A 144179-nucleotide genomic window follows, 5' to 3' on the forward strand; every position below is an offset into this window, starting at 1 on the left:
AAAATTTCATTACAAATCGGAGGTCGTTCAGTATGTACATTTCAGAACATATCCTTCTGTTATTGTGCCTTTTAGCAAAAACATCCACAAATTCATCCAGATTTATGGCCTTTGACCTCCTGGATTCAATGCTGAGCAACCCCAAATTACTCAGCCTTTCATCTGACATTGAATTTCGCAGCACTGTCTTAATTAGTTTTAAAACAGAAAAACTGCGCTCACAGGCTGGGTTCTGCTCCTCATGAATATCACTTTTCTCTCCAGTAGTAGTTCCACTCTTGCCGAAAAAATGTGCAATATCTCGTTTTCGTTTCATCCTCTGGACTAGATTGACAGCAATTCAGCAAAGTGGTTAGTTAGCTATGCTAACTTTTCCGCTTAGCATGCTAACTTCAGAGAGCACGCAAACGACTCACACATTCAGTATGCACATGTATAAAGTATATCCACGTATTTCCACTAAAAATTGTACTGCCTAAACATTGCAAACACTGTATACCATACATACCTACACAAGTCGTCTTCAGAATTCGTTGAATCGTTGTATTCGTTGTAGTTTTCCTGCTTCCATGCCATCAGTTTCCAAAATGACTTTCCACAGCTCCAAACATCGACGGGAGGGGGGAGGTGAACGGAGCAACGCTGCTGCATCTACTTTTAGATGGGGCGAAGGGACCCCATTGTGCTCTGTTTCTTATTCTTACTATTGTATATTATTATTGTTTTGGCTTTTGTGTTAAAAAACCTTTTCACATCATTAACTTAGTGTTGTGATTTAAAATATATTTCCTAGCTCTACAGAAATCCAATGCGCCTCCTTGTGGTGGCTAAAAGGGTGGCTCAGAGTAATCTGGGGGTGGCTGCAGCCACCCCTAGCCACCACATGGGGGCGCCCCTGGAGTCAGGACAACTGCTTTCATTCCGATGCTGCAGGTGTTATTGTGTGAAAACGTAGCAACTTCCTGGCTAGAAGAGCAACGCATTCCCAGCACATTCTCCCGGCAGGTATCGCCCTCTAGGGGTTATTTGAATGAACTCCAAGGGGCATATAAACCAAGCCACTGCATACAGTATGAATAAATGGCAAATTAACCAAGACACTACATACTCCCCCTCTAAAATAGATGTCGTCCCGACATCTTAGTTTGAAACTAATAAAAGCTCTTTCTTGAACTATGAGTGTGTGTGTTCTTTAATATCAGAAACTCATCTCATCTCATTATCTCTAGCCGCTTTATCCTTCTACAGGGTCGCAGGCAAGCTGGAGCCTATCCCAGCTGACTACGGGCGAAAGGCGGGGTACACCCTGGACAAGTCGCCAGGTCATCACAGGGCTGACACATAGACACAGACAACCATTCACACCTACGGTCAATTTAGAGTCACCAGTTAACCTAACCTGCATGTCTTTGGACTGTGGGGGAAAACGGAGCACCCGGAGGAAACCCACGCGGACACGGGGAGAACATGCAAACTCCACACAGAAAGGCCCTCGCCGGCCCCGGGGCTCGAACCTAGGACCTTCTTGCTGTGAGGCGACAGCGCTAACCACTACACCACCGTGCCGCCCTCAGAAACTCATTTAGCATGTATAAACAAAATATGACTGAAGGGGCTGTATAAATCTAGGCCATGTGGTGTGTAACCTACTGTGAGAACTTATTTCTTTTTGCCTAGAGTTATGGGCACAGCTAATCATGTGACAAGTGGGGATTCCAAGTTGATCATAGGTAAACAGCTTAGGGGGTCGCTGTTGGGTCAAAATTTATTATATGTAGATTATGATCAGAATATGAATCAGAATCAGTAGGTTAAATCAGGATATATGTAGGTATATGTAAGTTTAGTGAAGTAGTAATTCTTAGCTTATTCTGTGTCAAAATTTAGTTTGAAATGACCTTAGGTCCGGCTGGACATTGTTTGGGAACATTTTGTTTATGAATGTGTATTTTGAACAGAGAAGTGTCTGAAGGTCTGTTTTAGTGTCAGATCGACTCATACCCACTTTGAAATAGTAGAATTAAAGTTCATGATCATGCTTATTCATTCAGTTGAATCTTAGGTCATGGATTCATAAAGGCTATGAAATATACTGAAATATATTGAAATATACTATGGTAATGATTAATGTTAGTTTTATAGATCCCGTAATTAATGAATGCATTCCGTGATTAATGTTAGTTTCATAGTTCTAGATTAGTTTCATAATTATAATTAAGATCTTATGATTCTAAGGATTTTTAGTTTAAGAGCATTAACCTAATTTAGTTATAAGTTTAATCCTGTTAGTGGTTTAATTGTTCTCTCTCTTTCAGACATATTCTCATTGTTCTTGTGGTTAAGTTGTTCTTATTTTTTATGTTTATTCTCTTATAACATTCATTATTAAGAGCATACTGTTATTTGTTATTTTACTTATGTTGATGGAATCAAGATAATCAAGATGTAATTTACTGACTGACCACACATTCATGTGTTAAGAATTATTCAGATCCTTTCTGTACAAACTTTGTGTGCCTTTGACCTTCTACAGTATCTATGTTTAACATTCCACACTATTCCAAGAATCAGACATAATATTAATTATAAGCCAAAACTCTGATATCTATCTGTACCTTACTGTCAGCAAAAATATGTTATTATATTATGATTGATTCAAGATCATTACACACTTCTACATAGACACACACCCATTACACACACACACACACACACGAAGACAAAACAAACATAGCAACACTATAAGACATTCCCACAAATGTTTTCATTCTGACGAAGCGAGCGAATAAACTGGCATGTGAACAACCCACACGTGTTCTCTTGTCCGTTTCTGAGCGATTGACTCGTCCTCGGGCCCGAAGGGAAGGCATCAGCATGAAGGAATCGGGGTCTCTTTCTGGGTGAACCCAACAATTTGGTGTCAGAAGTGCGATACTGCCAACCAGGTGAGTAAATTTAATTTTAATTTATAATTTGATTGGTTATTGATTGGTTGACCGCCTGGTTGGTAGTAATTTCAAAAAAATAGAGACCCATAATTCAGGTTGGTAATCCTCGTGTGGAGGCACGGGATGTAAGGAACCTCGTAGACTTTTTAGAGATTAGATTAGACCTTTTAGACTCTTGTTTACGGGACAAGACGGGGCTAGTAGAGCCACGGGATTGGGCTGGTAAACCTCGTAATTTGTTTACGGGACGGTAAGCCTCGTGAAGACGCTCCAAGGGGGAGAACTGTCACGAGAAGAGCGCGCTTTTAATCTCTGATTCCTTCGTGCGGCCATGGGGGGTAGTTGTGGTAGTAAAGAGGTACTCAGACCCGATTCTGAAGACACTCCACGGGATTGGATGAATCGATGTGATTTGGGATTCTATACTGCTCCTTGGCTGGACCTTTTAGCCGATTGGTCCACGAAACAATTTCAGTCTCGGTTAATTTATCCTCGTGCAGGGACTTTTAGACCAGAGTATCTCGTTTCGGCACACAAACAGATATATGAAGGATTTGGCAACCCAGAATGGGATTATGATTACATGACCAAAGGTTATTTAGAGTGGATTAGAATGAAGCCAGTTTGGGATCATTTTCATAGAATTAAAGAGACGAAAGAACAAAAGAATTCAATACCACATCCTAAGCGTAATGCAGAAGTGAAACCTGCTTTATTTAGATCCCTAGCCTCTGCTCCTCCGCTGGTACTCGAGGAAACAAGAAACATTCCTGTAGATACACCGGCTTCATGTCCCACTGATAACGTTCCTAGCGTATCTCATAACAGGCGCTAGAAGAAAAACTGTAATGAGCAGAAGAAACGAGACAAACGAATCTAATACGGATTCTGACGATGAAATAAACACAGCTTGTGTGTGGGCGCGAAGAGGAAGAGGATTTAAGATCAATCCGCCTTCGGCATCAGAATTGAAAGATATGATCAAGTTATTGCCTTCGATAAACAACCCAATCAATTTCGTAGACGTGATCGTAAGAATGTGCAGGCACAAACAAATGGTTGGTGCAGATTATCATTTTCTCATGCATGCTGTTCTCAGTGATAACTATGATGAAGATGCATTACTAGCCGCGGTACCTTGTTTAAAGCCAGAAAATGACGAATATGCCGTGACGGAGGTGAAAGAGGAAGAAAACGGTCAGACCACGACCAAACAAGTAATGAAGTTTTACTGGAAAGATACTGATAGAGCTATGAGAGAATTAAGGGAACAATTGACGCGTTATCTGCTCTCACGAAGACAGGCTAGCCGTGATCTTTCACAGGTTACTAATTGTAAACAGGAGAAGGCTGAACTCACTTCCAAGTTTTTGACACGCTTTAGCGAGACGTGGACTTGTTTGGGAAATATGCCACTGAACCAGCAGCAAAGCAGTTTAAATATCTCCTGGTGATTGTGGACAAATTTTCTAAATGGGTAGAAGCCTTTCCGTGTTCTAGAGAGAATGCAAAGGTAGTGACTCGTACGCTGGCAAAAGAAATAATACCTCGTTATGGGGTTCCAGATGCCATAGACTCAGACAAAGGTACCCCTTTCGTCTCAAAGGTCACACAAGATCTGTGTAAGTATCTTTCACTAAACTGGCGCTTTCACATTCCATACCATCCTCAATCTTCTGGTATCGTAGAGCGTACTAATCGAACATTGAAAGACAAACTAACTAAGGCTATGCAGACCACGGGTTCCAGAAATTGGGTAGACCTATTGCCAGCCACACTGGCTGAAATTCGCATGACATTGAAGCCTAGTCTCGGCAGCTATTCCCCCTACGAGATCATTTTTGGGCGACCGTTCCCTGTCCCCTGGAGAAAAGGGACTCCGGCTCTGGGTACCTCTGATTTGAAAACACATATGGATGAGTATTCTGCAGCCCTTATCGATAAATTGCATGAAATTTGTACTAAGGTCAATAGTACAATATCACTTCCACCATCAGCAAACACACACCCCTTCCAAGTGGAAGACAAGGTACTGGTGCAATTTTTTAAACAATTTGGACAATTGGGAGAACCTAGATATAGTGAGCCTGCAGAAATAGTCGCCATTACTCGTACTGCTGTCTTAACTGACCTTTTTCCACAGTGGATCCATGCCACCCGACTGAAGAAGGCTCCATAATAAAGTTGTGTTACAATAATCAGTTGCTATTAACGCTTTTTGTGTCCCTATCCAGTCTCTCTCTCTCTCTCTCTCTCTCTCTCTCTCTCTCTTTCTCCCTTTCTCTGTGCTATAGAATTGACCTGTGTGCAAACGCTGACTGAGTTGTGCAGCCCGGCTGACTGAGAATCCGTTACTGCCTGTGAGACGTTGTGAATGAAAAGGGGGAAGAGATCTTGCGCCCAGTCTGGAATCTGAACCGTTTGGAACCGTGGAACCGAACCACCTCACTACAACCATGATGGTCCACATCGCGGGTCTCGTGACATCACTGCTTGGGGCAGGGCTACCCGCCCGAGCCTTCGTGGCTGCTTCATCTCTGCTCGGGGCAGGGTTACCCGCCCGAGCCTTCGTGGCTGCTTCATCTCTGCTCGGGGCAGGGTTACCCGCCCGAGCCTTCGTGACTATTCTCCTATTGCTCGGAGCAGGGTTACCCGCTGGAGCTGGACCTCGAGACAACATCTTCTGGCAATTTGCTAACTGGACTGCACGGGCTCACACAAATGAAAGTTGTTATGTATGTCATTTGATGCCATCCTCCACTATTATTACACGCCCACCTTTGCCGTTATGCTCTGAAGCTTTATATTATGCTTGGGGGCCAAAAGGCCAACCTTCTAAATTTTGGGGCCCTTTCTGTAATTACTCTCCTCACCCTTCTGTGGTAGCAAAGTTAAACCAGACTTCTTCAGTACATGGCACAAATACCCCCGACATTATATTACAAGATTCTATTCTCACTACTCTAAAAGTAGATATGCCTTCTAATTTCACTTTCCCTCATTGTTTTAGAATGAATTACTCTCAAAAAAGTAACATTTATTTAGGACACATTCCTAAGTCTCAATGTAAGCAGATATATGATCAGAACTCCGTCACCTCTCCATGTCCTCGCTGGATCCCAAATTCATGTCGATGTAACCCTCCGCTAACTAATTGTACACTCAACAGTATCGGATATATCAAGAATACATGTAGGGCTCATCCTAATTGCGTTCCACCACACCCTAATAATTATCCTGGTGTTAAATTGGCATTAAACTGGTACTGGTACTACGGTAATAGTAATCTCCTTGTTTCGTTTCCCACCAAGTGGTCAGGCATTTGCGCTCCCATACAACTCAAAAACGCTATCACTGCTATCCATCCTCTCTCTGCTCATCGCCCAAAACGAGATGTTATTCATAATTTTCCACCCCTGGAACATCATCTTACTACCAGATGGCACAGGTTTTGGACATCAATGTTTCCTCATTTTGGTGTAGCTGATCTATGGAAGAATGTAGAATTAACACATTATCGCTTGGCCAGCTTTGTTAATGAAACCATTAAAGCTGTCGATGGTATTAGAACAGAATTAACCCCCCTGCGTCTAATGACTACTCAAAATCGTATGGCCCTTGATATTTTGTTAGCAGAAAAGGGGGGTGTTTGTGCTATGATTGGAGACAGCTGTTGCACTTTTATTCCCACTAATGATAACCCGGATGGTGAAATAGGTGCAGTCGTACATCAAATGAGACAGATTGCTCAACAACTAGAACATGATAAACATGGGGATACGGCAGGGTGGGTGTGGTTTTCTGGACTGTTTGGTAATTGGTCTAATTGGTCTGCTATTTTTTCTATGTGTATTCCTGTAGTGGTGATTGTTCTTTTGTTTATTTTCCTGGGACCTTGCATTTTGAGATGCTTGATGGACAGAATGCATAAGATGATTAATAGTCTTACCCGCAAACCTCTGCATAGAGAGAATAATGTATATTATCCTGCTAGGGTGTAACACTAATCTAATTAAAATCTAAAGTTAATACTGTGATTAGTATTAAAGGGGGGGATTGTTGGGTCAAAATTTATTATATGTAGATTATGATCAGAATATGAATCAGAATCAGTAGGTTAAATCAGGATATATGTAGGTATATGTAAGTTTAGTGAAATAGTAATTCTTAGCTTATTCTGTGTCAAAATTTAGTTTGAAATGACCTTAGGTCCGGCTGGACATTGTTTGGGAACATTTTGTTTATGAATGTGTATTTTGAACAGAGAAGTGTCTGAAGGTCTGTTTTAGTGTCAGATCGACTCATACCCACTTTGAAATAGTAGAATTAAAGTTCATGATCATGCTTATTCATTCAGTTGAATCTTAGGTCATGGCTTCATAAAGGCTATGAAATATACTGAAATATATTGAAATATACTATGGTAATGATTAATGTTAGTTTTATAGATCCCGTAATTAATGAATGCATTCCGTGATTAATGTTAGTTTCATAGTTCTAGATTAGTTTCATAATTATAATTAAGATCTTATGATTCTAAGGATTTTTAGTTTAAGAGCATTAACCTAATTTAGTTATAAGTTTAATCCTGTTAGTGGTTTAATTGTTCTCTCTCTTTCAGACATATTCTCATTGTTCTTGTGGTTAAGTTGTTCTTATTTTTTATGTTTATTCTCTTATAACATTCATTATTAAGAGCATACTGTTATTTGTTATTTTACTTATGTTGATGGAATCAAGATAATCAAGATGTAATTTACTGACTGACCACACATTCATGTGTTAAGAATTATTCATGTTAATTATTAAGAATTATTCAGATCCTTTCTGTGCAAACTTTGTGTGCCTTTGACCTTCTACAGTATCTATGTTTAACATTCCACACTATTCCAAGAATCAGACATATTAATTATAAACCAAAACTCTGATATCTATCTGTACCTTACTGTCAGCAAAAATATGTTATTATATTATGATTGATTCAAGATCATTACACACTTCTACATAGACACACACCCATTACACACACACACACACGCTGACAAAACAAACATAGCAACACTATAAGACATTCCCACAAATGTTTTCATTCTGACGAAGCGAGCGAATAAACTGGCATGTGAACAACCCACACGTGTTCTCCTGTCCGTTTCTGAGTGATTGACTCGTCCTCGGGCCCGAAGGGAAGGCATCAGCACGAAGGAATCGGGGTCTTTTTCTGGGTGAACCCAACAGTCGCCTTTCTCTCTGTGGCCTCTGATGCACCCCTTCATCCTCGTCACTATTGTCCGATACCGAAGACTCCTCATCAGGTAATTCATCGTTTGAGCACTGTCCTTCTGTCATCACTTCATCTGACTGCTCAGTTTCATTCTCATCCTCAGAGACAGGTACAGTAACTTCTTTTTCCAGCTCATCTTCTGTAATGTCAGCATCCGAAGTGTGCATGTCTACCTGAGGCTGTCTGACAGGTGAATAATGAACACAGAAGTCATCCTCATCATCTGATTCATCCAAATGCACTGTTTCAATGTTTTGATCTCCTTGCCTCTGTCTCCTTTTCATTGGTTTGTCTTTGATATCCACCGGAACATCCATAGGCAAATGGTCACATGGCAGCAACAAGTTACGATGTACGACCCTTGACCTCCCCTTTCCTTGCTCTGGCTGCATCTCATAGATGGGAAGGTCCTCCTTTACTCGTCTAACCATGATGTGGATGGCATCCTCCCAGTGATTCTGTAGCTTGCCTGTCCCTCCTCTCGGTGTCAGGTTCCTGACTAGCACGCGGTCACCAGGAGTCAATATTGTGCTTCTCAGCTTTTTGTCATAGTTCTTCTTGCTTCGTTCACCTGATTTCTTTACACCCTCCCTTGCAATCTCATATGCCTCTTTCATCTGTTCTTTCCATTTTTGCATGTATTCCTGATGACTAGCGGTGCCCTCGTTCTCAGTTGGTTCAAAAAGGGTATCAACAGGCAGCCGTGGACTAAGCCCATAGAGGAGGTAAAAAGGGGAAAAGCCTGTGACCTCGCACCTAGTGCAATTATAAGCAAATGTTAGCTTATTCAATGAATCCTTCCAATTTCTCTTTTCTCTCTCTGTCAGTGTCTTTAACATCTGTAACAGCGTTTTGTTAAATCTTTCAACCTGACCATTCCCTTGTGGGTGGTAGGGACTCGTGCGGGAACTCATGACACCACAGTTTTTCTTCAACTGAGATATTAGCCGGTTATCAAATTCACCTCCCTGATCATGGTGTATTCGCTCAGGAAACCCGAACTTAAGGGCATAGTCATTGAACAAGCAATCTGCCACTGTTTTGGCAGACTTTGACTTAGTGGCATATACTTGAACAAAGCGGGTGAAGTGGTCAATAATCACTAATATGTATTCATATCCCCCTCTACATTTATCCAAATGCAAGAAGTCAATAGAGACAAGCTCAAAGGGGTGGGTGGTAATAATGTTTGTTAGAGGAGCCCTTGTCTCTCTGCTCGGCTTCTTTTGTTTCAAGCAGGCACAAGTTCTAGTGACATAGTGCTCAATCTCATCCCGCATTTGTGGCCAAAAGAAACGGTCTCTGATCAGTGATAAAGTGCGGTCCACACCTTGATGGCCCATTTTGTTATGCAACTCCTCAATCACACAAGCCTTATACTTGTCAGGTAAGACCAGTTGAGTCCTAGTCGCTGTTTTTCTCCTAAGAATGCCATTTTCATCAACATGCAGCTTCTCCCATTCACGGAGGAGACATTTACTTTGGGCACTATAGGACATGATTGGGTTCATTGATGGTTTTACACTGGTTATTATTTTAAATCTCATCACTGGCCCAATGTGTGGATCATCTAGCTGACTCTGTCTGATTTCTGCAAGGGGGACGGGATCATAGTGGGCAGCGCTCGAAACTAACGGTGTCCCGACGTCCCGGGGACCATAAAAAATGTCATCGGGACACAAAATTATCATATCTGGGACAATCCCGGGACAATGGAAAAAAATAGATCTAGAAAAAAAGTTCTACATTAATATTATTTACAAAGCCGTAACACATACGTAGACATTCACCTAATTTGTCAATTTTAATTTTAAAACGTTAACAGCGAAAAATACATAGTAGCTACACTTTCGATGCACCTGCATCCGTAGGCTACAGAGCAGCGCATTCTGTTCTAGAATCTTCGGCCGGTGTCCACATTATATGGACTTGGAATGGAATTGCTACCGCACACGCTGCGCCGACTCTTGCCAGAACAAAAATGCTTAAGTGGTTGAAGCGGACCGACCGCGGGGAAGAAACTGAAAGCCCAGACATAACGTCTCCAGGACCTTCAGGATCCAAAGTGTCATCGCCTGGTCTGCAGGCAACGCTAGCAACTGAATGAACTTAATGAACACTGTTAGACACGTTATAAAATACAACAGGAATGATGTGGATGATATTGACGGAAGATACCGTTCAACAGAATAAGTGAGTTTTCTTGGTGTCTTTCTAGTTCAGAAAGTTTAGTCAGTCAGCAGCACAACTAGGCTAGGACCTGGCACTATGTTGATGTTGCTAACATTTGCACCCATGTTTCGGCAGCGAAAGTTCATAAAATGGATAACGGAAAGTTCATAAAAATGGATAACGGTAATGGATAACGGAAACTTCATAAAAATGGATAACGGTAATGGTGAAAATTATAAGTTGGCCTTATAAGTGCCAACAGATATTCAAGGTATATGTAGATGAAATGAACATAAAAGGGGTCTTATTTTCAACTAAAGTGTACTGCAGATGTAGGGAGTTGAAACATTTTCTGAATGAGCTAGTTGGCCCCTTTAAATAAACGGGTATCTATTCATACAGTGAGATCGCCCAAGTTTAATAAACTGAAAATGCAATAACTGTAATTTTGAAGTAGATGATGTATAGCACGTGTCGCTTGTGTCTTGTAACTTATTGTAAAAATGATATAAAGGGTTCAAAATCGCATAGTTACAAATATAATAGTAACTTCATATGATAATATTAACCACTGGTTATTTCAGAGAGGAAAAAAATGGGGACACTATTGCTTCCATTCGGGACAATACAACACAGAATTCGGGACCACTGGGGGACACAAAGAAAAAAAGTTAATTTCGAGCCCTGATAGTGGGCACTGTCGGTTAGCTGCTGTAAAGCGGTAACTACTGTACATGGTGGGGTATGTTCTTGTACTTCCACAGCCTGTATTAGAGCAGCCACGCAGTCAAATGACAGTTCTTCTGTACATTGTTTCATTATTTCCTCCATGTCAGTTGGCATCCTAGAAAGACTGTCTGCATCAATATTCTCTTTACCTGGTCTGTATCTGATTGTAAAATTATAGTCAGCCAGTTCAGCTACCCATCTGCAACCGGTTGCATTGAGTTTGGCACTAGACATTACATATGTAAGGGGATTATTATCACTGTATACAACAAATGAAGGGGCATAGTACAGGTAATCATGAAATTTCTCAGTGACTGACCACTTTAGAGCGAGAAACTCCAATTTTCCAGAATGAAGATGGTAATTTCTTTCAGCAGCAGTCAGTGTGCGAGACCCATAAGCTATTACGCGGAGTTTGCCCCCTTGCTCCTGGTACAATACGGCGCCTAGCCCTTGCCCCGACGCATCAGTGTGTAGAATAAAGGGTTGTGAGAAATCTGGGAACCCAAGTATGGAGGGCTTAGCCAGACAATCAATCAGCTTCTCCAGGACCTCCTGGTGCTTGTCTTCCCACACAATGGGCTGGCTTGAAGGGGCTCCTGAATGCTTTTTGTTCTTTCGTGTCGAGTGTTTCTGGTCTTTCCAGTCCTGTGGCCCTGCAGCCTTCAACAAGTTGTAAAGTGGCCCTGCTATCCTGGAGAAGTTCTTTATGTATTGCCGATAATAACTGAGAAGTCCCAGAATGGCACGCAACTGCCCAACAGTAGCCGGTCTCTTATCTTTCAGAGCTCTCACAGCGGCGGTGTCAGCTGGGTCTATTTTGCTCCCTTCAGCTGATACAATTCTCCCCAGGTAGCAGACCTCTGGCTTAAAGACATCACATTTGCTTGGCTTGAGCTTGATGCCATAAGATCTTAACTGCTGCAGCACCTTTCAGACATGTTCCACGTGATCTTCGAAGGATTTACTATATACCAATGTGTCATCTAGGTAAGGGACACAGATTTTATCACGTAGGCCCTCTAGACACTCCTCCATACACCTCTGGAATGCTGCAGGGGCATTCATTAAGCCAAATGGAATTCTTATCCATTCATATAAGCCCCATGGTGTCACAAATGCAGTTAAGGGTCTACTCTCTTTTGACATAAAGCCTTGGTGGTAGGCCTTACCCTGGTCAAGCAATGAGAACTATGAGTTCCCACCTAAACTGTCAAGGATGTCTTGGACCCTAGGAATGGGCTGTCGGTCTGGATGGGTCTTTTTGTTTAGCTCTCTATAGTCTACACAAAGATGTAGACTGCCATCTTTTTTTCGTATGCATACAACAGGTGACGAATAAGATGATGTTGATTTCTCGATCCACCTCTGAGCAATGAGATCGTGCAGGTAGTCTTTTAGTTCCTTATACAGTGGTTTAGGCACCGACAGGTAAGACCGCGCAACAGGGGCTGTATCCTTCAGGGATATTGTCATTCTTAGACTGTCAACACACCCTATGTCGTCATCTGAACGGGAAAATGAGGCACATTCTTCTCGCAACATCTTACGAACAATCTCCCTCTCAATTTCCCCTAGGTGGCTTAAATCTACAGCGGGGTCCCATTTGCCATCTATATCCTCTTCACCCCTGGACTGAACATGACTCACTGACGCATGGTTTTGGCGGCATTGTTGATCTAAAGGGGAAACAGAATACACAGACTGCACCTCATGCGCAGTGCCAATGATGGTTTTGCCTGGCAAGACTATGTCATGAGTTGAGGAGTTCTGTACGTTCACCATGATGTAGGGAGGGGCACCTGCTTTTAACTGCACCACTGTTTCGTTCAATTCTAGCCCTTCTGGCCACTGGGGGTCAACATCTGGTTCAAATACTAAAGTAGTGTCTTCCTCCAGGGGGCTTGTTGACAACCTGCACACGACATGAGTGGATGTCAGCCTAGGGATGACAGTTCTTTCTCTTGTGATCTTCACGGCATACTCTCGAGGCTTTTCAACTCTTACCAGGTCAATCAAAGCCTGAATTTGTGGTGTCTCAAGTCCAGGGAGAGCAGATCTAACTACCTCTCTCAGCAGTTCACTGCTAGCATCAGCACAAAGTTCATTTTCACTGTTCTTCACAATGTGTTCAATTGCATTATAGCCAATAATAGGGTGGGTGAGGCTACCCCCCTTCATGACCAGGACAGGGAGAGTAAGAGTGCATGGCCCATTGGTTTTTTCTGACAAGCCAAACAAGATTTCAACCCAACCAAGAAAAGGTATACGATCCCCATTCGCAGCTACTATTGTAAGGGTGTCAGGGGAATCAATGAGGTCAGTGACAGGTCTCAGCTTTACGTTTGGGAGGATTTCATTTTTCCAGCTCTCATTTATGAGACAAACTTGGGAGTCGGTATCCCACAATGCTTGAGTTCTGATGCCATTGAAATAGCAGTCAACAAGACACTGTTTCCCCACTAAGGCAGCGACACTTAGACACTTCTTCTCCTTCTTCACTCCTTGCACATGGTTATGTTTCGAACGTGCACATTTTTTCCTATGGACATCCCAGTGACTTATCTGACAGGTTTTAGAGCAATAGAAAGCATTCTGGCAGGGAGCGCATCTTTTTAATTCGTCCCCCTCTCCACTTACCCCACACTGCATACAGGTCTGATGGGACACTAGTGTGCTACAGGTTACTCCCGGTCCCGTGGGGGCAACCCTCTCTCGTTTAATGGAGGGCCTCTTGGATTCATTTCCCTTGCCCTACATCCTGCAAAGTAGTGCTCATTACTTCCACATGCATAACAATGCGTGCAAATGTCATCAGTGCCACTGCGTTGGCAACCCAAGCACCTCCTTGTGCGCCCCCTAGTTGAGGGGAGCGGGTACCGTTGGGGTGCGTAGCCTTGCTGGAATTGTGCGGTTCCACCTCGTCCTCGGCCACCATCTCGCCAGAAGCCTGTGGGCATATATTCAAACTGACGGGTATCAATGCCGGGCGTGGACAAGTTTTGTGTTAAGGCCATTTGTGGATGCTGGATGGAGTCTCGAATCTGACACACTTCAGTGCTTAAGTTCTTCAGAACAGCAATATCTGCTTTAATTTCCTTCAGCTCATCCAGGAGATTAGGCTTGGTTTTGTTTTCTGGCGTCTCCTTTTTCTTCTCAGATACAGCTTGAGCCTCAGTGCACTGAGCTGAGTGAACACCTACGGACCGCTGTGGTGGTATCTCTCTTCTTTTGTTCTGTCTCTCTGTTTCAGTCATACAGGCAATGTTTAACTTTTCCAGCAGGACTTCATCATTCACATCTGCTTGCTGCAGGTAAGGCTTCATATAATTTCTTATGTTGTCATTTTGCAGCCCTGTCAGAACTGAATGCAGAAACATGTTCTGCACAAGGATGGGGTCATACCTCAGACCAGACTCGGCCTCTTGAGAGGCGAAAAGAATCTTCTGTCTTAGATCAAGCACACGGAACAGAAAGTTCTGCGGCGTCTCTTTGCCATTTTGGGCATCTGCTGTAAGTTGTTTGTAGAGTTCTGTTGCACCCTGTTCTTGGTAGTGAGATCGGAGTATTCTCCTCAGCACTGGGAGAGTTCAATCTGCTTTGCCCTCCAGGTAGCTCCACAATTGCATGCCTGGTGCTATGGCCTTTAATAACAGCATGGACAATTTCATATTCAGGGACTTTTTTGTTTAATCCGGTTTCAATCTGGTGAGCGAGACTGGAGAATGTAAGCCTGTCCTTTTGTCCTGGCTCTCCAATTTGTCCTGCGATCCTGAATTCCCTATACCAGGGGCTGAGAACAGATGACTGTGCATAGTCTTGAATAGGGGCATAAGGCTGGGGCATGTTCTGATTACTGGCTAGTGTTTGGTTCCTACCACCCTGTTGCTGAGATTGTAATGACATCTGTAACGCTAACTGTAGGGCCTCAACCTGTTTTTGGAGTTTTTCCTGTTTTGATAATGGTTCTATCTGTTGTGACTGTGATGGGGTAGGGGGCAGTGTGTCTGAAGCTGGTGTGGCTTGATCACTAGGGGGCAGCTGGACTGAGGTGATTTTGTCTTTAAGGCTAAGAAAGAGCGACATACCCTTATCTTCTAGATCCCCTACCTCATCTTTATCCATGTGTTGTATAATTTGTGTAATCAAAAAGGAACGACCTTTATCAGAAAAATCATCTTGGGCTATTCCCAAAAATTCACATACATGTACCAGTTGTTCACTAGTGAGAGTATAAAGCAACCCAATTACTTCAAGTCGTAAGTCCTCCAACACATTCATGTTTGTTAAGAACGGATGACCAGTGATGCAGTGAAGCAGAACGTGTACGTGGCAAGGTGGAACCTGTGGCTCTCCTGGTCAGCGCGATATAACCTCAGATGACTCACTGTCCTTCTTGCCCGACCACCGTGCTGCTGTGCTCCGCTAATCTTCCAGGTGTAGTGGTGAGTCTGAACGCAGGATGGGGTACTGCCTCTTGAAGTAGGACCTCTCACGCATTCATCTTGCTGGGGCCTCCAAAATGTTGCACTCTGATGAGTGGAGAAATCAAGAAAGAAAGAAGGAGTCAGGACAACTGCTTTCATTCTGATGCTGCAGGTGTTATTGTGTGAAAACATAGCAACTTAACTTCAACTTCATATTTACAATACATTCTCTTTTTCCCTGTTACCAGTTCAGTAGCTTAACAATCTTTTTTTTCTCTTTTAACAGTCCAGTAGCTTATTGTAGGCAACACTCTTCGATTGCGAGCAACAAAATAAATAGAAAACATGACAAGAAATGAACATAATACAAATCATGGACGAAATCAAATTTCCATTTAAAGTCCTTTTTTTCTCCGTTGTAAACCCAGTTACAGTAAGTCCGTTTTCTGCTTCGCCATGGCTGATTACTGTAAAACACCTTAACAGATCGGTGCAGGCAGCACTGATTCCCATACAGACAATGGCAATTACTTACAGTGAAGACAAAGCAGGCAGACAATAATACAGAGACGTGGCCCAACGTTTAACTACTGTGTTATATATCGTCTTTCCAAAGATCAGGATATACACAATATATCAAGTTTTCACTCTTTTAAGAACTAGTGCTTGCAAAGATTAGAGAGGAACCACGCTTTTGCATGCTAGCTTCCACTCGTTTCCCTGACTAGCCAACTTTTCCCCATTAAAAATTAACACATTAGCAACTGATAAAAATAACAGACAACATCATTTCACAGCGTTTGAAACCTTAAACAAAGTTGGTCAGAGTTTTAAACGAGTTGGATACCTGATGAGTGGAGAAATCAAGAAAGAAAGGAGTCAGGACAACTGCTTTCATTCCGATGCTGCAGGTGTTATTGTGTGAAAACGTAGCAACTTCCTGGCTAGAAGAGCAACGCATTCCCAGCACATTCTCCCGGCAGGTAGCGCACTCTAGGGGTTATTTGAATGAACTCCAAGGGGCATATAAACCAAGCCACTGCATACAGTATGAATAAATGGCAAATTAACCAAGTCACTACAATAACATTTTAACATAGCCTATGGAAATCCAAAGTTTACACATTATCATCACGCACAGAAATTGCAAAACTGCAAAACTAGTTTTAAAACCGCTAAGTTCCAACTGTTAAACATAGCGAGAGGCTGGGCTATGTGTGTGTGTGTAAAGTGTAAACCAGTGCATACTGACTTTCTAACTATGCCTGTGTGTTGCGTGAGCGGCAGTCAGTCAACAACTCTTCGCAAAGTTTCCTTATGAAACAATATGCTCGCTGAAATTATGGCAGGGAACGCCAGATTAAACATTAAAACTGCCTTCTGAGCACTGTATCTACAGGCTGCCACCGAAAGAAGGAGGCTACCAGAAAGGCATCACTCCGTACGATTTTACTTTCATTACGACATTACTTTAAACAGACTATCAAAAAATTGCAAGGTGATATGATAAAGTAAGGCACAGTTTACTTACAGTCATTTTTTTTTTTTAAACGATGCAATCGTTTTCTGCCTTTTGGCACTCTTCATCATGCCGTGTTGGGGTCCTGAACTAGGAGGCGCTGTCCCCGATATGCCTGTCAAACTTGTTGTGGGTAACCATAGCAACCAAGCTCGAGCTCGCAACCTGTGCAGTCTGCGCAGTTGCAACTACGTCTGTACTGCTGTGCACCTCAATAAACCGAATGATAATTAGTCTTTTGATTTTTCCGTGAGGTTTGCCTTATGCAAAGAAAGACAGCATAGACGTTTTTTCCTCCCTATAAGTGGGGGGGACCGAACGAGGTGAATTTAAATCTGGGTGGGACGAATCCCCCCGTCCCCCCCCATCTGCGCCCGTGTGTCCAGACGAAATCCGGACGAGTAGTCACCTGGCTCAGCTGCCCCACTGCCTTTGCTAGTACCTGCTGCATATCCGAATCTTTTTTAAAATATTTATGCAGTGAGCCCCTGAGTCTCTTGGTTTCTTCCTCTCTTTTTCTCTTTTCTTTTCTGTGCTCCTGACTTGTGCATGTTGGCAAATGGCACGCACGCTGATTGTCGAAGCGCTATGATCAAACGATGTCGTTTTTTTCCCCTTAATCAAAGAGTCAGACCAAACCATTTTTGCATTAGGGGTGGTAGGGGGTTCTTGACGCCTTTTTCAAAGACAATAAAGGCAAAAGATCTAGAAATCATTTATTGAATGCAAATATAGCACATTTCTCCCCCAAATCAACACATTTTGAAATGAAATAAAATAATTGCAACTTCATGAGAGCCCAGTTCTGGGCCCCCCCCATTCCTGGGCCCGGGACAACATACCCGTTTGTCCCCCCCTGTCGGCGGGCCTGATCACAGGAACTTCAAAGGAGACTCATGGATGTGTGTGTGTGTATATGTACACTCACCAGCCACCTTAATAGGAACTTGATTCTAAGGTTCCTGTTTTGGGCTGGCAGGAGTGGAACCCAGTGGTTGTAAAGAGTTGCTATGAGTTGCTATGGTGGTGTAGTGGTTAGCACGGTCGCCTCACAGCAAGAAGGTTCCGGGTTCGAACCCAGTGGCTGGCGAGGGCCTTTCTGTGTGGAGTTTGCATGTTCTCCCTGTGTCTGTGTGGGTTTCCTCCGGGTGCTCCGGTTTCCCCCACAATCCAAAGACATGCAGGTTAGGCTAATTGGTGGCTCTAAATTGACCGTAGGTGTGAATGTGAATGGTTGTTTGTGTCTATGTCAGCCCTGCGATGACCTGGTGACTTGTCCAGGGTGTACCCTGCCTCTTGCCCATAGTCAGCTGGGATAGGCTCCAGCTTGCCTGTGACCCTGTACAGGATAAATGACTATAGATAATGGATGGATGCTGGAGATGGAGTTGCCAGGTAGAAGGAAAAGAGGAAGACCAAAGATGAGATTTATGGACGTTGTGAAGGACATGAGGACGCTTGGAGTGACAGAAAAAGATACGGAGAACAGGAGGGACATTATCCACTGTGGCAACCTCTAACGGGAACAGCCGAAAGAAGAAGATTAGAGCTTCTCTGTAATTTTAATCCCGTTCTACTTTATGTGAAGCAGGTTTTTTTTACATTTTCATGTCTAGGAACATTAATGTGGGGCGGCCTTGGGCTGAGGTGCCCTTGAGCAAGGTACCAAACCCCTGACTGCTCCCCGGGCGCTCTGGTGTGGCTGCCCACTGCTCTGAGTGTGTGTGTTCACTGCTTTAGATGGGTTAAATGCAAAGGATGAATTTCACTGTGCTTGAGTGTGCATGTGACAAATAAAGGTTTCTTCTTCTTTTCTTCTATATCCTTTCTGGCAAAAAAGCTCAACCCAATCTGGCCATTTTCCTCTGGCATGGTGGTGTAGTGGTTAACGCTGCCGCCTCACAGCAAGAAGGTCCGGGTTCGAGCCCCGTGGCCGGCGAGGGCCTTTCTGTGTGGAGTTTGCATGTTGTCCGCGTGGGTTTCCTCCGGGTGCTCCGGTTTCCCCCACAGTCCAAAGACATGCAGGTTAGGTTAACTGGTGACTCTAAATTGACCGTAGGTGTGAATGTGAGTGCAAATGGTTGTCTGTGTCTATGTGTCAGCCCTGTGATGACCTGGCGACTTGTCCAGGGTGTACCCCGCCTTTCGCCCGTAGTCAGCTGGGATAGGCTCCAGCTTGCCTGCGACCCTGTAGAACAGGATAAAGCGGCTAGAGATAATGAGATGAGATCCACAGGAGCAGCTGGAAGAAGACGACCAATTTCTTTCCAAAGTATTGAATCATGTTTAAATTAAATTCTGACAAGCAACTACTATACAGCCTATTACTTGCTTGTATAAAAAAACCACTGAGTTAGCAGAGTAACTATTTCATACAGTACATGCTTAAAAATAAAGTCTCTCAAGTATATTTTGTTACACTCTAGTGGAAAACTTTATTATATAAATATTATAAAACCGCACAGGTATTACTAATGAAACACCCAGTAAGGAATCACATTTGAACTAAACTTTTGTTTGGAATCAGTTATATTAGCTGTAGAATTTTGAGTCAGATAATTCAGTGAACAAATGATAAATTTGGGTTAAATATTTACATCATGAAATGAATACATGCATTGCACCGAGGTTAGCAGACTTTTTTTTTTAACCACTAAGGCTACATGGGGCTATAGAATATGCTATATGCCGGAGCATGCGCAAAAGACAAACACTTGACTATATTAATGTGTGATACACATGTCAAAGCATACGCTTTGACACAGATGAGACTCCTGAATCAATGTTTCTGTATGTGTAATGGGAACGGGACTATGTGACATGGGAAAGACAACTCAGCTCCGGAACGAAAAACTTCCTATGCAGTCACCGGCCTTTTTCCCTCAGGAAAGGATAAGGCAGTCATACATGTGGACTGATGGGCTGCCACATGCTGTCTGCAGTACAGTCGAACACTGAGCTATACAATAATGTAGTTAAAAATTAAAGGAAGGATTTTTTTCCCCATACATACAGTACATGCCCAAATTTTCATAGCCTAGCTTCAAATTTAGATAATATTCTTAAATTATTCATTTCTAAACTGCAGTTAATTGGTTCATTACTTACAAGTGGAACTAAAGTAAGGAATAAAACATGACCAGGTACGCTGTTATTGGGGGGGGGGGGGGGGGGGATCAACTGGGTGATGTGATGTAACCAGACACAAAGCTGTAGATGATTGTTAATTATTTTATTAACAACAAGTCCCAAAATGTTTTATTCCTCTCGTACCAGAGTAATTTGCCAGTGATTATATTTTTTTCTGAATTAACCCTTCTCACAGTACACTGGATTCCCATTCTGCTAGTGATTTCTAAACCCTCATGTCGACTTGTTGGACACTTTCAATCAGAATTATTTTACTGCCACAAGTCTCTTATAAGAGTACTCCGGAGACTGTAGGGTTTCTGTGTGTAGAGTACCGTGACTCTGTGTTTCGCTGCTGATGAGCAGGATGAAGTGGTTTCATAAAATGGATGTTTCTTTTCCTTTGTGTAATTAATTGATTACTGGATATGGTATATGAAGTTAATTGTTAATGAGATGTTGATACGACATGCTGGTTTTTCTCTCTCCCTTAGTATGGTTTGAATCGAAGTAATTATAACCAGATGTGATTCGGGGTACCTTTCACACACACTCCTTTGTCTAGGAGCAGGCTCCTGAGATGCTTTGGGTTCCTGTAGAACCTCTGCATCCATACACACTTATTTATGTGAATGCTTGGTTACATGGGCAGCAAATGTAGGAGTACTTTTCCCCCCCAAAAAAAGGTAAAAAGTTGGATCTAAAGGATTGGATTGTTCATGGCTGTAAGATGAACTTGACAATCAATCAATAAAGGTCTTACAAAAGAACCATCCAGCGAACATCTCCAAGAAGATCTTCCTAAGTGTATCTGTCTTGTTTTGTGAGCCAAGAGTACTCCATTTTGTATTTTGAATAAATGGTTTGTCATTTATGTGATTGAAAGAATTTCAGTCAACTATTATCAAAGAAAGAAATTGCTCGGAGATTTTTTTCGTATCTTTTATGAAACAGCACTTCACAATAGAACCCATCCTAAGAAAGATTTTTCCAAAGATTTACCAAACAAGGGTTATGGGAAAGGGGAGGGGTTTGAGTCCTCTCCACAATAACATTGGTACAGGAGATAAAAACAGACAGCACAACTAAATCTTTTTGATAGTAAAAAAAACAAACAAGAAAATTACAATATTTAAAGGTAGACTGCCTTTCATATTTTTCAGGTTTAGGTCATAAAAAGAATCTTCCCTGACACACAATTATTTTTGTTTAGTGGACTGAAAGCTACTCAATTCAAATCAAAGCCTTCCAATTTAATGAAAATTTTTTAAAATAGAACAATTAATGAATTTAGGGCCAGGTGACCCTAAATTCTCTGCCATTTTTTCCTGCTTCACCATGACCCAATTCAAGATACTACGTCATGCATCACGTGGTGGGCTTTGCTCGCTCGCACAAGGCATTGTGGGATACAAATTTGAAACAGGAGAGGAAAATCGAGAATGCGAATGAAACGTGGAAGACTGACTACAGTAATAGAAAACAAGAAGAAAAGACGTTGTCTTGCAAAGGAAAGGCAACGCAGGACCAAACTAATAAATATCAGCGGTCAGCGAGCACCTTGGTGTGATCAGCTGTTCGTTTAGCGACAGAATGATGTAACTGTCGGTGCACGGTCAAAGGTAAACCTGTAAATTGCAGTAATGCACCACTGGATGCCAGCTGCTGTAAAACCCAAAAGAAGAAGGAAAAGAAGAAGAATCAGGTAAACCTGCGCATGCGCACACGGACTTCCTCTGTCCACTTGACTGCGCGAAGTGAGCGATTTCATGCACATTATTTGCTCGGGAATCCCCTCAAATTAAATAACTTCCCAGCTACAGAATGGTCTGTTTTTGACATATTACAGAAATAAACATATCACAATGACCCAATTTCAGAGGGAACTAAATTTCATCGATTTTATGAAATCGAAAGGCCGTCTCACTTTAAACCTTGTAGGCGAGGGTAAATTAAAAAAAAAAAGAAAAGAAACACATATGAAAAACTGCAAATTGAGTGCCCTTAGTGACTACTTTCGTATGAGCCGTTAAACATTACTATGAAGTGTGACATCACAAATAAATTTAATGGTCACCCTCAGAACAGATGGAAATTCTGGGTAAAAGAGTTAAAGAATGACGTGATACATTTCATCATTACATTTAAAGGAAAACATTGGAATTTTTAAACCTGGGCCCCATTTCTTTGAGTCCAAATATTTACTAGGGACAAATATGATTGAAATCGGTCCAGTATTGAGTTAGGCTACATCCACACGACAACAGCAACGAGATGTTATTTAAAAATATATCGCGTCCAAATGGGCAACGATCAGTAAAATATCAGGTCCATATGGCAACGCAATGCTTGCTGAAAACGATGCAATACACATGCCACATCTCTAGGGGCACTGTAAGACGGTCCCTTCAGAGACACCAGAACAATAGAAGAAGTAAGGACGCATGCGCATAAACTATTATGCGCGAGACTTCATATTAGCCACAAAGTCAGGAAAATCTGTTCGTAAAATTACATTATAATGACCAAATACAATGAAAAGTATTTTTCCAGTCTCACCTGTGAAAGGTAATCCCATGTGATCTCGTTTGGATGGAAAACCTGTTGGTACAGTTAAACGCAGCTAATCTTTATTCTCCGCTTTGACCTTTCCAATATGGCGGCGAGGATGACGTATGATTCTATGCGGAAGGCGGCGTCTTTAATGGTCCGGAATAAATTGAATACTACACGTTGATGGATTAATTTGCTCCTCTATGCCCTTTTTGAGGAATGTACTGTAGGACTAAAACCAACTTCTGAAGAGGCGAGATCGCTCCTTTTTTCCCCTATTTTTGCTGTCGGGATTGAATCTGCCCTAAGGGGAACATTATAGAACATTATAACTGGCAACCGTGAACCATGGGGAAGCCATGGCCTAATGGTTAGAGAAGCAGCTTTGGGACCAAAAGGTCAGCGGTTCAATTCCCTAGACCAGCAGGAATGGCTGAAGTGCCCTTGAGCAAGGCACCTAACTCCAACTGCTCCCCAGGCTGTTCTGGGTATGTTGCACGTTGCTCTGGATAAGAGTTTCTGCTAAATGCCATTAATGTAATGTAAAACGGCTATACAATGTAAATCATTTGCGTCAAAGTAAACCACTTTCTGAAATATTTAGTGTTTTTCCCTTTTTGCTATAACATATCCAATAATTGGAGGTAAATGGTTCAGTAGTATATGAGTAAACTCCAACATTAAGTGGCACTAATGAACAGCTAATACATGGTGCATTCAACAGGATATTATTTGACATAGTGATAGAAATAAAATCAGACTGTGGGTGGTAGAAATGGGCAACTGGACTTGCTTGAAGATTCTTGAAAACGTTTCACCTCTCGTCCAGAAGGCTTCCTCAGTTCTGTCTGACTAATAGGGAGTATCAGATATTTATCCTCTCCTGGATCAGAATCAGAATTCTGATGACCAGCTCATCTAAGGTGTCCTTGAAGCATCATGTTGGTGTGGGTCACTGGAGGCTGGGTGTGAACGGCGAGTCATTAGGGTGATCAAAAGATTGCCCGTTAGGGTGATCAATGGCAATCTGACTCTCTCTGTCCTCCTGTGAGTCACCGAAAACAGCTGGGTCCTGGCGTACACCCAGCCGTCTGGGAAGAGTGTCCAAGACCGCCTTGTAGATGTTTGACAAATGATGTCTTAGACCCCCACCTCTGTTCAGTGATGGCCATTCCAGGTTGACAAAAATGGCTTCTTTAACTCCTCGCTCATACCAACGATCCTCTCTGGCTAAAATGCGTACGTTACAATCCTGAAATGAGTGTCCTTTGTTGTTAAGATGAATGTAGACAGCCGAGTCCTGGCCTGAGGAGCTGGCTCTCCTGTGTTGGGCCAAGCACCTGTATAGCGGTTGTTTCGTCTCCCCAATATAAATTTCAGACCCAATAACACCCTGAAGCAGAAACTGATCCACCCTAAGGACAGAATACCCAGACACAAACAGGACAACGTAGTGTATGCAATTCAGTGCAGTGAGAATTACACGGATTCGTATATTGGGGAGACGAAACAACCGCTATACAGGCGCTTGGCCCAACACAGGAGAGCCAGCTCCTCAGGCCAGGACTCGGCTGTCTACATTCATCTTAACAACAAAGGACACTCATTTCAGGATTGTAACATACGCATTTTAGCCAGAGAGGATCGTTGGTATGAGCGAGGAGTTAAAGAAGCCATTTTTGTCAACCTGGAACGGCCATCACTGAACAGAGGTGGGGGTCTAAGGCCCTGTCCACACGGCAACGGATTCAGGTGACTCCGATACAATTGCTTATCGTTTAGGCCTGGCGTCCACACGGCACCGGCGTTTTGGGTGCCCAAAACGCAATCTTTTTGAGAACGGGTTCCAGAGTGGAAAGATCTGGCAACGTTGCCGTTGTGAAGTCGTCTGGATGAGTAGAACGGATTTGTTTACGATGACGTCACAACCACATGGCTGTGAGTGCTTCACGCCGGGTAAAAGTGTAACGAATATCACCAGGATATCACCAGGAAAAAGCCTTACAGAGCACTAGTGAGAGTGAAACACGAGCTTGGATATTATTATTATTATTATTATTATGTTCAGTGTTAGTTCACAGTAGTAATGCAAGAAGCAGAATAGTGACAGTAATAGTGAAGCAAAAACATGCAATTGTACAAACACTGCAGCTCTACAGCAAAATATTCATTTATGAAATGGTCTGATTCTTAACACCAGTAGTGCCAATGATCTTCTCATTGCGATGCGAGTTGTCAACAAATCCTATAACTTGGTTCATGAAACGCGCTTACAAAATATTTTCACTGTGAATATTTATTGTGTAATGGTGCAATCCCGCCAGCAAAAATAGGGGAAAAAAGGAGCGATCTCACCTCTTCAGATGTTGATTTAAGTCCGACAATACATTCCTCAAAAAGGGCGTAGAGGAGCAAATTAATCCAATTTATTCCGGACCATTAAAGACGCCGCCTTCCGCATAGAATCATATGTCATCCTCGCCGCCATATTGGAGAGGTCAAAGCGGAGAATAAAGATTAGCTGCGTTTAACTGTACCAACAGGTTTACCGTCCAAACGAGATCATATGGGATTACCTTTCACAGGCAAGGCAAGGCAAGTTTATTTATATAGCACATTTCATACACAATGGCAGTTCAATGTGCTTTACAGAAGCAAAAACAAAAACAGTAAACAATAGAGAAATAAAATTACATAAAATAATTTTATTTTTAATCTAAAACAATTAATTAAAAGAATTAAAAGAAAATAATAAGAATTAAACTATAGTAGAAATAAAATAATAAAATGCCAAAAAGAAAAAAGGAGAAAAAGAAAAAGAAACCAGCGGAATAAAATAGAATAAAATTAAAGTAAATTTAAAACATGCAGAGAAAGTAAAGATTATAAAAAATGTAAAAATATTAATTATTTAACAGAAAGCATCTGAAAACAGCTTGGTCTTTAACCTAGATTTGAAGCTGCCAACAGCAGGAGCATTTTTAATGTCCTCTGGCAGTTGGTTCCATAGATGTACTGCATAGTAGCTAAAAGCTGCTTCACCACACTTTGTTTTAACAACTGGTTTTAATAGTAAATTTTTCTGTTGCGATCTGGTAGATCTGATTGGGTTAGGCCGCTGCAACATATCAGAAAGGTAATTGGGCCCTGTACCATTTAGAGATTTATACACCACAGCAATACTTTAAAGTCAATTCTGTAGCTTACTGGAAGCCAGTGAAGGGACCTTAGAACTGGGGTAATGTGCTCTGTTCTTTTTGTTCGTGTGAGAACCCTCGCCGCTGCATTTTGAACCAGCTGAAGTCGTTTGATGGTCTTTTTTGGCAGGCCTGTGAAAAGGCCATTGCAGTAAATCAACCCTACTAGAGATGAAGGCATGTATTAGTTTTTCCAGATCATTTTTTGACATAAGTCCTCTTAGTTTGGAAATGTTTTTTAGGTGATAAAATGCCGTTTTAGTGATTGCTTTCATGTGACTGTCAAAGTTTAGCTCGCTGTCAATGAAAACACCAAGATTATTAACCATTTCTTTAGTTTTAATCCCTTTTGTGTCAAGAATAGTGGTAATCCTGAGTCTTTCATCTTTTTTTCCAAATAGAATTACTTCTGTTTTATCTGTGTTCAGCTGAAGAAAATTTTGTGACATCCAGCTATTGATTTGATCGATGCACTGGTAGAGACATTCAAGGGGGGCATAGTCATTTGGTGATAGAGCAAAATAAATTTGGGTATCATCTGCATAGCAGTGATACAAAATTGAATTTTTATTGATAATTTGCCCAAATTTGCCACAGGTGAGAAACAACAAATTAATCCATCGTGTATCATTCAATTTATTCCGGACCATTGAAGACGCCGCCTTCCGCGTAGAATCATACGTCATCCTCGCCGCCATTTTGGATAGGTCAAAGCGGAGAATAAAGATTAGCTGCGTTTAACTGTACCAACAGGTTTTCTGTCCAAACGAGATCACATGGGATTACCTTTCACAGGTGAGACTGGAAAAATACTTTTCATTGTATTTTGGTCATTATAATGTAATTTTCAAACAGATTTTCCTGACTTTGTGGCTAATATGAAGTCTCGTGCATAATAGTTTATACGCATGCGTCGTTACTTCTTCTATTGTTCTGGTGTCTCCGAAGGGACCGTCTTACAGTGCCCCTAGAGGTGTGGCATGTGTATTGCATCATTTTCAGCAAGTGTTGCGTTGCCATATTGACCTGATATTTTACTGATTATTGCCCATTTGGACGCGATATATTTTTAAATAACATCTCGTTGCCGTTGTCGTGTGGCTGTAGCCTTAGATGAGCTGGTCATCAGAATTCTGATTCTGATCCAGGAGAGGATAAATATCTGATACTCCTTATTAGTCAGACAGAACTGAGGAAGCCTTTTGGACGAGAGGTGAAACGTTTTCAAGAATCTTCAAGCAAGTCCAGTTGCCCATTTCTACCACCCACAGTTTACTATGACCTGGATGATTGAGAATCTTCACAGACAAATAAAATCAGAATCTTAAAAAAATAATTGTGAAGAACACAAGGACCTCATATGCATTCTGCATATCCAGCCTCCATTAAGGAAATCTGTAAGAGAGAGATTGTGGCTTAGAGGACCAAAATACTGTATAATCTTTATACCAAGCATAAAGGGAACAAAAAAAGGAGACAAATCACTTGCAAGCCAAACCTCATGATCAATGCAGCGGAACTGCCAAGTCCAGCATGTGTTGTAGAGGAAGGGACGGAGGTCAAAGCGGTTGTCGTCTGGGCTACAGTTCTCAGCGTGGTACGATGGGGTTATTGTAGTAATCTTGTGCCTGTTGGCTGAATACATCCAGAAGAAATGCTTCACTTTTGTAGCCACCTAATTAGCCAGAGATGGAAGATAAGAACAGACTCATCATTGGCAACATTACCCAATGTAAGTTTCATGACAATACATTCAATGGCTTAAAAAATCTTGTTTCATCATAATGGGAAGTTGTCTGGCTGATCATTAGCTAAGCAAGCCAGCCAGCCAGCTTTTTTTTAATTTTTTTTTATATTTTTGTGCAAAAAGTAGCAAGCTATTGCCACCCTTTGTAAAAGGGTCAGGAAAAAAAAATCCACCTGTTGGTGAAGTAGCTTCATCTTACACTGAAACAAGAGAGCTCCGAGAGCACACCATCCCCCCGCTACAATATATTGCAAACAAAATTGGAATATGCATATTACTGTCCTATAACAAAGTTATAACTTCTGCCAAGTTGCGTAAAATTCCTCCAAAAATTGTGAGAGGAGTTGATTTCAGAAGGTGAGTACCCTTTCCTGGGACAGAACTTCCACCATATTTTACAGTTGGGATCGGGTTCTTTTCATTATAGCCATCCTTCTTTTGACATCAAACCCACCTTGAGTGTTTATTGCCACAAAACCTCCATTTTTGTTCCATCAGACCATTGAACATGGTTCCAATCAAAGCTGTAGTAGCGTTTCGAAAACTTCAGGCGCTTACGTTTGTGGTGAACTGAGAGAAAAGACTTTGTTTCTGGCAAACCTTCCAAATCATCTGTTGGTATGGAGGTGGCGTCTGATGGTGGTTTTGGAGATTTTTTTTTTTTTTTTGCCTCTTACCCTCCTCTTCACTGTACGGTACATGGGAGCAAAATAAATTTCCTCTTCCAGGCAAGTTTGTAACAGTTCCAGTTGGGGTCCACTTTTTATTATTATTATTATTGCCCTAACAGTAGAAATTGACATTTTCAGGTAAGTAGCTATTTTTTTTAATAACCATTCCCTGACTAAGGTCAACACACTTCATTTAGTTTGTGTGTTCTCTTTTTTCTTTCCCATGTTGATGGATGACTAAAGGAATCTGGGCTTTGGGTCACCTCATAATTGTATCCCAGTTAATCAGGAAGACATGGATTACAGTTTGAAAGTTCCTACACACTCCAATCAATTAAAATATGTACAATTTAAATGGAAAACATGCTTCAGTTACATTGAGTTCACAATAAATTTCCAGGAGTGCCAATAACAGTGACGTGTTTTTCTGTTGAAAATAATTATTTCTTGATGAGGGATTTGTTTTTCTGATTAAATTTATTTCAATTAAAGGTTGCATTTTTCTCATTTTTTCAGTGTGAGATGAAGCGACTTCACCAAAAGGTGGATTTTTTCTAACCCTTTTTACTAAACTTTACAAGGGGCACAAGTAATCGTGAAGGGCTCAGTGTATATATAAACCTGCCATTCAGAAAGAGTTAAATGTTTAAACATGGCATTCTTGACACCTGTGAAGGGGAACAGCTTTCTTTCCATGAGTGAATGAGCTTGCAGAACATGCTGTATGGGCCGCACTTGGACAGCTTTCGAAGTTTTCCGATCACTGATAGCTCCGAATAGGTCATCTCCATATCGGCCTGAGAGACACAGAGAGAAACTGTGTTCAATGAGGAATGTCACGTTATATTATTAGCTCACCAAAACCACACACAGGTAGGGAAAAAAAAAACAGGAAGTGACACAGTGATGTGGTAAAGACAAAAGAGAAGGAGTTAATAAATGGAGATGCCACTGTATAAGTATGATGTACTGGCAGACTGGAGGACTGTCGGAGAACCATAAACGGAATTCAATCCAATACCTAGAAAATTAATTTTAAAATTTCACATGATCTGCCTGATTTGCATATTTAAAAACACACAACTGGGTCTAGAATTATTGGCACCCTTTCAGAGAACAGGCAAAAATGATGCATGTATAATATAAACACAATATATTACACATAATACATATTTTTCATCTGACTTGAGAAACTACTGAAGTAATAAAACCCATTCACTTATTCAACCATCTTTAGAAAAAAAAAAACACTGAAAACATATGTAGAAAAATTATTGGCACCCTTAAATGTATTTCAACTGAACCCAAATTCCATGCTTGAAACCAAAATCTATGTTTCATTGCCCTCTGTTGCTAGGAACTCCATTATTGCTTCTGAGCACTTTCTGTTTCTCCATGCTATAAATATAAATGTCGCATGCATGTAAAATCTGTCTCATCACTTTTTGGGAGGGTTCTGACCTGCACAAGATTTGTGATAATTATAAAAATTAATATGCAATCAATAATATCATTAAAACGTAATTAGAAAAAAAAAGCTCAAAGTCTGAATCCATCAGAACAATGGTAAAGGAGGCAAAAAGACTTCTAAATGATTACTTTGGAAACATCTTTGAGAAAATATTCAATTAAAGTAAAACTATGAATGCATGCGCATTCATTTTCATGAAGGGTGCCAATAATTCTGGACCTCACTCCATTTCTCCCAGGCTAAAGTAATTGCATGTAACCTCTCTCCCTTTCTCTCTCCGAGTGACTCATCCGTACCTCATCGGTCTGAGACACCTGGCCGTCGGTCAAGGGTTCGAGCTCTGCAGTGGGAGGAGCAGCCAAGATGCTGCAGGACAGAGGAACAGGAAAAATCTGTTTCACTGAGAAATCATAAAAATACTGTAGCTTTGACTCTCAAAAACAAAGCATGACCCTCAGATGATCTAGTCTACAGCACTAATTTATGATTCAAATCCCCAGGGATCCTACACCTGCATATTTATGAACCTGGTTTGCTCTAAAACACCCGGTTCAACTGGTTCAAGCAGACAGACGGGAGGGGGAAGAAGAAAAAAAAATATATTATATATATTACAAAACTGTGTTACACTAGATGCTTTATGCATTGTTCTCTCCCCCCAACCCCCAGGTTCCTCTATTTTAGCATTTTTGTCATGCTAAAAGGTTTCAAAACATTCATACAAAATGTAGCATAAGGCAATAAGAACATGAGGAAACATACTGAAGGTAAAAGGTTGTGCCTTTGTGGGCAGCATGGTGGTGTAGTGGTTAGCACGGTCACCTCACAGCAAGAATGCTCTGGGTTCAAGCCCAGTGGCCAACAATTGGAGTTTCTGTGTGGAGTTTGCATGTTCTCCCTGTGTCTGTGTGGGTTTCCTCTGGGTGCTCCGATTTCCCCCACAGTCCAAAAACATGTGGTTAGGTTAACACAGGGGGCAGCCATGGCCAGAAGGTTGGGCTGAAGTGCTTGAGCAAGGCACCTAACCCCCAACTGCTCCCTGGGCACTGTAGCACAGCTGCCGACTGCTCTGGGTATGTATGTGTGCTCATTGCTCACTTGTGTGTGTGTGTGTGTGTGTGTTCACTGTTTCAGATGGGTTAAATGCAGAGAAAACATTTCACTGTGCTTGAGTATAAATAAAAGGCTTCTTGTTCGCTCAAGGGCACTTCAGCCATTCCTGCTGATCCAGGGAATCGAACCACCAACCTTTGGTCCCAAAGCTTTCTGTTTTCTCTAACCATTAGGTCATTGTCTTCCCCTAACAGCAACAAGTCCAACCAAACATTTATGATAACTGGAGATCAGTCCTTCACATGGCTATGGAAGAATTTTGATCCACTCTTTTCTTTGCAGAATTATTTTATTTCAGCCGCACTGGCAGCCTTTCAAGGATAAACTGCCCATTTAAGGTCATGCCACTGCATCTCAATGGGATCCATGCGAGGACATGGACCAGGCCACTCCAAAACCTTAATTTTGTTTCTTCTGAGTCATTCAGATGTGGAACCGCTCTTGTGTTTCGGGTCATTATCCTGCTGCATAAACTGACTGCGCTTGAGCTTCAGCTCACAGACTGATGACCAGACATTGTCCTTCAGAAAGAAAGCAAAATTCAGTGTCTGTCAATTATGGGAAGCCACTCAGGCCCAGGCCCTGAAGCAGCAGCACATCACGCAGCCCCACATCATCATACTACCACCACCATGTTTGACTGCTTGTATGAAGTTCTTATTGTGGAATGCTTGGTTGGCTTTACACCAGAACCCATGTCTTTGAAAAAACTCCACGTTTGACTCATCAGTCAATAGAACATTATCCCAAATGGCTTAGTTGTCCTCGAGACTTATTTTTGGAAAATGTGAGATGAACTGTTTTCTTGGTTACCAGTGGTGTTCGCCTTGCAGCTCTTCCATGGATACCATTTCTACACATTCTCTTTCTAATGGTGGTCATACCTGCAAACTCCTCACCTTTCGGCGAAATTCGCCGTTTTGATCCCAAAATAGGTCACTTGTGTGAATCGTGTAGATCCGAAGAGTTTTTTTTTTTTTTTTTTGGGGGGGGATGGCAGGCTACAACGTTATTGTTGCCAAACATTTCACTTACAAGGTTACAGCCAATCGAGATAAACAGTTACTAACACGTGCTTCTTTTCCATTGGAGTTCTGATCAGCTGGTGCGCAACCCACTGCTGGTTGCCAGTCCTCGCTTACGAATATTCCACAGATTCAGACCGCAAAGTCACCTTTTTATAGAGAGATCTGGCAACCTCAGCTCGTGACTGGATCTGAACATACCAATGGAACAGTTTCCAGCGGGCTCGGGGGTGAATAACCATGGGCGGATCTACCAGGGTGGCAAATGCCACCCTAAAAGAAAGCCTTGCCACCCCTGCTGCCACCCCAGTTGGCAGCGACGAATTCAAAGAAAAATTACGGCCAATTTGACATTTACGTGCGCGAATTTCCAATGTCCGACTGCGGCGAATGCAGCACGAGATAACGCCAGAGATTGGTTGTTTTGGAAAATTGAGAGGCGCGAAGCGAGGGAGCCAGGAGTCACAAGGAAAGGAGACACGGGAAGAAAGAGGTAAAAGCTGATTAACTATCTATCAAGAAATGAAATTATAATGAATGAACAGTGCTAGCATAGTTGCGATGCTGATTTTGAGAGGATAAAAATCAGGTTGGAGAACGTTATTTAGCTAACTATACATCTCATCTCATTATCTCTAGCCGCTTTATCCTTCTACAGGGTCGCAGGCAAGCTGGAGCCTATCCCAGCTGACTACGGGCGAAAGGCGGGGTACACCCTGGACAAGTCGCCAGGTCATCACAGGGCTGACACATAGACACAGACAACCATTCACACTCACATTCACACCTACAGTCAATTTAGAGTCACCAGTTAACCTAACCTGCATGTCTTTGGACTGTGGGGGAAACCGGAGCACCCGGAGGAAACCCACGCGGACACGGGGAGAACATGCAAACTCCACACAGAAAGGCCCTCGCCGGCCCCGGGGCTCGAACCCAGGACCTTCTTGCTGTGAGGCGACAGCGCTAACCACTACACCACAGTGCCGCCTCTAACTATACATATAAGGCAAAAAAAAAAGTGTGTTTCCGGTAACCCGACCGATCGAGAATTTCCGCGTCGAAATTGCCGACCGTAAAGTTTTTATTACAAATTTCCCTCGATATTTTAGTGTAAGCAGCGTTAGTTTGTCATAATTTTTTGTTTCAACGCATTCAAGTTGTGAAAGAAACGATAAAAAGTAAAATGTTTCGCCACTTCTATCAGCCCTCCTGCATAAACATGGAAGCGCACTTGTATACTGAAGGAGGAAGGGAAAACTGAGCCGAGCCGCCATTTTGAATCCTCATTCAAGGCTGTAATGCAAATTGCTTCCTCTTCAATAAAGTGCACTTCCATGGCAGGGAAAAACACTACGTTTTGCAGCCTATGTAGTCCCCTATTTATACAAACAGGAGTCATTCAGGATTCAGCCATGTTTTTACTCGGTGTTTTTGCTCAACCCAAGTTCTACAGTAGGCTAGGCTAGGCCGGCTGCTTTTAATGGAAGTAGCCTAGCCTAGGATGTTAAACCATATTTTCACGCTATTTCTTGATAAGGTGTTTTCACGTTATTACATGAAAATATCATGAAATAACGTGATGTTATGTTAAATGATAAATATATTGTAAAAACGTGATAACTTTGTTAAAATCAATACTATGTTAAAACATTAGCTGAAATTTTAGTTCTAACAGCCACAGAAAACATAGCACAGCGGGGTCACAGGGAGTCTCTTGACTCTGAAAAAAAGGGTGTTTTTCTATGTTAGACTTGCTGGGTAATCATAAACCCATCATTAAAAAAAGACTTGAACAATAAGCTAAAAATGCAAAATACACAAGTAAAACAATACAGAATGAAATACTTGAGTGCTTGGCTGCAATGGTCAAAGAGGAAATCATCCAGGAAGTTAAAACGAGCAAGCAGTTTTCAGTTATTGTTGATGAAACTAAAGATGTTCAGAAAAAAGAGCAAATGTCATTTGTTCTGAGATATTTTTACAACGGTGTGGTTCATGAAAGCTTTCTGGAGTTTGAAGTGGCAGAACACCTGGATGCCACCGCCTTAAGTGACAAGATTATATGCTTCCTTGAGAAACATGGGCTGGAGTACAAGAAAAACCTTGTGGGACAGGGCTACGATGGTGCAGCAGTGAAGCGTGGGGCACATGCAGGGGCACATGCACATGCAGGGGTTACCGGTAGTTTGTCACCTTTTTCAACCCTCATGAGTTTGCAGGTATGTATCATAAATGCTAGCCTCATCTGATGTGAGCGAGGCCTGTAGGTCCTAATATGTTCATCTGGGTTCTTTTCCAACTTCCTGGATGCGTCATCGGTGCTCTTTTGGAGGAATTTTTGTAGGTCGTCTACTTACGGGACGATTCACACTTGGTTCAGCATTTAGAGATAATGGCACCCCAAAGCCTTAAACTTTGTCTTGGATAACGTTTTTGCTTAAATAAATAAACGATCGTTTAAAAACTGTATTTTATCAATTTTACGCAGGTGGTCTATCTTATCAAATTTTGTTTGAATTTGAGGATATGAAATAATTGTCTCTGGTGAATATACAAAAATAGAAGAGTTCAGGAAGGAGCTATACGGAACTGTATCCATTGCATTGGACATTCACACACCTTTTAAGAGCTGAGAACTGAAAGTGCTCAGAACAGTAAAGCAGGAAGTTCTTCAGATCCATCTTACTAACACCTCCGATGGGATTTATATCGGCACTGGAGCAGTCGTATTTAGTTATGTAGCCGGTCAAACTATGGAAACAGAAAACATTTCATGAAGCCATGAGTCAATGCATGTGAAAATGCGAGTTTGCAGCTTATACGAGTCAAACCTCTCATCCATGTTGGCTGAGCCAAGCATGAGCAGACCTCCAGGTTTCCCTTGAGCCCACAGATACAGCTGGGCAAAGAGGTAAGCCAAAACCATCCTGACATGACCCTGGAAGTTCAAAAACATGTTTTTAGTTTAAGTACTCAAATATGAGTAAAGAATGAAACATGATGGTGTGACGTGATGCCAAAGTTACCACTTGATTCATGGAAAAGCTGATTATTTTCCAATAACAGCATCTCCAGAAGTGTTTTATTCCCCTTATACAACACCAATGCTAAGAGTTTACATTTTACAGAATGACAGCTCATGTATTTTATCTGTTTACAGTTTCATTTATTGTTAGTAAAGTCAGTTCTTGATGTCACTTCCATTATCAGAGCTATAAACTGTCGTTCCCTCATCAGCCTCTTTTTTTTTTTACTCTGTTGAAGTTAATAAGACAAAAAAAAAGCAGCTTGTCATGTTACAAAGCTCAACATCATAAAAAACTTCCTGGAGTGGAAAAATTAAGAGCTTTATCTCTGACTGTTTCTTCTGCTTCAAGCATCATCGCCAGCTCTGGTGTTAACTATTACATAATAATAATAATAAACAGAACACTTTTTCCAAGGAATAAAAACGTGTTCTATTCCCTTCTAATGGGTTTCATTCATTTGGTTGATAGCATGCAATATTGTTAACATATCGCTTATACTACGTGTATTGTCACTCCACCCAGTGGAGAATGAGTGCTGAATATGGTTTATGATATTGCATGGTTGTCAAGACAACATGACATCACACATCAGAGCTGATGCGAATATTCACTGTGAGAGTTTTCTGTTGCGCATACGCAGAAGCATTTCTTTGTTTGCCAACGGAGCCCACAGTAAACTGTCGCAGCGAACTGAAAATGCCACAAGATACGAATTACACGTAAAACTTCCACGCTAGCGAGTGACGGTGACAATTTGTAAACAAATCTATAATTTTTCCATCAAATGTGCATAATAATAATAATAATAATAATAATAATAATAATAATAATGGCTTTTTTCATGGTATATCAGACATGTTCCATTCAGTTAGCGTGATACTGAACTCATCTTCGACTCCTTCAATGTCATGCTCGCTGAATGGAATACATCTCATATACCACTCAACACCAGCCAATATTATTTAATTATTATTATTATTACTACTACATTACAGGCATTCTTATCCAGAGCGACGTATAACAGGACCCTGACATACCCACTGCTGTGGGTAGCCCGGGGAGCAATCAGGGGTTAGGTGCCTTGCTTAAAGGCACTTCAGCCATTCCTGCTGGTCCGAGGAATCGTACCAGCGATCTTTTGGTCCCAAACCTGCTTCTCTAACCTTTAGGACATGGCTTCCCCATTATTATTATTATCATTATTATTATTATTATTATTATTATCATCATTTCAATCAGTTACCAGAAAATAATTGTTTCATTGCACCAAAACACATATGCAAACAGTCTTGTACATTTATTTAAAAATCAATTATTATTATTATTATTATTATTATTATTATTATTATTTTTAATTAAACAACAAGACAACACTGTGTGAACAACTACACAAAATGTTCATCCACAAAACAAGTTTCGGTTATGAATTACATTGTAGCAGCTCGGCAATAAACTATTGTTTGCTCACCAGCCTCTCTTTTCTTTCTCTCTCGAAGTTAATAAGACCAAAATAGATAATTTGTCATGTTACTAAGAATCCAGAAAGCGCAAAGTCTCCTGTCTGTCACTACAAAGTGCTGACACTGCAGACTCCTTTCAAATACAGTACCAGTCAAAAAGTTTGGACACACTTCTAATTCAATTGTTTATTTTTATTAATTAAAAGACGCTTCATGTCTTAAAGTAAAGTAATGACGGATGTCATTTCTCTTTACCTACTTGAGCAATTCTTGACCATAATATGGATTACTACAGTTGTGGAATAGGGCTAGTTACTGTATGTTTATTATTTACCATTTATTGTTTGATCTCAGAGTGGCACGGTGGTGTAGTGGTTAGCGCTGTCGCCTCACAGCAAGAAGGTTCTGGGTTTGAGCCCAGTGGTCGACAGGGGCCTTTCTGTGTGGAGCTTGCATGTTCTCCCAGTGTCTGTGTGGGTTTCCTCCGGGTGCTCCGGTTTCCCCCACAGTCCAAAGACATGCAGGTTAGGCTAATTGGTGGCTCTAAATTGACCGTAGGTGTGAATGGGAGTGTGAATGGTTGTTTGTCTCTGTGATGACCTGGCAATAGAGCCCTGCACTCCCGCGGGAGTCCCGCGGGACCCGACGCAAAGCAGTGCAGCGCGGAACAAATTTTGAAAGCTCATTGCGGGCGCGGGCGGGAGGGGGAGTGCACATTGCGGGCGGGAGAGGTGATAAGCTGCAGTCCCGCTAACTAAAAACGTGTTTAAAATAAAATTTATAAATTATTAATTTATGTCTCTCATATATAATTTGTGCTGGATATTTTATTTGGCATTAATAAAGACATTTTAAGATGCCTAAATTTGCGGATGTGGTCTAATCTCGCGTACGTTTCCGATTCCTTTCCGCTCTTCCGTGTTTGAGATCTCCGATCATGGCAGAAGAGCAGAGCTCCTCTAGTGAAGCTCACAGTGCTTCAGAAGTAAGTGCTGCTTTAAAAAGAGGTACATTTACCGTTCAAAAGTCAAGAGTATTAGTCCTAAGTATTAAAAAGTATTAAAAAAGTATTAACTAGTATTAAAAAGGACTGTGTATCGCACAGATTGTTCAATTTAAAGCGAGAAATAGACAGTGTATAATCTGAGGAGCTGGTTGTGGTTGCACAACACTTCATATGAGAGGAGAATGAAATCGCGGTTGGAATCATAACGCCACAGACTCGGAAGTGGGAGTGCGAGTGCGCAAAGCGAGAGCTGTCAATCAAAGCGAGAGCTGTCAATCATGAGCGCATGCAGCGCTCAACTTGGAATGTGTCAGCAGAATGTCAGAGTCTAAACAATAAACTTACAATAAATGAAGGAGCGGTCAGTGGAGAGCTCAGCTAAGCTCAGCATGTTTAATTCCCCAAGCCAATGACAGGAACTTTCGTGAGAAATAACGCGAACGTCTGCATCATGCGGGATTTGCGAGTGGGACAAAATATGGCAGGCGCGGGCGGGGGCGGGACTGAAAATCATAATTCTTTGCGGGAGCGGGACTGCACAATGCGGGCGCGGGCGGGAGCGTGACTGAAAATTCTGTCCCGCGCAGACCTCTACCTGGCGACTTGTCCAGGGTGTACCCCGCCTCTCACCAATAGTCAGTTGGGATAGGCTCCAGCTTGCCTACGAAGCGGTTACAGATAATGGATGGATGTTTGATCTCAAAACACATTAAGAAGTCAAGAAACTCATCCACTAATTAACTTTTGACAAGGCACAGCTGTTAATTGAAAAGCATTCCAGGTGACTACGACATGAAGCTGGTTAAGACAATGCAGATAGTGTGCAAAGCGTCATCAAGGTAAAGGCTGGCTAGTTTGAAGAATCAAAAATATCAAACATTTAACACTTTTTTGTTTTCTACCTAATTCCATATATATTCCATATGTTGTTATTTAATAGTTTTGATGTTTTCAGTTTTGTTCTATAATGTAGAAAATAATCAAAATACAGAAAAACCTATGAATGAGTAGGGGTGTTAAACTTTTCTTCTCACTGTAAAACTTTTTAGCAGCATATCAACAACGACACACATTTTAATATCTCTACATGACGTGTCTACCATACAAGTCCCTGGGAACTGGCTTTTACTTGAGATGGATTGTATCGGTGGATCGGCTATCGGAGAAAACATATCGTATAGAGGTTTTTGACCTGACGTCATAGGGTCACGTGATACTGTTTATGCCGGCATTTTAGAGGTCAAACAAAGCCATGCTTATCAGCAAACAACGCTTGTAATATCCATCTTCTTCATCACTTACTTTTATCGTAGAATGCCTGATACGTGTTGTGCAGTTAGCTGCCACAACAGAAGAGGGGATAAACCTGGATTAACGTTCCATAGGTTCCCGGCCGATCGACAGCGTCGCGAAAAGTGGATCGCGGCGATCAGGCGAGAGAATTGGCAGCCCACCGAACACACGCGTTTGTGTGGCGAACATTTTGTCTCAGGTAACTTTTCCAAAAGTTTAGAAATATCGTATACGAGATAAATGACAAATTATACATGTAGCCTAGCACCTAGCCTACACGTAAGCCCTGTTAGGCGGTGTTCAGGCTACCTGGCACCTAGCCCCACTAGTCAGGCTATGATGGTTTTATCTTTACACATCCGTGGTTTTATATACGTGAGACGGGGACCGCTCGGCCTCATCAGTGGGGCTACCTGGCACCGGGCTTCTTACTAGTGTTTGGGCGGCTTACGTGTAGTCTAGGTTTAACATACACGGTGCCCTCAGGCGAGGCAGAGCCATGTTGTTGGGTGGGTTGTACTTTTTAGATGTGAATATGCAATGGACAAAACTAGAATTCGATACTAGACATATTAATTATTATGCATTTTTCTATATGATTAATGTAACTCTCTCTCAACCTGGACACTATTTTTCTAACTGCAATGAATTTACTTTTATTTGGTATCACGTTGAAGTAGACTGTTATGGAATTTTTTTGACACAAAATGTTGTTGGAAATCTTTGCATATGTTGTCATGGCAACCATTCAAACAATGCATGCTGTGAAAAGGGAAAATACATATTTTTTGACAAATCTCTGACATGTTGGGCTAGCGGGAGTCACCATTGTTGTGACCGCCAAAATGGCGCCATCTACTTGTTGACATGGCAACGGTCACGTGGGTCGAACACCTCTATACCTGTTACAAATACCAAAGACTAGAAGTGGATTTGGAAAAGAACTGTATATTTTGGAAGTGGAAATATTTACATGTAAAAACATTTGACTCTTCTTTTTGTTAGGACTGACTTTATTATACTTGCATTTTATTATATTTCCAACATAAGTGATTTTTGTGTGAAAGCGTTTAACTGTGAAGTGCTTCAGTTACATTTTTTTTTAAAGCTTAATAGTTTTTAATCAGATGTCTATCGAGATCGGCTGATACTCAAGGTTTCAGTACCAGTATCGGAAAAGAAAGTGATACCGTGCCGTCTCTAGCTAGTAGAAACAATACTATAGAAACAGAATGAGTGCATTAATATAAACCTACTGTCAGCATTAGTGTCAGAGCTGCTGTTGTCGAAAAGTAATCAATTTTTTTTTACCAATCAGATTTGATAATTCAGCAGCGCTGTGCTATAAATGACCAATATTATCAATGTTCCGGTAATCACTCAGGAATGATTACCATTACAATGAAACATATACTGTACACAAGCACAGTCTTGTACATTTATTAGAAAGGAAAAAGGGAATTAGACAGATGGCACACGTTAGTCGTGTATGTTGTTGCACAAAATGTGCTGTGTTTTCACAAATGAAGACACTCTGCTTGTACACCCAAATTAAGGAGGTGAATAGTGTCAAACGGTCCAGCATGGGCGTGAACACTGTGGTAAAGCTGTGTTACACCGCAAGCAAACTTCTTCAGTAGAAACAAGCAATCAGCACAGTTTGCCCGGGCTTTTCTAATGGGTTAAGGTTTAAAACAGTCAAAGCACATCCCTGTACAGTCAGCATGCAAGCAAATACAATGCAATTAAGCTTACTGAAGAAGAACTGAAACTCTTTTGAAGCTAGAATACGAGCTGATTCTGATCTAACAGAGTACTGCTTTGTAGTAGGCCCGGTTTCCCAACACCATCATAATATTTAAGTAAGAAGTAAAATATTATAGGGTGTGTTTTCACAGGAAAATAAAATCAATCAATCAATAACAGTTTGTGAAAAAACATCTGTGAAAAATTGCAAAACACTGACACTGGAGCCTCTTTCGTCAATATCATAAATGTCTCTTTCCAGAAACCTTCACCATACCAACGAGTACATCTAGTTCTTGGTTAAATGCCAACATGTTTTAAAATCTGTTTATTAATGCCAAGCCACATTCTGCATATTACAACAGCACAGCTTCATAGTAAAAGAGTGCAGGTGTTAAACTGGCCTGCCTGCTTCCCACTAAAAATGTGACAACAGAGACCCTGGACTGCTGAGCAAATGAAGACATAGATCAAGCAAGAATGGGAAAGAATTTCACATTCAAAACTTGGTGTCCTCAGTTCCCAAAAACTTCCCAAGTGTTGTTAAAAGAAAACGTGATGTAACGTAGTGGGAAACATACCCAGTCCCATTTTTTTTTTTTGGAAAGTGTTGCAGACATCAAATTCAGAAAGAGTCTTATCTCATCTCATCTCATTATCTCTAGCCGCTTTATCCTGTTCTACAGGGTCGCAGGCAAGCTGGAGCCTATCTCAGCTGACTACGGGCGAAAGGCGGGGTACACCCTGGACAAGTCGCCAGGTCATCACAGGGCTGACACATACAGCCATTCACACTCACATTCACACCTACGGTCAATTTAGGCTACATTTACATTACGTCGAATCAGCGGATCATCAGATTAATGTTCTTAAAATGATTCGCGTTTACACTAAAACCGTTAGCCGTGCACACAGCAACACCAATACGCGGATACGCTCGGCTCCGCAGGCATCCTGCGCTCCAAATCACTCCGCCCTGAACAGCGAGTGCCCTCTGGAGGGTGCGCACTCCGGCCCTGCGCAGCTCACAGAGCGCGCGAGTGAAGTGAACAAGCCACGATTCGGGACTGAGCCGCTGTGTGTGAGATCCCAGCGCATATCACTTATTACTTGCAAGTGGAAGGATGGCAAGCCTAAAGACAATCATAACTACACAATGGGCAGTATTTGCATCAGTATTTGCAGTATTTTCATACTTTTATACTCTTTAATGAAAGGTGATACAAGGCGGAAGTCTGCGCCGTTTTTCAGCAGTCGCGTCACATGACCAACGCCAGCGAATCAGGAAGGTGGATGTCACAGTGACGTTGTCCAATGAGACGCCAGCTAGAGCTCAGCACAGCGTATTCGCGTATTCTCAATGTTTACACAGCACCGGAGCTGATACGATCTAGATTGAATACGTGGACGCTGGCGGATTCCCGTTTCCCCGCTTTTTCAGGGGGGTTAATGTAAACGGACAGTGCATCCGCGAAGAAAACGAGACAGATACGGTCTAGTGTAAACGTAGCCTTAGAGTCACCAGTTAACCTAACCTGCATGTCTTTGGACTGTGGGGGAAACCGGAGCACCCGGAGGAAACCCACGCAGACACGGGGAGAACATGCAAACTCCACACAGAAAGGCCCTCGCCAGCCATGGGGCTCGAACCCGGACCTTCTTACTGTGAGGCGACAGCGCTAACCACTACACCACTGTGCTGCCCCAGTTTGTAACTAAGTATATAAATTTTTTAAATTTGTTTATTATTAGACTTAAATTATATGAAGCATCTACCATACAGGTCTTTGACAATTAGCTATTGAAAACATAAGAAATATGTACATTAATATTAAACTTGAATGTTCCTTGAAGCCAGAATTTGGCTGTGTCAAGTTTTTTTTTGTCTTTACTATCTACACGAGGTAAAAAAAAAAAAATCTTCACGTCATAAAATTTGCTTGGTTATACTCACTCTATACCATCTTATCCCCATTTTCGAAACTGGCAAATTTGAACAAGGACCTAATCCATACTGAACGGGTCCTAAAATCAAACTGAACCAAACCGTTTCAGCCTAATCAAACTTTTTTTGACACTCAGATTTACTTAAGCTTCTTTTTAGTGCAGTTTTTAGCAATCCCTTGTCCTCTTCCCCTCAACAATTCCCCTTAGGGGAGCCCCTCAATCATATTAACATTTGTGGATGATCACTTGCAAAGCCACAGGCATCACAAGAGTTCTAGTAAATGCTATACTTCAAGGTAAAGGTACAGTTTTAAGATGTTATCTAGTCATAAGAGTTTACTAAAACAGATACCGAAGTGGTGATTTTGCATTAAAATAAATGGTCTCCACCTGTACATTCTGCATAGCCAGGTTCTCTCTGCTGCTCCCTCCATTTGCCCGAAAATTAGGCCACTTGCCCATCACCATGGAGAAGATTCCCAGCAAGCCTTTCACTGCCGTGTCAATGTTGATATTGAGATGATTGCTATAAGAATGAAGAAATTCATAATATTACCTACTCATCATATACAAAAAAAAACAAACAAACATAATTAGTCAATTGTAGAAACATTAGTACACTTAATGAACATGCTGAAACCTTTCCAAATGTTTGGAAAATCATTATGTGATTTGAAGATATTGCACTGTCAAGATCTGACCCCTCTCTCTCACACTTTTTTTTTTTTTTTACTTTTAATTATATTTTAACATTAATGCTAATGTTAAACTTCTCACATATATCTGGAATATAATGATCTAATGAATGGGATCAATTTAAAAGGCAATAAATGAAATAAATCCATGCAACAATAATAAATCAATTATTATCAAAAAATGACAAACACCTAGTGTGTACAAAATACAACCATTTAAATTTTTTAAACTGAAGTGTAAATAATTTAATAAGCTAACAAGCTGACTTGCCATAACTCTTTTAAAATACTATTATGAAAGACTTTCTTTAAGTTGGTCACATATCGATTGAAGGCTATTCAAATCGTATCGTCTCAGATTCAGTGGTATCGTCAAATATCAAATCAATGCCCCAAGACTCATAATTGCATCATTTCATGTGATACACTCCTAAGATACTGTATATTCATGTTAGAATAGGCAAGTTTGAGCATATGCCAAATGTAGTAGAGATTTTTTTCAACAAACTATTTGTGCAAAATTATTGGCACCCCTACAATTAATACATACTTCATGAAGCCTCCCCTGAAGAGAATAAGAGCACCAAGTCTCTTCCTGTACAAACCCTTGCAGAACATTTCATCTTTATTTTAGACTACAGAGTTAAATCTGGACTGAAATGGCCTCTGCAAACACTGATTTCATATTCTGTTATCTATTTCTGTATTGTTTTGTCTTTTAGAGGTATGTTTAAGGTTATCATTTTGTCAAAAGATCAACTTATGGTCAAGTAATAACTGCTTGGCAGAGACAACCAGGTTTTAGACTTAAAAAACAAACACTAATATTTAATCCGTTATATGGAATTGCAAGCATGCAAAGGATTTGTGTACATTTTACAACCGTCTTGTCTGAAAAACAACAAAAGCCGACCTGCCGATTTGAGCAGCCAACTCTTTCGCTCGGTTGTTAGTGTCCTCTGAAGAATTTACACTTCCCATGTAACAGGTGGTGAAGAGGCGTCCACACAACTCTCGAGGGTCTTCAGGCCTGTAGGAGGCAGACCTCACCACCTGCTGGACATCTTCCAACACCCGAGCATCTGGAAGAACAGCGTGACTAAGACTAATAGAACTCGTTCTAGTGCACATTTTCCAAATTAATTACTTCTCTTCTGTGAGCAGGGTCTGTCTGAGCGTGTAAAGCTTTTTTCCCCTTTTTGTGAAGACTGTTAAAAAATGGTTAATTCATTAAACATGGTTTGGAATTGCAGTGCAAAAAAAAAGTTTGCATACCCTCCCCTCAGGATACAATGTCCTTGACCTGTGGTGTGCCCCAGGGGTCGATCCAACCCCCCATGGAACCAACTCCCAGAGGACATTAAAAATGCTCCTGCTGTTGGCAGCTTTAAATCTAGATTAAAAGACCAAGCTGTTTTCAGATGCTTTCTGCTAACTGATAAATATCATCTTTACATGTTTTAAACTTTACTTAAATTTTCCAGTCTCTGCATGTTTTAAACTTTACTTAACTTTTATTCTATTTTATTCTGCTGTTTTTTTACTGAACTTTTACTTCATTTTATTATTTTATTTCTACTATTGTTTAATTCTTCTTATTTTTTCTCTCTTCTTCCCCCTTTATTTTATGTAATTTTATTTTCTATTGTTTACTGTTTTGCTTTTACCTCTGTAAAGCACATTGAACTGCCACTGTGTATGAAATGCGCTATATAAATAAACTTGCCTTGCCTACAATGGTAAATCCTGACTAATCTTTGTCCAGTTTCTACACTTTATAAGACTTCCCAAAGTTATATACTACCTGCTTTCGATAAAACCACATTTTAGTCTTTAAAAAAAAAAAAAAGAATAAATTTTCTGTCGATTTTGCTTTATGTCTCAAATGGTTGGCAAACCATGGGGGATGCAAACTTTTGTACTCAATTGTAAATTTAACTGGGGTGATGGAAGCATTATCTCCTCACAGCTCCAGGATCCCCAGTTCAATCCTGACTGTATGGAGTGTTACATGTTCTCCACATGTCCTTGGGGGTTTCCTCAAGGTTCTCTGGTTTCCTTCCACTACCCAAAAAAAAAAATATTGGTAGATGAATTGGCTATGAATTAGACAGAGAAACTATATCGCAATAACTTTAAACAGGAGTGGTGAAACCTCGGGGGGGGGACACTAGCAATCTCGGTGCATTTTCTGCCGCTACAATTGAAATTACAAGGAACTGGTTTGAAAAATTTGGGTGGCACGTGGTTCCGAGTTCGAACCTCATGGCCAATGGGGGCCTTTCTGCATGGGTTTCCTCTGGGTGCTCTGGTTAAAGACATGCAGATGAGGTAAAATACCCCGCCACTGGGGTTGCACAAGACAGTGCATACTTAGCCAAGTCCGGATAGATTGGGGAGGGTTGCATCAGGAAGGGCATCCAGTAGAACTATGAAGTCCAAATCAAATATGTGGATCATGACCATGGCGACTCCTAATGGGAGCAGCCGAAAGAAGAATAAGAAGAACTGGCTATGCTAAATTGCCCAAAGCTGTGAATGCATGTGCGTGACTGGTCTGTACTTCCACCTCAAACCCAGTGTTCTGTTCCTGGGAAAGGATAAAGCGGATACTGAAGATAAATGAATGCGTGAAATGCAACTAAGACTTATTAGCTGAAATAGAAATACTCATATTCCATTACAGAACTTACAGTAGCTGCACTAATTTGTCCTCTATTAGCATCTGCATGTGTATAACATATGACTTACTGCCATCTTTGACTGCCTGACAGACGAGTACACACATGGAGTAGACAATGCAGGCGGAGGAGGCGCTGTCAGCTCCACCACTGAGAGGAAGCAGGAAACCAGCCTGAAACCAGAGACAACAGACTCTATAAATGGAACACCTTTTGCTGAGGTATTTGTACGTGCACACACACACACACACACACACACACACACACACACACACACACACACACACAATGCACAAACAGCAAAAGATTCTCACCTGACCACTCCTTCTTAAATAGTCCCATAGCCAGCATGCAGGACCAAGACTGAGGGGGGAATAATAATAAAATGAAGATTCAAACATAAAGGAGGAGAATGGTAGCGACTAACTATCATTATTACTATGTAATATATAGCTGTGCATGAAAGTTTACCCCCGATTTCATAATGGGAAAGGAAATTAAAAATTCTGTAACAAGACAACAATCCTAAAATTAAAAAATAAATAAAATAAAAAAATAGCCTCAATGAGGCTGTAGCTCATACCAGCCACTGTTGCGTGCGAGTTTGAAATCCGATCAATCCTGTGGGAGGAGTAGCGATTTTTGTGAAACTGCATATGACTCCTCTGTAGCCTCATCCATGGCAGGTGGCACCACCTGGTGAACAATTCTTGCTGGAACGTGTCTTTAGAATTTTCTGGGTGAGTTTCAGTGAAAACGTCCCAGCAGTTTACGAACGGTAGTGTTTGGTGTGACGAACCACCCAAAAATTTCAGACGCCCATAAAATCATAAATATGATAGGTGGCGCCACCGTCTTGACAACTTTTATGCACACCCACCTGGGGAATATTGTATGCGAGTTTGATCAAAATATGATCAATCCTGTAGGAAGAGTAGTGATTTTTGTCAATTGTGGGCAGACGATGTGCATAAGCTCATCTGGCCTGGCCTACGGCCGGATGAGCTAAACATGAGAAATGAACCATCCAGAAAAGTGGTTTGTACAGAACTAAAAGTGAGTTAACGGTCTGCAATGATCCTTACAGCCTCCAGACCTAATCTGAAACGATCCGAAAGCTGCTCAAAGATTTCGAGAGGCTTGGGGCATTTAAAAGCAAAAGGTGGGTGAAGAAGTTACTAGAAAATATTCTACACATTCAGAAAAGGAGACACAAACTTTTCAAATTGTATCATTTCCCTTTTTTTGGCCATTATTTCTGATAATGAAAGAGCATCTGTGGAATCTAAATGTGGTCCGGGGTGTGTGTAAACTTTTGCACTCCAGTGTATGAGCAAGAAGGGGAAGCTTTCATTAATGGCTGAAGTTCTGCATCTAAAGGAATGTCATACACTATATTAAAAATCTTTCACGTATGCTTATTCTTGCCAAATGGTGGCTGGGTAAATATTCTGCTGTAATCATACTACTTCTACACTCACTGGCCACTTTAATAGGAATCTTGATTCTAAGATTCCTGTTCTTGGCTGGCAGGACTGGAACCCAATGTGTTCTTCTGCTGGTCTTTCTGCTCACCACGGTTGTATAGAGTGATTATATGGAGTTACTATATACTTCCTGGCAGCTCAAACCAATCTGGCCATTTTCCTCGGACCTCTCCTATCAATGAGGGGTTTCCACCCACAGAACTGTCACTCACGCAATGTTTTTTGTTTTTCGCACCATTCTGTGTAAACTCTAGAGACTGTTGTGTGTGAAAACCCCAGGAGATCAGGCATTTCTGAAATACTCAAACCAGATTGGCTGATTAGATAACTGCATAAAACAGCAGACGTATGGGTGTTCCTAATAAAGTGGCCAGTGAGTATTTGTTCTTCTTGAAGCAGGACTTTTTTTATTTTAATGATTTGACGTTACATTTTGGAAGAGTGTTTCAGCAACTCTGACGCACCTAATCTCCTCCTCAGGAGTGTGAAAGATCCAGTCGACAGGCTGGTGAGTGGGCAAGAAGGTGTCTCTGCTGTCAGACAATGAAAATTCCACCTTGATCCTTTCGTATGGTTTGTGCTCGTAATCCTGCAGAGGAGGGAAAAAAAAAAAAGAACACAGCAATATCTCTAACATAAGTGTTTGGTAGTGAAGCATGGACTTTTCAACAGTATCTCCAAGAGCATCTTACCACGTGCGGGTGACATCTCTCTCCTCTGTAGCTGCGTACATCCTCGAGGTCGAGAGTGGCTGTGAGAACTTCCTGTAATGTGTAAAAAAAAAAAAGATGAAGAAAACAGCCATGTTCTGTATTAACATCAGGAAGTAACACATTATATCCCTCCATGAAGTAGTAGTACTTCGAATAATGAACATAGCTCCATAATGAACACCTAAAAGAGCAGTTTGTAATGTTTAGTGCCCCCTGGTGCCTGGTTTGAGAACTACAATTGGAATTGGGGGGGGGCAAGCCTTTAACTATCTCCCAAATTACCCCAAAGCTTAGCAGCTAGATTCAACGTGGGGGCGGAGCCAGTAGAAACTACCTAATCTGTTTGGTCAGAAGGTTTTGTGTGAATAACAGCAGCACTGACAATGTCAGCTGTAATTCAAATCCCAGGTTTGTATATAATGTGCTCATTCTAATATGTTATCATTTCTATAGGAACCATGGCGGGTGCGTCACATACTCTCAAAATGACTGACATACATATTAGGGGGGGAAAAATGTTATTTCATATAGTCATTGTTATGGTGATGCTTTCTGTAAGGAGACATAAGAGGAATAACGAACTAATGCAGATGTTTTGCGAATATTCTGTAAAATGTAACTACAAATGTATAAAAAATATAAAAGGAGAAAAAGAAAAAAAAAAAAAAAACACACCACACACACGATTTTATTAGAAAATAATCATCTTCCAGGCAATAAAGTGTTATCACATCACCTGGTCATTGATTAGTTTCCCATAACAACACGTACCAAAATGTTTTATTCCTTACCTATGGTCGACATAGAAAATACTGTGAATCACAGAGACAAGTTTGTTCTCTAATGTATAAAAAGATCTCCAGTTTTAAATGTTTGCATCTTAATTTCTCATCTCATTATCTCTAGCCGCTTTATCCTGTTCCACAGGGTCGCAGGCAAGCTGGAGCCTATCCCAGCTGACTACGGGCGAAAGGCGGGGTACACCCTGGACAAGTCGCCAGGTCATCACAGGGCTGACACATAGACACAGACAACCATTCACACTCACATTCACACCTACGGTCAATTTAGAGTCACCAGTTAACCTGAACTGCATGTCTTTGGACTGTGGAGGAAACCGGAGCACCCAGAGGAAACGCACGCGGACACGGGGAGAACATGCAAACTCCGCACAGAAAGGCCCTCGTCAGCCACGGGGCTTGAACCCGGACCTTCTTGCTGTGAGGCGACAGCACTAACCACTACACCACCGTGCCGCCCCTGCATCTTAATTTAACTAACATTATTTATTATTGTTTAGTATGACCACTCTCAGTTCTTGCCACGATGGGTCTGTTCTAATACAAGTAAGCTGTGTGTCGAATATTGCACTGATCCCACAATTTTGTTGGTGAAATAACCCAAATGCCTGATTTCTTTCCTGAAACTTACTTAAAATAGAAGTGCATTTAACATCTTTACCAGTAAGTCATAAGGGTTGCAAAAATTGCACTCAAATGTTCAGTGCACTACTGTGTTTCAATATGGGCCAATATTTAATAAAGCCTGACTGATAAACTGGTGTCCTGATATTACTGGCTGATATCATAGATAAAACGGTATCGGCGTTTATAATGGCTGATAAATGACAATTTAAAAAAAGAAACGGAGAGATGGAAGATCCTTGGATCCTTCAATCATGAGTGTGAGGAGTGTTGTCATTGTATAGTTTGTCCACCAGAGGGCACACTGCAACATCACTGTGAGCAAGACTTGCCATAAATCACAACAATCAGCTGACCCAAGCAGCTCAAAGAAGAGTCAAGAAGACCTTTTTTTTTTTTATACACTTGATGGTTATTCATCAAACTTTCAATATGTTTTGTTAGTACTTTTGTTCAAAGTATTATCTATTTATGACAATAAAACAAGTTTATTTTTAAACTGCATTACATCATGTTATCATAGTGAGGACTCTTCAATAACTACACAACACATATTAAGGAAAGGGGCCCTGTATCTGGGGGCCAGGACTGGGCAAATGAGTTGAATCTCTTTTTTAACAGATTTGACTGTGCCACCCCACCCTCCCCCGCTCACCGTAGTCCTGACCTGTCTGTGTTATCACTCCACCACCCTCCCTCTCCCCTCATAATACCTCTGACACCAACAGCTCCCTCCTCACACCACATCACCCCCCTCCGATTCCTGCCAGACCAATCCACACACTCCACCCCCAACCTCACTCTACAGGACTCACATCTCGGCTACACCCCTCGCCTCTCCATAACAGCTGATCAGGTGTTGAAGGAGCTGAGGAGGATCAAGACGAGGAAAGCTGCTGGCCCTGATGGTATCAACTCCAGACTGCTTAAGGACCAGGCATGAAAACGGGTCAGGGGTGAAAAAGGTGAGAAGGGTGCGCGAGTGGTGACGTGGCCTCTGGTGTTGTTTTATTTTGTTTGGGGGGGTCCTCCCCCAGAATAAATGTTATAGCCTCCTTACTAAGTATACTGTATTGACATTTGCACAAGGACATACAGTACAAATACAAATTCAAATACATGTAGTTATAGTGAAATTATGCCCTGGAAAAAATGCAAATAATAGAACGAAGAAAGTGGAGAACACACAAGGAATAGTGATCATTTTTTCCTTTTATTTGCCTGGACCACCAGTGTCTCCATGGCCTGCTTTCTCCGAGTTGCCACATGTTTCAGCCTTGCCCGCTTCTCTCCTTCAGCAGTCTGTTTCTTGGCCTGCTGAGCACTGCAAGTTGCTTGAGAGCCATACTTGCTCTGCTGCTTTTCCTCCTTGTTCACCCTCTGCTGGTGTTTGTATGTGGCTGCTGCAGAGTTAATGTTCTTGCACAATGTTCTGTCCACTTCCCCAAACGTCACATCCTCCGTTCTAAAGAGCTGCATAGCTGTCTTCTATGAAATCAATTTTGTGCCAAAATGTTCATACAATACTTTTGAAATATCAAACAAAAACGACAAATCAAAATACACAAAAAGAAAAAAATAGTCAATTTTTTTAGACTGGCAAACAAATTATTCGTGTAATCGTGCAAAATATCAGTCTATTACTCTTCAGAAACCTTTTATTTTTGTTCCGCGTCTTTCTCGGTTTTGTTTGACGTAATTTATTTTGGTTGCGATTCCAGCTTTCTCGTTTGCGCTCCCTGACTTTTTGCTCGCAGTTTTGGCACAAACTTCACGTGTGGGTGGGCTGTCCAGGAATGCATTCCCATTGGCTAACTTGTGTTTGACTGACAGCTACGCTCAGCCATTCCCTACTCGGATTCTGGCGGACTGTGTGACGAGTGACCAAATTCAATATCATAGTCGCCACTGAAGTCCACTCGATCCTTGTTTACCGTCAATGGATCGGTCACTCGTCACACAGTCCGCCAGAATCCGAGTAGGGAATGGCTGAGCGTAGCTGTCAGTATTGCATTAAATGTTTCCACATTCATGTTGCCACTCCTTTGATCAATTACATCATTCATCAGACTAAATGAGGACTCGACTCTAGGTCCATGAAAGATGGAGAGGCAACACTTAACCAGTGCACCCAGGGAGGGGTACTTGTCTGGTTTGTTGAAGACATGACCCCACCACTCCACGATGCTCTCTCCCTCCTTGAAGCTGGGGATGGTCAGGTCAACACTGAACTGCACAAGTTCCCTCTGGATATCCTGGTCTGCTGGCAAGAGGTGCCCCAGCATACCACTCAGCCTGCCGAGATATGGAAGTACCTGCAGCTTTCAGTTCTTTTTAAATCAAGGCTGAATACTGTACTTTCTTCTTTGCTGCTGTCTTTTATTAAATCAAATTTGAGACTTTTAATTTGATTTCTTTCAGCACGGACAGCACTACAAAATGGCGTCTCCACTATACAGTGCCCTATATAGCGAGTAGCGAGCAATTTCGGACACAGGGATTGTCAAAAGACGCGCGTGCCCTCTTTTGAATGCTGACGTAATCAAGCCGGAAGTTTTGTTTGTTTTGATAGCGATCAGGAAAGTTTGAAAAAAGTAGGAAATTCAGTCCGATGACTCAATCCAGCTTCTGGTGGTCTGGTCTGCACTCTGACTGATGTGTGCACGCTCTGGCCAGCAGGAGAAGAGGTGCGAAATGATGCTGGCAGCGAGATGCACTCGTCGCTATGGCGTCAATATCAAAGCAGGAAGAGGCGGCGCAAACCGGCACGAGCTGTCTATGGGTGCGAAGCAACCTCCTTGCCCTTTGGGTCAATATCAAACCCCCCCCAATTTTTTTTCTCATCAGATCTACACGATTCAGATAGGTCACCCATTTTGGTTTCAAAACGGCGAATTTCGCCAAAAGGTGAGGGATTTTCATGTATGAAGGACTGTGCAGATCAGCTCTGTGGGATTCTTCTGTACATTTTCAACCTGAGCCTCAGTCTGGAGAAAGTTCCACTTCTGTGGAAAACATCATGTGTGGTTCCAGGTCCCAAGATTGCGCACCCCAGGGAGCCCAACCACTTTCGGCCAGTAGCTTTAACGTCTCACCTCATGAAGATCATGGAGAGGATTGTTCTCTCCCACGTCCGACACCTGGTGAACAGCGAGATGGACCCCCTGCAGTTCGCATATCGACCGGGCATTGGTGTGGATGACGCTGTCATTTACCTGCTACACCGGTCACTTTTGCACCTGGAGGGTACTGGGAGCACTGTGAGAATCATGTTCTTTGACTTCTCCAGTGCTTTCAACACAATCCAGCCATCCAGCCCCAGCTGGTGTCGACTGCCACCTGGCTGCATGGATCATCGACTACCTCATTAACAGACCGCAGTATGTGAGGCTCTGCGACTGTGTGTCTGATGTGGTAGTCTGCAGCACGGGGGCTCCACAGGGTACAGTGCTCTCTCCTTTCCTCTTTACACTTTACACATCTGACTTCAGCTACAACACGGACAGCTGCCACCTCCAGAAGTTCTCTGATGATACAGCCATCGTTGGACGTGTGTCAGAGGGGGACAATCTGGAGTACAGAGAGGTCATCACCAACTTTGTCACCTGGTGCGAACTGAACCACCTGCACATCAACGCCAGCAAGACAAAGGAGGTGGTGATCGATTTCAGAAGGACAGTTTCACAAATTGCACCAGTGAACATCCAGGGTTTGGACATTGAGATTGTGGAGGACAGATTAGGGACAAAATTAGCTCGTTTTAAGTCGTTCAAATTCTGTAAAGCTGCTTTGCGACAATGTTTATTGTTAAAAGCGCTATACAAATAAACTTGACTTGACTTGGAGGAGTACAAATACCTGGGTGTTCACTTCAACAACATACTGGACTGGACTAACAACACAGACGTCCTGTACAAGAAGGGCCAAAGTCGTCTCCACCTCTTGAGAAGACTGAGGTCTTTTGGTGTGTGCAGGACACTGCTTAGGACTTTTTATGACTCTGCGGTAGCATCAGTGATTTTCTACATTGTGGTCTGCTGGGGCTGTGGAAGTTCAGAGAGGGACAGGAACAAACTTAATAAACTGGTCAGAAGGGCTGGCTCAGTCTTGGACTGTCCTCTGGACTCCATTGAGGTGGTGGGTGAGAGGAGGATGTTAGCCAAGCTGACCTCAATCATGGATAACCCCTCTCACCCCCTACATGAGGCTGTGGGGGCTTTAAGCAGCTCTTTTAGTAGTAGATTGCTACACCCACGGTGTAAGAAGGAGAGATACCGCAGGTCATTCATACCGGCTGCTGTCAGACTGTATAACACCCACAGCTTGTAACGTAGCACCAATAACCTGTTTGTCGTTATATTTGCACTACTTCACCACTACTACCTCTGCCATCTCTCATCGATGCAATTATGTGCAATAATATAGGCCTTAAATTATTTTTATGCATACTTATGTTTATATATATATTATATTTATATATAAATATTTACGTATATATATATATATATATATATATATATATATATATATATATATATATATATATGTGTGTGTGTGTATATATATATATATATATATATATATATACACACACACACACGGTATATATATATATATATATATATATATATATATATATATATATATATATATACACATACACACACACACGGTATATATATATATATATATATATATATATATATATATATATATATATATATATATATATATATATACACATACACACACACACGGTATATATATATATATATATATATATATATATATATAAAAAGAGAGAGAGAGAGAGAGAGAGAGAGAGAGAGAGAGTCTACCTGTAATGTGCAATTTTTCCGAGCCTCTCAATAAGGCAATTTTTTCTATACTTTTTCACGGTAGATGATGCAAATAGCCCTCTGTATTTAATCCTTCATTTGTCTTATTTTTATTTCAGTTTTATTTGTTATCTGTTTGACTTTTTCTTGCTACTGTAACACGTGAATTTCCCCGATGTGGGATGAATAAAGTGAATCTAATCTAATCTAAAATCTTTTACATCAGCAGACCAAAACTGCAAACATGTCCAAAGGACATTTTAATCATGACACGTACCACATCATCAAGTGAAAACTGTGCCCCCTGAGCGACGATGTCTCCGTTGATGGCAATCATAGCGCAGCCATCGTAGTACAGACGATCTCCATCACAGCCTTTCTGATTAGCCATCAGATAGATCCCTCCACTCTGTAACAAACAAAAGCTGAGGAATGCATTTTCAAAATCAAATTAACGGGGCTTAAAGCACAGCGTTGTTGAATTTTCAAATCTGATTGGTCAGAAGCTGAGGATTAACTTTCTGTAACAGCAGCTCTGACAGTTATTCTGACTGTAATTCAAATCGCAGGTTTATATTAATGCATTTGTTCTATTGCTCTACTGTCAACAAGTTTTCCACCACTTGGAGACTTGGCAGGTTTGACTTTTTTGGAATTTCTCTCTTATTAATGTCAAGAAAGACAAAAAAAAAAAAAAGAGGCTGATGAGGGAACAACTGTTTTATAGCTGCTATAACACAAGTGAAAACAGGAACTAACTTGTCTCTGGGATATTCACATTACAGTGCTGCTTGAAAGTTTGTGAACCCTTTAGAATTTTCTATATTTCTGCATAAACATGACCTAAAACATCATCAGATTTTCACACAAGTCCTCAAAGTAGATAAAGAAAACCCAGTTAAACAAATGAGACAAAATTATAATACTTGGTCATTTATTTATTGAGGAAAATGATCCAATATTACATATCTGTGAGTGGCAAAAGTATGTGAACCTTTGCTTTCAGTATCTGGTGTGACCCCCTTGTGCAGCAATAACTACAACTAAACATTTCCGGTAACTGTTGATCAGTCCTGCACACCGGCTTGGAGGAATTTTAGCCCATTCCTCCGTACAGAACAGCTTCAACTCTGGGATGTTGATGGGTTTCCCCGCATGAACTGCTCACTTCAGGTCCTTCCACAACATTTCGATTGGATTAAGGTCAGGACTTTGACTTGGCCATTCCAAAACATTAACTTTATTCTTCTTTAACCATTCTTTGGTAGAACGACTTGTGTGCTTAGGGTCGTTGTCTTGCTGCATGACCCACCTTCTCTTGAGATTCAGTTCATGGACAGATATCCTAACATTTTCCTTTAGAATTTGCTGGTATAATTCAGAATTCATTGTTCTATCAATGATGGCAAGCCGTCCTGGCCCAGATGCAGCAAAACAGGCCCAAACTATGATACTACCACCACCATGTTTCACAGATGGGATAAGGTTCTTGTGCTGGAAAGCAGTGTTTTCCTTTCTCCAAACATCACGCTTCTCATTTAAACCAAAAAGTTCTATTTTGGTCTCATCCTTCCACAAAACATTTTTCCAATAGCCTTCTGGCTTGTCCACGTGATCGTTAGCAAACTGCAGATGAGCAGCAATGTTTTTTGGAGAGCAGTGGCTTTCTCCTTGCAACCCTGCCATGCACACCATTGTTGTTCAGTGTTCTCCTGATGGTGGACTCATGAACATTAGCCAATGTGAGAGAGGCCTTCAGTTGCTTAGAAGTTACCCTGGGTCCTTTGTGACCTTGCCGACTGTGGCAGCGGGGGCGTGGTCAAGCGTCGGTCTGTGACCGGAGGGCGGAGTCAGGGAAGGTAAGTGGCAGAATCACTGCACCTGATGTTGGTTAATCTGTGTTTGTGTGTCTTCCCCAGTGACCGCACCCTATAAGGAGAGAGAGAGCAGAGGAAGGAGGCTCTCTCCCCAACCAGACGACTGGTGTGTGTGTGGATAGATAGAGTATCCAAAGTCTGAAAAGACATAAAATAAAGAGGTTCTTGTGGAACTTAATTCTGGCCTGCCGTCTTTTCTGTGCTCCACCCCTACGAACTGCTACACCGACTATTACATGCCTTGCTCTTGGAGTAATCTTTATTGGTTGACCACTCCTGGGGAGGGTAACAATGGTCTTGAATTTCCTCCATTTGTACACAATCTGTCTCACTGTGGATTGGTGGAGTCCAAATTCTTTAGAGATAGTTTTGTAACCTTTTCCAGCCTGATGAGCATCAACAATGCTTTTTCTAAGGCCCTCAGAAATCTCCTTTGTTCGTGCCATGATACACTTCCACAAATGTGTTGTGAAGATCAGACTTTGATAGATCCCTGTTCTTTAAATAAAACAGGGTGCCCACTCGCACCTGATTTTCATCTCATTGATTGAAAACACCTGACTAATTTCACCTTCAAATTAACTGCTAATCCTAGAGGTTCACATACTTTTGCCACTTACAGATATGCAACATTGGATCAGTTCCTCAATAAATAAATGACCAAGTACAATACTTTTGTCTCATTTGTTTAACTGGGTTCTCTTTATCTACTTTTAGGACTTCTGTGAAAATCTGATGTTTTAGGTCATATTTATGCAGAAATATAGAAAATTCTAAAGGTTTCACAAACTTTCAAGCACCACTGAAAATGTGACTACAAATGGATTAAAAAAAAAAGCCTCAATGAGGCTGTAGCTCATACCGGCCACTGTTGTCGCATACAAGTTTGAAAGCTGATCAATCCTGTGGGAGGAGTAGCGATTTTTGTGAAATTGTATATGACCCCATGGCAGGTGGCACCACCTGGTGAACAATGCTTGTTGGAATATGTCTTTAGAGTCTTCTGGGTGAGTTTTAGTGAAAACTTCCCAGCAGTTTACGAAGAGTAGTGTTTGGTGTGACGAGTCACCCAAAATTTTCAAACGCCCATAAAATGTTAAATATGACAGGTGGTGCCACTGTCTTGACAACTTTTATGCACACCCACCTGAGGAACCAAATGAGCTAAAAATAGCCTCAATGAGGCTGTAGCTCATACCAGCCAAGATACCCATAAAATCATAAATATGACAGGTGGTGCCACCGTCTTGACAACTTTTATACATACCAACCTGGGGAACATTCCATGAGTTTGATTAAAATCTGATCACTCCTGTCGGAGGAGTGATTTTCAGGAAATTGCACATGACTCCTCTGTAGCCTCATCCATGGTACAGGGATGAGAATGAAAAATATTTAAAAAGTCTGAAAAAAACAGGGCGGGGCCCATGGCCCAGGGGGGCGGGGCCCAGGGGTTCCAGGGGCTAATGATTTTTGCCTTTTTTTTTTTACCCCAAAACCATTAATTTTATCAGCAAAAAGTTGCAATTTATTTGGAAATAAATTCCCCTTCTTGGTGGACTCCCAGGTGAAAATGATTAATATGGTACAAGAGACTTGTTTTTAATCAATTCACATTTGATGATTTCAAAAAATCAATGCACCTTTTAATATAAACAAGCTCTACAGTATTATATTTCTGCATTTTTGCTATTCATGTCTTTGAATACTCTAATCCTTTAAAATGAAGTGCAAACCAGAAAAAAGTTCTATCATATAATTCTCTTAAGCTTTCTTCTGATGTTATCATGGTAGCAGGAGGCCTTGCATATTAAGCAGGCAACATTCAACATCACTCATCACTTCCCTTTCAACTGTTGTGTGTACTAACTAGGTTTTATCTGGACAGGATGTTGTGTAATGTAATACAGATACCATATGGTCAATTTGAAGATCAAGATGGTGATTTTGAGTTAAAGAACAGGCATGTACAATGGGCATTACATATTGGAAATTTTTTTTAAATCAAAAACTATAAGTTCATCTCGGCCTAAAAAATTTGGGCAGACGCTCCCACGCGGCACATACCAGCAATTCCCCCTCCATCCCCCTATGAAATGAGCAATAAGTAGGCGAGTTATACACGGTATCATACCTAAAATTTTATCAGAAATATAGATACGATACTATGATTCTTACCAACATGCTACACTTACCAACATGCTAACCCCATTTATAAAAGATACACACTTATATATGACGTGTGTTTGATATATATGATGTATATTCATACATTGTTACTTTACGGAAATCTTCAATAAGTTTGGTCTTTTCATGCCAGCCTGTTGTAGACCTAAATATAATGCACATGAAATGACACTCCTCACCTCAACATGTCCTTTATAATCATTTAAGCCACCATGGGCAATGCTGAAATCACTGCTGCAAACAGTACATCGCGCGAAACTGTCATTATTGTTGACCCTTATTAGACAGGGATATTATTATTAGACAGGGTTGTTATTATTATTAGACAGGGAGATTATTATTAGACAGGGAGATTCTTTTGTGTAATCTGAGCTGAAGTGGGTTTTGTATTTTGGTTTTTTGGGGCGCGTGCTCTCTCTCTGCCATGCCGATCCTGTAGGCTGCACTGACTCAGCTGAAAACTCCGGTCCTCGAGAAAAGAGATAAAAGCCCGCCCACACTGAAAGCTGATTGGCTTATTTTGCTGAGTAACCCAATCAGGATGCTCTTTGTCTGGTATGCGCTACATGAACAAGCACACAGGCAGTGTTGCCACATTGGGTGGTTTTAAGTGCATTTTGGCGGATTTGGAACATATTTTGGGATGGAAAACATCAGCAATATCTGGCAACACTGCACACAGTCTCCCTCGTGCGCGCACATTCTAAGATGCGTGATGCAGACCTTAATGTTGCGCGCGCGCGCTCAAAAACGATCATTTTGGTCTGAAAAAGTCGGAAATCCGCCGATCGGCGGAAAATTCTCATCCCTGATGGTAGGTGGCGCCACCTGGTGAACAACTCTTGTTGGAATATATGTCTTTAGAGTCTTCTGGGTGAGTTTCAGTGAAAACGTCCCAGCAGTTTACGAAAAGTCGCGTTTAATGTGATGAGTCACCCAAAAATTTCAGACACCCATAAAATTGTAAATATGACAGGTGGCGCCACTATCTTGACAACTTTTATGCACACCCACTTAGGGAACATTTTATGCGAGTTTGATCAAAATCTGATCAATCCTGTAGGAGAAGCAGCAATTTTTGTCAATTGTGGACGGACGACGACGATGACGGATGGACAACGCGTGATTGCATAAGCTCATCTTGCCTGGCCTGCGGCCGGATGAGCTAAAAAGAACGTGTCATTATTAGACAGGGTTCCCACACCTTCTTAAACGTCAAATTCAAGGATGTTTCAGGGACTTTCAAGGCCCAATTCCATCAAATTCAAGGACCCAACACAACACGGTTTGAGACAAGGATTAAGGTCTTACTGTTACAACATTAAGAATTTTTATAATGAGAACTAGCAGACTTTACAAAATCTCACAGTCAACAATTAAAAAGGGAGAGAGCTTTTAATGTGTCAAGACTTCTCAATTACACCGTTACAGTCATGGCAGACTATGTGGTCTCTTGCCTTCTCTAACACAGCACAGCAAACTAATGTGCAAGTTGAGCGATAGAGAAAGAGGCGTACGAGTTGAAGAGCTAAGCAACTGCTCATTTATTTCATTAGCACCAGCTTTACAACACAAAACAAGACATTTTTCATGAATATGACCATGGCCAAATAAATAAACAAACACCACCTGCCTCAAGAAAATGCGACGGTCACTATCACGTGTGTGCATGCATGAGTGACTGAAGTCGAATGATGCAGGTTAAATAGTGGCAAGAAAGCTGATGTTAAGCCAAGTTTGTGGGTGTAACTCCATATTATACTTTGCTCTATAATAACTCCATATTATAGAACAGTGTTTACTGTGACAAGAGGCAGGAATGTGTGCGTAACTGACCTTTGTGGTGGCTGACTTGACCAAGTTCACCCTCTGGTCAGCTTTGCGTAGCTCATGATAGCTGGCAGACGAGTTCGTAAAGATCTCAATGCCATCCAAACCCATGTCCACATGAGGACTGAAAAATGGTCAAACAAATTGGTCTATATGGTTTCACAGTTGCAAATTCGTAACAAATCGCAGCGCTCTGTGCTGCATTCAAGATAATCCACATCCTAAGGCACTGACAAGAAAATAAGTCACTGTACAGGGCTACAAAAAGTGCAATCATAGTGTACAGGACAAATCTGTTATTTTGGAATATAGTACCTCCTGGGGTTCCACAGTTCAGCACAGAACTCACTCCCTATACACGTGTCCTTAGTGGACAGGACTGCGTCGCCAAATGGAACTGTCACCTAAGCAGAGTGATTATTACAGAGAAATCTGATCATTTCAATACAAAATGTACTAAAGGCATAGATTCATCTTGCAGCCCTATTTAAAAAGGAGCTGTAATTAATTAATTATTCCACAAAATTGAAATCATACATGAGCTGATAGTTAGCTATAAGCCATGTACGACGAGACTGAGTGGAGTAACTGTTTTATTCTATCCACATTCACTGGATTTTGCGAAACAGAGCATTTTTATTTGTATGTTTTGCAAATTCGATAAATAAAAATTGTATACAAAATGCCCGACAAAATCATTTCTGCTTAGAATGTAAAAAAACCGGCGAAATGACAGTAACAATTTTTGAAAAATGCTCTAATAGTAATTCTTGAAAAATAAAAACAGATATGCTCTCCACCATCAAATACTTTCATTCCATATTTTATTGCTTTCTTTTTTTGTATTTTTTGGGGTTTTGTTTTCGAGTCGAGTTTTTATTTCGTCCTCGGTTGGTTCAGAAGGACACTCCGCCATTTTGTTTTTCTCTACTCACGGTAGATGAGCTGATATCCTAAAAGTAGAGTAGCTAATCAGAGTGCGCGATTGATCATATCCAGTGAATGTGGACAGAATAACAGTCATTATACTGGAATGCTAAATACATCCAAAACTTTCATTCTGTACATGAGGCCAAGGTGTGATAAAAACCACACAGCTTTGCGTTGTGCCATAACTTGTTCTTTATTAAAACATGTCGAGGGTGGAGTGGAGTGTTTTACCTGTTCTGTCACATCCTGGATCATTCTTGGCAAAAAGTACTCTTCAACACATCTGTGAACATGAAAGGTATCACTGCTCACACTGGAGGCGTACTTAGAGGAAAAATCCACTCTGAACAAGCTTCATGATGAACATGTGATCTTCACTAGCTTCCAAATTGTACTTTGTCATGACTTCGTTCCCCACAATACAAGCGAGATTAACCCTTACTTCATCTCTATCTAAAAAGAGCAATGCAGCAGCGCTTTAGTCCTTTAGTCTGTCCAGAACTCCCAGCTCCTCGTCTGTACACTCTGCTCAAACAGAGCAGCTCCAAAAGCTTCCGCTTTCATCCTAATATCACCATCATACTCACTGTCTCGAAGATTTCTAACTAACCTAGCTTAAACCTAACCTAACTAACATATATACACACCTGTGAGTGTTTAGTCTATGTCTATTTCTTATCTAGAGTGTTTATATTGTTTATTTCAGTTATTCTATTTTATTGCATTGCCTGTTTGCACCGTGGGTCAGAGAGGACTGAAATTTCATCTGTGCTGCATGTCGAGCATGTATAGCATATTTGACAAAGTTGACTTGACTAAACAAGCTGAGTCTCTGCCATAACTCGGCGCAACTGCGTCTTATAGCTGCGCTGCATTCCGGAAATCTGAGTCCGACATTCGCACCACCGTCTCCACTGTTTCATACTGTACTTCAACATAGCTAGAAATCGATAAGTAAGAAAATAAGCTCGTGCTTTTTTTTTTTAAGTGCTAGCAGCAAAATCTGAACATTATCCTATGGAAGTGTATTGCTGCCACACCAGAAAAATGAAAGAAAATCAGTATCACATATTATTATACATACAGGACACTTTTTCGATGGAATAAAAACATGTATTCTATTTCCTTCTAGCAAGTTTCATTAATTTGGTTTGATAGCATACAATATTCCTAGCATATCGCTTATCCTACATGTATTACGTCACTCTACCCAATGGACCCCCCCAGGCCTCCTTGGGTTAGTAGAGTAGCCAATCAGAACACGCAATTGCTCATATCCAGTGAATGTGGATGTAATAAATGGAATTACGTGATCAGGAAAAAGTGTTTTTTTTATATTCTGTTACAAGGTGAAAAATATATTGTTATGACAATAAACTTTTCATGTTATTACGTGATACTGATTTTTTTCTTTTTTTCTGGTGTGGCAGCAATATGCTTCCATATTATCCTGTATGTTTGAGATAACTGAATGACCCCCCCCCCCCCTTAAATGCCATTGTAACTGCACTAGCAATAACGATGTCCCTCTGTAACACCAGAGCAGCAGATAAGCACTAACACAGGAATAATAAAAATGCCGCATCAACCAACAAAATTGCACTGGAATCACTAAGTAGATCACGTATCTTCCTTGTGGACATTTATTTCTGCATGTTTAATAAATAGGGTGGAGTTTTCCTTTCACAAAATGTTCCACAAATTCTGAATAATTAGTAGACAATGCTGTTCATGTACCTGGGCTTACTCCAAGGAGAAAACCAGCGAAATTCTCTGTAGTTGCCATAATTTGCCAAAAGCATTTTAGGCCGGATCAGTAAAATCTTCCTGTTAAGAAGGCGAAAGCAAATTCCATCTTTACTTGGGTCTGTACGAACATGTAGCCACATGATCAAGCTAAAAGTATAAATCACATGCTGTACAAATACGACTTATACTTATTTGATCTGTCAACACCAAAGACTGACTTGTTCAGGAACAGGACTCTGCAATTATAGCGAACATTGTGATGCATAACAGGCCTGCAGGAGGGAAAAAAAATAAAACAAAACCACACACACAAAGCAAATTAGCAATTAATTAAATATTACACAACAGAACACAACAAGTGAGCAGGTTTAACACTCACATGCCAACATTGCAGATTATATCCTGCGTCTCAGGGGACTCCAGCAGCGCCTTGAGGACTTGGAAGCAGTGCAGAAGTGTGTCGGATTCATAGAAGTGATCAGCACATCCGTAGCCACTGATTTAAAAAAAAAAAAAAAGCTTTTCCATGAACAGTTATTCTGGAAGTCTTTCAAAGAAGATTTATACTGGCACTGACAGCCTGAGCACTAAGGCTCAAGTTTAACCCCTTGAAACTCCTAATTATTCCGTACTTACAGTTACTAGTTACTGAATGATGAATAATTGCATCCAACAAAGGGTTAATCCTTCCAGAAAAAAAAATTATGTGCATTCACACACTACATCAACATAAAATCATACAAATATCACTGAACAAAACGGCAAAGCATGACACACCCACTGATTCAACCTGATCCCGTGATACGAATGTGACCTGACAAATAGTTTATTTTTAATTAATTTAACTCTCAGCCAAAGATCGGTTGTTTTATTACGCAACATGTTCTGAGCTGTAATAAGAAAATAATCAACAACATACGATGAGGGTGAATGTACTGTACATATGATGTCACTTGATGCAAAGTGTAATCACTGTTACCACTCCAACATTGATTACTTTCCACTAACAGCATGTTCTGAAGTTATTTACATTCTGGACAACACAGAAATCTGCTAATGACTGCAATTCTTCATTTCTTAAGGAATGACAAACCAGACTTTTTATCCGTTTAGAGTTACATGAATTGTTTCAGAACTTCTGCTAAGAATAAAAGTTACTTCCTGTCATCACGTTACAGCAGCTGTAGACAGTCACTGCTTCACTCTTTTTTTTTCTTTCAGTTTGTTTAGGTATAGGTAAAGCATAGGCATTAACAGAGATATCAGTTTGGCATGCTTGTAACTGGTACACACTGGTCTGATTGCTACTTGTTTGGTGAGTTCTAGTTAAATCCTTGAAACTTATGTTCACTCAAACATCTCTCTGTTTCCATAAGGTTATCCTTACTAGCAGGGCCGCTGACAGCTTTGGCTGGGCCCGGACAAAATGCTCTGAATGGGCCCCCCAGGCCAACCCACACACACACACCCACCTCTCTTATCCCAGTCTCTACTCACTCCAACCCTTAAATAACAGGTATTCAAAAACCATTCAACCGGTCAACAACCATTTCATTTTAGGGTGACCACCGACATGAGTCTGTAAGTTAGGACACTTGTGTCCAAAAGTGAGGACAAAGGCCCTAAAGTTAGGACACTGTTGCATTACGGGGGGGGACTTATAAAAAAAATGTATGAAGTCAATATATATTTATTAACTTGGAACACCTATCAAAAAGAGAAATGTGGAAAATGATGGTCAAGACCATGTCAACAAGAAAAAAAACATCACTGTAAAGTCACTGTAAAGAGTTGTGTCCATCTATAGACACTGAAAAAACAGTCTTTGCCATGCCATAGGCCAACATATTTATTCACTTGAAAATGACCATCAAAAAGAAAAAAAAAAAAAAAGAGTCAAGAAACATGTAGGCCTACTGTCATTTAGCCTACTATACTGGCCTTGGCTTATCCACAGGAACTAAACTAAAAACAAAACATTGTGTTCATTTATGCTCATCCAAAAAATATCAAAAAGAAAAACATGAAAAATGACAGTCAACCATGTCATTTACATTTGGCCTATAACCTTACCTGTCAACTTTTGCAGAGCAGTCTAAACTCCTGTACGAGTGATGGTGTTTAATGGTGTGGAACAATCAGCTCAGCAGCAGTGGTTTTGTCATCGATTGGGGTCGGTAGAGCTGGGGCAACAAATGATGCTAAAGATGACTGTCCAGCACTGCTGGCATTCTCTCTGTGGCGGTCTGTGTCCGCGTGTCTGTCTATCGCACCTTTCCCTCTGCTCCCCACATCAATGTCAATGCGACAGAGCTTTCAGAAGGCCAAGTGTTTTCCTTTTTGGCTCTTGCAGACAAAACGATGCTCTAAGCACCAAGCATTTTTAAAGGATGTCTTTCGTTTCGGCATGAGTATTGTTCAACAGCATGCGCGCCAACATTCATAGGTTTTTCCGTACAAACATTCGCACTGCGTGCGCAGCTCGGAGGAGCAAAAATCAGTGAATCGCGCGAGCGCAGCTTCTGAGTGACAGCAGCTTCCAACAATCAGAGGCTGCAGAGGCTCCATCAGCTGCGCGCGCAGCGCCAATGTTTGTATACGAGAAATCCCTGTAGGCCTGTAAGTCATCGCAGAATAGCAAGTGTAAATAATGGGCGGGGATTTGTGACGATTGATGCAACGGTGGCGGCTGAGGGTCCGAAATGAGGACAAAATGTAAAAAGTGAGGACGCGTGACAGACGTCCGGACAGAGGGCTCTAAAACCGGACTGTCTGGACGAAATCCGGACGAATAGTCACCTGGCTCAGCTGCCCCACTGCCTTTGCTAGTACCTGCTGCATATCCGAATCTTTTTAAAAATATTTATGCAGTGAGCCCCTGAGTCTCTTGGTTTCTTCCTCTCTTTTTTCTTTTCTGTGCTCCTGACTTGTGCATGTTGGCAAATGGCACGCACGCTGATTGTCGAAGCGCTATGATCGAACGATGCCGTTTTTTTCCCCTTAATCAAAGAGTCAGACCAAACCATTTTTGCATTAGGGGTGGTAGGGGCAGGGGTTAAATTGGGCCGGGGCTGTCCGGGGCTGAGCCCCGGCACATAAGCTCGGAGCGGATGGCATATGATCACGCACACATCAAAAGCAACAAACCCTTTTCACGATTTTCAGTTCTGAATAATTAAATATCGTTTTATTAATCAATAAACCCATGACTTTTATGAGATAGATCTTAGTTTTCCTGATAACAAGACGACCTGTCAAAGCTATTTAGAACAGAACTTGCGATCAGAAATTCTGGTTTCTGGAACACTGCGTGGGTTGCCAATTCCGCTTTTTATAAGCGACTTTGGGGTTTCTTTTTTTGTGAGCTCGCTTTAAAAAAAAATCAGAAGTCGTGGTTTGCGGGTTTTTGGGCTTGTGTTTCAGCGTTGTGACTTGTTTATAATTTTCTCCGTACACCGTCTCCCCTTTTACCTGCATACGATCCTAATCCATCAGAGGTGCTTGAACGAACTGTCTGTGCATTTGGCGAGTTCAATTTCCAGGGGAAAAAATAATACTGATCTAAAATATGTTGTGTTTTTATTTTTAGACAGTATGTGTTTAGCAAAACACATACTGTCTAAAAATAAAAACACAACATATTTAGATCAGTATTATTTTTCCCCCTCTTCAGTATTATTTGATATTTTGTTTTTAATAATAAAAAATATGATAATGATTATGTTCACTGTATTGTTAATATTATTAGTGTTTTATTATTTATTGTTAATATTTAATTTAATATTAATTTATTATTTATTGTTAATATTATTAGTGTATTATTAGTGTAATTATTATTGCTATTATTATGTATTCAATTATTTATTTGGCATGTGGTGCTTTTTGTATTGTCTAGAACATACATAAGATGAGCATATTATAGCAGCAAAATAGAAGCACAATCATTTGAATGCAGCAAAACTTTTGCTGCATTCAAATGATTGTGCTTCTATTTTGCTGCTATAATATGCTCATCTTATGTATGTTCTAGACAATACAAAAAGCACCACATGCCAAATAAATAATTGAATACATAATAATAACAATAATAATAAATGCTTCCAATGTTATAGTGTTGTTTGTATTTGGTTGCATTCACTGCATGAATATATTTGATTGACAATTTGACTAACAGTGTTTTGGCATATTTAACATTTATCCTCCAAAATAAATCAACTGTTTTGGTTTAAGATTGTGCAAGCCTTCAAATTTTCTCACTGAACATTTCTCCTTCACATTTTTCACCTGTAGGCATGTGACAAGATTTAACATGATATTGCTCAACCTACCTCTGTAAAGTCAGCTAACAACTTATTAAAATGCACCAGAATTCAGCAAATAACATGTATGATAATAAAAAACTTCTGGGGGAGGACCCCCAAACCCCCCACTAATCATTTCCTTCAAACCAATGTACAACAACCTGTACAATCTGTTACATTGGCCAACCAATCTACATTCAAACTGCCATAATGTATAGGGGGGCACTACAAGACACACATAGGCCTACAACACACAGATAAGGTGTATATCTCTGTGCAATATGATATGGTTATCAAATTAGAGGGTTATTTTCCAAAAAGTATATTGGGGCAGGGTGGCGGGGGCAGGGGCGGGTACGAGGCAGAGCCCCCCCATATAACCAATCCCAATTTAACCCCTGAACACACAGGCATAGTTAGAAAGTCAGGATGCACTGGTTTACACTTTATACACACACACACACACACACACACACACACACACACACACGTAGCCCAGCCTCTCGCTATGTTTAACAGTTGGAACTTAGCGGTTTTAAAACTAGTTTTGCAGTTTTGCAATTTCTGTGCGTGATGATAATGTGTAAACTTTGGATTTCCATAGGTTATGTTAAAATGTTATCATTGTCCTGGCCTGCAGGTAGTTCCTGGTGATGGAAGTGAGGGAGGTGAAATAACATGTATACACACTACCGTTCAAAAGTTTGGGGTCACCCAGACAATTTTGTGTTTTCCATGAAAAGTCACACTTTTATTTACCACCATAAGTTGTAAAATGAATAGAAAATATAGTCAAGACATTTTTCTGGCCATTTTGAGCATTTAATTGACCCCACAAATGTGATGCTCCAGAAACTCAATCTGCTCAAAGGAAGGTCAGCTTTATAGCTTCTCTAAAGAGCTAAACTGTTTTCAGCTGTGCTAACATGATTGTACAAGGGTTTTCTAATCATCCATTAGCCTTCTGAGGCAATGAGCAAACACATTGTACCATTAGAACACTGGAGTGAGAGTTGCTGGAAATGGGCCTCTATACACCTATGGAGATATTGCACCAAAAACCAGACATTTGCAGCTAGAATAGTCATTTACCACATTAGCAATGTATAGAGTGGATTTCTGATTAGTTTAAAGTGATCTTCATTGAAAAGAACAGTGCTTTTCTTTCAAAAATAAGGACATTTCAAAGTGACCCCAAACTTTTGAACGGTAGTATATATATATATATATATATATATATATATATACACACACACACACACACATACACACACGCACACACACATACATGCATACACAAAATGGAATCATTTGCTGACAGCTCAGTCCCCCCCAGTTCAAAAATCCTATCTGCGCCCCTGGCTCCAGGATATCTCATCTCATTATCTCAAGCCGCTTTATCCTGTTCTACAGGGTCGCAGGCAAACTGGAGCCTATCCCAGCTGACTACGGGCGAAAGGCGGGGTACACCCTGGACAAGTCGCCAGGTCATCACAGGGCTGACACATAGACACAGACAACCATTCACACTCACATTCACACCTACAGTCAATTTAGAGTCACCAGTTAACCTAACCTGCATGTCTTTGGACTGTGGGGGAAACCGGAGCACCCGGAGGAAACCCACGCGGACACGGGGAGAACATGCAAATTCCACACAGAAAGGCCCCCGCCAGCCACGGGGCTCGAACCCGGACCTTCTTGCTGTGAGGCGACAGCGCTAACCACTACACCACCGTGCCTGCTCCGGGATATCTGAGGCAGAATCTCTCAGGCGGCAGAGACTGACATTCCTAGATCATACTTTGTTAATTCAACCTCCTTTAGCACAGACAGGTCAAAACCTATCAAGTGCAATAAACATCTCCTCGGAGAACAACACAGACAAATTCAGCAATCAGCAATTAAACACATTTCAAATGATTTATCCAAGTATCCACAATGCAAGTGTTTGCGAGTTAGTTGTTACTCTAGAAATGACAACATATTAGAATAAGTGCATTAATATCAACAATACAAAGAGATAATGAAGTGCAGTAATTACCAGATTTCCAGTTCTGGTCCCAGTCTGTACTTGGCACCTTTAGATTTTGCTGTCACAATACCTGTATTAAGGAGTGAAATTAAAATAAATCAGATCAGCACTCACAGCACACACAACACTCTGAAAATGCTTCTCTTACCAACTGCAACAAATCAGGAGACAAAGGATTTGTTTTGCAATAAATCGTCCACTTCGAAACCTGAAAAATATAACTTACTTTTTAGTATTCTTTGTAAATTGCCATCAAAATCTAAAGCCCATTGGTTCAGAGAACAAGTCGCTAATGTCACTTTCCGCCCCATCCTGTCAAAACAAACAAACAAACAAACAACAACCAGTAGTAGTAGTAGCATTAACTGGGCGAGCAGCTCAGCGCACGAGACTTTTTGCTGTAACTCAGTGTTGCCAGATTTGGTTGAGCGATTTCCGCCCAATCACATTCTAAACCCCGCCCACTTAAGCAAAAAACCGCCCAACAACGTTTTTTCACACGAAAACATTTAATATTTGAATAAACGTGTGTTTAAAAGCATTTACAGTATTAAATGTATTAGCCCAAATGTAAAATGGTATTTTATCACAGATAAATGACAGTGACAGTGACACAGAACATGTGAAAAACATACACTCATGACATAGGCCCACTCATTCCCAGGTTTGAGTGTTGAAACCACAATCTCACAACAATCAGGATAGAAAAAAAAAACACCTAGCCATATAAGCACATGTAACGTAGCCTACAGTATATGGCTTTTTACATTAATTAATTAAAAGGCATTATGGAATTCAGGCCCGGCCCTTACCAATTTGACACCCTAGTCAAGATTTTAGATGGTGCCCCCTCCCCAACACCAGTTAAAGCCACTGATCGTGTATCTATACTAACAAGAAATGGAATAGCTTTGTCTTAAAACATTCTTTTATTTAAACAAAAAAATTGCACGTTCAAAATACTTAATTAAAGGCATTAAATAAAGAAATTGCACATTCAAAATATGTAATACTGAATTAAAGAAACAAATACAAAATATGAACTGAATATATGAAACATAATATAAATGGCTTACATAAAGTATTACATTTACAGTACTCCCAAAATAAAAAATGTAAACAAGTGTTGTAATTCGTAAATGCAATATAAATAAGGCATTGCACAAAATAAGATATTAAAGAAACCAGTGTGCATGAAAAATACATGGATTTAAATAAAAATACAAAAATATAAAATTGTGATATTAAAAAGACCTCTAGTGGTGTTTTTTGGTACTGCCTTCAACTAGAACTATTGAAAAACTAAATGTAGAACGGGGGAAAAACTGTTGATATGTAACTATATGTGTTGATATTGAATATAGTACAAGGGAAATACTAGTTTACTATATGTTGATATGTTGTGCTGCTTTCCTATTTTTTTTTCTCAGTACTTTGATGTCTGTGGGCGGCACGGTGGTGTAGTGGTTAGCGCTGTCGCCTCACAGCAAGAAGGTCCTGGGTTCGAGCCCCGGGGCCGGCGAGGGCCTTTCTGTGCGGAGTTTGCATGTTCTCCCCGTGTCCGCGTGGGTTTCCTCCGGGTGATCCGGTTTCCCCCACAGTCCAAAGACATGCAGGTTAGGTTAACTGGTGACTCTAAATTGACCGTAGGTGTGAATGTGAGTGTGAATGGTTGTCTGTGTCTATGTGTCAGCCCTGTGATGACCTGGCGACTTATCCAGGGTGTACCCCGCCTTTCGCCCGTAGTCAGCTGGGATAGGCTCCAGCTTGCCTGCGACCCTGTAGAAGGATAAAGCGGCTAGAGATGATGAGATGAGATGAGATGATGTCTGTCCTGTCTCTGTCCACGTATGGGAGAGTGAAAAACGTAATTTCAGCTCCTTTGTATGACTGGTGCATGTGAGGAAATTGACAATAAAAGTTGAACTTGAACTTCACCAGCGCGTCCTCAATCTCACATAACCTGCTACAGCTTTACCCTCCTAGTCTTTCTTGCAGCAAAGTCATCTACAACATCATCATATGATAACTGATTTGAGACCACATGGTTGATGCTTATAATGGCAAGTTCACTGAGGTGGTCTTGCATCATAGTAGATCTCAGATAAGTTTTTATCAGTTTGAGCTTAGAGAAGCTTCTTTCAGCAGCAGCCACAGTAACAGGAAGAGTGGCAGAGATTCTCAAAGCAACCCACATGTTGGGGTAAATTTCTGCCAGCTTCTTCTCTTGCAGGAAGGTCAAAAGTTCCATGTTTGTCATATTCTTTGAGGGCAATGGTGGGAAATTCTGCATTTCCTTTGCAAGTTCTGTGCCATTAATGTCCTGCTGGCTGTCGTGGGTCAGGGCAGCACTTAGGGTTTGACACTTCTGGAGCAAGTCCTGTTCTTTCAAGTTGGGGAAATTGAGGAGCACAGCAAAGATGTTATTCATCTCTCCAAGACTCTGAAATCCCTCATCAAGTGAAGAGATGGCACTATCCACGACCACATTAAAAAATGTGGTTTCCAGGTTTCGTAGTGCATCTTGTATTGGCTCGTCTGGAGACTCATAGCCATTAGTAATGGTAGGCTATCAATTGTATTGTCTAATTGTTTATTACAGTGAAATGCAAATTAGCAGAAGGCAAAGAATTAGTTAACTGCAGTATAATATAGCATGTGAGAATGCCAAGTTATGCTCTAACATTAATTATGTACACTGATATAATGTTATCCATTGCTTTGCTGCATAGCCTAGAAAACAAGTGGTTAATGACGTTATCAATCATGGTTTTGCAACAGAAAAATAATATCGACATCATCTTTACTGAGTGTGACATTACCTCTGTCTTTGTCGCGTTTTTCCTCCTCTTCTTTCCTTTTCTTTCTCCCCTGGGCTCCTGACAATTTTGGACGTTTTGACATTTCTTCAGCTTGCATTAAAGCACGACCATCCTCCCCAAGTAGTAGTCTAGCATATGTAAAGCCTGGTCGGACGAGAGGGGGCGCCTTGGGAAAGTAACAGGTCTATTAATAATAATAATAATGATTATTATTATTATTATTATTATTATTATTGGCGGCACGGTGGTGTAGTGGTTAGCGCTGTCGCCTCACAGCAAGAAGGTCCGGGTTCGAGCCCCGTGGCCGGCGAGGGCCTTTCTGTGCAGAGTTTGCATGTTCTCCCCGTGTCCGCGTGGGTTTCCTCCGGGTGCTCCGGTTTCCCCCACAGTCCAAAGACATGCAGGTTAGGTTAACTGGTGACTCTAAATTGACCGTAGGTGTGAATGTGAGTGTGAATGGTTGTCTGTGTCTATGTGTCAGCCCTGTGATGACCTGGCGACTTGTCCAGGGTGTACCCCGCCTTTCGCCCGTAGTCAGCTGGGATAGACTCCAGCTTGCCTGCGACCCTGTAGAACAGGATAAAGCGGCTAGAGATAATGAGATGAGATTATTATTATTATTATTATTATTATTATTTACTGAATTCCTCACCACCCGCTCGGTGAGTTGCTTTTGTGTCTTCTTCCTTTACAGGAGAGAAAGTGTGCCATTTATGCTATTTGTAAAGAGAACACATCTGATTGCCTGTTTCGTTTCCCTGCAGTCTTGACGCACTGAGATTGTTTCTTGTTTTCAACGCGTTTATTATATTTTCCTCCAGGAAGCTCTTCGCAACATGGTTGCTTGAATGAGCTGTTAAACTGTCATTTTAATGAGAACACAGATCAACAAAGCAACTTTGTTTTATTTAAAAAAAAAAAACGTGCCAGGCACCATTGGGATATCTCGCTGCGAAACGTGTTCGGTGCATAAAAGACCTTTACTTCAGCCCAGACTGCTCAACGACACCGACAGACTGCTCCAAGTGCAGCCATATTCAAAACAAGCAACAGATCTATGTCAGTTATCTACGTTATGCAAAAACACTCTTTAGCCAACAACACTTAGGCTATTACATGGCCAAAACAGAGAATAGCCGCGGATGCGCACTTGCGCGCCCGAAGACACACTATAGACAGGGCGAACCACTATTGAGCGCTTACTGTTTCATGATTAACAACCACCACCACACCCCACCCCACCCCACCACACCCCGCTTTTTTTGACAAATCGCACCCTGACTACATGCTTTGCTTGTACAATTAAATTAGGCTAAGATATTATAATGCTGACTCGTTTTCAGAATAGTGGAAGTCATAATTTTTCTCCCCCCGTTTCTGCGCCCCTGGATGGACGCAGCGCCCTTAGCATTTGCCTATATTGCCTATGCCACGGGCCGGCTCTGATGGCATTAATGAATGAATCAGATATTGTAACTGGCCATAAGTTTTCTATACGCATAAACACAGGCTATAATTCAGAACAAAAACAGCGCATTAGGCCTACCATCTTCTTTACGCATAAACACAGGCTACATATTCAGAACAGCGCATCATCATCAGCTGTTACTCGTACATCGAAGAATTAAACCTCTCCAACAGCTGCTGGGGAGGTCTGAAGGTAGCGGACGTCCATCCATTCCTGGACAGGCCGGAGCGGACCTCCATGAGACTGGACAGGAGAGAGAGTCCCATACGATTTCTTGTATTGTCTTTCAAGAGCGCAACTTGGGAAAACGCTCTCTCAACGTGCGCATTGGATATGGGCAAAGACAGCAGTCGGATGGCACCCAATGCAAGATCTTGAAAACATGCATTCCCCCCTGCGTCTTTGAACGCTTCGATCTCCATCCAAAACGTGTCAATGGCCTGGTCGCCTCAAAAACCAGCTGATGCGACATTTCTCCACTGGCACTCCAAGGTGTCAACGGTGCACGTGAAAAACTCCATCGGTAACTCCCTCACCCTTGGTCTGTCCATGGTGGACATAACTGACTTAGGGGAGAGCAGCTCCATTTGCCGCAGCATATCCAGTGAGTCAGTTAAAGGTGGGGTATGAGATTTTTTTCAGGAGTATTTTTTATCATATTGCTTGAAAAGCTCCTCACACCCATGTTGCAAGCAGTACAATAGAAGGTTTGACCCCAAAACGAAATATTTCAATCCAGTCTACAGTGTAAAATAAAGGAAAAACGCCATCCAATCCTATCGAGGTACCACCTCAAAATGATTGGATACTGACACGTCAATCAGACTGAAGCCCGCGAGCAGCCCAGCCCTTCTGTGTGTGTGTGTGAGAGAGCAAGCAGCCAGGATTTTCTCAGTGCGCTCCCTCCAAACAACAGGGATTTACACGAAAACGGAAGGAGATATTCACAAAATTCTTTCACAGTGAGCGCCACAAGGATCTCCTGAACACACCGATGTAAGATTTGTCTGTAGTGTAAAAAATGAGGTCACTAGAACGAGTTAAAAACGAATGACTTTTCTGCCAAGTTTTATAATGGAAGTCTATGGGGCTGGGCGGCTGTGCTCTCCTCACTTTCAGGCTTCTCATTCAAAAACTGCAAGTCCTATCATGTAGGTAGACACATTATGTGAATCAGGACAAGTGTGGCTACTACTTTTGAGAAAATTATGTGTGTGGAGTGAAAATTGGGGCTGAAAACACAGTTTAAATGAGAAAGTTTGAGCTATTTTTCCAAGCTCTCTACACTCTCCACTGGTGTGTAATGCAATAGACACCCATTATAAAGGCTGATTTTCTCAGGCTTTATAAGGGAGAGGAGGGGTGGAGACGCGGGGGGTGGGAGCATGGCAAGGGCGGGCGTGTTTCTTTTCAAAATATGGCTTGCGGGAACCGTTATTCCAAAATCTCGTACCCCACCTTTAATCAACACTTTCTGATCAATCAAATTCAAGAATTCAAGAGTGCTGCATCATTTCACAAAAAAAAAGAATATTCTTGATTATTCTATCCACATTCACTGGATATGAGCAATCATGTGCTCTGATTGGCTACTCTACTACTAGGATATCAGCTTATACACCATGAGTAGAGAAAAACAAAATGGTGGAGCATGTTGCTGAACCAACCAAGGACAAAATAAAAACTCTACTCGAAAACAAAACCCGAAAAAATACAAAAAAGCAACAAAGTATTTAATGGTAAAAACGTATCCTTTTTATTTTTCAAGAATTATCACATTTTTCACAAATTGCTACTGTCATTTTGCCAGTTTGATTACATTCTAAGCAGAAATTATTTTGTCAGAAGTTTTGTATAAAGTTTTTATTTATCATATTTGCAAAAAATAATAAAAATGCTCTGTTTCTCAAAATCCAGTGAATTTGGATAGAATAAAACAATTATTCCACTCAGTCTCATCGTACATGGTTTATAGCCAACTCGGTGCTATGTGCCTTGTTGGCTATCAGCTCATGTATGACTCGATTTTGTGGAATAACTATTAACTATCCAGCTTTTAGAAATTCTTGAAAGACGTTTCTTTAACTAATTCCCAATCTAGCATCATCTCTTGAGGTTCTCGTGTCAATATCTGATAGATAACACACTCTTTAGTTTGAAGGCCTTTTCAAGTGGTCATGGCCCAACCATTAGGTCATTCGAGTTGAGGAATGACAAGGTGACTCTGAAGTCACACAGATGTCTTGGGTATAAATGCTTCACTCTGAGGTGAAATGACTGAGAGACCACACTGTCTGCCACATTCAGAAAAGACGGCCTGGAGAAGGCAAGTTTAAGCCTTTTAAGTGATGAATAGCAATATACACCATGAAATTGGGAGACAACAGAGGGCCGTGAAATCGGGGAAAGTACCGGAGGTGTTTTTGGTAAGGTGTAAATCGTAATTGGTAAAACTTAAAGACACTGTAAACATAAGAGCCCTTTTGGAGAGGTGTGAATCCTTGTTGAATCCATGCTTTTTAAATGCATTCACCATGCCATTGTTAAGATAGGTCAGATTTTCTTGGTGGTAGAGAAAAGGGGAAGTGGAGAGCAAGTTTACATGACAACAACCACCTCTGGTGGTCCCATTAGGGGCCATTAGTTTTACTGACATTTTTTAAGGCCTTGGCATCCAGGCTGACCTGGAGCTTAACTCCAGGCTGGACACCAGCACCACCAGGGCCTCTGATAAACATGGCTAAAGAAACATTCCTTTGGGAACGGACACAGCCCTATTTCATCAAAGCACTGGGAAGCTTCCATTTTGACATGGCTCAGGTTTGGCATCCGAGGAATCCCTTTTAGGCTCATTTATAACAGGGTGAGGTGACAAAGACATCATGAAAACATTTGCCAAAGACAGAGTGACCAGATGGTAGATGATGGAAGGGTTCAGGGCTCATTGTGTTGCTAATGGTCAAGTATATCCTTGTATTCTATTAATTAGGTTATTTTTATAACCTGTAAAGAAACTGAGTTGGGTCTAGAGGTTTTTATATAGATCTTGCTTGGATTAGAAATCATGGGGTGAACAAAATCACCAAAGAGGTCAGTGTTTCTATACAGTTGGGGGGGACTCAAATAGATTTTTTTTTTAGTTGTGCAAGGCAAATAGACCTTCAGGTGCATTTTTTTAGTTAGTTATGGCTGGGTTCTTGCCCAAACTGATAATCAAATCATCAGTTTTTCTTTGGCTAATCAGACAAAAGGTACACCACCACGTTTGCTGGAGCAGTTGGAGGTTAGGTGCCTTGCTCAAGGGCACTTGAGCCAGCCCTGCTGGTTCAGGGAATCAAACCAGCGACCTTTTGGTCTCAAAATTGTTTCTCTAACCATTTGGCCATGGCTTCCATTTTTATAATAAATACAATATACAGGTATATAGGGTTCTGAGAAGGAAAAAAAAGCTTTGTTCTCTTTTTATAGCATTTCTATTAAAGAAGAATGTAATAAAGTTAGTAATTGGACCTCTCTTTTGTCTTTTGTATCTCCATCCGAGCCCTGCAGTTTCAATACAGTACTATGCTCCGATGTCAGACCCAGACAGGACAGGAATAGTGGTTAAGCCAAAGTCACAAGTCCACCCACAGATCCACCACAAAGCATGGGCATGTATGTGTGCCCAATTAAAGCCACAGGGCTATCACTGAGTCCACTAACCCGTAATTTCCCACACTACTGAACAAATCAAAAGCAAAAGCTTAGATCTGCCTATCTACCTCTGGCACAATAAGACATCAGATCACCTGATGATAACACATTACACTTTGTGTTGTAAAGAAACAGGATGTTTACCAGAACACGTTCTTGACTTTGGGGGGTCCAATAAAACAATAAAAGCACAGTAAATCCTGCCAACTAGGATCTGTGGGAGGGTTGTGGTCACACCAAGCCTGTCACAATGCTGGGAGCCCCATGACTGACCACTGAGCTGTATTGTTAGCCAGTTGAGAAGCAACGTCACCATATAAAAATAAGAAAACAAAAAAGGGCAGTAGCGGTCTCACAATGGTCCTATTCTTGAGCTCAAATGAGATATAAATGCCTCAAAAAGTCATATGAAGGAGAAGAACTTTCCCATAACAAAATAAGCACATTCTTGTTCTTAACATTCCCTCATAAATGTGTTGCTTCTTTTTTGGTTGTGTGAATTACACCATCTGGTTGTTGGTCAGTCAAGTCCAGGGCCTGCTTCATGGTCACTGAACAATTATGAGTATGCATTAATACCTAAATGCTCATCAGTACAGAAAGATCAAATAAAAGCTCAAGTGTGTCTTTTCTTCATTTTGATTTGTGGCTCAGTTTTCTCTCAACTTTTAGAATCCACTAGACCAGGGTTTCCCAAAGTGTGGTGCGCGCACCCCCGGGGGTGCGCGAGCTGCCACTAGGGGGTGCGCAAGATAAAAAATGTAATGGCGATTTTTAACTCTTCTTCTACGCCGTAACGGTTCTGCAGGAGTTTGTGGCTTCATTCATTCATTCGCGATGCTCAACTGATTGAATTCGGCAAAACTAAATGCGCCACCACAAATCAGGGATGAAGGAGGAGAAACCCCAACAGATAGGGAGGAATCGGGGGCAAATGGTGAGGAGGAGAGAAGAGAGGGAGACGGGATTGCAGCGGATTAATTGTTGTATCTCTTTAAAATGCATATGTTCAGAATTATCATTGCTATTTTTACTGTTATTATATGTTAACTTTTTTGCAAATTAAATTATTCTCAATTCATTTTCATAACCTTGTAATGACAGGGTTGTGTTGCTAGTGTTTTAAACACGGATGAAAATCATATATTTTCTCCATATCTGGCTGGTATACTACATGCCTCGATGTGATCTCCCTTTGTAATGAATTTGCGCATTTACCGTGTTGCAACGTTTTAAAACTGTTACATTTCAATCAAATTCTATCTAATTCAAATACGAGAGCGCATATGTTAGTGATTCGATGTTCTCATTCGAGCACATGTTGCCTTTGCAAGAAAGCTTTGGTGGGTTTTTTTTTTTTTTCACTTTTGTGCAGGGGCGTAGGCAGAAATTTGTAATACTGTGGACTTCTATGAAATAGAGTGGACCCCATTGTAAGCGGGGGGTCTGGGGGTCCTCCCCCAGAAAAATTTGTATTTCTTAGATGCAATTTCCTGCATTCTAACCAATTTTAGGGTGAATATATTAGCTAATCCCATCTGATTCACAGCCCTCTGATTAATGGCAAGATTAAGAATTGTGTCAAGTTTCAGCTCAGAGCAGGTCAGATCTTTTGTTTTGAAATACAGGACGATTCCGTATTGTAAGGGACAGTTGACAACCCTACCCTTTCACCCCCCTATTTTGCTTACTTTAAAAAAAAAAAAAAAAAACCTACATTATAGACAACGGGTCTTTATTCGCTATTGTTTTGTAACGGCATTATCATCATTGTCCACATCTGTTTCTTCTGATTTCGATCTTTTTGGCTTATTAAAGAAAGAGGACAGCGATGTCTGTTTAGACATTTTCTGTTTAAGTTAGCGCAGCTAAACTAGCATTCTAGGTCAGCGATGACTTCCGTTTTTTGGCATAGCAACGGATGTTTGCTTCTTGCCGCTTATCAAAAACGCGGGCATTAGCCAATCAAAATGATTATAGAGAAAAAAAAAACACTGACAAAAATATAATTTCTGTAAATAGTTGTAACATTATACTTAATTCAAAGTGTTTTGTTTCGTGTTACATTATTGTCATCCTGCTGTTCATTGAATTTCACGTTAAAAACACCTCCTCTATGGTGGGCGAGCCAGCTGTCAATCAAGTTGGACACCTCCGATAGGGTGGGCCAGCCGTCAATCATAGTGGCACCGGCCCACTGTTGCCCTTATGTGCCTACGCCACTGCTTTCGTGGTTTCCTGCAGGTGTGGCAAACGATGTTTATCATTTTAGCACGATTAAAGATGCTGCCTTTATAAGAAAGCGTGTGTTTTTTGAAACTGGGGAACTGGGGGTGCGTCAACCTGATTGGAGTATAGAAGGGGGTGCGCGGCCAAAAAAGTTTGGGAACCGCTGCACTAGACCATGCATTCAACACCAATCAATCAGTGCGACCAGTCAGACGCAAAGCAACAGAGGATTCCAGAGCTGTCTCCCATGACAGAATCAACAGTCCATTGTAAATTAAAAGAAACAACTGTATGGCTGCTGAAAACAACATTATCCTAATACCCCATTTCAGGGGCCAATGACTTTTCTTTTAAATACCATTCCACTTTGAGTTAACCTGCACAATCATTAATGAGACTTTAACAAAATATATTTTAAAAAGGGCAACCACTGTTTAATAAAGTGTTAATTCAGACTCGCACGATAAGGGGTATGGTGTGAACATTCATGATGGAACACTCAATTTTAATATATAGTACTGTGCAAAAGTCTTAAGCACTATTTTTTTTCCATACAAACTTTGCTCTACACTACAAAAAAATTGAAAACTGAATTTGAGGAAAAACTTACTTAATACTAGTGAAATTATCTTGCTGCATGGACAGATATTTTAGTTGATAAGACATCTTAGAATAAATTGGTTGCAATCTAGAACTAGGTTTAATAATCTCAGAATTGGTGTTCTGTATTATTCTAATAGGAAATGCTAGATCGTTTCAACTATTTTCAAGATATTTTCACTTGCTATCATTTTTTGCAGTGTAGATTTCTATTTGATGACTTCTACATTATCGAGTCGGTACAAAAATATTTTAGAGTTCCAAACATTCGTTTTCCAGCACAAAATTAAACGTTACAGAAAAAAAAAATGTTTGTAGCTGAGCAGCATATTACATAACAGATTAAAAAAGAAAACATAATTGAGGCTACTGGGTTTTGGTGCAAAATTAAGAAGCAAGTGTGACAGTCAAAGTGTCCAGAAGAACTGTGGCTGGTTCTGTAAGATGCTCAGTAAAACCTACAGCTCACTTCCTTACAAAACGGCACTCATTGTACCTCAGACTATGATTTTTTTTAAAAGCAAAGGGTCATCTCACACCAAATATTGACTTTGTTTCATTTATGATGGCTTACTGCTTACAGTATTTTTTTAATGTTGAAAAACATTTCATTTCATTAATTTTAAGCCTTTTTTTTGGTCTACAGCATTTCTTTACATGTGCCTCAGACTTTGCACAGGACTGTACATATAGTCTGGTTATTAAGAGCTGAATTGGGTAAAAAAGCAACCTAGTTTCTTGAGTGATGGAGGTAGCATCCATCCATCCATCCATCCATCATTTGTAGCTGCTTATCCTGGTCTACAGGGTCGCAGGCAAGCTGCAGCCTATCCCAGCTGACTATAGGTGAGAGGCAGGGTACACCCTGGACAAGTCGCCAGGTTATCAGAGGGCTGACACAGAGGCAAACAACCATTCCCACTCACACCTACAGTCAATTTAGAGCCACCAATTAGCCTAACCGGCATGTCTTTGGGGGAAACCAGAGCACCCAGAGGAAACCCACGCAGAGCATGCAAACTCTACACAGAAAGGCCTTCACCAGCCGCTGGGCTCGAACCCAGGACCTTCTTGCTGTGAGGTGACAATGCTAACCACTACACCACCATGCCACCCTTGGAGGTAGCATGTTGTGGGGATTCTTTTCATCAGCAAGGGCTGGGAAACTGGTCAGTATTGAGGTCAAAATAGATGGAACCAAATATTGGGCAATTAAAAGAAACCCTTTTCCAATCTGCAAAAGCACTGAGACTTGGTCAGAAGGTTCGTCTTCCAACAAAACAACAGCCCAAAGCATACTACCAAGACTACACTAGCAGTTCAAAACCAAGAATCTGAATATGTTAGAATGGCTCAGTCAAAGTCCAGACATCAATCCAATCGGGAATCTGTGATAAGACTTGGCAAAACAATTCCAGATTGTGCCACTATAAAATGAAGAAAAGTTCAAGGTGGGTGGGTGAATACTTATGTAAAACACTGCAGGAACCTTTATTGTTGTGGAACATCCATGAAACAATTTATAGCTTTACCTTTGACTGTTATAAAGCACTGACACTGGAGAGTCCTTCAAATAATGTGAAATAAGAAGATCACTTTATTAATTCCAAAGGAATAATTAATTAATTCATTCATTAATTTGTTATTTTTCTGTTCTGCTTATCCATTGCAAGTCATGGGTAAGCTGGAGCCAATCCCAGTTGACACTGGGTGAGGGGTAGGGTACACCCTGGACAGGTCTCCAATCTATAACAGAGCTAACACAGCGAGACAGACACTATCTCACATTCACACCTATGTACAATTTAGAGTAGCCAGTTGACTTAATCCACGTGCTTCTGGACTGTAGGAGGAAACCGGAGCACCCAGAGGAAACCCATGCAGGCACAATGAGAACATACAAACTCCTCACAGAAAGGCCCCAGTCAACCAGCAGGTTTGAACCCAAGAACCTGCTTCCTGTGAGACAACAGTACTAACCACTGCACCGCACCAAGGTAAATTCCCATTTCCAAATTTAGACTCACAAATAGATCAGAAAAACTTCAGCATGTCAACAATTGCAAGGTTTTTAAATGCATTTATTATTATTATTATCATTGATTTAGTGTCAACAAGAAATTACAATGATTAGTATCTAAAGCATATCACACACATTAGACAGCAGGACTATTGCATTGTGAGCTTCAGGAAATAAACAATGCATTTGAAACACCCATGAGTAGAATATAATTAAATATTTTAGCCACATTCACTAGATATGAGCAATCGCATGCTCTGATTGGCTACTCTACTACTAGGATATCAGCTCATATACTGGGAGTAGATAAAATCAAAATGGCGGAGTATATTGTTGAACCAACCGAGGACAAAATAAAAACCTCTATTCAAAAACAAAACCCACAAAAATTCAAAAGGCAACAAAATTTGGAATAAAAGTATTTGATGAAAAGAAAATATCTATTTTTATTTTTCAAGAATTATTATTATAGCATTTTTCACAAATTACTACTGTGATTTCGCCGGTTTGTTTACATTCTTCATCTTTAAGTATTAAAATTTGTTAATTTTTTTTTTTTAGATTGGTTCAAAAGCTCAAAGAAGTTTGAAAATTACATAATTGAAATGTCCAAGGAAGAATTAAATAAATGTCTAAAGCTATTTGTATACCTTGGCACGACAGCAAGACGGCACTTTCTACAAAGAAACGACACCAAAGTCAATTCGTGCAGCAATCGATAGGTTTATAAGAAGCCCGCCTAAGCGGAAATGGTTTTGTTGGACATTTTGTATAAAGTTTTTATTTATCAAATTGGTAAAAAATAAAAATGCTCCCTTTCTCAAAATCCAGTGAATGTGAATATAATAAAACAATTATTCCACTCAATCTTGTCGTAAATGGTGCTACGCTCCTCGTCGGCTATCAGCTCGTGTATGACCCGATTTTGTGGAATAACTGTTAAATAGCATCAGTAAAAGTGTTTTATCCTGTTTATAATTAGGAATAAATGATTCTAAACTATTAAAACAACCGACTAATTTATTAATCACTATTAAACTTAAAATGCCAGGATTTATGAACATGAATATTGGAAATATATTGTGTCATTCTGTCATCCCACACAGACAAATAGTACAAATATTTGCAAATTTAGCCTGCAGACTATCTAACTGCTAGTAAACTAGCTCTAGAGTTTTTATTTGCCTTTTTTTTTTATATTCTCAGCGATAATTTGAACCATTATGTTAATCAGTAAAATGAGTTAATTTAGGAAGCAGTTTAGCTAAATGTTTATGGGAACCACATCATCATTGTCATCATCATGATCATCCTTTAATCTCATTGGTTTGTTTTGTCATACAACCTGATTGCTTCAAAGGTGTACAAGTTATTTAGTGATATGACATCAGAAGCTGGGAGGAGGAGGATGATAATGATGATTTGCAGTAGCAGCAGTACCCAAATGGCAAAAAAAAACACCCTCCAAAAAGCAATCTGTCCTCATAGTGACTTCTATTCTGACAAGTCCCTATCTCTCTTGGCTCTTGCCTTTCTCCTAAGTAGTTTATCACCAATGAAAAGGCAGATGACATGCCATAAAACCCTGCGAAACAGCAGTAAAATAACCAAAACCACCACAAGAACACCTGAAAACATTTTGGAACTATACTACAAAGTGATACCTAATGATGTTTTAAAGCGACAAAAGGCCTTTTACACTCCCCTGTATTTTTCTTGGTCCCCCCCTTTTCTCTCGTTCTGTTTGACAGCATCAATGCCCTGTGCCTGCTGGCCAAACAGAGATGTGTAAGTATTAATTCCAAAGACGAAGCAGGAGTGTGTGCCCGGAGCAATGTAATCTCAGCTGCATGCCAAGCTCAGGCGCGGGGCCGAGGCGTGGGGCTCAGGCGCAGGCAGCTGACAGGGCAAGGTTGAGTTGCTGTTGCTGTGTTGTCAGGATGTAGATGGGGGGGGTGCAGTGGTGACGAGGGGGGCCTGCTGCACTATTCAGCCCTGGCTTTACCCACTTCAACCTGCTAACAATGACAGCTCTGTCCGAGAGAACTCCAAGAACCGAGCCGGGGCCCCCCTCCCAAACTAAGGCCCTGTCCACACGGCAACGGATTCAGGTGACTCCGATACAATTGCTTATCGTTTAGGCCTGGCGTCCACACGGCACCGGCGTTTTGGGTGCCCAAAACACAATCTTTTTGAGAACGGGTTCCAGAGTGGAAAGATCTGGCAACGTTGCCGTTGTGAAGTCGTCTGGATGAGTAGAACGGATTTGTTTACGATGACGTCACAACCACATGACTGTGAGTGCTTCACGCCGGGTAGAAGTGTAACGAACTCGATGCAAGTTGTCAACAAATCCTCTAACTTGGTTCATGAAACGCGCTTACAAAATATTTTCACTGTGAATATTTATTATGTAATGGTGCAAAGTGAGAGAGAGAGAGAGAGAGAGAGAGACTCTGTCCTTAGGGCAGAGTCAATCCCGCCAGCAAAAATAGGGAAAAAAAAGGAGCGATCTCACCTCTTCAGATGTGGGTTTAAGTCCTACAATACATTCCTCAAAAAGGGCATAGAAGAGCAAATTAATCCATCAACGTGTAGCATTCAATTTATTCCAGACCATTAAAGACGCCGCCTTCCGCGTAGAATCATACGTCATCCTCGCCGCCATATTGGATAGGTCAAAGCGGAGAATAAAGATTCATGTGCTGCATTTAACTGTACCAACAGGTTTACCGTCCAAACGAGATCATATGGGATTACCTTTCACAGGTGAGAAACAACAAATTAATCCATCAACGTGTAGCATTCAATTTATTCCAGACCATTAAAGACGCTGCCTTCCGTGTAGAATCATACGTCATCCTTGCCGCCATATTGGATAGGTCAAAGCGGAGAATAAAGATTAGCTGCGTTTAACTGTACCAACAGGTTTGCCGTCCAAACGAGATCACATGGGATTACCTTTCACAGGTGAGACTGGAAAAATACTTTTCATTGTATTTGGTCATTATAATGTAATTTTACGAACAGATTTTCCTGACTTTGTGGCTAATATGAAGTCTCGCGCATAATAGTTTATGAGCATGCGTCCTTACTTCTTCTATTGTTCTGGTGTCTCCGAAGGGACCGTCTTACAGCGCCCCTAGAGGTGTGGCATGTGTATCGCATCATTTTCAGCAAGCGTTGCGTTGCCATATGGACCTGATATTTTACTGATCGTTGCCCATTTGGACACGATATATTTTTAAATAACATCTCGTTGCCGTTGTCGTGTGGATGTAGCCTAAGAGCCCTGATTTGTGGAGTGTGCCCCGCTCCCTTCTCTCTCTGATCCCTTGTCTATCTGTCCTTCGCTCCTTTCTTTGGCACAGCACTGATGTAATCCAAAAACATCCACAGGAGCAGCTGCACAGCGAAACTGTCCTCTCCAGCTCTCTCTCTCTCCCTTGCTCGTTTTTTTTCTTCTCCTCTCACTCTATCTCTCAGCCGCTCTCTTCTCCTTTTCTTTCTCCAGTGGCATGCGAGGCTGTCACGGGGAGGGAGCTGTGGGGAGCAGAGACATTTAGGGCCTTTCTCTTCTCTAAAATGGGCTATCACTTCAAATCTTCTTTGCCATCTACCTCCGTATCCTGTTTGAAGAGCTTTCGGCGTCTGGCTGGAGGACAGATAAAGAATTCCAACAGTTTGGGAATGCAGCTTTAGACATGCGTTTAGATGCAGAAAATAACAGGAATAATGAAATCAGGATGGTTAGATAGGAGTTAAATGGTATAATGGCATATATAGTGTATGGAAAAGCTCACCTGGTCTTCAGCTGTCAGGAACCTTTGCTCACTGGTCTTAAGCTGCAGCCTTATCCCAAAGTAAAGACCATGTGTTTGACAAATAAAGAATTCCAACAGTTTGGGAATGCAGCTTTAGACATGCGTTTAGATGCAGAAAATAACAGGAATAATGAAATCAGGATGGTTAGATAGGAGTTAAATGGTATAATGGCATATATAGTGTATGGAAAAGCTCACCTGGTCTTCAGCTGTCAGGAACCTTTGCTCACTGGTCTTAAGCTGCAGCCTTATCCCAAAGTAAAGACCATGTGTTTGATTTTAAGATTTGAAGTGTAACTTTTCTGATAGAAACACAATAGCATTCACTTTTGGTCTGATAAGGAATAGTGCAGGGGGAGGGGAGGAATCCTTCAAATCACATTTGGACAAACAACGGGCTGAGAACTTCTCAAGGTGCACTTGTGAGACTTACAGTATGTTTCTGTTTTGTGGAGCTTCCTAACACCCTGCTGCACTCTTTTGCAAAGAGCCCTGAGGGTTATCCTGTGTGGAAAACCTTGATCGATACCATCGCTTCTCTATGCCACAGAAGATGGAAGAGCACAGAGGGGTGGCAGGCTGTGTCCTACACAAGACCCACAAAAAAAATCCTTTCCAAATAGCCATCATGTGAAGAAATGTGTTTAAAAAAATGTGCTGTCGTCTGGAAACACACAACAACAAACAGTCTTAAAACAACTCTAAATAGGTTCCATGCTATCATTGTGCAGATCTGGGAAATACCCCAAGTTCTGACATTCTGTTTGACCCCAGTTGACCTCTGAGAAACTTGAGGTGGGGAAAATGCATGCAGAGTTTCTCAACAAGCCCTTGGTAATGGCAACCAGAGAGGCCAAAATCTACAAGCTGCCGAGTGGAGGAACAGGTTAGGGCACTGAGGGTCAGAAACAGGACTCCGTACAGCCACGGGGCAGGAAGTGGTCTATTCAGTGTGAGCAGGGGGGGACGTTGATGGTAAATAAACAGTGTTAAAGATCAGTGCATTCAATCCTTCTTTCAGCTGCCAACTTCTGGTGGAGAACCAGCGTTTGATGCAGGAACAAGTCCAAAGATCTGATCAATTGTCTGGCTAAAATTATGAACACTCAGTTCTGATCGGTAAAAAGTGTTAAGTTTGACAAGTTGCAATTTTATCACATTGGCTTCAAGACAGATAGAAAAGTCAGGAAGTAACTTATTTCATCAATATTCCACAACGTGAAATGGATAAAAATTATGATGTTATTCTTTAATAAGTAAATAAAAATGTTAGCATTGCCAAATTGCTTTAATATAAGAGGAATAAAACAGTTATTGGAAAATAATCAGCTTAGGATTAGCAGCAGTAACTTAGTCTTACATTACAGGCATTTCACAGATGCTCTTATCCAGAGCGACATACAACAGGTTCCTGACAAAGCCCACCCAGGGAACAACTGGGGGTTAGGTGCCTTGCTCAAGGGCACTTCATCCATTCCTGCTGGTCCAGGACCTGCTGGGAATCGAACCAGTGACCTTTTGGTCCCAAAGCTACTTCTCTAACCTCTAGGCCATGGCTTCCCCCAAAGCCATGATGTTTTGAGTCGGGCCACATTTAACCACCATGCTCCATTGCTCTTTATTTCCTACAAATGTTATTTCCAATGAGTACATTTCCATTATATTGCTTAAAAGTGTATACAATAGGACATTACAAAGATCTACTTTATATCTCATTATCACAGAATTATCAGTAGAAACCAAGCCATGAATATCATCAACAACATGATCCATATTCAGTCATAAGTAAAGGAGTGCTTAATTATCATCATTTTCTTGTTGTATGTTTGAATTTTGCTTAATGCCATTATATCTTCCTTCACTGCACAAAGCAAACAAATTCCTTCCACAAGTTTAATCCCACATAGACTGTAAATTCTTCACATGATGATCTTCCAGCAGTATATGTTTACTAAACCATGTAAGTTTGCCTGAAATGACTTGTTCACTCCATCATGAGTTCCTCGATATACAACCCTGATTCCAAAAAAGTTGGGACAAAGTACAAATTGTAAATAAAAACGGAATGCAATAATTTACAAATCTCAAAAACTGGTATTGTATTCACAATAGAACATAGACAACATATCAAATGTCGAAAGTGAGACATTTTGAAATTTCATGCCAAATATTGGCTCATCTGAAATTTCATGACAGCAACACATCTCAAAAAAGTTGGGACAGGGGCAATAAGGCCAAGTTTACATTAGACCGTATCTGTCTCGTTTTCTTCGCGGATGCACTGTCCGTTTACATTAAAACGCCTGGAAACGCCGGGAAACGGGAATCTGCCAGGGTCCACGTATTCAATCCAGATCGTGTCTGGTCCGGTGCTGTGTAAACATTGAAGATACGCGGATACGCTGTGCTGAGCTCTAGCTGGCGTCGTCATTGGACAACGTCACTGTGACATCCACCTTCCTGATTCGCTGGCGTTGGTCATGTGACGCAACTGCTGAAAAACGGCACGGACTTCTGCCTTGTATCACGTTTCATTAAAGAGTATAAAAGTATGAAAATACTGCAAATACTGATGCAAATACTGCCCATTATGTAGTTATGATTGTCTTTAGGCTTGCCATCCTTCCACTTGCAAGTGGTAAGTGACGCGCATGCCCGACATGCACTGAGATCACACACACAGCGGCTCAGTCCCAAATCACTGCTCGTGCGCTCCACTCGCGCGCTCTGTGAGCTGCGCAGGGCCGGAGTGCGCACCCTCCAGAGGGCACTCGCTGTTCAGGGCGGAGTGATTTGGAGCACAGGATGCCTGCGGAGCCGAGCGTATCCGTGTATTGGCGTTGCTGTGTGCACGCGAATTGTGTATTGGCGTTGCTGTGTGCACACTAATCGTTTTAAAAACGTTAATCTGATGATCCGCTGATACGGTCTAATGTAAACCCCACCTAAGAGGCTGGAAAAGTTAAAGGTACAAAAAAGGAACAGCTGGAGGACCAAATTGCAACTCATTAGGTCAATTGGCAATAGGTCATTAACATGACCGGGTATAAAAAGAGCATCTTGGAGTGGCAGCGGCTCTCAGAAGTAAAGATGGGAAGAGGATCACCAATCCCCCTAATTCTGCGCCGACAAATAGTGGATCAATATCAGAAAGGAGTTTGACAGTGTAAAATTGCAAAGAGTTTGAACATATAATCATCTACAGTGCATAATATCATCAAAAGATTCAGAGAATCTGGAAGAATCTCTGTGCGTAAGGGTCAAGGCCGGAAAACCATACTGGGTGCCCGTGATCTTCGGGCCCTTAGATGGTACTGCATCACATACAGGCATGCTTCTGTATTGGAAATCACAAAATGGGCTCAGGAATATTTCCAGAGAACATTATCTGTGAACACAATTCACCGTGCCATCCGCCGTTGCCAGCTAAAACTCTATAGTTCAAAGAAGAAGCCATATCTAAACATGATCCAGAAGCGCAGGCATCTTCTCTGGGCCAAGGCTCATTTAAAATGGACTGTGGCAAAGTGGAAAACTGTTCTGTGGTCAGACGAATCAAAATTTGAAGTTCTTTATGGAAATCAGGGACGCCGTCTCATTCGGACTAAAGAGGAGAAGGACGACCCAAATTGTTATCAGCGCTCAGTTCAGAACCTGCATCTCTGATGGTATGGGTTGCATTAGTGCGTGTGGCATGGGCAGCTTACACATCTGGAAAGACACCATCAATGCTGAAAGGTATATCCAGGTTCTAGAGCAACATATGCTCCCATCCAGATGACGTCTCTTTCAGGGAAGACCTTGCATTTTCCAACATGACAATGCCAAACCACATACTGCATCAATTACAGCATCATGGCTGCGTAGAAGAAGGGTCCGGGTACTGAATTGGCCAGCCTGCAGTCCAGATCTTTCACCCATAGAAAAAATTTGGCGCATCATAAAACAGAAAATCCGACAAAAAAGAGGAAAGGGAAAGGGAAGTTTGGGCTTCCATGCTTAGACTGCTGCCTCCGCGACCCGGTCCCAGATAAGCGGAAGAAGACGAGACGAGACGACAAAAAAGACCTAAGACAGTTGAGCAACTAGAATCCTACATTAGACAAGAATGGGTTAACATTCCTATCCCTAAACTTGAGCAACTTGTCTCCTCAGTCCCCTGATGTTTACAGACTGTTGTAAAGAGAAAAGGGGATGTCTCACAGTGGTAAACATGGCCTTGTCCCAACTTTTTTGAGATGTGTTGTTGTCATGAAATTTAAAATCACCTAATTTTTCTCTTTAAATGACACTCAGTATTTCTCTTTAAATGATTCTCAGTTTAAACATTTGATATGTCATCTATGTTCTATTCTGAATAAAATATGGAATTTCAAAACTTCCACATCATTGCATTCCGTTTTTATTTACAATTTGTACTTTGTCCCAACTTTTTTGGAATCAGGGTTGTACCATTACACACCTGAATGTATCTGGCAACCTGAAATGAACTGAAACATCTCCAAACACCATAACGTTTATGTTGCATCTTGATCATATTTGCATGACAAGTGGACAAACAGGAATTCTGATAAAGATCTTTCTCAGGAAGGAAACAGGGGTTAAAAGAGGAGGAAGTATCACACAAAACCCTGGCTTCAACTGGCAGAACATAAGAGGGTAAAGGGGCACTACACTGGAGGCAACAGCCATTTTGGTCTTCATCCAAGCCAAGCTGAGTGCCAAATGATGAGGACACAGGGCCCAGGATGTGGGCAGACTGTGCAGTGTGGGTGGGCTGACCCCACCTCTCTTTGTGCCTGGGCCCCTGTTGATAAAATGGGCATGAAGGGATGTGCCTCTTCTATCCCCATTTAACCCACATTGTGAGCCTTCACAAGTTAGCTGGTCTTCAAATGAATTGTTGCCACTGCTTCATGCCAAGGTTCATGCCTTATTACTCTTACTGTAGAAAAGCCAATTGGTTAAGTGTGCATCTCAAGAGCTCAATAACTTTGATAATGGTATCAACTTTGATTCAAAGGTTTCATGGGGTTATATAAAAGGACAGGCAAAAACCTTCCACATCATAGACACCAATTAATTAACATGAATACATCAAAGAAAATGAAAAAGGAAAAAAAAACGTGGTGAAATTCAGCACCATGTCATTTTCTCATGGCCAGTCAATGAAGATGCAAAATGCCAGTTTCATATTAAAAGCATGTTTTAAAAGTAGAAGAATTGGCTAAATTACAAGGTTGGTAGAACACTAATGCCTGACTTAGTTAAGCGGGAAGTTGCCCAAGAACTGCTCTGTTCACAGATTCCGAAATCTCAATATGGTACTTTCATAGTTCATCCATTCAGCACAAGAGCAAACAATACCCAAATCCCCTGTAATCAAAGTTTTACATGAAATTTACATTAGGATTCAGAAACTCATTTGGTATTTGTGGCAGCGGGGGCGTGGTCAAGCGCCGGTCTGTGACAGGAGGGCGGAGTCAGGGAAGGTAAGTGGCAGAATCACTTCACCTGAGAGCAATTAACCTGTGTTTGTGTGTCTTCCCAGTGACCGCGCCCTATATAAGGAGGGAGAGTGAGAGCGGAGGTAGCTCATCTCCAGACCAGACGCCGGTTGTGTGTGGGTGTGTGTCTGAGTTGGAAGTTGTTCACTGAAAAGTGTAGCAATAAAAGCCATATTTACAAACCTCATCTCTGTCCTGCCGTCCTCTGTGCTCCACCCCTTCGTTAGAACCGTTACAGTGGTGCCGAAACCCGGGACCTGGAGCACAGCAGCCTCTCAGCCCCATGGAGTCCTCCCCGTTCGCTGAACTGATCCACGCCCTCGCCACGGCCCAGCAAAGCCAGCACCAGGCGCTACTCACCCTCCGAAAGGAGCAAGAAGAGCGGTTCGAGGCCCTGGTGTTGGCCCAACAAGAAGATCGCCAGGCGTTCCAGCACCTCCTCGCGTCGGTGGGGCCCACCAGCGCTCCTACCGCGGGCCCGTCTCCCCTCACCGTCACCAAGATGGGCCCGCAGGACGACCCCGAGGCGTTCATCATGCTCTTTGAGCAGGTCGCCGAAGCCTCGGGGTGGCCGATGGAGCAGCGCGCGGCGCGCCTCCTCCCCCTGCTCACGGGAGAAGCACAGCTGGCTGCGCTACAGCTCCCCGCCGACCGCCGGCTGGCCTACGCGGACCTCCGCCGGGCCGTCCTCCAGTGTGTAGGGCGCACCCCAGAACAGCAGCGCCAGCGCTTCCGCGCGCTGCGCTTGGAGGAAGTCGGCCGGCCGTTCGCGTTTGGCCAGCAGCTCCGGGACGCCTGCTGGCGGTGGCTGAGGGCCAACAACCGCGACGCCGAAGGAATCCTCGACCAGGTGGCGCTGGAACAGTTCGTCGCTCGCTTGCCAGCAGGAACTGCGGAGTGGGTCCGGTGCCACCGCCCGGCGTCGCTGGATCGAGCAGTCGAGCTGGCAGAGGACCATTTGGCAGCTGTCCCAGCAGCAGGACAGCAGATGGCATCTTCTCTTCTCTCCTCTTCTCTCTCTCTCTCTCTCTCTCCCCCTCCTCCCGTGTCCCGTCCTCGCCCCATTCCCCCTCCGCGGAGGCGGGGGCCGGCACCCCCCCAGCCGGCCCGCAGCACCCGGGGTGCCCTCCCGTTTCTCCCTTCTGTGTCTGTCTCTCCCCCACCTCAGGTGAGTGAGCCCCAGATCACCGGTGCAGAGGGAAAGCCCGGGCCGGTTTGCTGGCGCTGCGGGGAGCCGGGCCACCTTCAACAGCAGTGCACGGCAATGGAAGTGGGTGCGGTGGTTTGGATCCCCGACGCGCCAGAGGCCGCCCTCGATCGGGCCGGAGTGTATCGCATACCGGTGAGTATCCAAGGGGCTACATATCAGGCGTTGGTGGATTCTGGTTGTAATCAGACCTCAATTCGCCAAAGCCTGGTTCAAAACGAGGCATTGGGGGGAGCACAAGGGGTGAAGGTGTTATGTGTGCACGGGGATGTTCACAGCTACCCTTTGGTGTCGGTCCACATTATTTTCAGAGGGGAAAAATTTATAGTGAAGGCTGCGGTTAATCCTCGCCTTACCCACTCTCTAATTTTGGGGACTGATTGGCCAGGATTTCGGGGTTTAATGACACGCCTAGTCGAGAGTGGGTCCTGCCATTTGACAGGGGGAGGTCCCGGTGTCGCTTTGGCAGGAGCAGCTGTCACAGAGCCGTCTACGTCATCTCCGCGTCAGAGTGAGGAGCCGCCGGCTCCTCCTCTCTCTATTGGGGAATCCCTCGCGGATTTCCCATTAGAGCAGTCACGAGACGAGACTCTGCGGCATGCGTTTGACCAAGTGAGAGTAATCGATGGTCAAACGCTCCAGCCGAACGCCACCCCGTCCTTCCCCTACTTCGCGATTATGAAGGATAGATTATACCGAGTGATGCAGGACACTCAAACTAAAGAGCGCGTCACGCAGCTTTTAATTCCGAAGAGCCGCTGGGAATTGGTATTCCAGGCAGCTCACTTTAATCCCATGGCTGGACACTTGGGGCAGGATAAAATACTAGCCCGAATAATGGCCCGATTCTATTGGCCGGGGATTCGCGGCGATGTCCGTAGGTGGTGTACGGCATGCTGCGAATGCCAGTTAGTAAACCCAGCGGCCATTCCAAAAGCGCCTTTACGCCCTCTACCGTTAATCGAGACCCCATTTGAGAGAATTGGGATGGATCTCGTCGGGCCATTAGATCGGTCAACACGAGGGTACCGCTTTATATTAGTTCTGGTGGACTATGCAACGCGATACCCGGAAGCAGTGCCTCTGCGCAATATCTCAGCACGCAGTATTGCAGAGGCACTCTTCCACGTCATCTCCCGAGTTGGAATCCCGAAAGAGATTCTGACTGATCAAGGCACTACGTTTATGTCACAAACACTGCACGAACTGTATGGGTTATTGGGGATTAAGCCGATCCGCACCAGCGTGTATCACCCACAAACGGACGGTTTAGTGGAACGATTCAACCGCACCCTCAAAAATATTATTAAGAAATTCGTAAGTGAGGACGCACGTAACTGGGATAAGTGGCTCGAACCCTTGCTGTTCTCAGTGCGAGAGGTCCCCCAAGCCTCCACGGGGTTCTCCCTGTTCGAATTATTATATGGGCGTAAGCCGCGCGGCATCCTGGACGTGCTGCGGGAAAATTGGGAGGAGGGACCTTCACAAAGTAAGAACGAAATTCAGTACGTTATGGACCTGCGCGCAAAACTCCACACGCTCACCCACCTAACTCAGGAGAATTTGCGGCAGGCCCAGGAACGGCAAGCCCGCCTGTACAACAAGGGTACGCGCCTTAGAGAGTTCACACCGGGAGATAAGGTACTCGTACTGTTGCCCACGTCGAGCTCCAAATTGATCGCCAAGTGGCAAGGACCCTTTGAGGTCACACGGCGAGTTGGGGACATCCACTATGAGGTGAGGCGAACGGACAGGGGAGGGGCGCTACAGATTTACCACCTCAATCTGCTTAAACTCTGGAACGAGGAGGTCCCCGTGGCGTTGGTGTCGGTGGTTCCGGAGAAGGCAGAGCTGGGGCCGGAGGTTCAAAAGGGAACATTGGCATCACGTACCTCTCCGGTCCCCTGTGGAGACCACCTCTCCCCGACCCAACTCACGGAGGTCGCCCAGTTGCAGGCCGAGTTTTCGGATGTGTTCTCACCCCTGCCCGGTTGCACTAACCTCATAGAGCACCACATCGAGACGCCCCCGGGGGTGGTAGTGCGTAGCCGCCCTTACAGGCTACCTGAACACAAAAAAAAGGTGGTTCGGGAAGAACTTCAGACCATGCTCGAAATGGGCATCGTCGAGGAGTCCCACAGTGACTGGAGCAGCCCGGTGGTCTTGGTACCCAAGGCCGACGGGTCGGTCCGGTTTTGTGTGGACTATAGGAAAGTCAACGCGGTGTCTAAATTTGACGCGTACCCAATGCCTCGTATTGACGAGCTGCTCGATCGACTAGGCACGGCTCGCTTTTATTCGACACTGGATTTGACGAAGGGATATTGGCAGATCCCCTGGACTCCACTATCCCGAGAAAAAACGGCCTTTTCCACACCGTTTGGGTTACACCAATTCGTCACGCTTCCGTTTGGGCTGTTTGGGGCGCCCGCTACGTTTCAGCGGCTGATGGATCGGGTCCTCCGCCCCCACGCCACCTATGCGGCCGCCTATCTGGATGACATCATCATATATAGTAATGACTGGCCGAGGCACTTGGAACACCTAAGGGCCGTCCTTAGGTCGCTGAGGCGGGCGGGTCTCACAGCCAACCCAAAGAAGTGTGCGATTGGACGGGTGGAAGTACGGTATCTGGGCTTCCACTTGGGCAACGGGCAGGTGCGTCCCCAAATTAATAAGACCGCAGCGATTGCGGCCTGCCCGAGGCCCAAGACCAAAAAGGGGGTGATACAGTTCCTGGGGCTGGCTGGCTATTATCGTAGGTTTATACCTAATTATTCGGACGTCACCAGCCTGCTGACTGACCTCACTAAAAAGGGAGCGCCAGATCCGGTCCAGTGGACAGAGCAGTGTCAGCGGGCTTTCTCTGAGGTAAAGGCTGCACTGTGTGGGGGGCCACTTTTACACTCCCCTGACTTCTCTCTCCCTTTTATGTTACAGACGGATGCGTCGGACAGAGGGCTGGGGGCCGTTTTGTCCCAGCAAGTGGAGGGGGAGGACCGCCCGGTCCTTTACATCAGTCGGAAGCTGTCAGTGCGTGAGGGGCGCTACAGCACGATTGAGAAGGAGTGCCTGGCGATCAAGTGGGCGGTCCTCGCCCTCCGTTACTACCTGCTGGGGCGCCCTTTCACCCTCTGTTCGGACCACATGCCCCTCCAGTGGCTCCACCGCATGAAGGATGCCAACGCGCGGATCACCCGTTGGTATCTGGCACTCCAACCCTTCAACTTCAAGGTGGTCCACAGGCCGGGGGCGCAGATGGTCGTGGCGGACTTCCTCTCCCATCGGGGGGGGGGGGGGGGAGTCCGGCCTGAGTCGGGCGGTGGGGGTATGTGGCAGCGGGGGCGTGGTCAAGCGCCGATCTGTGACAGGAGGGCGGAGTCAGGGAAGGTAAGTGGCAGAATCACTTCACCTGAGAGCAATTAACCTGTGTTTGTGTGTCTTCCCAGTGACCGCGCCCTATATGAGGAGGGAGAGTGAGAGCAGAGGTAGCTCATCTCCAGACCAGACGCCGGTTATGTGTGGGTGTGTGTCTGAGTTGGAAGTTGTTCACTGAAAAGTGTAGCAATAAAAGCCATATTTACAAACCTCATCTCTGTCCTGCCGTCCTCTGTGCTCCACCCCTTCGTTAGAACCGTTACAGTATTTTATCCCAGAACCATCCCTCTCTGAGGAGACAAAGCAATATCAAGGTGGGGTTTCCCCACACTGGGAAAAGTGCTGCAAGTTTAATGACTAATCACCAGTTGCCATGAAGCCATTGCTTCATGCAAATGAGTCATTTGCCTGCAAGTTTACAAGAAAATCACTAATATCAATAATATCCTAATATCACCGTCTCTGTCAGGATAGCATGCACACACACACATTCATTCACTTACACCAAGCAAGAAATTTAGTATAACCAATCCATCCATCTACCAGCAAGTTTTTGGGGAGGTGGAAGGAAACCCACTGAGAACATGTGAAACTCTGAATAGTAACCTGAGAATTGCACTAGGAACCTTGGAGTTCTGATGAGTGTCCAAATTTATGATACATCGCGTTACGTTAATGGCATTTAGCAGACGCTCTTATCCAGAGAGACATACAGCATACCCAGAGCAGCCTGGGGAGCAGTTAGGGGTTAGGTGCCTTGCTCAAGGGCACTTCAGCCATTCCTGCTGGCCCAGGGAATCAAACCGACAACCTTTTGATCCCAAAGCTGCTTCTCTAACCATTAGGCCATGGCTTCACCCATATTATACAAATGAGTGTATGAGTGTGGTATTAATGTAGGAAGTCCAAATCGAACACTGGAGAGTACGGTCACAATGAACATCACCCCTGCAGATTTACAGTGGTGCTTGAAAGTTTGTGAACCCTTTAGAATTTTCTATATTTCTGCATAAATGTGACCAAAAACATCATCAGATTTTCACACAAGTCCTAAAAGTAGATAAAGAGAACCCAGTTAAACAAAAGAGACAAAAATATTATACTTGGTCATTTATTTATTGAGGAAAATGATCCAATATTACATATCTGTGAGTGGCAAAAGTATGTGAACCTCTAGGATTAGCAGTTAATTTGAAGGTGAAATTAGAGTCAGGTGTTTTCAATCAATGGGATGACAATCAGGTGTGAGTGAGCACGCTGTTTTATTTAAAGAAGAGGGATCTAACAAAGTCTGATCTTCACAACAAATGTTTGTGGAAGTGTATCATGGCACGAACAAAGGAGATTTCTGAGGACCTCAGAAAACGCATTGTTGATGCTCATCAGGCTGGAAAAGGTTACAAAACCATCTCTAAAGAGTTTGGACTCCACCAATCCACAGTCAGACAGATTGTGTACAAATGGAGGAAATTCAAGACCATTGTTACCCTCCCCAGGAGTGGTTGACCAACAAAGATCACTCCAAGAGCAAGGCGTGTAATAGTCGGCGAGGTCACAAAGGACCCTAGGGTAACTTCTAAGCAACTGAAGGCCTCTATCACATTGACTAACGTTAATGTTCATGAGTCCACCATCAGGAGAACACTGAACAACAATGGCATGCATGGCAGGGTTGCAAGGAGAAAGCCACTGCTCTCCAAAAACAACATTGCTTCTCGTCTGTAGTTTGCTAAGGATCACATGGACAAGCCAGAAGGCTATTGGAAAAATGTTTTGTGGACGGATGAGAACAAAATATAACTTTTTGGTCTCATAACTTTATGTTTGGAGAAAGGAAAATACTGCATTCCAGCATAAGAACCTTATCCCATCTGTGAAACATGGTGGTGGCAGTATCATGGTTTGGGCCGGTTTTGCTGCATCTGGGCCAGGATGGCTTGCCATCATTGATGGAACAATGAATTCTGAATTATACCAGCGGATTCTAAAGGAAAATGTCAGGATATCTGTCCATGAACTGAATCTCAAGAGAAGGTGGGTCATGCAGCAAGACAACGACCCTAAGCACACAAGTCGTTCTACCAAGGAATGGTTAAAGAAGGATAAAGTTAATGTTTTGGAATGACCAAGCCAAAGTCCTGACCTTAATCCAATCAAAATGTTGTGGAAGGACCTGAAGTGAGCAGTTCATGTGAGGAAACCCACCAACATCCCAGAGTTGAAGCTGTTCTGTACGGAGGAATGGGCTAAAATTCCTCCAAGCCAGTGTGCAGGACTGATGAACAGTTACCGCAAACGTTTAGTTGCAGTTATTGCTGCACAAGGGGGTCACACCAGATACTGAAAGCAAAGGTTCACATACTTTTGCCACTCACAGATATGTAATATTGGATCATTTTCCTCAATAAATAAATGACTGTGGCAGTTCATGTAAATGGGTGGAGCACAGAAGGACGGCAGGACAGAACTGAGTTCACAAAAACTCTCTTTATTCAGCTTTTCAGCTGCAAACACCCACTCAGACACACGCACACACATCAGCTGTCTGGTTGTGGAGAGAGTCCCTCTGCTCTCACTCTCTCTCCTTAAGAAGGGCGCGGTCACTGGGAAGACACACAAACACATCAATTAACAGGTGTAGTGATTCTGCCACTTAACTTCCCTGACTCCGCCCTCCTGTCACAGACCGATGCTAGACCACGCCCCCGCTGCCACATACCCCCACCGCCCGACTCAGGCCGGGCAGCCGTCCGGCCCACAGCCGACTCCCCCCCCCTTGACGGGAGAGGAAGTCCGCCATGACCATCTGCGCCCCGGCCTGTGGATCACCTTGAAGTTAAAGGGTTGGAGTGCCAGATACCAACGGGTGATCCGCGCATTGGCATCCTTCATGCGGTGGAGCCACTGGAGGGGCGTGTGGTCCGAACAGAGGGTGAAAGGGCGCCCCAGCAGGTAGTACCGGAGGGCGAGGACCGCCCACTTGATCGCCAGGCACTCCTTCTCGATGGTACTGTAGCGCCCCTCACGCACCGACAGCTTGCGGCTAATGTACAAGACAGGGCGATCCTCCCCCTCCACCTGCTGGGACAAAACGGCCCCCAGCCCTCTGTCCGACGCATCCATCTGCAACATAAAGGGGAGAGAAAAGTCAAGGGAGTGTAAAAGTGGCCCCCCACACAGTGCAGCCTTAACCTTAGAAAAAGCCCGCTGGCATTGCTCCGTCCACTGGACCGGATCTGGTGCCCCCTTTTTAGTCAGATCAGTCAGCGGGCTGGTGACGTCCGAATAATTAGGTATAAACCTACGATAATAGCCAGCCAGCCCCAGAAACTGTCTCACCCCCTTTTTGGTCTTGAGCCTCGGGCAGGCCGCAATCGCTGCGGTCTTGTTAATTTGGGGACGCACCTGCCCGTTGCCCAAGTGGAAGCCCAGATACCGTACTTCCACCCGCCCAATCGCACACTTCTTTGGGTTGGCCGTGAGACCCGCCCGCCTCGGCGACCTAAGGACGGCCCTCAGGTGTTGTAGGTGCCACGGCCAGTCATTACTATAAATAATGATATCATCTAAGTATGCGGCCGCATAGGTGGCGTGGGGGCGGAGGACCCTGTCCATCAGCCGCTGAAACGTAGCAGGCGCCCCAAACAGCCCAAAAGGAAGTGTGACGAATTGGTGTAAGCCGAACGGTGTGGAAAAGGCCGTTTTTTCACGGGATAATGGAGTCAAGGGGATCTGCCAATAACCCTTTGTTAAATCCAGTGTCGAGTAAAAACGAGCCGTGCCTAGCCGATCAAGCAACTCATCAATACGAGGCATTGGGTACGCATCGAATTTAGACACCGCGTTTACTTTTCTATAGTCCACACAGAACCGGACCGACCCGTCGGCCTTGGGTACCAAGACCACCGGGCTGCTCCAGTCACTGTGGGACTCCTCGATGATGCCCATTTCGAGCATGGCCTTGAGTTCTTCCCGAACCACCTTTTTCTTGTGTTCGGGTAATCTGTAAGGGCGGCTACGCACTACCACCCCCGGGGGCGTCTCAGTGTGGTGCTCTATGAGGTTAGTGTGGCCGGGCAGGGGTGAGAACACATCCGAAAACTCGGTCTGCAACTGGGCAACCTCCGCGAGTTGGGTCGGGGAGAGGTGGTCTCCACAGGGGACCAGAGAGGGACGTGATGCTAATGTTCCTTTTTGAACCTCCGGCCCCAGCTCCGCCTTCTCTGGAACCACCGACACCAACGCCACGGGGACCTCCTCGTTCCAGAGTTTGAGTAGGTTGAGGTGGTAAATCTGTAGTGCCCCACCCCTGTCCGTTCGCTTCACCTCATAGTCGACGTCCCCGACTCGCCGTGTGACCTCAAAGGGCCCTTGCCACTTGGCGACTAATTTAGAGCTCGATGTGGGCAACAGTATGAGTACTTTCTCTCCCGGTGCAAACTCTCTAAGGCGCGTACCCTTGTCGTACAGGCAGGTTTGCTGTTCTTGGGCCTGCCGCAAATTCTCCTGGGTTAGTTGTGTGAGTGTGTGGATTTTTGCACGCAGGTCAATAACGTATTGAATTTCATTTTTGCTTGGTGAAGGTCCCTCCTCCCAATTTTCTCGCAGCACGTCTAAAATGCCGCGCGGCTTATGCCCATATAATAATTCAAATGGGGAGAACCCCGTGGAGGCTTGGGGGACCTCTCGCACTGCAAAGAGCAAGGGTTTGAGCCATTTATCCCAGTTACGCGCGTCCTCACTTACAAAGTTCTTAATTATGTTTTCAAGGGTGCGATTAAACCATTCCACTAAGCCGTCCGTTTGTGGGTGATAAACGCTGGTGCAGATCGGCTTAATACCTAATAACCCATACAGTTCATTCAGTGTTCGTGACATAAATGAGGTGCCTTGATCAGTCAGAATCTCTTTCGGGATTCCAACTCAGGAGATGACGCGGAAGAGCGCCTCCACAATGCTGCGTGCTGAGATATTGCGAAGAGGCACTGCTTCCGGGTATCACGTTGCATAGTCCACCAGAACTAATATAAAGCGGTACCCTCGTGTTGACCGATCTAATGGCCCGACGAGATCCATCCCAATTCTTTCGAACGGGGTCTCGATTAACGGTAGAGGGCGTAAAGGCGCTTTTGGAATGGCTGCTGGATTTACTAACTGGCATTCGCGGCATGCCGTACACCACCTACGGACATCGCCGCGAATCCCCGGCCAGTAGAATCGGGCCATTATTCGGGCTAGTGTTTTATCCTGCCCTAAGTGTCCAGCCATGGGATTAAAGTGAGCCGCCTGGAATACCAATTCCCGGCGGCTCTTTGGAATTAAAAGCTGCGTGACTCGCTCTTTAGTTTGAGTGTCCTGCATCACTCAGTATAATCTATCCTTCATAATCGCGAAGTAGGGGAAGGACGGGGTGGCGTTCGGCTGGAGCATTTGACCATCGATTACTCTCACTTGGTCAAAAGCATGCCGCAGAGTCTCGTCTCGCAATTGCTCTAACGGGAAATCCGCGAGGGATTCCTCAATAGAGAGAGGAGGAGCCGGCGGCTCCTCACTCTGGCGCGGAGATGACGTAGACGGCTCTGTGACAGCTGCTCCCGCCAAAGCAACACCGGGACCTCCCCCTGTCAAATGGCAGGACCCACTCTTGACTAAGTGTATCATTAAACCCCGAAATCCTGGCCAATCAGTCCCCAAAATTAAAGAGTGGGTAAGGCGAGGATTAACCGCCGCCTTCACTATAAACTTTTCCCCTCTGAAAATAATGTGGACCGACACTAAAGGGTAGTTGTGAACATCCCCGTGCACACACAACACCTTCACCAATTGTGCTCCCCCCAATGCCTCGTCTTGCACCAGGTTTTGGTGGATTGAGGTCTGATTACAGCCCGAATCCACCAACGCCTGATATGTATCCCCTTGGATACTCACTGGTATGCGATACGCTCCGGCCCGATCGAGGGCGGCTCCTGGCGCGTTGGGGATCCGAACCACCACGCCCACCTCCATTATCGAGCACTGCTGTTGGAGGTGGCCCGGTTCCCCGCAGCGCCAGCAAACCGGCCTGGGCTTCCTCTCTGCACTAGTGCTCTGGGGCTCACTCACCTGAGGGGGGGGAGAGACAGACACAGAAGGGAGACACGGAAGGGCACCGCGGGTGCGGCGGGCCGGCTGAGGTGGCGCCGGCCTCCGTCTCCGCGGTGGGGGAATGGGGCGAGGAGAAGACACAGGAGGAGGGGAGAGAGAGAGAGAGAGAGAGAAGAGAAGAGGTCGTCTGCTGTCCTGCCGTCAGGACAGCCGCCAGATGATCCTCCGCTAGCTCGACTGCCTGATCCAGCGACGCCGGGCGGTGGCACTGGACCCACTCTGCAGTTCCCGCTGGTAGACGCGCGACGAACTGTTCCAGTACCACCTGGTCGATGAGTCCCTCGGCGTCGCAGCTGTCGGCCCTCAACCACTGCCAGCAGGCGTCCCGGAGTTGCTGGCCAAACCCGAACGGCCGCCCGACTTCCTCCAAGCGCAGAGCGCGGAAACGCTGATGATGTTGCTCCGGGGTGCATCCCACCCGCTGGAGGACGGCCCGGCGAAGGTCCACGTAGGCCAGCCGGCGGTCGGCGGGGAGCTGTAGCGCGGCCAGCTGCGCCTCTCCCGTTAGCAGGGGGAGTAGGTGCACCACGCGCTGTTCCACTGGCCACCCCGAGGTCTCTGCTACCTGCTCAAAGAGCGTGAAGAATGCCTCGGGGTCGTCCTGCGGGCCCATCTTCGTGAGGGTGAGGGGGAAGGGCCTGCGGCGGTGGAGTTGGTGGACCCCGCCAACGCGAGGAGGTGCCGGAACGCCCGACAATCTTCCTGTTGCGCCAGCACCAGGGCCTCGAACCGTTGTTCTTGCTCCTTTCGGAGGGCGAGCAGCACCTGGTGCTGGCTCTGTTGGGCCGTGGCGAGGGCGTGGATCAGGTCGGCGAAGGTGGAGGACTCCATGGGGCTGTTGTCTTCTGTGCTCATTCCCGGGTTTCGGCACCACTGTGGCAGTTCGTGTAAATGGGTGGAGCACAGAAGGACGGCAGGACAGAAGTGAGTTCACAAAAACTCTCTTTATTCAGCTTTTCAGCTGCAAACACCCACTCAGACACACGCACACACATCAGGTTGTGTCTGGTTGTGGAGAGAGTCCCTCTGCTCTCACTCTCTCTCCTTAAGAAGGGCGCGGTCACTGGGAAGACACACAAACACATCAATTAACAGGTGTAGTGATTCTGCCACTTAACTTCCCCGACTCCGCCCTCCTGTCACAGACCGATGCTAGACCACGCCCCCGCTGCCACAATGACCAAGCACAATATTTTTGTCTCATTTGTTTAACTGGGTTCTCTTTATCTACTTTTAGGACTTGTGTGAAAATCTGATGTTTTAGTTCATATTTATGCAGAAATATAGAAAATTCTAAAGGGTTCACAAACTTTCAAGCACCACTGTATAACCACTCATGACAGCCAATTTATTTGGGGTCTCCTTGCAAAGTTACACACCTACAGGTCAAATTCTTATCCATAGTCTTGACTGTGCTATTTAATTAAGTATACTGTATTTTGTCAGTATTTCTCTGAAAGTGAGTATTTAGGAAAGGAGGTGTGTGTTAGAAGGTAGGAATGGATTTGTGGGGGGATTGGGGGATGGTTGAGGGAAGTGAGGGTTATCGACAGGCAGGGCGCAACGAATGGCGCCAGACGAGCTCCACAAGCCTGCGGAATATTTAGCGCCAAAGAGAGCTGAGTGTTGGCGCGAGTGCGCGTGTGTTTGGGAGTGTATGTGAGAGGGTCAGGCTCTGAATACCGAGCTGTTCAGGGCAGATTTTACGGCTGGCTGATCACAGGCGTCCAAGCCTCGACCCTCGCGACAGCTGCAAGGCCCTGCCGGCATTGCCCACTCCCCCCCTCTACCCACACACACACACACCTCCTCCATCCATACTCTGCACAAAGGGGGCCAGCCTGGATCGGCACAGCCCAGCCCAACACTGCAGCGCCTGACAGGCCGCACTCGCTGCTAACGATGGCAACTGTGTGAGGTATGCATGAAGAAAGGGGGAAGGAGGTGGGGTGAAGTGGAGTGGGCTAGTCATGCTAATGGAGCGAGTGAGCGGGAAACACAGCAGCCCCTACTCTCCCCCTGCAAACTCAGCGAGGGGCTCCCACTTTCTATGAGATTATTTCTCTTTCTTCTCTCTATTTGCTTTGCCCATTTGTTTCATTAGCATCATTTTTTCCTCTTTCTCACATCCTTTATCAAAGGCATTATCCCGATCTGCATATCCTCGAACCATCTCCGCTCCAATGAGAGCACGCCCTGCGTACAATACAGGAACGCCGTGGCCTTTGCACACGGGAAGTTTTTGGGAGGCCGAATTGGGTCAGAGTTCATGGAGGACAGATTGGCATCGAGCACAGCTATGCTTACTGTGCCTGATCAATGACAAACAGCACAAACGAATGACAAGATGATGAAGATGGGAATAAATAGCTGTAACCAGTGATAAAGGATCATTGAATCAATGTAAGGACAAAACAATGGCCACAGATATGCTGATCTACAACTTTCCACTTATTTCCCAAGCTGCCATTATTTCAAAATGCAAGCCTATCAAATTAGCTTCAGTAAGTTAGAAGTCTAAAGAAGCGTGAAGTCATAGTTCATAATGCTAGACCTTAAAGTCAATTGTAGATTTTGAAGAGTTTATCTTTAGAACAAGACAGAAAGCTCCATAACGATGTCAGTTGGTTGGGTTATGAAAAATATTTATTAAATTATTGATTTAAAATATAAAAATTAAACTTTTTAATATATCTATTATTATTACTATTTTTAAAATAATGAATCAACAAGTCTCAGGCTGACTAAAGCCTAGGTCACAACCGGCTGTACGTGCTCCTACGGCCGGTCTACGTGCAAAAAACGCAAGAAACGCACGGAGGGCGCACATGTGACGTGCTGATTTTCGAGCCGTTGACTGGCCGCAGACCGGCCGCAGAGGTTCTTTGTCATGTCAAACAAACTCTACGGGCGCTTATGTTTTTTTTCAGGTTGCAAGACAAACTTACGGCCAACGTGTGTCTTTCTCCATGAACAAAAAAAACGCAGCGATTTGGGAAACGCCAAAAATCGCACAGCCAAAAAATCGTACATCCGGTTGTGACCTAGGCTTAAACTATGAATTAGCCTCATTAATAGGCTAAGTAATAAAAGACATGCAAAATATACACCACGACCCTCCGATACAAAATAATACAAAAATCTGTTTATTTAAGCAACTATGATTATCTCACAATATACCTAGTGCCCATAGTCACCACCGTCATCAGTGTAGTCATGCCCATATGGAAAATAGGTGAGGTTGTGGTGCAAAGATTTGCATCCCCCATGGCTTCTAGGTGAAAAATAGAAAAAAATAAACTGTTCTAACACAGGGGTGGCACGGTGATGTAGTGGTTAGCACTGTTGCCTCACAGCAAGAAAGTCCTGGGTTCGAGCCCAGTGGCTGACGAGGGCCTTTCTGTGTGAAGTTTGCATGCTTTCCGCGTGGGTTTCCTCCAGGTACTCCGGTTTCCCCCCACAGTCCAAAGGCATGCAGGTTAGGCTAATTGGTGTCTCTAAATTGACCGTAGGTGTGAATGGTTGTTTGTGTCTATGTGTCGGCCCTGTGATAACCTGGTGACTTGTCCAGGGTGTACCCCCCCTCTCGCCCATAGTCAGCTGGAATAGGCCCCAGCTTGCCTGCGACCCTGTAGAACAGGATAAGTGGCTACAGATAATGGATGGATGGATGGATGCTCTAATACAGTCCAAATATTATATTACATTAATGGTATTTAGCAGATGATCTTATCCAGAGCGACATACTACATACCCAGGGCAGTCTGGGGAACAGTTGGGGGTTAGGTGCCTTGCTCAAGATCACTTTAGCCATTCCTTCTGGTTCAGGGAATCAAACCAGCAACCTTTTGGTCCCAAAGCTGCTTCTCTAGCTATTAGGCTATGGCTACAGCAATCATTAATAGTCAGTAAATTATGTCATATAAGCACTTAATAGTAAGCTAAATTATTTGAATCCGGATTGACTTGCTATAGTTAACGTATATAATTGTTACTGTACAATTTACTATGTTTAATACAACCCCGATTCCGAAAAAGTTGGGACAAAGTACAAATTGTAAATAAAAACAGAATGCAATATTTTACAAATCTCAAAAACTGATATTGTATTCACAATAGAACATAGACAACATATCAAATGTCGAAAGTGAGGCATTTTGAAATTTCATTCCAAATATTGGCTCATTTGAAATTTCATGACAGCAACACATCTCAAAAAAGTTGGGACAGGGGCAATAAGAGGCTGGAAAAGTTAAAGGTACAAAAAAGGAACAGCTGGAGGACCAAATTGCAACTCATTAGGTCAATTGGCAATAGGTCATTAACATGACTGGGTATAAAAAGAGCATCTTGGAGTGGCAGCGGCTCTCAGAAGTAAAGATGGGAAGAGGATCACCAATCCCCCTAATTCTGTGCCGACAAATAGTGGAGCAATATCAGAAAGGAGTTCGACAGTGTAAAATTGCAAAGAGTTTGAACATATCATCATCTACAGTGCATAATATCATCAAAAGATTCAGAGAATCTGGAAGAATCTCTGTGCGTAAGGGTCAAGGCCGGAAAACCATACTGGGTGCCCGTGATCTTCGGGCCCTTAGACGGCACTGCATCACATACAGGCATAATTCTGTATTGGAAATCACAAAATGGGCTCAGGAATATTTCCAGAGAACATTATCTGTGAACACAATTCACCGTGCCATCCGCCGTTGCCAGCTAAAACTCTATAGTTCAAAGAAGAAGCCGTATCTAAACATGATCCAGAAGCGCAGACGTTTCTCTGGGCCAAGGCTCATTTAAAATGGACTGTGGCAAAGTGGAAAACTGTTCTGTGGTCAGACGAATCAAAATTTTAAGTTCTTTATGGAAATCAGGGACGTCGTGTCATTCGGACTAAAGAGGAGAAGGACGACCCAAGTTGTTATCAGCGCTCAGTTCAGAAGCCTGCATCTCTGATGGTATGGGGTTGCATTAATGCGTGTGGCATGGGCAGCTTACACATCTGGAAAGACACCATCAATGCTGAAAGGTATATCCAGGTTCTAGAGCAACATATGCTCCCATCCAGACGATGTCTCTTTCAGGGAAGACCTTGCATTTTCCAACATGACAATGCCAAACCACATACTGCATCAATTACAGCATCATGGCTGCGTAGAAGAAGGGTCCAGGCTGGACTGGTAGCCTGCAGTCCAGATCTTTCACCCATCGAAAACATTTGGCGCATCGTAAAACGGAAGATACGACAAAAAAGACCTGAGACAGTTGAGCAACTAGAATCCTACATTAGACAAGAATGGGTTAACATTCCTATCCCTAAACTTGAGCAACTTGTCTCCTCAGTCCCCAGACGTTTACAGACTGTTGTAAAGAGAAAAGGGGATGTCTCACAGTGGTAAACATGGCCTTGTCCCAACTTTTTTGAGATGTGTTGTTGTCATGAAATTTAAAATCACCTAATTTTTCTCTTTAAATGATACATTTTCTCAGTTTAAACATTTGATATGTCATCTATGTTCTATTCTGAATAAAATATGGAATTTTGAAACTTCCACATCATTGCATTCCATTTTTATTTACAAGTTGTACTTTGTCCCAACTTTTTTGGAATCGGGGTTGTATGTAAACAGCCAACATTTGAAGCCTTTTTTTTTTTTTTTTAGCTCAAACAGGTTTGAAATTTTAGTTTAGTATAAGCAGTCAATGAAGAGTTCACGAGAATTGGGAAAACTGCTATAGTGAACTTTCACAGACCTGGGAAAGGGGGTTAAAAAGTCACAAAAGATCATTTTTTAGGCAGACCAATACCAATAGTAAGAACTTAAAGAAACACACACAAGTGAAAGCAAGACCTGAAAAAAGTTCTCCCAGTGAGAAGGGATTAAAATACCACACATACATTACATTCTCAAAAACATCTTCTTGTTTCACTGTTAAAGTCTTTGCATGCATTTTTTGGATCATATATTTTAATTGTTCTGAATGAAAGAACAGCTATAAAGTTAATTTGTATTAAACGTCTTGTTTGGTTGCATAATTTCAAAGTGAGAGCAGTGGTTCCCACACATGGGTGAGACTTGGGCAGGATGCCCAGGTATAATAAGAACTGGCCAAGTATATTAAGTCCCATTAAAAATAATTTGCATTGTATTTATTAAGCAGTTCCAGGGGGAGAAAAACAGAGCAGCAAGAACAACTAGTATGAGAGAAGAACCTGACTGAGCTGGTAAAATGTTCTCTTTTACTATTAACGCTTAGATGTTAATTAATTTCTGAGTCTGATTGCTAGCCAGTACGTGGGAAATATAAAGAAGCTGACAAAGAGCTGCATTAGTTCTCAGCTTGTGTAAATTCAAAGGTCCAGCTCCAGTCTGTCAGAGGAGCTCCTAATATTCATATGCTCTCATTGTCTGTAGAATACAATAATGTTGGTTATAAAATACAACCCCGATTCCAAAAAAGTTGGGACAAAGTACAAATTGTAAATAAAAATGGAATGCAATAATTTACAAATCTCAAAAACTGATATTGCAGTCAAAATAGAACATAGAGAACATATCAAATGTCGAAACTGAGACATTTTGAAATTTCATGCCAAATATTGGCTCATTTGAAATTTCATGACAGCAACACATCTCAAAAAAGTTGGGACAGGGGCAATAAGACGCTGGAAAAGTTAAAGGTGCAAAAAAGGAACAGCTGGAGGACCAAATTGCAACTCATTAGGTCAATTGGCAATAGGTCATTAACATGACTGGGTATAAAAAGAGCATCTTGGAGTGGCAGCGGCTCTCAGAAGTAAAGATGGGAAGAGGATCACCAATCCCCCTAATTCTGTGCCGACAAATAGTGGAGCAATATCAGAAAGGAGTTCGACAGTGTAAAATTGCAAAGAGTTTGAACATATCATCATCTACAGTGCATAATATCATCAAAAGATTCAGAGAATCTGGAAGAATCTCTGTGTGTAAGGGTCAAGGCCGGAAAACCATACTGGGTGCCCGTGATCTTCGGGCCCTTAGACGGCACTGCATCACATACAGGCATGCTTCTGTATTGGAAATCACAAAATGGGCTCAGGAATATTTCCAGAGAACATTATCTGTGAACACAATTCACCGTGCCATCCGCCATTGCCAGCTAAAACTCTATAGTTCAAAGAAGAAGCCGTATCTAAACATGATCCAGAAGTGCAGACATCTTCTCTGGGCCAAGGCTCATTTAAAATGGACTGTGGCAAAGTGGAAAACTGTTCTGTGGTCAGACGAATCAAAATTTTAAGTTCTTTATGGAAATCAGGGACGCCGTGTCATTCGGACTAAAGAGGAGAAGGACGACCCAAGTTGTTGTCAGTGCTCAGTTCAGAAGCCTGCATCTCTGATGGTATGGGGTTGCATTAGTGCATGTGGCATGGGCAGCTTACACATCTGGAAAGACACCATCAATGCTGAAAGGTATATCCAGGTTCTAGAGCAACATATGCTCCCATCCAGACGACGTCTCTTTCAGGGAAGACCTTGCATTTTCCAACATGACAATGCCAAACCACATACTGCATCAATTACAACATCATGGCTGCGTAGAAGAAGGGTCCGGGTACTGAACTGGCCAGCCTGCAGTCCAGATCTTTCACCAATAGAAAACATTTAGCGCATCATAAAACGGAAGATACGACAAAGAAGACCTAAGACAGTTGAGCAACTAGAATCCTACATTAGACAAGAATGGGTTAACATTCCTATCCCTAAACTTGAGCAACTTGTCTCCTCAGTCCCCAGACGTTTACAGACTGTTGTAAAGAGAAAAGGGGATGTCTCACAGTGGTAAACATGGCCTTGTCCCAACTTTTTTGAGATGTGTTGTTGTCATGAAATTTAAAATCACCTAATTTTTCTCTTTAAATGATACATTTTCTCAGTTTAAACATTTGATATGTCATCTATGTTCTATTCTGAATAAAATATGGAATTTTGAAACTTCCACATCATTGCATTCCATTTTTATTTACAAGTTGTACTTTGTCCCAACTTTTTTGGAATCGGGGTTGTATGTAAACAGCCAACATTTGAAGCCTTTTTTTTTTTTTTTTAGCTCAAACAGGTTTGAAATTTTAGTTTAGTATAAGCAGTCAATGAAGAGTTCACGAGAATTGGGAAAACTGCTATAGTGAACTTTCACAGACCTGGGAAAGGGGGTTAAAAAGTCACAAAAGATCATTTTTTAGGCAGACCAATACCAATAGTAAGAACTTAAAGAAACACACACAAGTGAAAGCAAGACCTGAAAAAAGTTCTCCCAGTGAGAAGGGATTAAAATACCACACATACATTACATTCTCAAAAACATCTTCTTGTTTCACTGTTAAAGTCTTTGCATGCATTTTTTGGATCATATATTTTAATTGTTCTGAATGAAAGAACAGCTATAAAGTTAATTTGTATTAAACGTCTTGTTTGGTTGCATAATTTCAAAGTGAGAGCAGTGGTTCCCACACATGGGTGAGACTTGGGCAGGATGCCCAGGTATAATAAGAACTGGCCAAGTATATTAAGTCCCATTAAAAATAATTTGCATTGTATTTATTAAGCAGTTCCAGGGGGAGAAAAACAGAGCAGCAAGAACAACTAGTATGAGAGAAGAACCTGACTGAGCTGGTAAAATGTTCTCTTTTACTATTAACGCTTAGATGTTAATTAATTTCTGAGTCTGATTGCTAGCCAGTACGTGGGAAATATAAAGAAGCTGACAAAGAGCTGCATTAGTTCTCAGCTTGTGTAAATTCAAAGGTCCAGCTCCAGTCTGTCAGAGGAGCTCCTAATATTCATATGCTCTCATTGTCTGTAGAATACAATAATGTTGGTTATAAAATACAACCCCGATTCCAAAAAAGTTGGGACAAAGTACAAATTGTAAATAAAAATGGAATGCAATAATTTACAAATCTCAAAAACTGATATTGCAGTCAAAATAGAACATAGAGAACATATCAAATGTCGAAACTGAGACATTTTGAAATTTCATGCCAAATATTGGCTCATTTGAAATTTCATGACAGCAACACATCTCAAAAAAGTTGGGACAGGGGCAATAAGAGGCTGGAAAAGTTAAAGGTGCAAAAAAGGAACAGCTGGAGGACCAAATTGCAACTCATTAGGTCAATTGGCAATAGGTCATTAACATGACTGGGTATAAAAAGAGCATCTTGGAGTGGCAGCGGCTCTCAGAAGTAAAGATGGGAAGAGGATCACCAATCCCCCTAATTCTGTGCCGACAAATAGTGGAGCAATATCAGAAAGGAGTTCGACAGTGTAAAATTGCAAAGAGTTTGAACATATCATCATCTACAGTGCATAATATCATCAAAAGATTCAGAGAATCTGGAAGAATCTCTGTGTGTAAGGGTCAAGGCCGGAAAACCATACTGGGTGCCCGTGATCTTCGGGCCCTTAGACGGCACTGCATCACATACAGGCATGCTTCTGTATTGGAAATCACAAAATGGGCTCAGGAATATTTCCAGAGAACATTATCTGTGAACACAATTCACCGTGCCATCCGCCATTGCCAGCTAAAACTCTATAGTTCAAAGAAGAAGCCGTATCTAAACATGATCCAGAAGTGCAGACATCTTCTCTGGGCCAAGGCTCATTTAAAATGGACTGTGGCAAAGTGGAAAACTGTTCTGTGGTCAGACGAATCAAAATTTTAAGTTCTTTATGGAAATCAGGGACGCCGTGTCATTCGGACTAAAGAGGAGAAGGACGACCCAAGTTGTTGTCAGTGCTCAGTTCAGAAGCCTGCATCTCTGATGGTATGGGGTTGCATTAGTGCATGTGGCATGGGCAGCTTACACATCTGGAAAGACACCATCAATGCTGAAAGGTATATCCAGGTTCTAGAGCAACATATGCTCCCATCCAGACGACGTCTCTTTCAGGGAAGACCTTGCATTTTCCAACATGACAATGCCAAACCACATACTGCATCAATTACAACATCATGGCTGCGTAGAAGAAGGGTCCGGGTACTGAACTGGCCAGCCTGCAGTCCAGATCTTTCACCAATAGAAAACATTTAGCGCATCATAAAACGGAAGATACGACAAAGAAGACCTAAGACAGTTGAGCAACTAGAATCCTACATTAGACAAGAATGGGTTAACATTCCTATCCCTAAACTTGAGCAACTTGTCTCCTCAGTCCCCAGACGTTTACAGACTGTTGTAAAGAGAAAAGGGGATGTCTCACAGTGGTAAACATGGCCTTGTCCCAACTTTTTTGAAATGTGTTGTTGTCATGACATTTAAAATCACCTAATTTTTCTCTTTAAACGATACATTTCCTCAGTTTAAACATTTGATATGTCATCTATGTTCTATTCTGAATAAAATATGGAATTTTGAAACTTCCACATCATTGCATTCCGTTTTTATTTACAATTTGTACTTTGTCCCAACTTTTTTGGAATCGGGGTTGTACTAACACAGGCGTAATATGTTAAACTAAACAGTTGCCAGTGATTTTCCATCACTAATTTGCATTTTCGGAGTGTATACCCTGTCCTTATTCTCATTAAACTAAGATAGTCACAATTTTTTGTTTTTTTGTTTTTTTCCACCAAGTAGAAGAATGTGACCCGATGAATAAACTTTGGCGAAATTAAATTCATATCAATTTGAAGAAAGATTTATAGTGACACTTTGAACGCTCTTTCAGTCACCTATGACTATTTACAACTAAAATTTCCCATAGGTATTATGTAATGACTATGTGAATGTGTGTGTATGCTGCCCTGAAACAGACTCCTGTTCTATCTAGGGTGCATTCCTGCCTTGCGCCCAGTGTTCCCAGATCCACCACAACCCTGGCATGGATAAAGCTGTTACTGAAAGTGAGTGTACTGAATTAAATTGTCGTTATTACAGTATTTCTTCTCCCCTCTTCCCCAAACTTCTCTCAGTCTCCTGATAGTCACGTTGCCTTTAACCACCTACAAGGCTATAGAATAAATGTCATTCATCACCATGATGAAAACCAGAGCTTTCAACACAAATGAGGTGGATTGTTGACTTGCACAAGTCAGCAGATGGATATAAAAATCCATAATCATAAAATATCAGCACAAAAAGGGCCTTCATTCAAAGAAGAAGAATCAAAAGTTGGAAACAATTAAGAATGTGCCAGGAGTTAGATGCATGAGCATACTTGGCTGTAGATAGATCCATCAACAAAATAATGACAAACATACTGTACATTTCTATCAACACAGAAATAGTTGCTGGAACATTGTCATTTCAGTTCAGCTCTTGGGATCTGAACTTGATTGAAAACCTTTCATCTGAATTAAGAGGACAGTTCACATGCACAAACTTTATAACATAAAAGTATCTTAAGATGTTCTGGGCACCATGGTGGTGTAGTGGTTAACATTGTTGCCTCACAGCAAGAAGGTTCTGGGTTCGAGCCAAGTGGCCGAAGAGGGCCTTACAGTGTGGAGTCTGCGTGGGTTTCCTCTGGGTGCTCTGGTTTCCCCCACAGTCCAAAGACATGCATTGAGGCTAATTGGCTACTCTAAATTGCCTGCCCATAGGTGTGTGTGTATGAATGGTTGTTTCCCAAGACCAGAAATGGGAGGGTTGCAGCAGGAAGGGCATCTAGTGTAAAACTATACTCCAATTAATATGATGTGTATCAATAGGGTCCACGGAGTTGAACAGGAAGAAGCTCTTTTGGTAATTTTCTCCAAGGTGTCAGTAATTGTGGACTGAGAAAATTTGGGGTCTTCCTTGACAAGCACACATATCCTGATATGATTTCTACCTTGATTTGAAGTTCAAACAAGATGAAAAAAAAAAAACAGTCAAGTGTAATATTATCCAGTGCACCACTACGTCTATGGGTCTCATTCTGGAGTGTCTTGACCCAAGTTCTTCAATAAATGCTGTCTCTTGGATACAGTAGAAGGTCTGGTCATGCTCCAGTGCTTCACGCTCATCATAAACCTTCATGCAGCATAAAGATGATACACCTTGTCCCTTCAGGGTTCCTATGCTTGATCATCAGTCAGTTCAATGCCCCTGAAGCCACTATAATGAGCTTAGACTGGCCTTGAACTGTGCAGACATAGACTTAACAAGGAATAATCCTTTTTCTTAACAGAATGGGCTCTAAGGGGTATTCCAACATATCAACAAACACCAGTAACTTCAGACCAGCTAACACATAGGACACCTTGCTAAAATTGGGCACAATCATTACACCAGACCACAAAAATAGCTACAAATTGCAGTTCAAATGGCCCATTTACTCACATTGTATTTGCACACTGGCTGTGGAATGGAACGCCAGATAATTGATCTGTTATCACACCTAATCCTTTGTTCCGTTTGAGAAAACACAATGACTGGGATGTTTGTCAAAAAGATATTAACTTTTATAGCAAGGAACCTGCTCCCCCGCCCTACCGTTGGCTGGCACAGATTTACACCCACAACGAAAATTTGGCTCAAAGGTTTCATTCCGTTTTTATTTACAATTTGTACTTTGTCCCAACTTTTTTGGAATCGGGGTTGTAAAGGAAAATGTCAGGACATCTGTCCATGAACTGAATCTCAAGAGAAGGTGGGTCATGCAGCAAGACAACGACCCTAAGTACACAAGTCGATCTACCAAAGAATGGTTAAAGAAGAATAAAGTTAATGTTTTGGAATGGCCAAGTCAGTCCTGACCTTAATCCAATGGAAATGTTGTGTAAGGACCTGAAGCGAGTAGTTCATGTGAGGAAACCCACCAACATCCCAGAGTTTAAGCTGTTCTGTACGGAGGAATGGGCTAAAATTCCTCCAAGCCAGTGTGCAGGACTGATCAACAGTTACCGGAAATGTTTAGCTGCAGTTATTGCTGCACAAGGGGGTCACACCAGATACTGAAAGCAAAGGTTACAGGTATGTAATATTGGATCATTTTCCTCAATAAATAAATGACCAAGTATAATATTTTTGTCTCATTTGTTTAATTGGGTTCTCTTTATCTACTTTTAGGACTTGTGTGAAAATCTGATGTTGTTTTAGGTCATATTTATGCAGAAATATAGAAAATTATAAAGGGCTCACAAACTTTCAAGCACCACTGTATATTCATATTTTAGATTCTTCAGCATATCCAGCGTTTCCCTTGATGACGCTTTGCACACTATTGGCATTATCTTAACCAGCTTCATGAGGTAGTCACCTGGAATGCTTTTTCAGTTAACAGGTGTGTCTCGTCAAAAGTTAATTCATGAACGAGTTTCTTGCCTTCTTAACGCGTTTGAGATCAAACAGTAAATAATAAATATACAAATAATAAAATAACCCTTGGGCAGCACGGTGGTGTAGTGGTTAGCGCTGTCGCCTCACAGCAAGAAGGTCCTGGGTTCGATCCCCGTGGCCGGCGAGGGCCTTTCTGTGCGGAGTTTGCATGTTCTCCCCATGTCCGCATGGGTTTCCTCCAGGTGCTCCGGTTTCCCCCACAGTCCAAAGACATGCAGGTTAGGTTAACTGGTGGCTCTAAATTGACCGTAGGTGTGAATGTGAGTGTGAATGGTTGTCTGTGTCTATGTGTCAGCCCTGTGATGACCTGGCGACTTGTCCAGGGTGTACCCCGCCTTTCACCCGTAGTCAGCTGGGATAGGCTCCAGCTAGCCTGCGACCCTGTAGAACGGGATAAAGCGGCTAGAGATGATGAGATGCCATGACACCACTTACTTTTCCAAAGAACATTTTTTGACACTGAAACCTTGAGTATCAGCTGATAGATACCCATTTGATGTTTTTTTCTTTAAAAACTACTAAGTGTTATAATGATTTTAACTAAAAAAGGGGAAAAAAATACATAGCTAAAAACTAAATTTGCAAAAAAAGCAGCTTTTTTTATCCAAATAAAAAATCAACTCTATTGCAAATCTAATAAAGGAAAAAGTAGAAATATAATAAATCAATGAAAAAAATATATATATTTTTTTTTCCAAACTCAATCTTTTCCATTTGTTACAGGATTGCATCATTTTTTTCCTCTGATATCTGATCCACCATTTTTTGCTGCTATTCAGCCCGATAGTGATCTTGTGTATCGGATCAGTGCCATCTCTTGCTAGTTATGTAGTTGTTTAATAACGTTGCATGCGTGTGAGTGGTGATGGGTTTTTTTTTTTTCCCCCTCCCGGAGGTGTGATGAAAGGGTGTGTACTTTGATGTGTCCCCTCAGGAGCTCGGGTTGTCAACAGGCCCGGCGCCATGGGGGGGCGAAAGGGGGCGTCGCCCCCTCGTGGCTACAGCCCTGCCCCCTCAACGGAGACTCAGATCACTTAATTGTTTTCTTATGAAAATATAATGTATTATAGACGTATTAATAATTTGCATTTTCAAATACGAAATATTAAGTGGTTGCGCATTGCACAAAAATACATTTCACATAAATCACTACTAAAACTGGCACGGTAGAACAAACCTGATTGGTTGTCATGATTCTTACGTTGCAATCGTAGAATTCAACTGTATTAAGGTAGGATTATTTCAAAAAGCCTGAATTTAATATTAACCCTGTTTTAGACACATGTATCAATCCTAACTACTGGGGACTAGTTATTGTGGGTGTATGTGTGAAATGCTGACACAGCCGCGCACACACAGACCTGTGATAAGGACAAGGGGAGGGGTCGTGCGGGCGGGGGTTTTACATGTACACTTACAAGTGCACTGTCTCTGCAATATCCTGCAATACGCAGTCAGTTTACGGGAGTAGTCTTTCCCCTTCCGAATTAAACGAATTCAATCACAATATTGTGAATCCATTTTCTTTCTTTGTAGGCAGTGGCGGTTCTAGACCAAAATTACTAGGGGGGCCGAGGTGGGGCCAGTGTTTTTTCAGGGGGGCACATAAGGAAAAAACATGGCAATATTTAAGCGTTCAAAATGTTTTGTTTACAATTTAAAACCAAAACAAAATACATTGAGCATAAATACAATGAGATAAACATTCTGTCTCAATAGCCTAAACATAAATTGTGCTCAATAAATCTTAAAACCATGTTTCTCTTTTTTGTAAAATAAGATTTCTATTTTTGCATACAATGAACCTTTTATCTGTCCAATGACACTTTTTAAATTCACAGCATGAATGAATTTTCTTTTTCACAGCATGAGACTTGAATGTACAATCACTATCTTTATCTAAATCACACTGTCATCATCTCACTCTTTCTTTATGTACAGCAGGGGGGAAAAATAGAAAGAAAAAATAAATTCACATACAGTGGTCTCAGAATCACCCTATAGCATTCACAGCAGGCTGAAACACTACAACAACAAGATTCTGCGATTGTGACTCCTTGAGAAACGATCTACAAATGCATCAAGGTTCAAAGCCTTGGACCTTCTGGATTCAATGCTGAGCACACCAAGATTGCTTAGACGCTCCTCACTAATGGTGGATCGGAGGTAGGTCTTCACCAGTTTCAAAGTGGAGAAACTCCGCTCACAAGAGGCAGATCTCACTGGGAGTGCCACAGCTATTTTGCATAGTCTAAAGAGCTCAAAAAATACTTCTTTATATGGCTCAGTGAAACATGTCAACGCTACTGTATCTGATGGCTTTTCAATCAAAAAACTTCGGACGTGACAGCTGTTATCACTCACGTCCGAAGTTTACAATTCGCGCTGCTGCTGGTCTTTCTGCTGCAGGTAACAGTGTGCGTGTAGCGCTTTAAGGAGTCCGTGTAGAACACTCCGTCATGTCAGTTCCGATCTTCGAGCCAGCGCACGTCAAAATTAATAAATCTTATCTGTTCAGCACAGGGGCCACAACAGGGGCCAGGAGCAATTTTACAGGGGCACTGGCCCCCTCTGGCCTCAGTTTAAAACCGCCTATGTTTGTAGGCTAAGTTTATCTCCGTTTATGTTGGTGTATGGTCCGCTTTGTGCGCAAATAGCGTAAAAATATGTGTCGTTGACGTCACCCCCCATGCAGCGGGGGTGAAAATTCATCACTTCAGAGTGTTTAGTCCCCTACACGCCTAAACTGGGATCGCGGATTAAGTGGTTAGCGTTGACTCTGTGCGAGTCAGGAAGGCTATTACTGGTGCAGCCGCGGGGTCTGTTGATTTTTTTAAATTATGATTTTGGCCGCCGAGCCAAGTACCTTAGACTTGCATTGACGTTTTGTTTTCATGCCGCGGAGCTATTTGTATGTATTTTAAATGTAAAGGACTTGCCTGTAGGTTTGTGTGTGTTGTTTTATGTTTGGCATCTTTCCGGTTGTAACGCGTGTCTGTGAGAAAATTGGAGGGGAGGGGTAACAGGTGGGCACGGGAGTTGATAAAGCGCAACTGCCCTGGTAATATGCCACATGATTTTCCCGGACTAAAGCAACCTTCGGGGCCGTGGTTTTGTGGTTGGCGCAGTTAATTGTTTGAAACACGTTGTCAGACCGCCATCACTACTACACACTATATGAAAAATATTTGCCCCCTTGCGATTTCTAATTGCCCCCTTAGTAAACTGTTCCTGGAGCCGGGCCTGGTTGTCAACACACACTGTTTTGTGTAAACATGCCCCATGCAACAGGCTGTATGTGTGTGTTTAGCTCTCTGTGGTTAAAAAGGAACAGAAAAACAGAGACATGCAGGATCAATAGTTTTCTCCATGGACGGGAATTTCAAGATCGATTATGATAAATAAAAGGTAAATTAAGAACAAATAGCTGATTTGAAACTCGGAAACGTGTCCGAGGTCCAACAGCCACATTAGTAATCAAGAACATCACATCCTGCGTTATGGGTGTAAATGTATGGTATACTGTGTTTAAAAAAAAAAAGTGTGATGTCTCATCTCATCTCATTATCTCTAGCCGCTTTATCCTTCTACAGGGTCGCAGGCAAGCTGGAGCCTATCCCAGCTGACTACGGGCGAAAGGCGGGGTACACCCTGGACAAGTCGCCAGGTCATCACAGGGCTGACACATAGACACAGACAACCATTCACACTCACATTCACACCTACGGTCAATTTAGAGCCACCAGTTAACCTAACCTGCATGTCTTTGGACTGTGGGGGAAACCGGAGCACCCAGAGGAAACCCACGCGGACATGGAGAGAACATGCAAACACCACACAGAAAGGCCCTCGCCGGCCACGGGGATCGTACCCGGACCCTCTTGCTGTGAGGCGACAGCGCTAACCACTACACCACCGTGCCGCCCCAATTTGGTAACCATTATATTATAAAAGTTTTAATGTAGAATTTGCTACTATAGAAACAATAACACTATAATGAGCACATTAATATTTCTACTATCAGAGCTGCTATTATACCGTAAATTAAAATCAACACCTTCTGACCAATCAGAATCAAGAATTCAACAGTGCTCAAGAATGAACAAAAGAGAAAGATGCTTGGAAAAAAAACCCCACAAAGACTTCACCTTTATGACAATATCCTATTTTATTCAAATGTATAAATAGGTCCAAGTCCAAAAAAAGGTTGGGACACTGTGTAAAACATAAATAAAAACAGAATGCAGTGAGGGCGGCACGGTGGTGTAGTGGTTAGCACCGTCGCCTCACAGCAAGAAGGTCCGGGTTCGAGCCCCGTGGCCGGCGAGGGCCTTTCTGTGCGGAGTTTGCATGTTCTCCCCGTGTCCGCGTGGGTTTCCTCCGGGTGCTCCGGTTTCCCCCACAGTCCAAAGACATGCAGGTTAGGTTAACTGGTGACTCTAAATTGACCGTAGGTGTGAATGTGAGTGTGAATGGTTGTCTGTGTCTATGTGTCAGCCCTGTGATGACCTGGCGACTTGTCCAGGGTGTACCCTGCCTTTCGCCCGTAGTCAGCTGGGATAGGCTCCAGCTTGCCTGCGACCCTGTAGAACAGGATAAAGCGGCTAGAGATAATGAGATGAGATGAGAATCCAGTGATTTCCAAATCATGGAAACCCTATATGTCATTGAAAATAGTACAAAGACAACATATGAAATGCTGAAGTTGAGAAATTTTATTGGTTTTTTGAAAAACACATGCTCATTTTGAATTTGATGTCAGCAACACGTTTCAGAAAAGTTGGGACAGGGCAACAAAAGACTGAAAAAAAGTTGTGTAATGTTAAAAACTAATTAATTGGCAACAGGTCTGCAGCAAGCTTGTTGCCTTTTTTAAACATCAGGGTTATCCAGTGCTCTGTGCGGCGGTGCTTCTGTGCTTGGTGTGGTGTTCTTAGCGATGTTGCCTGGTGGTATTGCAGTGGCTGTACATGCAGTTTGGGACATACCAGTGCTCTGTGCGGCAATGCTTCTGTGCTCGCTTTGTGGAGCCATGGCATGGTGTTCCAAGCGATGTTGCCTGATGGCATCGTAGCGGCTGTACAGGCGGTATGGGATTTACCTTCATGCGCCTTTTGGTTGGACTGTGGGCAGCTACACCACTAGAATTACATCCTGACTCTCATTGGTGGACTTTAAAAAAAAATTATTATTATTATTAGTAGTAGTAGTAGTAGTAGTGTAAAGTGACTTTGGGTTTGAGAAAGGCACGATATAAGGTAAACTTATTATTAGGTCAGTAACATGATTAGGTATAAAAAGAGCATCCCAGAGAGGCAGAGTCTCTCAGAAGTAAAGATGGGGAGGGGTTCACCACTCTGTGAAAGACTGCATGGGCAAACAGTGCAACAATTTAAGAATAATGTTCCTCAGTGTAAAATTGCAAGGAATTTGGGGATCACATCATCCATGGTACACATCATTAAAAGATTCAGAGACTCTGAAGAAATCTCTGTCTGCAAGAGACAAGGCTGAAAACTGACATTGGATGCCTGTGATCTTCAGGCCCTCAGGGGACACTGCATTAAAAACCGACACGTGTCTATAGTGGAAATCACTGTATGGGCTCAGGGACACTTCAGAAAACCATCGTCTGTGAAAACAGTTCATTACTGCATCCACAAATGCAAGTTAAAACCAGATATAAACAACATCCAGAAACATCACCACCTTCTCTGGGCCCGAGCTCTTTTACGATGGACTGAGGCGAAGTGGAAAATTGTCCCGAGGTCTGAAGAATCAAAAGTAGAAATTCTTTTTAGAAAATCATGGACACCACATCCTCCAGGCTAAAGAGGAGAGGGACCATCCAGCTCGTTATCAGTGCACAGTTCAGAAGCCAGCATCTGTAATGGTATGAAGGGACGTTAGTGCACATGGCATGTGTAGCTTGTACATTTGGGAAGGCATCATTAATGCTGAATGATATTTACACGTTTCAGAGCAATATGCTGCCATCCAGACAAAATCTTTTTCAGGGAAGGCCTTCCTTCTTCAGCAAGACAATGCCAAACAGCTTTCTGCACATATTAAAACTGCATGGCTCCATAGTAAGAGAGTCCAGGTGCTAAACTGGCCTGCCTGCAGTCCAAACCTGTCTCTCTTTTAAAACATCTGGTGCATTATGAAGCACAAAATATGACAAAGGAGACCCCGAACTATTGAGCAACTGAAATTGTATATCAGGCAAGAATGGGACAACATTTCTCTTTCAAAACTACCGTACAGCAATTGGTCTCCTCAGTTCCCAAACATTGACAGTGTTGTTAAAAATAGAGGTGATGCAACACAGTAGTAAACATGCCCCTGTCCCACCTTTTTTGAAACATGTTTCTGACATCAATTTCAAAATGAGCATATATTAAAAAAAAAAAAAAAAAGACCCCCCCGATTTTTCAGTTTCAACATACAATGGCATGCAAAAGTTTGGGCACTCTTACTGAAAATGTCTGTTACTGTGAATAGTTAAGTGAGCAGAAAATGAACTGATCACCAAAAGGCATAAAGGTAAAGATGACATTTCTTTTCAGCGTTTTATGCAAGATTTGTGTATTATTTTTGTTTTGTACAATTGGAGAGTGAAAAAAGAAAAGGAACACCATGTGAAAGTTTGGGCACCCCAATACATTTGAGTTCTTAGGTAACTTTTACCAAGGTTCCAGATCTTAATTAGCTTATTGAGCTGTGGCTTGTTCAAATTCTTCGTTAGGAAAGGTCAGATGATGCAGATTTCGAAGCTGTATAAATTCTCTGACTCCTCAAACTTGTCCCTAAAATCAACAGCCATGGGCTCCTCTAAGCAACTCCTTCACATTCTGAATAATAAAATAACTGATGCTCACAAAGCAGAAGGAGGCTACAAGAACGTAGCAAAGTGTTTTCAGGTAGCTGTTTCCTCAGATCGTAATGTTATTAAGAAATGGCAGTTAACAGAAACAGTGGAGATCAAGGTGAGGTCTGGAAGATGAAGAAAACTTTCTGAAAGAACTGCTCGTTGGATTGCTAGAAAGGCAAATAAAAACCCCTGTTTGACTGCAAAAGACCTTCAGAAAGATTTAGCAGACCCTGGAGTGGTGGTGCGCTGTTCTACTATGCAGCGACACCTGAACAAATATGACCTTCATGGGAGAGTCATCAGAAGAAAACCTTTCCTGCGTCCTAGCCACAAAATTCAGCATCTGAAGTTTGCAAATGAACATCTAAATAAGCCTGATGCATTTTGGAAACAAGTCCTGTGGACTGATGAAATCAAAATAGAACTTTTTGGCCACAATGTGCAAAGGTATCTCATCTCATTATCTCATCTCATCTCATTATCTCTAGCCGCTTTATCCTGTTCTACAGGGTCGCAGGCAAGCTGGAGCCTATCCCAGGTATGTTTGGAGAAAAAAAGGGTGCCAAATTCCAGGAAAAGAACACCTCTCCAACTCTGAAGCATGGGTGTGGATCGATCATGCTTTGGGGTTGCGTTGCAGCCAGTGTCACAGGACACATTTCACTGGTCGAAGGAAGCATGGATTTGAATAAATACCAGCAAATTCTGGAAGCAAACATCACACCATCTGTAAAATAGGTGAAGTTAAAAAGAGGATGGGTCCTACAATAAGACGATGATCCAAAACACACCTCAAAATCTACAATGGAATACCTCAAGAGGCACAAGCTGAAGGTTTTGCCATGGCCCTCGCAGTCCCCTCACCTAAACATCATTGAAAATCTGTGGATAGATCTCAAAAGAGCAGTGCATGCAAGACAGCCCAAGAAACTTGTAGAACTGGAAGCCTTTTGCAAGGACGAATGTGTGAAAATCCCCCAGGTAAGAACTGAAAGATCATTAGCTGGCTACAAAAAGGTGTTTACAAGCTGTGATACTTGCCAAAGGGGGTGTTACTAGGTACTAACCATGCAGGGTGCCCAAACTTTTGCTACAGGCCCTTTTCCTTTTTTGTCATTTTGAAAATGTAAAAGATGAAAATAAAAAATTTGATTTTGCTTAAAATATAAAGGGAATGAGTGATCTTTAACTTTATGCCTTTTGGAGATCATTTCATCTTCAACTTGCTTAACTGTTCACAGTAACAGCAATTTTGACCAGGTGTGCCCAAACTTTTGTATACCACTGTATGTTGTCTTTGTACCATTTTCAGTGAAATATAGGGTTTCCATAACTTGCAAATTATCATATTCTGCTTTTTCCAACTTTTTTGGAATCGGGGTTGTATCTCAGAACACTGAAATAACCAGTCAAATGGTATCAGAGACACACATGTTTATATTATACACATTTTTTATTAAATCATGACATCTTAAAAGATTCGTATCCAACACCGACTATAAAAGTTGCAATAAAATCTTATTCACATACTGAGTAACAAAAATGGCTCCATGCAGTGATTCCCTTTAAATGGTCTTGAACCATTTTATTTATAAATCTAAACAGTTCATTGTGTTTAAAATGATCCAATAATTGTGCCAGTCTACTACTAAACCAAATGTTTCTTTTATTACTGATATGAAATCATACATCAACATTTCACCAAATCCTGTGCGTTTTTGAAAGCATTATCTCTTTGAAAAGAAATTAATTAAAATAAAACCCTTTTTCAGTCTAATATTATCTACCACATTTGTAGTGTATGTGACTTCAGATACAACACAAAATGAAGAAAGAACTGAAAGTGTTCACTTTTAACACACCTGAAAAGTGCACGTGATTAGCTATATACCACGAATTCAAAACTACACCATTAGGCCATCCTTAAAAAAAAAATCCGTTTCCTGTCCACCTTGTAGGCAAAAATAATTTCAGTCGGGAGGGAGGGATTTTTATTATTATTATATATGGATGGATAAGAAATCGCAATGCTGTGTTTGCTTTTTCTTTCAGTACTTTTTTTATTACAAAAGCAGACACATTTAATAAAATATGATAGTTAAGTCAACTGAAACTTGTACAAAAACTTTAAGTTAGCATTTTAAATGCTGACTGCAACATTTGCAAAACTTTTACAAAGGTACTTAAAATGTCCGACACACGGACTTTTTGTAGTTCTAAATCGACCGTTAGGCCTAGTTCGGATGAAATTACAATATTAAAATGATCACTGAATGATTTGTTTTTCTGAATCTTTACTATTTTGTTGTTCGCTAGAATACCATTTTGCGATTTCACACTTAAGCAAATGTTTGAGAACTCCGGATCTCCTTCCTTCATGGTGGCTGCCATTTTTTTTGTGCCGCATGGCGCATGCGCAGAGCTGATTCGACAGGGCTTTCCACAAGAGCTGGCTGCCGGCCACACAATTAAGTCCAGCCGGCTACTTTAATGACCATTTTTGTAGCCCACAGGCTCTAAATATTAATTTTCGATTTTAATAAAATTAAACGTTGATCTAACGGACTGACAATAATGTCAAACTGAACCGCTGATCAAGGGAGAGTAACTCATCCGCGCCCCGACATGCGGTGTGCGCACACACTCGGCGGAGGCAGTAGTGTGCTAAGCCCCACTGCAGACCGTTGTCGTTGTTAATTCATAGCATGCTCAGCAGCGTGAATGTGTCATGCACCGAAAATAAGAGATTTACAAGCCAGGAACGCCTCATGATGCAATACGCAAGAAAAGAAAGAAGATTTACTGCCATTTTACTTTGTATTTGAGTAAAGTGAATAAATAAATGGTCTGTGGAAAATACACTTAACCCTGGGAACTGCGTGCACAGGAGTTTATTTTGTGTTTACTCCCCCCCTCCCCCGGCTGGCTACTTATTTATCATGGCTGGCTAGTATGAGCCTTAGTGGAAAGCCCTGGGAATGCGTAAATGTCAAGTTCGATTTTAGATTTACGAACCCGAAAAAAAAAATGTCAAAAAACCGGCGTTAAAAAAAAAAAATTTCACCCGCACAAACAGCACTCAGCCGGCCGGTGGACCGGAAACAGAACATTTTTTAATAATAGCCCTACATACTAACAGGAAATGTATTAACATGAAACAAAAGACCTAATAAAACTGACAAAATTAATTTCAGCTCCTCATACTTTCCTGAAAATGTACTGCTATCCATGTGATGTACACTATGGTGATAACACCTACTCAAATTCTTACAGCTTAAATTCACAAAAATGTATAAAATGTTTATCAACTGGTGTAGTGGTTAGCACTGTCGCCTCACAGCAAGAAGGTTCTGGGTTCAAGCCCAGTGGCCGACAGGGCTTTTCGGTTACCCCTTTTCCACCAAATCAGTTCCAGGGCTGGTTCGGGGCCAGTGCTTAGTTTGGAACCGGGTTTTCTGTTTCCACTGATAAAGAACTGGCTCTGGGCCAGAAAAACCGGTTCCAGGGTAGCACCAGCTCTTTGCTGGGCTAGAGGAAAGAACTGCTTACGTCAGCGGGGGGGGCGGAGTTGTTAAGACCAACAACAATAACAAGACCGCGAGAGGGCGCCATTTTTAAATAGGCGACAAGATATCATGGATGCAGTAAAGCAGCAGTCATCCATTATTGTTGTTGTTGCTGCTTCTTCTTCTTCTCCATGTTATTGTTACTTCGATGTTCGCGCCAAGGTTTATGCAAACGCAGCGACGTAACTGACGTATACAGTGACGTAATGACGCGGCTCCCCTTAGCACCCCGAGCTATGGAAAAGCAAACTGGTTCTCAGCTGGTTCGCAAGTTGAACGGAGTTGTGAACCAGCACCGGCCACAAACCAGCCCTGGAACTGATTTGGTGGAAAAGGGGTATGTGTGGAGTTTGCATGTTCTCCCCGTGTCCGCGTGGGTTTCCTCCGGGTGCTCCGGTTTCCCCGACAGTCCAAAGACATGCAGGTTAGGTTAACTGGTGACTCTAAATTGACCGTAGGTGTGAATGCGAGTGTGAATGGTTGTCTGTGTCTATGTGTCAGCCCTGTGATGACCTGGTGACTTGTCCAGGGTGTACCCCGCCTTTCGCCCGTAGTCAGCTGGGATAGGCTCCAGCTTGCCTGCGATCCTGCACAGGATAAGCAGTTACAGATAATGGATGGATGTTTATCAACTGCCTCGACAACTGCTCTTAAATTTACATTAGAAAACACTTTTACACGAATACGGTTTTCTCTTTTATAAATTCTGGTTTAAGATTAAAATCACTCATAAGCTACAAATGTGGTAAATAAAAATTAAAAAGCAGGATTGTGCTCTGATGATCATACACAGCCAGTGAACATTGAGAAATGAACCAATTTAACCTGCAACCAGCATCTCCACTTGTGGGAAAACCATCAGATAATGGTACATTTTGGTAAAACAGCCAAACAACTGCCACCCCCCCCCCAAAAAAAAAACACCACGTGAACAGCATGTTCAAAAATATCTTCATCCTTACAAAACCATAAAAACGATTTGAAAACCTTCACATGAGCACACCAGCACAATAACATGCCATAAACTTCTGTCAAACACCTCAAGAATAACAAAGAGCTGCGCGTTCAGCAATAGAGAAAGCAAAGTGAGAGATAATTAAAAAAAAAACCTAACCGTTCTAAAAGATAAAAATGACAAACATGGATTTCTTTGTACGAACCGACTGACGAGGAGATGCAACTATTGTGCAAGGATGCACTTGAATATTAAGTGTTCATCCATGTCTTCATTTGCATTCTCAAAATCAAAGCCTCCATTTGCATTGTGGTTTTGTACGGTTGATTAAGGAGCTATACAGCGTCTCTGTGCAATCATAAAACGCTGCACAATTAAATTGCAAACACGTTATCAGATAATAAATTACAGATCACAACATAATGAACCTGATAAACGGATCCCTAGCACAAACTTTAAACCAAGTTAGACAAACTGTTTAACTAGGAACTAAACTTTTTAACTATGTCCATTTTTCAGGCTCTAAAAATCTTTTCAAAGATATCTGTATTTATTCTATCCACATTCACTGGATATGAGCAATCGCACGCTCTGATTGGCTACACTACTACTAGGATATCAGCTTATATACCGTGAGTAGAGAAAAACAAAATGGTGGAGCGTCTTGCTGAACCAACTGAGGACAAAATAAAAACGCTACTCGAAAACAACCCCCCCCCCCAAAAAAAAAGCCAAAGAAAAAAGCAACAAAATATGGAATAAAAGTATCTAAATGGTAAGAACTAGGGCTGTAACAATACACCCAACTCACGATTCGATTCGTATCACGATTTTTGACCCACGATTCAATACACCCACGATTTTTTAAAATGTTTTTTTAAAGTAGTAAATTTGACTTAACATTTACTTACTTACATTAACTATTTAATAACAAATAATTCAGACCACTGCAGAGAATGAGTAATATGTATGCAAAAATGAACAAATGTATATCCAAAGATAGTTTTATTTCTCAAAATAATACTGTTGAGCCGGAAGCTCTGTTTTTTTCGGTTCTGAAAAAGTCATTTTTCCAAATCGTGTAAATCCGTTAAGATTTTTTTTTTTTTTTTTGGGGGGGGGGGGGGGGGAAGGGGGGTATAGGGGTGGCTCTCTCACTGTCTCACTCTCATAGGGCCAATGATTTTCTGTGATCGCGGAAAACAGATGGAAATTACGGAATTTTTATAGTTAAACTTTGCTTGCGTGTCAAAGTGTAACTGCCGCAGAAGGCTTCTGCGTAACTGCCGCTAACGCCCAAGCAGACATGCCTTTCCGGTCAAGGCAGCTTTGTCGGTGATTGTGATTGGCTTGTGGCACACCTAGCCAGCCAATGAGCTGCTTGTTTACAGATTCGCTCCCCGTGTCGCAAACAGAATGGCGACCGCTTAAGGCCTCTGCATGCTCTTGCGACAAGGCTTTCGCAGATAGCTTTTCGCAGACAGTTGTAATTTATTGTTGAGCGGGGAGTACAGGCGTGCGCGATGTTATTCACCGGCACAACGCAAGGGGGTGCGAAGTCGCTAGGAGTAGTTGGTGGGTGTGGTTAGTGGAGTGTTTATCCTCCGGTTACTTATAATGACTAGAACTTTTTTTTTATAATGACTAGAACTGGAGTCGTATAGATGTACGTACTTCCTCAATCAACCGCTCTTCATGCTGCTCCATCTTCGCTCATGTTTTTAAAAATGCCGGTCGTGAAAACAAAACAAACCGGGAAAGTAGGGAAGCGGAAGTGCGTGTACAGCGGATGTAGAGTGGACCAATCGGAGCCCTCTTGTCTGCGACGCTGTCTGCAAGGCTTCTGCGGTGGTCACAATTTTTGGGAGGTGCGCGCAGAGCGTCTGCGAAGGTGGGGGGGCTACGCAGACGCTATCTGCGACACCGTCTGCGAGGACTGGGTTGTCAGCATAAATTGGCCTTTAAAAGAAACGAATGCTCTGGTGGCCAAGGACGCCATATGGTTGCCAGTGGCGAGTGTGGACGTTGCGTGACTCGCAGAAGATTGTCGCAGGTCGGCGAAAAAACAACTTACTAATAGATATAAAAAATAAAATTTAAGTAAGTTTAAAATGTAATTTAAATAAAAAGTATTCATAAATTGAAGTTTGGAAGCACCTCTGTTTTTGGGCTGAGAAGTTTGAAAGGGTGTACCGCGATTCTGCCTTCTTGTATCTCGACACGGATCGTGGCTCTGCGTATCGCGATTTCGATACGCATATTGTTACAGCCCTAGTAAGAACGTACCTTTTTTGTAATTTTCAAGAATTATGACCGTAGCAATTTGTGAAAAATGCTGTCATTTCACCGGTTTGTTTACATTCTAAGCAGAAATGATTTTTTTCAGACGTTTTGTATCAAGTTTTTATTTATCGAATTTGCAAAAAATAAAAATTCTGTTTCTCAAAATCCAGTGAATGTGGATAGAATAAAACTTTTTCACTCAGTCCCGTCGTACATGGCTATCAACTCATGTACGACCCGATTTTGTGGAGTAATTGTTAAATGTATGGACGGGGCATCAGTTTTGAGAAAGATGTCAAAAACCATGCTACGATTTCCTCAGACACAGTGAATGATAAAGTTGTTGGATAGCTAGGTGACGTAGCAGAATGGCTGCAGTCAGAATTTTCTACCTTTTCATGATTAAAAGTAAGCAGATTTAAAATGGTGGTTCTAATTAAGATGCATGCAAAAGCTTTCAGAAAGTAGAAAATGCCAATGTTTCACTATGTGAAGGGTTTTCTCATGCTGCCACACACCACACATTTCCAGAACAAAACCATTTATTGACTTGATCATCACCTGAGGAAGTGTTAACAGGTATATATGCCTTGTACAGTGATTAATACCATATGCTTCATTTGTAGAGATGTTTGAGTTTAAACCAAAAGACATCCATTGTTCAAGGCTGTAATGTTGAGTATTAAATGCACTGAATGCTCAAGGTGAAAAGCACCTCAATAAATTCTGCATTTCAGCAGCACCACTGTTGAGATCTTCACGTTCCCACCTCAGCTTTAAAACACAGTCTGGTTGCATGAAAGACCTTCTGGCCCAGTTTCAGGGTCACTTCAGCGCACCATTTCCATGCCACAGACATCTGCTGCCTGTGTTTGAGCTCAACAGTGCTCCTAGAAGACTGGTTGAGTGAGTAAGAAGTAGTGGAGCATATTAAAAAGGTTTCATTCACAAATGACACTTCAGACAATGTACAGTGCCTTGCATAAGTCTTCACCCCCACAGTACATTTCTACAAACTGGAACTGGAATTGTTTTAATTGGGATTACAAGGTCATGACTTGCCATCTCTGTAATCTTTATTGACCTACCCCCACGGATATATTACAGTTTGTGTGGACTCATGACATATAATCCCATTTCGGTTCCAGGTTATAACACTACAAAATGTAGAACGGTTCAACGGGCTTGAATAGCTACATATGCAAGTAATTTCATTTGTTTCCTTATTTAGAAACTCAGACCAGGCTGGATGGTTTCACCTTGCTCATGATTCTTAGGATCTTGAAGTTCATCACCGTGTTAAAGCATTCCTTTCAAAACAAAAAAAGTTTAAAGATTTCCCTTTTATAACCGAGATAGGAATGCTCTAGTATTAAACTTTTAAAAAAATAAATACATTTAAAAATATAATAATAGGATTCTGGTGTTTTAAAACTGTGCCATGTCACGAACACGTGTTCAACAGAAAACTGAGCAGCACATTGGCAGGGTCTTCTGCACTAACCCCACTTCACGACCATGGCAGTCTGTCCCACGAGCCCTCCACACTCCAGTCAGGATTGTGGTGGAGAGCAGGTGTGTTTGGCACTGTGGTTAAGTGCTGTGTGATTCCAGGGACCATCGAGGGAGATGGAGATGTGGAAGACACTGCAGTTGGTTCTCTATGTCCTCCAGACTCGGTTCTTGGATGTGAGGTCTGAGGAAGGAGTGGGAGGAGATGTGAGAATATAAATACATATTACAGGAGGTTTTAGAGCAGAACACAGAACATGTGATAGATCGCTGGAATGCGATCAAGAGTTAAATTTTTTTCTTCCCCCAGACAAGCAAAAAATAAAATGAGAATAATTAGTGGTCTTCATTCACAAAGGCAAGTCAATGTCGAATGAAAGACATGTCAGTACGGAATGTGCAACATACTTTAATTAGAAACCCTGAGGCTTTGACCTCACTGCATATTGAAAACACAAACTGATTTAAAAGCTGCTGCTCGAGAACCAAGATTTTTTTTTTTATTAATCATTTAGTTTGATTATGTTTTACAAGCTTTCTAAATACAAAAAAAATTGCAAGAAGGATTCCGTCTATCTTACTAAAAGTTAGTGTCTCGAATGGTTCCTCATGAAGGCAGGACTCTTCGGCCGTGGCTTGCTTTAACACTAGAATTCTGGAGATTTTCATTTAGCTTATTCATGCACAACACCAGTGGCGTGCACAGATAGACACGAGGTGGTGCTCAAGCACCTGCCCCTCTGCCCTCTGTCCAAAAAAGTGCCCTTTTGAATTTTTTTTTTTTTTTACAGTTTACTGAGGCCAATGTCGACATGATCTTTTAGAAAAGCCGCGGCATTAAAAGCGTGTGTGAAAAGAATGTCCCGATGTGTGCCCCCTCCGCACACACACCGGACCTCTGTCTCTCTTGCTCTGTCACGTGAACAAGCGTGCAGTGCATTCAATGTGAGGTTGCAGCAGCATAGCGTCCTGGAAGCCACGGCCTTGTCGTAGCGCAGACAACACATCGGGCAGTCAGTCAACTCTTCCCCTGCCCCACCAGCACATGAATCGAGTGAAAATGTATTGTTTGCCCTCTAAGCCCAAGCTGTAATTATTTTGTCGTGAAGTAGCCCGTCGCATACAGAAACAACTGCACATAAGTATTATATTTTTTTGCTAGACCATTTTCAGATTTAGGAAAACAAAAATTTATTTTTCTATTTTGTTCAACTAGAGATTCCTGGCAAAGTCAAAAAGCCTTGATGTAATAAATTAACATTAAGTGGTTGTTTTACATGTTTAAAAACTAAAATGGGTCAGTGGCGACCCGAACACAAGAGGAGGGTTAAATCTCAGACTTTTATAATAAGGTATTCCACATGCGCAAAAAAGTGCCCTTTTTTCTCCCAGAGCACTTGCCCTCCAAAATGTCTGTGCATGCCACTGCACAACACTGCTTATTTTTACACTGTCTGATACTGTTTCTCCTGAACTTACTCATCATAATTTTTAAAAATCTACACAAATTAGTGCTCGTTTTTCCATTACCATCAATTTGGACTTCACAGCCTACACCTGAATCAAATTTTTTTTTCTTATTCTTATTTTCTGTCGTCCACACCATCGGCTTCACTAAAGCTGCTTTTACATGGGCAGCGGGAACAAGCTATGCCTGGAACAAGTTGCACCCACTTTCCTTTAAGTTTACACGCTCAGTCTTTATTAGGTAAAAAGTGTGCATGCGCAAATCAGCGATCAGAAGCTTGTTTTTAACTTGCTTTATTGTCCCCTCACTGCTCGTTTCTGTTTAAACGCCCAGTGATTCAGCAGTAAATCAGCTCATTGCAGCTCAATTTCTCCAAATCCAACTGGGTATCTGCATCTCCCCACAGCTGGATGAAGGTAAGAATGTCTTTTTTTTTTTAGTCCAGGTCATCACTGCGATTGGCTTGGTAATCACTTGGCTTCATCATTTAAAAGGTGGAGAAATTTGACAAGGAAAAGCACTTGAGAAGAACTGATCGTTGAATTTGCGGTGAAGCGGTCTTGTCCGGATGATAAATGACCTGGATGAATGCTACCGCGCACGTGGAAGCCCTTCTACTTACCACAGATTGTGTTTAGATGGTAAGCAGGAAGAAGTTGCGCCCACAACAAGATGTTCCAGCACAAGTTGCACCACCTTGTAAAGTGGAACAAGTTGTGCCCACCAGTGTCATTGTTCCAGAACAAATTGTGTTTAGACAGGCAACTGAGCTGGGACAACTTGTTCTGCCACAAGTGCCTGTGTAAAAGCAGCTTAAAATAAATGTTATTTGAGTCTTTTTTTAAATTTATTAAGTTTTAATCTTGCACACACGCACACTTTTTTTTTTTTAAACCATCTGATACTGTCTCTCATGAATGTTACAAGGCTTGACAGCACACCACTGCGCTGATTAACCTCCCATATGTTTGTATGAGAGAACAGCATGTTTTCGTTTGGCCTTTAAAGACATTTAAGTGTTTAATCTACATAAAACTAGTGAAGAATAAATAAAATATTTACGGAACATGTTGTTAATTTTGTGTGGTGTTGTGATGAGCTTTTACTTTAAGCGTTTAACGTTGTGTAATGCAATAGATAGTTTTCACATGACGTCACAGAGTCGGGGATTCCCTGGTGGCGGCCATCTTGTAGGGCAAGCTTACCGTACGGGTCACTGAGCACACATTGTAACGCGCGAGTTACATTTATTTATATATTACTTACATTTATAGTTACATTATTACTATTTAAAGCTAGCAATGGTGCACACCTGTTGTATTCACGGCTGTCGTAATAGGTCAGATGATGACATCAAGCGGAGCTTTTATGGAATTCCCACTGAACGGGAGCACGAAGGCGAGCAAACAAAGAAACTCAGCATACAAAGGAGAAATCTATGGCTTGCAAGAATCAACCGCAAGGATTTTCAGCCTTCCAAACACAGCAAAGTCTACTCCGATCATTTTATAAGTGGTAAGTTGTTTAAATAAACAATCAATTGTGTAACAAGCCTACATACCAGTTAATTATATTACAAAAGTTTATACTGACATGGTACTGTAATACCACTAATGGATGTAAAATTTGTTTTAAATCAACTCGATATTATACACACATATTTATATGCAGTGTTGAGAGCTCTAAAACTCCAGTGTGTACATACCTTGGCTGTAATTAGGACATGGCTCTCACTTGTTTTTGGTGGACTTCACGGACCCAGCCACAGACAAAATAATTGTATGACTCCAGCGACTTGTATGCTTTGAGGTCGTCAAGTGTGTAGGCGCTTTTAGTATTCACAAAATAGTTCACAATATCAAGGTACGATATGGATGGCAGCCCTGCATAGTCACTTGAAAATGCTTCTTTGTCCACTTCGTAGGGGTCAATTCCCCCAATCAAGGACAGTTTGGCTGCATACCATTGTCGTGAGATGTCGTCCAATGTATCCATATACTTCCGTTTGCTTGATTTTGCCGATATTGATCTTTATTTTAGAAAACTGACTACATAACTTAATAAATTCGTCCGAAATAACGTAGCCGGTAGTGGCGATGGTCCGTTTTGTTTGCCCTGCAAGATGGCGGCTGGGGGGCGTTCCCCGGAATGCCGTGACGTCAGTGAAAACTATACACCAAATTCATGGGCGCTAAAGTCTGGCTGTTATGTTTAAGCACAAAGGATGGACTAATTTCTTTGATGTATTACTTTTAAGCCTTCTAGGTGCAGAATTGTGATCAACAAGAAGAAGCCTTTATCTGTAATTCTTATCCTGATACTCAAAATTTTAAATCTCTTTATTTTTGGTTCTTTTGGTCTATTAATTTCTGATTGCGTTTTTTTCTCATTAATGGAAAATTAAACCAATGGAAAATGATTGCTGGTTTGTGACCAGGGCAACAGACAGAAATGGAAATTTTATAAAAACACTGGATTTTCAAAATGTTCAGAACTGTTTTTTAAAGACATATTTACAAAATTAAACAAGTTTTCAGTTCAGATCGTCACGCTCTTTAATTTGATACATGACAACACTATGACAACTACTTTAAAAAATGGCCTGTCATTGCTAAATACATTCTTTCTATGTGAATGCGCTTATGGTTAAGTACACACACACACGTACCTTTTTATTTTTTGTCAAGTGCTGCTGTGCTCAAACTGACACGAGATCAACATTTGCATAAGAATGTAAAGTTGCATAGGTGATAACTGCACTGAAGAGGGAGGGATGAGCTTGTGTGGGGAGAAAGAGGTGAGGCACCCCCGTTTGGCTTGGAGCGAAAAGTTTTGCAACCCCCTCCCGAATTCTAGTGTTAATATGGTTATTGACTACAGAGATCAAAGGCAAAGTGCACATACACTCATCTGTTCTACTAACAGAGAGTTCGGCAAAATATCAGTAGTGGCTGGCTAATCTTAAATTAGTTATGATTAGAACCTCGACAGGGGTGATGGAAAAAAAAAAAACCCACAACAACTACCAGATGCCAGGTACTATCCACAACTTTGGCCCAATGGAAAACAAAAAAGGCCAGTACAGTCGAGTTGACATGATACCATGCAGTGGAAATGGGCCATTAGTTCTATTTCGTTTCTCCTGACCGCCAGAGGCGGTGCTTTCAGCACATGGATATCCATCACACGAACGTGCAGGTCGAGTAATAGTAACAACAAAGTCACGTGTGACCTGGGTGACGTCACCCCGTGACCCCGGCATAAAAGACCGGTAAACCCAGGAAGTGACCTCTTGCATCTTCTCGCGTTTGCAGGTTGCGAGTTGGAATTTGGACAAAACGCGTGTTAGTTTCGTTACCCGTAGGGTTGGGGCTGTGCTTACGCATCCTCCAAGAAACTGCGTTAAGTCCACCAATGCTTTTCTCTTGTCGCTATATTCGTTGATTTGTTACTCCGTTAAGCTGAGTGCTCTCGCTCGGTGGAGTTAGCTGATTAGCCCTCCGAGGCGGTGTTCTCGCCGCTGGAGGCCGGCTTGCTTTCGTTCAGGTAAGCGGTTTTCATTCATTTAAATTAAAGCGGTGTTTCTCGCCGCTGTTTATCAGTTCTGTGGCGCACGGCGCCTATCCTTGTTAATATTATCGATCGCCTTATTTTGTGTAGCCTTGTCTCCGGCCTGCTCACGGGCCGGCTGTCTTGTGTGTTGTATTCGTATTGTTTGTTACTCCGTTAAGCTGAGTGCTCTCGCTCGGTGGAGTTAGCTGACTAGCCCTCCGAGGCAGTGTTCTCGCCGCTGGAGGCCGGCTTGTTGTCGCTCAGGTAAGCGGTTTTCATTCATTTAAATTAAAGTGGTGTTTCTCGCCGCTGTTTATCAGTTCTGTGGCGCACGGCGCCTATCCTTGTTAATATTCCCGACCACGGGTGTGTTCGCCCGGTCGTTTTTCATTGCCGCCTGATTGTTTATTTTGGGATACTTACTTGGGGTGCTCTCGCCCTATTTTTTAAGTTCCCTTCTGCCAGCCAGGTGTCATGAACCTATTCTCTCGCTGCGCCAACTGCCGGGCCCCCCTCGAGCTGGAGGACGGCCACCGCGAGTGCTCCTCGTGCCTGGGTATTGATCACCTGCGGCAGGGGCTGACGGACATGGCCTGCGCAGACTGCATGTGCCTGAGTGTGGCTGCGCGGACCGCGAGGCTGGCTTGGTTGGATCCTCCGTCTGACATCCCCCGGGCCTTGGGGGGACAGGACATGGTGCCGGCTGCAGCAGCGGGGCCCAGCAAGCGCCGTGGGGCCCCCCCACGCGTCTCCGCTTCTAAGGCGAAAAAGAAGCGCTCGGGCGATTTGGCTCGGAAGGTGGAGGTGATGTCCACCGAGCTGGAGGAGATGAAGGCCCTGCTGGCGAATCTCCAGCCTCCACCACAGGGCAGCAGTGTTCCCGCAGCCACCCCTTCTGCCTGGCAGCCCGACCGTTCACCATCACCACCGCTTCTGTCACCGGCCATTGATGCACGCGGCCTGGATGAACTGTCGATCCGGGCGTCGGAGAGTTTTGACTGCGGTGGGTCTGACGGTCACGACTCCACCTCTCCGGCCGGTTCCCAGGCCACCAGCCATGGCACCGCAGCAGCGTCGGAAGGCGGACGCTCATCCATCCAGCCAACGCTGAGGGCTGCATTGGCCCGTCTGGGGTTGGACACGCCCCCGGTGGCCCAGCATCAGAGCGCTTTCTTCAGAGGTTCCACACAGCCTTCCTCGTTGTCTGTTCCGCCCTCGGCCCCATACATTGAGGAGTTACAGAGGTGTTGGGCGGACCCTAGACGCCTTTCCCACCTCCCTAGTGACTGCAGGGCCCTGGCAGCAATGCAGGATGCCCCTACCTACGGCCTCCACCAGATGCCCAACATTGAGCCCTCCGTGACTGCCCTCGTCCTTTCACCCAACGAGGCTCTGCGGCCTGACGCCCGATGCCCCCGCACCCAATGCTGTGCGACCGACGACCTCATCGTGCGGGGATACGACACGGCGGCACGAATGGGTCGTATTGACAATTCCATGTCCCATCTGCTGCTGGCCCTCGCCCAGACGCTGGAGGGGACGAGCGCGGCATCACGGGAGCTGTGCGACGCAGCTCTCCAGGCCTTTGCCTACTCGTCGCGGGAAATGGGCCGGCTGATGTCGTATCTCACCCTCGCCCGCCGGCAGATATGGCTGGCACAGTCCCCTCTGGCCGAGCCCGACCGCCGTGTGCTGCGCTCTCTCCCTGTTGTCCCCGGGGAGCTGTTTGGCGAGGCCGCTCAGCAAGCCCTGGACCGAAGTGCCCAGGTCGTCCAGGCGCGACAGCAGTTCGCTGGCCTCCGCCAGGTCCACCACCATGGCAATGCTGCCCAGTCCTTCAGGGGGCCCACACCGACTCTGTCTCGGCCACGCACCCGCCAGGAGACCAGACGGGTTGATGACTTTCGTCGCCCCACCACCTCCCGGACCCGCGGTGCCACCCCCTACACCCAGTCCGCTCCTCGTCGCCCCCATGGTGACCGACGGGGGCGCTCTGGATGGCGCTGACATCAACGCACCGGCGGTCGGCCGCTTTTCCAGCGAACAGCTCCAAAGCTGGAGAGCGTTGACCCCAGACCCCTGGGTGCTGGTGACCCTCACCGAGGGTTACCGCATCCAGTTCTGCCGCCGACCGCCGCATTTTCATGGGGTCAAACACACCACCGTGAGCCATCCGGGGAAGTCCCTCGTCCTCCGGCAGGAAATCGCCACCCTCCTGGAGAAAGGAGCAATCTCTCCCGTCGACAGGCAGAGACAGCAAGGTGGGTTCTACTCCAGGTATTTTCTGGTTCCGAAGAAGGACGGCGGTATCCGCCCGATCCTCGACCTGAGGTCCCTCAACTCCCACTTGAAGACCATGAGATTCCGCATGCTGCGTACAGTGGATGTCTTACACCACATCCAGGCGGGCCACTGGTTTGCCACCATCGACCTGAAAGACGCCTACTTCCATGTTCCCATTGCGCCACACCACAGGCAGTTCCTGCGGTTTGCCTTCGAGGGCCAGGATTTCGAGTTCAATGTTCTGCCCTTTGGGATATCGCTGGCACCCCGTGTGTTCACCAGGTGTGTGGCAGCGGCATTGGCACCACTTCAGGCAAAGGGTTTGCGTGTCCTGCCTTACCTGGACGACGGGCTCGTCTGTTCACGGTCAGCAGCTCAGGCCCACACCGACATCGCGACTGTGCTCTCACATGTCGCAGAGCTGGGGCTCAGGGTGAATTACAAGAAGAGCTCGCTGGTGCCCAGCCAGGAGACGACTTTCTTGGGCATACACCTGGATTCGAGGTCGTTGATGGCAACCCCCTCCCAGACCAGGATCCACAACATCCGCCTGCTGCTTGGCCGCTTCGGACGGGGCAGGTCACTCGCCCTGAAGACCTTTCAGCGCCTGCTGGGCATGCTTACGGCAGCCTCCTCTCTGGTCCCGCTGGGACTCCTGGACTTACGCCCGCTTCAGAGGTGGCTCAACGGTCTCCACCTCCACCCGGTGCTGCACGGGCACAGGCTCGTGAAGGTGACGGATACTTTTTTCAGGCTCCTCCGTCCATGGAGGAGGAGGGCTTACCTTCTGCGGGGTGTTCCGCTGGCGGCTATCCCCTCCCGGAGGGAGGTCATCACCACGGATGCTTCCCTGGGAGGCTGGGGTGCAGTCTGGCAATTCCGGACCATCAGAGGCTACTGGAGTCCAGGGCAGCGACAGCAGCACATCAACGTGCTGGAGCTACGGGCTGTGTTCCTCAGCCTACAGCACTTCCTCCCAGGCCTGGCCGGCAGACACGTTCTGGTGCAGACGGACAACGCTACGGTAGTGTACTACATCAACCACCAGGGAGGCACCAAGTCCCTCCAGTGCTTGGAAGTGGCCGGCCAACTTCTGCGGTGGGCCCATCGACATCTCTTGAGCCTGTGTGCCATGTACTTGCCAGGCACTGCCAACAGGGCAGCGGATCTGCTGTCCTGCCAGGACCCCGATCCCGGGGAATGGAGACTCAACCCAGCGGTGGTTCTCGCCATCTGGGAACGTTTTGGCAGGGCAGAGGTGGACCTCTTTGCCTGCCAGGAGTCGACACACTGCCCTCTGTGGTTCAGCCTCCACGGCCCCAGCTCCCTGGGCCAGGATGCGCTGGCGCATGCTTGGCCAAGGCAACTGCTGTATGCCTTCCCCCCTCTGCCGCTGATCGTGCCAACCCTACACAGGGTTGCGATGGACCACCACGGGCTGCTGCTTGTCGCCCCTCGGTGGCCGGGCCGAGTGTGGTTTCCCAAGTTGCTGCAACTTCTGAACGGCGACCCCTGGTGCCTGCCAGTGAGGACGGACCTGCTATCACAGCTGGGAGGGCAGATCTGGCACCCGGATCCAGCCCGTCTGCAGCTCTGGGTGTGGCCGCTGAAGGGCCGGACCCCCTGCTAGGTCTTTGTGAGCCGGCAGTGGTCAACACCATTGCAAGCTCTCGGGCACCCTCCACGCCAACAGATGGAGGCTTTTCTCCAACTGGTGCTTAACTCGGGGGGAGGAGCCTACATGCTGCCCCCTGCCGACCATTCTACTGTTCCTCCAGTCTCTGTTTGATAAGGGTCTTACTCCTGCCACCATCAAGGTCTATGCAGCTGACATCTCTGCTCAGCATGCCAGAGTTGGGGGAAGGACCGTGGGGTCCCACCCCTTGGTGGCACGTTTCTTGAAGGGTGCTCTCCGGTTGAGACCCCCCCGACGGAGCCGGGTACCCACATGGGATCTTCACTTGGTGCTGCAGGCTCTCTGTGACGCACCGTATGAGCCCCTGCTCACGGCAGACATTTCATGGCTCTCCCTGAAGACTGCTTTTCTTCTGGCCATTACATCGACGAGGCGCGTCGGGGAATTACACGCGCTGTCAGTCAGTGGGGAGTGCCTGCAGTGGCACTCCGGCGACAGTGGGGTCACTCTGTGGCCTAACCCCTCTTTCCTCCCAAAGACCCTCTCTGCTACCTTCGTCAACCAGCCCCTTAGCCTTGCGGCGTTCGAGGCGGGCCATGGTGAGAGGTCGGAACTTTTGTGCCCAGTTCGTGCCCTCAGGGTGTACGTGTCCCGTACAGAGAGCTTCCGTAGGAGTGACGCCCTGTTTCTGTGCCACACAGGGCCGAGGAGGGGTCTGGCGCTCTCTAAGCAGAGGCTATCCAAGTGGATAGTCGAGGCCATATTACATGCCTACAGGCACAGTGGCTCCCCGATTCCTCCGGCTGTCAGGGCGCACTCTGCACGGGGCGTGGTGGCCTCATGGGCATCACTGAAGGGCGTGCCCCTTTCAGACATATGCAGCGCAGCCTCCTGGGCTTCCAGCTGCACCTTCACCAGGTTTTACCGTCTTAATGTCGTCCCACATAATCCTGTGGCGACGGCTGTCATTCCAGGCCCGTCGCAGCAGCACTGAGTACGGGTAGGCACTCCTCATGACCTGGTTGGTATTAGTCATCCATGTGCTGAAAGCACCGCCTCTGGCGGTCAGGAGAAACGAAATAGAACGAGGGTTATGTATATAACCGCGGTTCTATGAGTTTCGGATGACCGCCAGAGCTTGGCAGTCACTCGGAGTGTACACGAGAAGATTTGCCAAGAGGTCACTTCCTGGGTTTACCGGTCTTTTATGCCGGGGTCACGGGGTGACGTCACCCAGGTCACACGTGACTTTGTTGTTACTATTACTCGACCTGCACATTCGTGTGATGGATATCCATGTGCTGAAAGCACCGCCTCTGGCGGTCATCCGAAACTCATAGAACCGCGGTTATATACATAACCCTCGTTTTCATGCCTGGATAATCAGAGAACTGGATCTTTTTAGGACTGAATCCTAGCACCTTTGATATAAATTAAAAGCAGGATGATAACGCACAACAAGTATATGTTGTGTTCTTTAAGAAAAAAATCAATCAATCAAAGTAACATTTAGATGGCATGGTAGTGTAGTGGTTAGCACTGTCGCCTCACAACAAGAAGGTTCTGGGTTCAAGCCCAGCACCTAACGAGGGCCTTTCTGTGTGGAGTTTGCATGTTCTCTCCATGTCTGTGGAGGTTTCCTCCGGGTGCTCCGGTTTCCCCCACAGTCCAAAGACATGCAGGTTAGGTTAATTGGTGGCTCTAAATTGACTGTAGGTGTGAATGTGAGTGTGAATGGCTGTTTGTCTCTATGGCTACATTTACATTACGTCGAATCAGCGGATCATCAGATTAACGTTCTTAAAACGATTCGCGTTTACACTAAAACCGTTAGCCGTGCACACAGCAACACCAATACATGGATACGCTCGGCTCCGCAGGCATCCTGCGCTCCAAATCACTCCGCCCTGAACAGCGAGTGCCCTCTGGAGGGTGCGCACTCCGGCCCTGCGCAGCTCACACAGCGCGCGAGTGAAGTGCACAAGCCACGATTCGGGACTGAGCCGCTGTGTGTGTGATCCCAGCGCATATCACTTACTGCTTGCAAGTGGAAGGATGGCAAGCCTAAAGACAATCATAACTACACAATGGGCAATATTTGCATCAGTATTTGCAGTATTTTCATACTTTTATACTCTTTAATGAAAGGTGACACAAGGCGGAAGTCCGCGCCGTTTTTCAGCAGTCGCGTCACATGACCAACGCCAGCGAATCAGGAAGGTGGATGTCACAGTGACGTTGTCCAATGAGGATGCCAGCTAGAGCTCAGCACAGCGTATTCGCGTATCTCAATGTTTACACAGCACCGGACCAGATACGATCTAGATTGAATACGTGGACGCTGGCGGATTCCCGTTTCCCGGCTTTTCCAGGTGGTTTAATGTAAACGGACAGTGCATCCGCGAAGAAAACGAGACAGATACGGTCTAATGTAAACGTAGCCTATGTGTCAGCCCTGCGATGACCTGGCGGCTTGTCCAGGGTGTACCCCGCCTCTCACCCATAGGTCAGCTGGGATAGGCTCCGGCTCACCTGCGATCCTGTACAGGATAAGCGGCTACAGATAATGGATAGATGGATGTAACATTTAATTTTTCGACCAGCTATTTAACTGCTACAAACAGAATGTGAAGTGTGGTGTGGTGTGAAGTGACACAGACCATGTAAACACTAATGAAAACAGTGAGAATTTTTATTGCCAAAAATCTCACTGATTTTGTCGTTGCATCCTTACTTGGGAATAATGTGCATGTGATACAAACAAAAGTTACATGTGTCAGTCTGATTTTTTTTTAAAAGAACGGTCATTAATCTTAAAATTATTGCCATTTACTTTGATTGTTGATCCACATTCGTGTAATTTTCACAGTGTCTCCAATTTTTTTTCCTTGCGTTTCTTGCTGAGGATCGTTTTTCAAAAGTGCTTGGTCTCAACAATGTGCTATTAAAATAAACAAATATTTTTGTAAATATAAATATAATTAAATTCACACTGCACCTCAATTTGTTTGAGCAGTGATCTCAAAGCATTCGGTCTATCAAAAGGTGACTCAATCAACAATCAGGCAAATGATTCAAGACCCAAAGAAGCACCATGCATCTCAACAAAAGAAAATGTAACCGTCTAAAGTACCGTTCTGTGCCCAAGAGGTACAAGTTCAAGCAGAGACAAATTCATAGAGAGAGGACCAGAGATGAAACAACTAGGAGCTTACCTGAATATCACCTGTACTGTGGTCTCATAGCTTGTTCTCTCCACATCCGATACACTGAGTGCATGACTTTTGTCCCATTTGTAAGTAAAGTTCTGGAATATTAAACATGGAGGTTATTACATACTCATTTTATACACACACACACACACACACACACACACACACGTCACACACACTTATATGCACTGAATTAAGACACTGGTCTATTTAAAATATTAGTAATTAAGCATTTCCTTTGTCGCTATACAATAGCCTTCCATATTTATCGTGTAGATGTGTAGCTGGATATTTTTAACCAAAAGGTAGGCAAAGCTAGTTTTTTTTTTTTTAGTTTTTTAATCCAAATTTAAGTGAAGCAACAAACTGAAATGAAAATTCAAACAATTTCAGTTTACAGCCTGGGGTAGCCACAGAGACCAGGGAGTGTCTTTCTTTGAACAGCCATATAAGAAGATTTCCCCAAATATTAGTGTTCAGACTTAAAAATCACTGACCCCACACTTGAATAGTTACCAGGAAAACTACATAATTTACATAACAGCAACAAGAACTAAACAGGAAAAAAAAAAAACTGTGCATTTTACAACAGCAAAAAAAAAAAATAGTCGACACCATAACTGCTACACAGACATTTTCATCCTGTTTCCATTACAGACAGCATTCCAAAACGAGCAAAAACAGTCAGTGAAAGTTTACTAACAGGGCCATAACTGAATTTAAAGCTGGTTTAGGTACTTTAAAAATCCCTTAAAACACATGCTGAAACCCACAGTGATGAAATAAATTAGTAACAGCTAAAACTGTCATACCTCCAAAATGAGTGCCACAAACAGATTGACCCACATGACAGATGAGGTGAACCACCAGGATACAAAGTACACCTTTGACCACCTAAAGACAACCAGGATTATTGTAACCATGAAGAAACGTACAGAGTATAACGTAGCTAAAACAACCAAAAAAAGTATTACAGCTTCTCAAGCTGTTGCTTACTCATTGCTGTATCTCGTATAAACGTCCATAAAGACCTGCCAGTTATTCACCACCATCACATCATACAGCAGAACTAGAGATGACTGAAAAGGTCCAGAAGTACATACGATATAGCATGATAAATATTAAAACAATCCATTAACGCTTAAACTATGTACTACATATTGCTGAGGGGAAATACTTACAGCAAAGTCATCAAAGTTGTTTGGCCAATATTCCAGCTGTTCATAGGAGCCACACTCCATGGTGAAATTGGATGTACTGTTCTCACTACTCGAGTTCGCCACACTACAAGGAAATATCATTATTTTATACATGTGTATATCAAGATCTCATTTACAATATGTTATCACATTAAAGCGCTAATTAGGAGCTGTTGGAAGTGGAAGCAACGGGTTGAACTTTAATCAGCAACTCTTGTGTATGGT

At 43.0% G+C, this 144179-nt stretch overlaps 3 protein-coding genes across 6 annotated transcripts in view; all 3 read right to left on the bottom strand.

Moving 5' to 3' along the window:
- Window positions 1-24436: 24436 nt before the first annotated feature.
- Window positions 24437-69617, bottom strand: LOC132899216 (glutamine-dependent NAD(+) synthetase-like). The gene is made up of 21 exons (XM_060940942.1): window positions 69440-69617; window positions 69223-69283; window positions 63257-63373; window positions 63096-63149; window positions 62866-62955; window positions 61360-61411; window positions 60514-60602; window positions 60205-60322; window positions 54582-54713; window positions 48022-48093; window positions 47794-47918; window positions 46157-46205; window positions 45913-46015; window positions 44075-44243; window positions 42857-42992; window positions 34817-34923; window positions 34605-34736; window positions 30141-30210; window positions 29042-29170; window positions 27454-27630; window positions 24437-27350 (listed from the first exon to the last, which is right to left on the bottom strand). Exons 1-21 carry the CDS (start codon window positions 69573-69575, stop codon window positions 27312-27314), a joined length of 2157 nt encoding a protein of 718 aa, XP_060796925.1. The 5' UTR covers window positions 69576-69617; the 3' UTR covers window positions 24437-27311.
- A 792-nt stretch (window positions 69618-70409) lies between these two features.
- Window positions 70410-86074, bottom strand: LOC132899217 (uncharacterized). The gene is made up of 4 exons (XM_060940943.1): window positions 86068-86074; window positions 85849-85897; window positions 72036-72201; window positions 70410-71751 (listed from the first exon to the last, which is right to left on the bottom strand). Exons 3-4 carry the CDS (start codon window positions 72130-72132, stop codon window positions 71180-71182), a joined length of 669 nt encoding a protein of 222 aa, XP_060796926.1. The 5' UTR covers window positions 72133-72201; window positions 85849-85897; window positions 86068-86074; the 3' UTR covers window positions 70410-71179.
- A 43542-nt stretch (window positions 86075-129616) lies between these two features.
- tpcn2 (two pore segment channel 2) overlaps window positions 129617-144179 on the bottom strand; it is a 64320-nt gene continuing 49757 nt past the window's right edge. For all 4 annotated transcript variants that reach the window (XM_060940941.1, XM_060940938.1, XM_060940939.1 and 1 more), the window contains 5 exons: window positions 143937-144039; window positions 143752-143834; window positions 143568-143649; window positions 142759-142850; window positions 129617-130788 (listed from right to left, as the gene is read on the bottom strand). In XM_060940941.1, coding sequence (XP_060796924.1) covers window positions 130686-130788; window positions 142759-142850; window positions 143568-143649; window positions 143752-143834; window positions 143937-144039 — 463 coding nt within the window. In that variant the 3' untranslated portion in view covers window positions 129617-130685. The remainder of the gene's footprint in view (window positions 130789-142758; window positions 142851-143567; window positions 143650-143751; window positions 143835-143936; window positions 144040-144179) is intronic.

The sequence above is a fragment of the Neoarius graeffei genome, chromosome 15 (assembly GCF_027579695.1).
Source record: "Neoarius graeffei isolate fNeoGra1 chromosome 15, fNeoGra1.pri, whole genome shotgun sequence".
Taxonomy (NCBI): Eukaryota; Metazoa; Chordata; class Actinopteri; order Siluriformes; family Ariidae; genus Neoarius; species Neoarius graeffei.

Excerpts from the sequence above, each read along its gene's own strand:
- LOC132899216 (XM_060940942.1), bottom strand. The coding sequence starts at position 69,575 with ATGCTACTACTACTACTGGTTGTTGTTTGTTTGTTTGTTTGTTTTGAC. Across the intron at positions 60,603-61,359 it reads TCCAGGATGTGACAGAACAG|GTGACAGTTCCATTTGGCGA; the intron begins GTAAAACACTCC and ends CACTCTGCTTAG. Across the intron at positions 29,171-30,140 it reads AGGTGTCTCAGACCGATGAG|GCCGATATGGAGATGACCTA; the intron begins GTACGGATGAGT and ends TGTGTCTCTCAG.
- LOC132899217 (XM_060940943.1), bottom strand. The coding sequence starts at position 72,132 with ATGCAAGCTGAAGAAATGTCAAAACGTCCAAAATTGTCAGGAGCCCAG. Across the intron at positions 71,752-72,035 it reads AAAACGCGACAAAGACAGAG|ACGAGCCAATACAAGATGCA; the intron begins GTAATGTCACAC and ends ATGAGTCTCCAG.